Raw genomic sequence first — 142,847 nt, 5'->3', positions numbered from 1 at the left:
GAAACCACCACGCCCTCCTCAGCACCCCTGGCAGCTTGTACGCAGAGCTGTGGAACACCCAGAACAGTAAGATCCTCAACAGCAACAAGGGCTCGCCCGAGCCTCCGGCTGAGCGTCTATCCCAGAAGGAGGAGGAGAGGAAAAAATTGCAGGAGGAGGTCCTCAACAGTGTTAAGGGCTGTGGAAACTGCTCCTGTTGAGAGGAGCTGCCACCTCCATGTCTCTACATCCCTCACAGATGGCCGACACTGGAATCCCTGCTCTGTGCGGCATTTGGGAGGGAGCGGAGTAGGGGTACATCCCCACTACTCACTCAAGCCAAGCCCCCACCCATGTGACTATCCCTCCTCCTCCTCCTCACATGAATAAAGGCCACTGCTCGCCAACGTGAAGGAGGAGCAGAACAGGGAGCAAGTGTGTTTAGCACTGGCTGTTGTCCAGAGATAGAGCTTCTATGCCAGTTGTCTCAGCTGAAGCCAAGCATAAGAGACCTTGTATATCACATACGTGTCTGTAAGACATCTGTTAGTCAACATGGTTGCGCCCCCCCCTCCTCATTTTAGACATCAGGTTTATTGACATCTTCCACTGCACTGGGAACAGATGAGAGTACACGTAATGACTTACATATGCCTTGATATTACAAAATGTGTTTTAAATTTATTTTTTAAAATTATTTTCAAAATAAATTCAACCTAAAAGTAGCTTTTTTTTTTACATTGGGTATGTGCATATATCTTATTTTATTCTGCGATTTAGTTGAATTACAGATTATTTTGCCGTATGTGCTGGACTGGTTCTGCATCCATAATGTACATTGCACATGACGTTTTTAGTGCATGTTCTAAAAATATGAAATATGGCAGATAATCAAGTCTTCTTAATTCTACTCACAATATAACATGAAGCTTTGGACTACTGAACATGCTTAATAGCTCCCCTGTGAAGTATGTCACATTCATGTAAATATAACACACTGAGAATTAGAAGAAGTAACTAATAAATCATGATTGATTTTCACTACAATAGGAGCCACATTAAGAAGCAACAACTTGAAAGTCTCCTCTGGGAACATTTCACTATCATGTCTTTTAGCCTTGGTTGACGGGCCCCTTGTAATGAAAAGTTACATTTTAACATTGCTAAGACCGCTTTTTGCATTGTATGATCAGAATACAGAAACTTCCTCTTGAAGCTTAAATGTAAATGTTAATATTTAAAAACTGGCAACACACTTATGTCCTCATTTTTCTGAGGGTTGTTTTTGTCTGTGATATTCACATTTTGTTAGGAACCTTGATAGGTTGTTCTAACTACAAATGAAAATATTAGTCTTGTATGACACAATGTAAAGCCTGTTTCATAGTATTCTGGATTATATTGTCTGTGACTACACTGCAGCCAGACAAATAAACGTTTTCTTTTGTCTAAATAACAAGGTCTCCATGCTGATAGTGTCAAGTTTAAAGATAGAAGTATAAATAGCACAATATATATATTTAGTTTACTGTTAATACCAAGAAAACTATCGCTTTAGTTTCTGTGGTGTATTAGTTCCTCCACTGTGTGTTTTAGATATCTCTGAGGGGGTCACAAGACTATTAATAAGCAAGAAGAAATATCCTTGTGATTAAAGGAATAGTTTCGGCCAGAAAGTTAAATGACATGATTGATACCACTCCATGCAGCTGGTTAGCTTAGCTTAGCATGATTGGTTAAAACAGCCTGCAGGCTCTGCTGACAACACAACCCACCTCCAGCAATACAGTAGGTCTTGTTTTTTTAATCTATATGTGCACCAAAGTATAAAAATGACACATTGTTAACAATGTATTGGCACTGAGCAGTTACCAAGCAACCAGGGGAGACTCCAGGAAGTTACTGGTCGCAGCCAAGAAATAGTCATACACAAACCTCCTTAAAACAACATTTTAGTTTCTACACTTTGGTTATGGATTAAACAATATATTAAGAGTTAGTGAGTTTCAAAGGGGCTTCTAGGCGTATTTTGTTGCTTGTGGACATTCAGGCTAGCTCTTTACAGTCTTTATGCTAAGCTAAGTTAACCAGCGGCTGACTTGCTTCATAATTACTGTACAGGAAAAACAGTGAAGTCTATATTTCTCTTGAACTTTATGCCAGAAGGTGAATATCCATTTGCCTAAAATACATGGTTATTTGTTCTCTTCTGGCCTTATACATATATTCAAGTAAAACAATTGATTCAGGTCATTTCCATCAAAAATGTAACTACCTGGATCAGTTTCAGACTATGTTCAACACATTTTTATTTTTATTATTATTGTTTAACCAATGAGAGCAGCCAAAGAGAGAAATATGTTACAGATTATTGAACCGTCTTCCCTTGACTACAAGATGACTAGAAGGTGAAGTGTTAAATCTATGAACACAATAGTGAGCCCAACACTCCTAGTGCTCAATGTTTCGTGGACAGACAGACAGCGGGTCCACCTCAAGAACCCCTGCAGCTCCATGGATCCTCCTCTGGGACCAGACTCTTTACACAGCACTTTCTGTGAAGCCTTTCGGCAAGATTATAATTGAAACCGACAATAACAAAAACATTCACATAACGTGACAGCAAGCCCTGCTGTGCAGCTATTACGCTGAATCTGTGCCTTTTCCGTCCCCAGTGTCTGCATTACACGTTATTTTATCATGCAGTGTCCCCAATTTGTCTTGTTATAATTGCAATTTAACGATGTAAAACCTTTATAAGAACTAACTAGAAAACTGAAAATGTTAGCCTGTCTCCATTCTCTAACACAACACTTCAGAAAACTTATTTTTGTGATTTTATTGTATGACTATTGTTTCCAATTTAGACATAAAAAAACATTCTCATTAAAAGAGAAATTCAGAATATATATTTGTCCCCAACTGACACTTTCCTCCCATCCTCTAAAAATGTTAGACATTACACATGATCAACAGGAAGTAGCACCGAAGGCCATGAGAAAACCAAAGAAAGGCTCTTCACTGTATCTTTGACCATATCTTAAGTATAACAAAGAAGGTCAATCTCCTACATATAGTCCTGTGACCCAAATGTTATTATGTTTTGGTAACCCACTTGAGGGTGCTAAGTGTTGTCATGCAAAAAACTCGGCCCTTTTATATGAACCATCTACCATTTAAATATATTTAGAAAAATAAGTAAAAATGGCCTGAGATTGAGCATTACATATTTGTAATAGTTAATCGTGTATGTTATTCGGTAGTTTAATTGAAGTTACAACATTCAAATGGAACTGATCTGGTGAAATGGCCTGCCATGGTGAGGCCTCCACCCCCTCTGGAGGAAGTCACATGTTATTGATGAAAGTAGACTTTGATAGAGCCCTGCTTAAAAGGAAAGCAACTCGATGATTACTGGTTCGATGGGTCTCCTTTCATGCGTCAGATGTCCAGACAGATGAGTTGATGTTAATGGCGTCCTTCTAATCTAACCTAGGATGAGATTATGAAGCTATTCATTAGCGATGCCCAACCACGTGAGTTGCTCCTCACCGTTGTTCCCTTATTATCCCAGTGAACATAATTCATTAGGATCTGCTTGGGTTCGGAGAGAGAGAGCCTTGGATATTTCACTGAGGAGAAGTTTGTCTTGCTTTATCTCTTTTCTGAGGCAAAGCTTTGCATATGTGTTTGATATGGACAAGGACTTAACCCTAAAAGTATTGAAATCACTGAGCAATCTGAGATGGACTTACACATAGAGGGGGTTTGCTTTCTGGTCATAAAATCTGTTCAATGACCCTTAATCGTTCTGTATTTGGTGCATGTGATTAGTGCTGTTGTGGGCTGTTTGCTTGCATGTCCTTGGGAGGTAATGAGGAAGCCATCTCTCTGTTTACCATGCAGCATTCTGCAGGCGCAAAAGAGACACAGACACACAAAGGCCTTTAATAACATCCTTAATATGGGCCACAGCAGGAGATTCAGCCTCTAATGAAAACCACGACCTTCTACAGAAGGAGAGATTTTCAAAGAACATGCTGCTGATGTGCAGATAGGATGATATCTTCTTTTTAAACACCCTTGTTTCTGACCATTCACAGCTATATGACATTATCTTGCATGGTGATTCAGTGATGGATTCAACATGAAGGCCTAGATCTTCTATAAAAAGAGCTGCACCCCTGGTCCAATGAAAGCTGTTCACAGTGCACAGGTGATAAGAGGACTTCAGCCACACAGCCACACACCTTCCCTGGCCTGTTGCTTTTTTTCATCATGATAACTGAGACTCACGGCCATCCCTCTGCACCAGACAGTCAGCTCACTCCCATCCCACTACAGTGGAACTATTTTGTGGCCAAGGGCATCTACGCCTTGATAAATATGCATGGATGCCTCAGAGAAGATGTAGTTATTTCCACCGTTTTGTGTGGGAGTGTAAATTTATGTGCGTAATCCCTGTGTACTATATCAATGCTCCTGGTCAAAATGATAATGAATATTCACACGTGTGAACTTGCACACACACGGCGGATCCTTTTAAAGTCAATAAACACAGATCTAGTGGTATTGCCATCTCTGCACATGTACAGTATGCTGCTGCTGATGCAACCTCTGAGCAGAGCCTGCATGAGCCGGGCCTCACATTTGCAATATGTATGCATGAGCAGAGACACACACAATATATGAATCTCTGGTCTTCTTCCTTTTTTAGTCACAAAAACAGATGAATCCTTTTCACTTCTGATTATGCTAAACATGCTAATGTTTTCTCTTTTTCAAGGTAACTATAAAAGAATGTTTTAAAGGTTATATGACTCCACTGATTTGAAAATGTTTTAAACTCTCTTCCTTCTATTTTCTACTAAACGTTCGGTATCTTGTGTAAGGACTAGAGGACTCTAAGAGAGGGAAAAAACAATATAAGAATATAAATCCTACAGTTAATCATCCACTGATTTTGGATAAAAATGTCACAATCCTCTCGTCTAAAGATGAAAATGAGATCAAGACCTGAACTGGTGATGTCATTAGATGTCACAGGTGAAGGGACCCTGGATTAGTGACTAAATCTGTGGACATCTTTACTTGTGAATAAGAAAATGTCCCCATATCGCAGTAAAATTGACTGTCGGTGCTGTCAACGAGTCCCACAGGAGTTGTTCCATTATTCAATGTCTACGGAGCAGCTCTGGGGGTCTGTGCCTGGATGACATCATCATCATCATCATCATCATCATCATCATCATCATCATCATCATCACTGTCTGTCTGTAGATTAAGCATTACAGAAATAACTCCTGCTGTAAGAGGGATTTTCTTTACAAGGGTTTGATTTAAAATCTCCAAAAGAAAGACCATGTGTAGAACTGTTTTAGTCATAAAAAAACAGAAACTGTAAAACGGGATCAAATGCCGAGCAGGAGATGTGTTTGGTCTGGTCGTGCCGTCATTCAGCGGCCTTTAAGACTTTTAGACAGAATCAGTGGGAACCTGTGTGTACATTCCAGGACCGCTTTTTGAATCAAGCTCACCACATCTCAAACAGAGCTGACGCATTCAGACCAAATGGACCCTTCTTAGACTGTTTGGTCAGACACAGTGGCGCTTATACAAAGATTGATGCACGCAGGTTGCAACTTTCCATAATCTTTTTGGAGATTTCACACTGAACCGGTGAGTCGTAAAAAACCTGAGATTTCACCATTTACATTCTGCTCTCAACTCCTGCAGCCTTTAATTTCACATTTGCTTGAATGCCAGAGTCCCCTCCTGTAGATTCATTTAAACTGTGTTAGGGGTAATTCGCACATTTCTCACATTCAATTCAGATTACCTTTTCAGATGCTCGGCCTGGAAAACCTCACTTTATTATTATTGCATTACACATTTCATCAGCATGCCAAGTCTGTCAGTGAAGCTCCTGCCATTCTGTATTTTATAGAACATATCTTTACCGTGACATTAACTCCATTCACCATTTTGCTGAATTCTACTTTTGTCAGAAATCTTCAAAAACATCACCAAACAGAGTTTTTAGTAGTCTGTAAAACATTTGACTAAAATTCAACCAAATGGCTATTCATGCCATCAAATTAATAAAGACAGTACCTTAATTAACCAAATCAACCAAATAATTCAGGTCGATTAGAGTACTTTGTCAAATAGTAATATATATATATATATATATATATATATATATATATATATATATATATATATATATATATATATGTATGTATAAATATGTATATGTATATATACGTATGTATGTACATTTATTTCCTATAGAGTAAAACGAGTATAGGCAATATTTAACACGGGAGCTAGTGTTTTACAATGTGACAATAAAGGAATAACACTATATGATTCATAACTCATAAACAGAAATCCTGCAAAACCAAACAGGAGCGACACCAAAATTCCCAGTACAAAAACAGAGAAATGTGGACAGTACGATGAATCACTCCACATCTGTGTGAGAGTGTGTGAGGTTTTAGACCTGTTAAGCTTCCAGCTACAATGGACAGCTGTTTGAGTGTTACATTAAAGGTGCTAATTTCCAAATCTATAATTGAGGGATTGCCTCCACATGGCTCTCATCATGGTGACGACTGAACCCGTGGCTAGGAGCTAACAGCCCGAACAGTGCAAACGGCGTATGATCGCAGTGCAGAGGGCGAGCGTTAGCCAGTGGGGCAAACACACTGGGACAACATGTACAACACTGCACACGCGGTCAGCTCGACTATGTAAACATATATTACTCCACTATAAAGCATTTTTACATAGCAAATATGTGTTGGGGTTATTTTGTTATGATTTGGTTATTTTAAGAAATAATTGTCCTTGAATGCCTTTTGTGTCAAATCAGTAAACATGGTTTAGTATCATTTTATTTTATTTATAATTATAAGCTATATTAATTCACAAGTATAATATTGATATTTGAAATACTGTGATATGCCACATTTATGATAATGGAAGGCAAATATATGATCATTTTAATTTGATTTGAGTTGATATATTTAGTTAGCTAGATATTAAATTTGCAGTCCTTATGATAATAACATGATCTTTGGTGGTTCATGCTTGGTATTTAAGATACAAAGGATGGATGGATCTTCACATAAGCAAACCATTTAAACTCTTAATTCAACATTTTCTACAGCAATAGTCATTATCAATATGTAAGTTTAAGTGTTAATTTGTGTAGTTGAGCCTATTATTTCATATTCCACTCGTCGCACTGCAGTAGTCATTACCTCTGTTTACTGCAAAGACATGAAGAAACTGTAATTATAGCGGCATGAAAATGTTCCTCTCTCGTCAGCTCAGTTTTGTTATCAACTTGCTGCGCTTAAGAGAAGCTGCAAGCCATGTTTTCTCCTCTGTAAAAACATATGACTGCAGTTCAAATGGTATTTTAAGAAAGGTGAATATAATTTCTGTTACGGAGTCACTATTGAGTTAATTAGCATACGTCTTGTACTTTATGTGCAAAGTGAAAACATAGGTCATAACAATAATGCTATTGGTCTATTTTCAAGGTTATTTGCTGTGTGCCTGTGTATATTTCAGGGAGTTAAAGATAGAAACTGCAGATCAAGACCACAAGTTCATGCTGGTTCAGACAGATCTAGTCTCTGTTTTATTGGATGCTATTACGGCTCAATTGTGTATTTGCAAGAAATCAATTGTTTAGTTTAAATGCATTGTTTAGTTTCTAGGTTCTGTTTCGTTGGGTATTACTGCAATTACTGCAATTTCACATTAGTGAAGACGGAAACTGAAGCTTTGTATCTAAAAATAATGGACCTTCTATATTTCTAGAGCTGAAACAACACATTGGTTAATTGAAAAGTCAATCAACAAATAATCAATTTAAATCAATCATTTTCTAAGCTACAATGCCATAAACTCACTGGTAGTTTCTTAATTGTGAATTACTTTCTTCTATTGCTATGAATGTCAGTGTTACTAAGTACATTGTACTGGACTCAAGTACAATTTTGAGGTACTGATTTAGGTATTGATTATTTAAATTGTATGCAACTTTTATCTTCTACTCCACTTCATCTCAGAGCCTATTATTGTATTGTTTACTCCAATACATTTAAATGAGAAAATGTGTTACTTTTTATATTCAGATTACTAATACAACATACAAATAAACTAATACATGATTATATATTATTAAAGATTATACTACAGGAGTACATGAAGTCATTAAAATGAGCTCCCTTACCAGCTGCAGGATTATAGTGAACACATTAATCACTCAATACATATTTTACATTAATGTGATTTATATAATTCGTACTAAGCTAGTTTTACTATAATTGGATGCTCATACTTTTGTACTTTTACTGCAGTAACATTTTGGATGCAGGACTTGTACTTCTAACAGACTATTTCGACACTGTGGTATTGCTACTTTTAAAGTAAAGTGAAGTACTTCATCCAGTAAACTGATTATCTTTTGGGTTACAGACAAAATAAGCAGTTTATATATACTCTATGTCCACTTAGATTTTTGGGAAAGATTGTGGAAAGGTTTACTGCCATATTTAGACCAAACAATGAATGTGTTAATTTAGAAAATACACGTCAGGGTAATCAATAATGAATATAATAGTTAGTTGCAGCCCTATTGTCAATAAAAGTGACCGTCAGAACCTTCCAGGGCCCAATGTAACGTCTTGTATTGTCTGGTTTTGTCACAGTCCCAACACCCGGAGATAATCAATAGTGATATAAAACAGAGAAAAGAAGCAAGTCAGAGGGTGGAACCAGCAAATGTTTGGCATTTTGTAAAAAAAACCCTAAATAATAATAATAGATTATCAAAAGTTGTTGATCAAAAATGTTGTCCATTGTTTAATCGATTTATCAACTGAGCATATTATGATTTTTTCTTCAGATGATTTATTTTAAAGAACGGTATATAAGTGACTCCTTCCTGAATACAAAGTGCAACTTGTATACAGCTTTCCAAAATATATTAAGGGAGGAACGTGCTCGTGTTTGTGTACTGGCATGTTTACATCAGGTAGCAGCACTGGGAGATGTCAGAGGACATAACTGTGCATTGTAACTCCAGGACATCACGAGATCAATCGATGAACTGATATTTGTACATAACCCATTTTATTTGTGATTACAATGAATATGTATGTTATCTATGTTATCGACTATATGATTTCTCTCTTTAATGTTACGGTGCACCTCCAACTGATATCGGAGAAAGAGAGAGAGGAAGAGAGAGAGAGAGAGAGAGAGAGAGAGAGAGAGAGAGAGAGAGACTCAAGTCTATCCAAATATTGCCTCCAGTCCGGTAAGTGTTATGAGTGGGCCTATCATCCAGCATAGGCATACATGAGTAGCTATTCATTATTCATGTCATTGCAGTTGCCCTGTTATGATACAGTCCTATTTGGAGTGGGCTACCTGATTTGCTCAGCGCGTCCGTCAAAGCAGTGCGTGGCCCTGCGTCGGCTGGCTGTGCGCGCTCATAGGTCGGACCGAGAAGAATCGGAGGGGGAGCAGGCAGAGTGCGCGCCTACGAGACTGCGCGCCGCAAGGAGGGGGAGAGGTCCAGCTGCAAAAAAAAAAAAAAAAAAAAGGAAGAAAAAATACGCCGTGACAATGGCAACATCAAGCATCTCGTAAAAGGTAGATAGCAGGCGAGGGGGCGCCGAGAATCGGGAGTTTGAGAGGCGACGGCCCCTGTTGGTCCCGAGAACAGCGGCGACGTGCGGACATGCTGGCTGCCCGATAGCGCGTTTCCTGGAATACGAATTCTTCCGTAATTGAAAATGGAGCGGCGGGGGAGAGGAGAGTCGCGCTGTCTCCATCATTGAGAGGCGCGTCCACCTGCTATTACTGGAGGCCCGGGCTGCTGCTGGTGGCGGGGAGGGTGGGGGGGTGGGATGGGAACATGCAGGGCAAGTGTTTGCATTTCGGGGGAAAGACGCATCTCTGATACTACTGTCCAACGCCGCTGAGAAGGATCCCATTGCGGCGGGGGAAAAACGCAGTTTGGGCGCATACGCTCTGGAGGTAGGCAGTGAAAACGTTATTATGCTGCTATTCAGCGTGCCGTGTGTGTGTGTGAATAGGGAGCGAGCTCTATTAGGTATGCACATGACAGCTTGGTTTATACACACACTGATTTATATTCCTGCTTTGCCTGATTCGATGTGATCGGACATTTTATTCAAAGGGAGAACACACCAAGCATGCGGTGTAGTAGCTGCTCTGCCTCCTTGGGACAGCTGTCGTAGCCTACATTCATTCGTCTCTGCTCCATCGATTACCTATTCCCTGCAAAAAAATACCCCCACTTCTTTAAAGCTCATGCACTGACCTATTCGCTTTAGGCTCCGAAATTCTACACAAATACATGCCACGTGTGGTTGTTCATATTGAAGCCAGTTACCCTGCACTGTTTGTGTGTTTTGAAGGCAAACAGTGGCCTGTGGACGTCATTTTGAATCAACGCTCTATGCATCCCGAGCAGTGCTGCCCCAAAATGAATAAGAAATGAATAAAGGGGAATAATCTATAGTCCAAACTAATGAATGATTCATGAATGGGCTATTGAAACCCAATGGGATAACACATCATCTTACAGCTAGGCCCCTCCACTGAGATAAGGCAAATAAATGATTCATAAACGGTTTATAAGCACACATTCCCAAAATTGGACTAAACACTATGATGGCAGAGCACACACAGGTGCACCAAGGAATGTGTGAATGCCTGCACTGTCGGGTCACTAGATCAGTGGCGTGCTGTGTCTGTGCTCCCCTTTAAGGATGCCTCATGACAGATGTTTACTGGATGCCCCAGTCAGCCACACTGTGAGCCAGACAAGCCATGCTAAAGAATAATGAGCTGCAGCCCATAATAACAGCCTCTGTGCTGTGGTTTTGTGGAGGTGTTAGAATCAGTTGTTAACTTTGTTTCAAATCGGGTTGCAATTGGATACAATTTTAACAAGATAGACATTTCCTTGGCTGATGTTTCCTGAAATGCTTTTGCAAAATGAGATTTTCAAATTCAAATACATTGGCCCATGTATTATCACAATTAATGAACTGCACCACACTCTATTATAGACCTGATATGACCTGTTTTGGAGCTTTTATTAGCCTATTTGACAGGGTGTTTTGGACTTTTCAGCATGCATTGGGTACCTGTTGAGATTTGTTTATTAAGTGAAATGTAATGCGAAATCGGTGGGGCAGCCTGTAACTGCCCTCTCCTTCTCTAAAGTGAGGACAGCAGTGGCAACGAGATGGAAGGCCATGCATTGAGTGTGTCAAAGAGAGCTTATAAAAGGGCCAAATTGAGTTGACACGTTGATGTGGGTGTCATTAACATACTTGATAATGTGTGCCGCCGTCATTGGGCCTGAGGCTACGTGACGTGTGGAGGTTAGCGAGCCTCCATGCTCTGGTCGCCTGTCCTTGTTTGCAGATCGTAGATGCGGAAAATAACAAGAGCTATCATATCAAACTGTGTCTTCATATTGTGATGAGCCACCAAGCTCGCTGTGGAGGTTTGTCTGAACAGCATTCGCCATTCGCATCCCCTCCCGGTCAGTCTCATTGCTTTCACTGTGCCATTCTCTGTTCGGTTTCAAATTGGGTGAGAAATTGAGCCCAATGACACATTTCAACACCATGCTTCTGTTCCACAGTAGCAAGGACAGCACTGGAAGGTTTTCTGAAAATGTATTTTAAATGCTTTCCGAGCGTTATGTTGCAGCAATAAAACCAGCAGCTTGTGTACATAGTCTCTTATCTTCCTGTGCCCATGTGTGCTCTGTGGCTTCTCCTCTGCTTCAGCCTTAGGTACGTGTGTTGGGCCTCTAGTACCCTGTCTGGTGAATGGGAGTCAGTCTCTATTATACAGAATGAACTGAGCCCCATCGATCATCCCTTTTCTTAACAGTTTTTCATCAATGAGGATCACGTTCCTGATTGAATATTTGACACCTTGCATGTTCTGATCACAATAAAGCACAGTAAGGATAAGGACACAACATTGCGGTGTTCTTTTTTAGAAATCAGGTATTGCCTGATAGTTAGCACGACAAGTTCTGACTTTTACAAATGTCAGAATACAGGCGGGAGCATCTCGTTAAGCACACAGAAAGCTTTTCCTGCCTCTATGGAGCCTCGCTGTGATTTAAGTGTGGAGCTCTGCAGTTTTCTCTGCACATTGTATTGCTACAGTATGGACGCTCCTTGGCTCTGTCCAAGTCTATGTAGAAGCACGCTGAACTCATATGTTTAAGTATCCGTGTTTATGTCAGACCACTGTATGCAGAGGCCTGCTGCGTCCACCCCAGCCCTGTGTTTGGGCTGTGACATGCTGGCTGCGGCCCAGCGGAGGCAGGCTTTCTCTGTGCTGCTGCCGCTGCTGAGTTCTGTAATTAAAGGCAGAGGTAAGTCCAGGGGAGAAGGCTGGGATCTGATTGCTTTTCATGGCCGCGAGGAGAGAGCTGCAGCGTGTCCTGAGGGACTGAGGCGCTGCTGAGCTCTTTGCTGCCTGCTCTGCCCCCCAGACGGGTACTGTTCCAGGAAGACACACACATTTGTACTTGCATGCTACTGGAGTGCTCATGCGCACACATAAACACACACAAACACATTCTGCTGCACACGCACACAAACACACACACAGTGGCGGAGAGAGGAAAAAATGGCATCTGTAGCTGACAGGCAAACTGCGCTAATCTACTAGAATGCCCCGTTTTAGAAAATATGTGTCAGTACGAGACGTGAGGCACTGAGGCAAAACGGTTGTAGCTCAGTCACGTAATGAATTAAAAACAGCACAATCAGAAAGACGTTAAGGATCCCCTCCTCAATTGGCTGCTGGCCGGCATTGACAGAGCCGTTGATGTGTGATTGAGCCGAGTGTGGATGTGAGCAGAGGCTGCCTGTGGTTGTCTTGGACCAGCGCTCTGCAGGGGGAGCTGTGCCTCCCATCCCCTCCCTCCCTCCATAGCAGCAGCCAAACCGAGGAGGGCTGCTCTGCACTCTGAGGGCCTGGCAAACATGGACATGCTCACATATAGGATCTGGGCGGGCCCCAGCACTTTTAGGGGAAAAATGGCCTCAGAGCTCTCCTCTTTCTCTGGATTCCTTCATGACAGCTGGCCGGCTAAAGTACACCAAGGGTTTAAACCATCACTTGCCTTACAAGTCCTATCAGAGAAATTCCTGTCCAAGGCAGAAGCACAGAGTACTTTGAGGATACGAGGTTAAATAAATAGGGAGAGAAAAAAGCAAGTGGATGCAATTTAAGTCCAGCCATGTTTTTTGCACCGTGGTCATGAATTAGTTCTGCCATGATAATTAAAGTAATGCATCAGGATTTCTGCCATTAACAAATAAAAGTCCAATTAAAATGAGGTCTATTAAACCACTTTCCGCGTTGCCTACTTGATCTCAATATGTAGGCTGGTGGCCACTGGGACCACGAGCACGCAGGCTTGACGTTCATAGCTCATTTCCTGCTTCCACATCAGACCCTTATATTGCAGATGGATAGATAATGTGAAATTTCCCCTGTTCTGCTCACACTCTCCCGGGCCCCCTTGTATTTCAACTCCTGGGATTCTTGAAACAGATCGTGAGATGTGATGCTGGGAAATTTGAGAAGGAGCAGAAAGAGGTTGGGATTTAATGCAGTGGACACAGGTGCACTGACATGAATGGTGTGAAAGCAGCATATTCACAACATGACTCGGGAGAGAGGAAGCTATATGACGGGGCTGGATTTTAATTGGTTTCACACAGTGCGCTCCCATGTATTGTTCTCTTTGTAATGGCACACACAGTGGCAATAACAGCTCTGTTTTTTGTTATATAATAACACTAATAGATTCATCGCCCCTTGTCTAATTTGAACATGTTTTTTTTCCCCCCCAAATTCCTCATGTTGGAGCCGGAGGAGCTGCATATCCACGTTATGCTCAAAGTGTATACTGTCTGTCAGGGTCCTGAATGCTGGAATAATAAGCCACCTTCATTAGCCTTATCTTTGATTTGGTGGATGGAAAAAGGGGGAGGAGGAGGAGGAGGGGGGGAGGGGGGGGAGATGAAAAAAGGGGTTGATGATGAGAAAGAGAGCAAAAACATATTGTAGGGTGTACTATAAGAGAGGAGAAAACAGAGGAGCTGCAGAGTAGAAGGGGGTGGACCTAGTGGGAAGATTAGAGGAAGGGCTGGACACACAGAGGGAGAGGGGACAGAAAAAAGGGAGATACATTGTTACTGTTGGTGGTGGGGGTTCAGGGTGCGTCCTCCCAGCACAGCCAGTTGGAACTAACAAACGGCCACGAGACAGACGCAAGTGTTGTCTCTAATGGGAGAGTAGCTGGCTGTGCCCTGGATGTTTCCCTGCACCTTTCATTTTCTAAATGCTGTTTTGTCTGTTCACCACTTAACAAGCCACCAGTGCCTCAAAAAGGAACCACGCTTTATTTGCTGCTGTACATAATTACCAGCCATTCAAGACAGGCTTGTTTGCTACTCTCAACGATGTTGTGAATTTATGTACAAATAAGAGACAGGCTATATTTTGCTGTAAATCTTTTCACTGCACACAAGTTGAGTGTTTGAAATGTATGGCATTGCCAGCGTTCGGTCTAAGATTCGCTGTAATTCATTTCGCTTTAATTGTGCTGCTGTTTGTGGAGACTGCACCATTTGGGCCCTAATCAAACATTAGTGATAATTGAATTGAATAGCTTTATTTATTTATTTATTTTATACCGCAACGGTTCATGTGGAGAGCAGGATGACAAAAGCCTGTAGCAAATAGTCTTTCTGTCAGATACAGTCAGCTGACGAATAGCGCTTTACTTTCCATTTGCCGTAGCCCGCCACAGGCGAAAATCCATGCGCGACACATCTAAGCAGAAGTCAAATGAGAAATGTTTTTGAATATCTTAACACAGAGAATGTGAATTGGATTGCATACATGAATTTCAAGTTGGATTTGACCCTGATCTGTTGGATGATGTTGCTGATGATACAACAGCATGACTGCTATTCTACTACGGGTAATAATTATAATCATTCACAGCTAGTGGTCCTTGTCACAGGAGTGGGGCACAATGGAAATAATAATTAAGACTTCTCATTTCAGATGCATCACAGAAGGGTGTATGAAGTGTGTAGTGTGGCTCTTTGACTTCTAGGATGTACAGCTGTGTGTATACTTGCTTGTTTCCCTGTGTGTGTTAGCCCCAGTAAGAATTACTGCTGGCTCGGGGTTTTCTTCAGCTTAGCAAGTCCAGCTATTTCTCACATTCTCACACACACACACACACACACACACACACACACACACACACACACACACACACACACACACACACACACACATACACACACACACACACACACACACACACACACACACACACACACACGTTCTACATTATGACTGTGACCCAGTCTGTGCTGTCACACACAAATAGCCAATTGTAAGATAGAGGTACATGAAGGTCCAGGATGCCTGCCTCACATGATGTACTATGTCATGCCTAAATACTTTTTTTTCAACTTAAATACTTTTTTTTCAATGTCAGAATACAGGCCACATTTATTACAGTTGAACCAGTTAAATGCATCAATAAATATGCATCTCAGCGTAACCACCGCTGATAAAAAAAGCTAATTCATCATTTAGTCACATGAAGCCTCAGAGATTCTTTGTCATATCTTACTGTTGGAATCCAGGATGTTTAGATTTTGCTGAATAATTTCCAGGCTCTCTGTGAAATACCAATTGAGTATTTTGATTAGCTTTTTGAATAAAGTACATACATTTAAAAAAATGTAATTTACATAATATTTCATTTTGTTATACTGTATATTTGTATCTTACATGGTTGCATGTTGTTCTGTTCCTTCACCTTTTTTAACTTTTTGAGTACTGATTCAGTTGGCAGGCACTCAATGCTTTGTCAGATCCTTTGTGCTGTTGACTTGACTTCTGTTCATCTTATTGCTGGTTAGATTCATACTTTAGTAAGTTATTGTTTGGTTGCTTTGTGTTAAGACTATAGGGCTGATCTATAAGTCAATTCACTGCTTCGCCAATCGACAGAACAACTATCTTCTTTTTAAGCTAAATTGTCAAATATTCCCAAGTTTCAATTCCCTAAATTGAGGGGAACTGCTGTTTATTTTTGTCTTAAAAGAAACAGAATATCTTCAGGTTCGGAGCCGTCACTAAGAAAAACAAAACAAGCAATCTGAAGACGCCACTTTGGGCTCTTTGACATTTTGATGGATCCTTGTTTCCTCACTTTGTATAAAACAAATGATTAATTGAGAAAATAGTTTAATAATGAAAATAATCATTGATTTTAGTCAACAAACCTGTTGAATTTGAGAAGTCTGACCTTCTTTTAAATAGATAAATAGATATTTTTATATTCCTCAAAGTGAAGTTGTGGAAAAAAAGATACACTTTGGTATTTGTACCAAACCTTAGGTCAAAACACAGTTTTAATGTAATGTTTACAGTATGAATGAACAGCAGAATGTATATCAATGCCCCTCATCCATATAGTCCAGCAATCTCACATTTCTTTTGCTGCTTCTATTACGGTTATCATACAGTGATGTTTTTGTCACAATGGGCTAAATACTTTGGGAGCATCAAAACAGCAGGTATTTTCCTTTTATATTCAAATGACGCTGTGTATAACCTGCTCCTTTGATATCCGTCTCTGAGGTGTGTATATACGCTCACGCCTTTTTTTCCTTTTGTGTGGACTATTTGGGATTTGCTTATGGTTTATTTATGCAGGTAATTCCACTGAGAGAAAGTCTTTGTCAGGGGAGAGTCGCTGTACAGTCTGCATGCATACTTTATAGCCATATAATCTAATAGGTTTAAAACTCACTATCAAAGATGTATGCTGCTGCAGTGTTTGGGCTCCAGTGATGAGGCCTCTGGAGAGGTGGGGTAAGGTATCTATGTGCATAGTGTGTGAATTTCAGTGTGTGTGTTTGTGTGTATGAATGAGCTGCTTAAGGGGCAGCCAATGCTTACAGAAGCCCTCTGTGCTGACTGTTAATCCCGAGGTGAATCAAGTCTACCTGGATTTAGTGAACCGACAGAAAATTAGCAATAACAAAACACCCGTCTTTCTACTCTTACAAATCTGCCGACATCATCTGGGACTCCACAGTGAATGCAGTGACAGCCTGCCGAGCAGTCAAACATATGAGCGTGTACGTACACATGTGCACATGCTTATTTGGCCCTCTGAGCTTTTATGTGGGCATGGATGTTTGTTGTTTTTGTGTATGCAGTCCACATTCATGTAATGATAAGATGTTTATTTCAGCACAGAGTACATACAGTACAAGGAACACTTGTTCAGAGGACAAAGGCTCCATTGTCGAGAGATAAGAAGAAAGAAATGTAACAATTTTCACTTTGACTCCATCTCTGGGGGCTTTAGGAAATGTTAATTTAAGTTCCCATTATAAAATGTATTTAAATCACACTAAGAATTAATTCCATTATTCTTGGAGGCAGCTGGGGTTTCTGTATCCGTCGAGACGGTTTGCTGCTCCCTCCTGAGACCTGTGGGTTTCCCCATCATTTTTAAAATCAATTACCTTTCTACCTTCCTCGCCTCTCCAACTCTCTCTAAGTACTCTCCTCATATTCTTCATTAGAAAACCCACCACTTCACCTATAGCTCAGTGTGAACACCTCAATCGGAACTCTGTGGTTCTTTAAGTGTTCATGGCATATGAGTGCCTCTCTACTCTTTTTCTCAGCTAGACAATGTCGCTGCCTGAGATGAAAAAAGGAAGACAATCTGTGGCTGGATAAGTCCTGTTAGCCTTATGTGACACTACTGCTGTGGAGCGGCTGCAGCCCTTGGGAGAGATCAAGCTATTCTCCCTTGTGCGCCATCTCACAAACATCTCATCGCACAAACTGAGGGGAATAAGCATGGATGGGCTTGACGGCTGCTTCCTATTTTAGTCATCGGCAGGTAGGCGGATGAGTTGAACTGCGGAGGATCTCTGTGCAGCGAAGTCTTCGTCTAATTAGTTTGTCTAATTATGTCTTTGTGCTGGAAATTTCTCAAATTAATGGTATCGTGCAGAATGTGAGCATGCTCATTATGGTTGTCATGAGAATTGTTGCGGTGGTTGGAGAAGAGCAGAGAAAGGGAGAGGGAGTGTCATTGCAACCAAAAGCTCTCCACGGTCCAATTCCTTTCATCAAATACAAATATCCTGTATTGGGAGATGCGGCTTCGTCCCAGGAATTTGGGAAAATGTTACCTGTGAAACAGTCCCCCCTCACCCCCCACCCTTCCTCCTTTTCTTCCTCCTTTCCCTCCACCTATTTGTGGCAGACCACAAAAAGGTCCCCTTTGATTTTCCCACCCCGTGTGCCAGCTGCAAGAGTGTCACAGCATCAGGGATGCAAGTTTTTCAAATGAAGACACTTTTTGATTTTCCCTCCTTGTGAGGTGCCACGGACCCCCCCCCCTCCCCCCTCCTCCCCTCCTTGTCATCACCCACGACTCTGAGCTTCTTCTCCCGGCCACCAAGTGAGGACAAGCCTCCTGGATCGCTTTTCATGTCCCTACCTCCTCTCCAACGCTTCTCTTCTTTCTTCCTCTCTCTACTTCCTTGTCCTCATTGCTTCCCCACCATCTCTCTTTCTCTCTCTCTCTCTTTTGTCCTCCCTTTCCTTCTACCTCTCTCCCTCTCCTCCCCCCACTCCTGGGCCTACAGTAATTGGTATTCCGAGTGGCAGCTGGGATCCATACAAACACAGCAGACAGAGGGAGAGAGCGAGCGAGGCAGAGTGTGTGAGTGTGAGAGGGGGAGAGAGAGAGAGAGAGACATGGAGGCAGAGAGAAAGAGAAAGCCAGCAAGTCAATACGCTGGTTCATTAGAGCACTGAGTCACAGTGGCCGCTGCCTCGTTTGTTTGTGTTTGTCCAATACTCTGTCTTAAGCAGAGCCCACCGCCTCTGTCCGCTCACACTGGCAAACCTGACAGCAACACACCCCGGGCTGTCTGGCTGCCTGTGATAGGGGCTTTTCTGTGCCTGTGAGTATTTGGACGTACCGGCTTATGAAATAATTACCAAATCAATAGCTCTGAATTAAGCGAGGCGAGGCTCTTTCTGAACACGTTCATGCCAATAGTATGGAAATTGTCACAATAAATAAATATATATGCTCAGTTATTCCATCCGTTATATATTCCATGATTGAATATACGTTAGCAATGAGCAATACTTTTGACTGGTTTAACGTGAGTTGTTGATGGATTATGGTGGATGTAAAGAAGACTGCCAGTTCTCCGAAATAAAATTTTGAGACGAGAAAACAAAAGCAAAAAACAGAGCTGCTCCATTAGGAAACAAAAATAGGATTCTGCAGTTATTGAAAATATGAAACTGGATGTTCCAAAAAACAAGAAGGAGGAGTGTTCTCCGGTCACGGCGAGCTGAGAGCAGACCACTTGTCAGGATATTGAAAGAAAGAGAGAAAGAGAGAGAGAGGCAGGTTAAGAGAACGGGCTGAAATGATCTGTTCCTCTCCTCAAGGCCTGTTTATTTTGAAAGAAATAGTAATATGACAATGGTTGTGTGGTTGTCTGGCCGGGGCTGCTGGCTCTCAGGGCCCTCATGGTGCACAGTGACCTCTCATTACCACTGCTTGAGGGAACGTGAAACGGAGGAGATCACTCCAAAGGGCAGCTGTGTAGATGCGCCTAACCTTTTAAACCATCGGAATACGTCAACCATACAAATAACTCATTAACCTTATCCATTTAAATGAAAAGCTCGTACTTTTATCCCACACCCCCTGCTTCTCTCCAGTATTAGATTTGTTTAATTGGCCATTGCACATGATGAAAATGGCAAGTCCCTTTGCAGTGCGGTGTGGTCAACGTAAGCCTTACAGCGCGCCAATGGGGATTTGGCCCCTTTGGCCCGGACACTTAACGAAGTTGGTTTAAGATTTAGTTGCAGGACAGGGAGAAATTGAGGTTTGGGAAAGCGATAGTATGTTAGCATCTGTGTTGTTTAGGAGGTGGCCTCCAGCTCTGTCCAGCAGCACAGGAGGGCATTGATTGGAGGAGCTCAATAGCTCGGGCCTTTTAATCACCTCACTCACAGGCTGTATTGTCCCACAGGCCCGGAGAATAAGAGCCGCTAATACCCCTGTGCATATGCACACAGCCACTGGCTCCCAGGCTTCTGCGGCCCCTCGCAGACCCACACAGCCACTAATCAATAGGCCTGATTACCAACAGGGAGGCTGAGTGGGCTTTGTTCTCATTTGTCAATGAAATGCTTGCCCCCCTTTCCAAATATCTTTCCAACTTCTCCTTCGTTGAGACACAATATGGTATTGTTTAAAGACCACGAGGGCGATGTGATGAGAAATGTGACCCGCTGCACCGGGATTTGGATCTGCCGGTGTCAAAAGACTTAAGCGCTTGCTTGTTTTCCAAGTCAAGAATAATGGGCTGTTCTGACCCAGTTGTAAAGAAAAGATTTAGACTAACACATCAGGCTTCTAAAAATGGCATTTATCTCACTCTCTGCTTTGCACTCTGTCTCTGTGTCTTCTCTCTCTCTCTCTCTCTTCCTTGCTCAATCTGTCTCTCTGCCTTTTTGGCTGTCATATCTCTTTATACCGTTTAGAAATGCTGTACATTGTGTTACAGGGTTGTGACTGATAGCCTGCCAATTTCAGCTGTGGCACATCAGAGAGTCGAATCCCCCCTTGAACACAGAGAGACACACATTACAACCGTGACAGTGTGCTCCTTTCACTGCTCTCACTGATTCCATACCTCCTGATTAAGTGTTTCACAGTAAAGCTGTGTTTTTATTTATCATTGCTGAAGTCCACTGGAAACACGGTGGCCTATAAACGACGCAGGAAAACACAAACTCCCTGTCGTCAATGTGCTGCAGCTTCATTCGAGCAACAGTGGGGAATTATTGTTCTGTCTCGTCAGAAATTCTGAGGCCATTTATATTTCCATCTGTGCAGCCTATCAATAAGCCTCTAAGCCGGGTTTCAAAAACTAATAATATCAATGACTTTAAAGGCGAAAATATCAAAGGAAGTTGGCGTATTAGCAACCGGCGATGGTGGGTGAATATTGCGATTTGAGTTTGAGGATGGTCCAAAGGGCAGAGTGTGGCTGTCGTTGTCTCCCCTCCCATCCTCATTATTACCCCCAACACATACAAACACATGGTCGTCTCTGACTGACAGCACTCTCTGCCTTGCCTCTCTATCTCTGGCCCTTTTCTCTCTACCCTCCCTTTTGTCATCCCCCTCTTTCTCCCTCTTTTCCTCTGTGTATTGCCTTTCTTCTCCTTCTGTCCTCCACCACCCTCTTCCTCCACCCCACCTGCCCCCGTCCTTTGGTTTTGAAGCCAAGCAAAGGAGTCGCCTTCTGAAGCAACAGGGAAATAATTTGTGGCTCAGAGAACAAAGGGAAATCTTTACTGTGAGACTAATGGAATGGATTTTGTGATGTGGATGAAAACTGTCGTTGTTTTAGACTTTCATTTTGAAAACAAAATACTGATGAAAGATCGCGATTTAAAGAGTAGAATAATGAGGGTGTTGTATGTGATGGAAAAGACGTCTCTCTCTCTCTCTCTCTCTCTCTCTCTCTCTCTCTCTCTCTCTCTCTCTCTCTCTCTCTCTCCCAGGATCATGATTATTAGATTTAAAGGAAAAACTTAAAAATAAATATATTTTACAAAAATAAAACCCTGTGTGCATTAACTATTCATCAGCTGCTTATTATTTATAACTTTATTGTGTCTCCGTCATTGATATTTTATTGTGGTGGAGTTAGCAGTGTTGTAGAGGTTGGCAAATTGCAACCACTGCATTTTCAGAACTAAAATGCTGTTTTAAAAGGGCCATGTGGTCACATATTGACTGGAAATTCCTCAAAGCCAGACCTCCATGCTCACTTATTGAACTGTTATCAATGAGCTGCTTTTGTCTTGGCTTAAGAGACTGGGATGTATTAGCAGGACATTAATTGTGATAGAAAAGAGAGAATTGGGAAGCCAGAAATGCCATGGATTTTTCCTATTAACACTTACTCGCCAGTCTCCGCGACAAATATGTTTGATTATTTGATTTATTTGATGACTCTTCTGTATTCCATATTCGTGAAGTTATCTGAAAGTGCGTCCTTATCATCATCAAACAGATTGTAAGTGAAGTGAAATGCGCTCTTGATGCATTCAGTGACCCCTTTTAGCTCATTGCTTGTTGGCTTTCTGTGAGGTGCAGCACACTACTGATTATTGTAGTGATAATGGCTGACTAGTTTTCAACAAACAGAGAAGAAGTGTCTCTTGATTCTTAGGAACAACTGGACGCACGTACTGATGAAAGCGAAAGTCATTTAAGCAGCAGTACGTCTGCACAGGACAAAGACAAATAGCTGAAAGTATTGTTGTTATTACCAACATGTTAGCAAACAAATACCTTTTCTCACATCCAGATGTTGGAGCAACATTAGCATTCATTGGGAGTCACATTTCCGTTCACTTTCTTGACCTCTTTTTTTCTCTCAGTCTTTCTGTCCTTTTTGTTTCCATCAAGTGCTGAGGAAAATGGCCTTTGTTCACTGCTAGTTAACATTGTCGTCTGTCTGGTGCTGAAGTGTACAGTGTTCTATCAGATCCTTTTAGCTTTAATGATGTTGGTAGGTGTTAATTTGAAGATCAATTAAAAAATTTTTTTTGATCGTGCCATGCTAACTTGCTTATGGTGTTAATAGTCACAAAATGTCAAACAGCTCTTTTAATGGTGTTTTAAATTCCGTACTCAGATTTTGATACTTCAGAAAGGAGAGAGTGAACTGAAAACATTTGTCCCCAGACAATCGTACAATGACATGTTTTTAAAGTGAGACGTGTATGCTGGCAGGGTGATCAAAACGTCTTGAGATGGTCCAGAATTATGAGCAGTGAGACTAAAACGTGTTTAATTAGTTACACCCCAACCAAACATTAAATCTGTTAATTCTGAAATATTATTTTGTGAAACATTATACACCAAACGACCTCCGACAAAAATAGCCAGAGTTTGCCGACATAAACACACGTGACGGCAGAGCAATGTGGCGGCGCACACCTTGAATCAAATGTTCATCATTTATTACTTGATGTTTTGTGTTTGTGTTGTGAAACATGCTGCAACAACGCTGTAGCTGCCATCGCCATTTCTATTCAGCTGATTTGTGCTTCTTTGCGGTACTATTCAACTCCTGCTGTCCCTTTTAACAGGGTTACCGCAGATCCTTCATATGTCTTAAATTAGATTTTCAATGTTCCCCTCAAGATTCCCTTGTTGTAAATTTAGAGATGGTTACTTTATACACCGCTTCTCTTCGCTAATGGGGTTGTGGTATTTGATGTTGAACCTCTGTAGATACATGTGAAGATGTTTTCCCAAGCAGATGCACAGGGACACATTTAGATAGGAAGTCGGGAATACAGATTCGGAATTATTGACTTCTGACTTGCAATGGATTGCAGTATTAAACCCATTCTCATCTGGTCACCCTACTGTATCTGCTAGCTACGCGCTATATACACAAACTGTTTTATTAAAAGTTGTATTACATGCATCTCTGACATTCTATTCGTTAGAGAACAAAGTAGCACTGGCTCTTCCCACTGACCTTTCATATTGAAAAGCAAAACATTAAATCAAAGCAAAACAAAATACTATGTTGAAGGGATTCTTGGTCTACCAAATGAGCCCCACAGATAAGCTACATTATTGTGGGTCATTTTATGATATGAAAGTAAAAGTCCCACTTATTGAACCTCGGGATGAAAAGTTAATTAGAGACGAGTTGGGATGATTTGTGCAGCGAACAAAGCCGAGGGAGTGCTGTCATCAGTGCGGTCCTGCAGCCTCCTTCATGGCTCCTGCAGCCTCCTTCATGGGTCCTGCAGCCTCCTTCATGGCTCCTGCAGCCTCCTTCATGGCTCCTGCAGCCTCCGTCATGGCTCCTGCAAACTCCTTCATGGGTCCTGCAGCCTCCTTCATGGCTCCTGCAGCCTCCTTCATGGCTCCTGCAGCCTCCGTCATGGCTCCTGCAGCCTCCGTCATGGCTCCTGCAGCCTCCTTCATGGCTCCTGCAGCCTCCGTCATGGCTCCTGCAGCCTCCTTCATGGGTCCTGCAGCCTCCTTCATAGCTCCTGCAGCCTCCTTCATGGGTCCTGCAGCCTCCTTCATGGCTCCTGCAGCCTCCGTCATGGCTCCTGCAGCCTCCTTCATGGCTCCTGCAGCCTCCGTCATGGCTCCTGCAGCCTCCTTCAATATTTGGCCTTTGTTATTACATTTGGGTATATTGTGGCATGTACATTTAATTATAAAGTGAATCAGTCCCATTGCTGCATCGCCATCCATTCATTAAAGCTCCAAAAGCAACGGGATGTTCTTATCACAGCTTGTTAAATATGTACTTTTTTGTGTTTTAAATATAAGATACTATTGTCATAGACGGGGTCAGGAGGTCAAGCTAGTCATGTCCTAAAAGATCATACAGGAGGATTCAGATTCCCTCCTGTCTCTTCCTCCACATCTCTTTCACCATCTCCGAGCACAAGGTGAGCGGATGTGAGGTAGGAGGTTGTGCATACAGCCATTAATCACAGGCCCAGAGGTAGTAAACACTCTTTGATGGTCATTAGAAAACAGTTATATTACAGAGGTTACTGTTCCTAGCGGTTAACCTTCTCCTCTTTGATGTATAGCAGTGTGGGTTTTTAGAGCGGGAGGTGGCGGCAGAGGAGGAGGAGGGGGAAGCATCCTCACCTAGGTAGGAATGTCCCCCTTCAGCAGCTTTTGAATCGTTGTGCAATCATAGTGCAACCTTTTGTTTCCTTCCCCCAATGCTCCTCCTGCTACCCCCCGCCTCCCATCATTCCCTTCCTCCCCTTTTTCTCCCTCCCTCCTGTCATCTGAAATGTGCCCTGCATAAGTGGAGGCAGCTGCTTAAGTGCTGAGAGAGGGAGGAGAAGGGGAGAGTGGAAGTGGAGGGAGGGAGGTAAGGGCCAAAGAGAGAAAAAGAGAGAGTCTGACTCACAGTTAGCTTTGCTTTCCCTCCCTGAATGCTGCAGCATCTACTCCTCCCATTGCACTCAAGGTCTCTCTCTCTTTCTCTCTGTTACACACACACACACACACACATGCACTCATGCACACAGACACACGCACACACACATGCTTTTGCAAGCATAAATAAGCTGGCTTTAGTGTTTTACTTGAGGTTTCTGGGTTGTTTAAAATAATCTTGTTTTGTGCCGCCTTGGTGCATTATTGACTTGAGAGGCTTTATTGTCATCTTGTTTTTTGTTATGAAATTTTAATGCAGACCCTCATAATTAGGGTGGCTGTATTTGATGCAGCTACCAGCCTTATCTCTTGCTGTGCATTCATTGTTGCTGGTGGTATGCGCAGGGCTAGTGATAATAAATAGCACACCGTTAGAAGAGTGACCATTTTCTCTGTCAATAACAAGTCAGATGAAATACCTCTGGAGCTTAAGGGCAATATGGCGAGGTTTGGTGCCTGTGTCTTTAGTGCTCTCGTGGCAACGTGCTTCATAGCTAAAAGCACACTCCGCTGCAGTGGAATTACATAGTGGTGGTGATGCCAGCAAAGACCCAGAGCTTTTATCAGCTGTCATTCACACAGGAGAAGCTGTACACTGGCAGCAAGGCCACCAGGCATGGCACAGGACAAAAGCCTAATACTGGGCTGTAATTGTCGGGGAAAAGGGCATCTAACGTGGTCAGAGAGGAGCTGTGGTGAGGTTGATGCACTGTTCCAATGAACGCAATGTGGCCTTCATCTGAAAGTGCACTTTCAAAGAAAACTCGGATGATATTCTCGCTTCTCTCACATCAGTTATATGATGTTGTTTAGTACTTAGATTGTATGACTAGATCTGTGAATAGATCAGGTGTGAAATTATACAATATTAGCCAATATTGCCAATGTGTGGTAATGGGATTTTTAATGTATAATGTATAAATTACAAAAGAAATCCTCATACCTCAATGTGGTGTAGTTAACATTTATATGTACTAGCTGATGTTCTGTATTAACAAGTGCTTCAATAGTCTAATTAATAATTTATTTAAATTGTTTCTCTTTTGTTTCTTGCCACAGTGCAGATTCTCTATTTAGAATTATCCCATTAATATTTGTGTTTTATAATATGTAATATTATTAACAGCTACTTCTGGTATCAATCAACGTGCTGTAGGAACCACACATAGGTTGTGTGCTTCTTTATAGCTGCAAAATCACATCAATTTGTTGTTTCCGTCAGAAACAGCAGTGAGTTTGACTCCAGGTCGGGTTGCAGCACTCGTCTGCTGGAGGTTGGAGACGAGTTAGACAGTGTCACATGTCAAGTGACTTCCCCAGATGTGTACACATTATTTTATTATTGGTCTTGGTCACAAACAAAGACAATTGGACCTTTAGTGTATATTTTACAGACACCTTTCAGTTCTTTTATCCTCGTCCACAAACCTGTTTAGAACCATGAGACACAGAGGTGTAATACACCGACACTTGAGTTTGAAAGTTTGAGAGAGTGAACTCACGCTCCACCTGCATTTGACCCCTTCGACTTGCTGATATCCCTTGTCGTCACGATTCACAGGTCAGTTCCACAAATACCACAGATCAATCTAATAATCATATCCCCATACCACTATCCTGCATTGAATGTTTTTGCTGCAAAGTTTTCACCACAAGTCAACACTGTGTGGAGTAATTGTGTACATTCTTTATTTGGTCACCATATGAAAAGTACAAAAAAGGAACAGTGTGTAGGATTTGAGAGGGGGGGGGGTTAGTGTATGTACCTGAACTGAAAGAATTGTTAGGTTTTCATTAGCTTAGAATTGAGCCATTTATATTGCCATAGGGAGCTCTTCAACGGTGTCCGCCATGTTGCACCGCCATGTTTCTACAGTAGCACAGAACAATAAAAAACAAACACCGGCTCTAAACAGAACCTTTCGTGTTTGTATGTTACCTGAAGGCCACCGGAGTTCTCCAAAACGCTTGGAAAGAAAGTGAGCGGAGTTGGATGTGATCAGTAACCTCACCACTAGAAGGCACTAAATCATACACGTCACCAACAATTTATTTTGTATTCATTCTGTATCGGAATCCTGAACTATTATCAATATGTGCTTGAAACTCATTTTCATCCTTTCACACCAAAGCAATAAGCAGTGTTAAGTGTCAAACCCAGTTTGGGAGAAACATCATGGCCGTTTGAACTGACGTCAAGGTTAATGCATCACTGAATGAACTGTACAGGTATTGCACTGCTGCAACAATAGAAAACTCTGGTTATACACCCAGTGAATGTTGTGCACGTATGATGAATACACTATGCATAGTAATGAATAATTGTACTGCTGTTCATGGTTTTTTAGGCCAGAGGTGAATTTAAATCCACGTTAACATTGATATTTCGACCTGAGATGACTTTGCAACATCAAATTGAGACACATTCAAGGTCTGTGGGATATTATTATGGATGTATTTTTTCTCTTCGTTTTCTCATAAATATTCATAATCAATGGGCGAGCCTACAGGTCAGTGTGGGATGTCAGGCTCTTCTGTCAGATCACAAAGAAAGAAATCCACAAAGAACATAAAGAACACTGAAAAATATTCATTAATTTCTTTTTATTATTTTCACATGCCAAGGGCTGTGTCGTGCAGTCGTACGTACTCCTCTTAAGTAAACCCAATTTTTCTTTAACTGTTTCATTTTATTCATAGGTTAATTGTAGGTATAGATATTCCGTTTTAAAAGGCTATACATGATGCTCAAGCAAGAATGAATCACTGACTTAAACCAGTTTTTTCCTCCCAACAATCCTGTTTTCTTAAAACATACAAGTGCAAATTCCAGTTATCCAGGGGTGTGGCCCAAGGACCCAAGTATACATTGGTGACCAGAGATCAGTAATGCAGTCTGGAGGCAACAAGACGATCACAAGCAAGCTGTAGTTTCCCGATGAGCCCTGAAGACAGTCCAGGTTGGCTTCTACTATGTGGAAACTAAGGAATACAGAGCATGTACATATACATCAAAGGACAGATTATGTTTCTTTCCATTCCTAATGATGTACACTAAGCTATTTTCAAAGAGAGGGATGCCTGCACAGTTTGTTGGTGTACTTGGATCCCCATTAGAAGTTGTTTCACACCAGCTATTCTTCATGGGATTTATATAAAAGTATACAAACAAATGACATAATGACGAACACTGTGTCCTGTGTGAAAGAAATGGTCTAGTTTTACTTTTGCAGTTTACATGATTGCATTTCTGCTATTCCCACAACAAAGCTATTTTGATGTTGGAAAATATTATTTAGGTTATCCCTAAACAAAATTGTTTTGCACAGTATAAACTTGTGGAACAAGTTCTGCTTCTCCTCTTGTGTGCAGAAAATGCATAGACTTGTGTTTTAACTTTCCTGAATGAGCTGCGTGAGTTGCACAGTGACAGATGTTGTAATGGACACGCCAGTCCTGCTGCCACATGCTGCGATTAAGTAAAAGAAAAGGACCTCTTATATCCTACAAATATCTTGATCTCACCAGATTCTGCCAGAGATGCATTAACATAGTGTTTTGATAAGCATGCACACACATTCAAGGGATTCTGGAGTTTGCATGTGTTCCTCCACCAACAAATGCTACGAGAATAGCTCTTTAGACTAGTGTTGACAGTAGTAAAATAATAGAGTAGGCAGAAGTGGAACTGACTTGCTGTATATTTTAGTTGGCACTGACTTGTGATGTTATCAGTCAAGAAGTAGTGAGGCTGTTTGGACGCTGATACTCTTTTTTTCTGAGTAGCTAGTGATCATGCTTGTATTGGACTCTTGCTTTGTTGTTTGTCACATTTTCTGTGGCACTAATTCAACACGCACCTACTCAGTGACCCGCCCGTTTTAAACACAACTTCCTCCACGTTGTAACTGACTCGTGCCCAGTTAACATTTGAAATGTAATGTGGTGTTTTGTATTGTAATAATACGTTGCAGATTTAAGATACCTTGGATAAAATTACAAAGCCACACGCTCATTATACTCTGATACAATTATTTTTATTTCATTAGAGATTAACATTTATCAGGGTAAACTACAATGTCCACATATCAAGAAAACACAGGGTACAATTATAAGTAGGGTAGGAATCCACTGAATAGAAATAGGCTACATATGGACACATTTCAATCAGGAGAGACTTGTTTAGAGTTTAACAATAATGTATTACAATTGCATAAATTTAAATAGTGCAAAGTCTTGGAGTTCATCCTGAATTAGGATAAGCGATGGCTAGTGATGATGATATCTGCGAAGGCAGAATCTTCCTGGAGTCCAGACACTGGTGGTGGTGGTGAAGGAGTAACCCGATGTTGAATGAGGAGCAGGAATGACTGCTGATTGGAGGAGCCTGGGGGGGAGAAGGGTCATATCAGTTTGAGCTGAAATGACAACTGACAGCAGCAGAGAGGAGAAACCATTTAAAAGTTTGACAATGTGATTGGCTTACAGAAACTGCGCAGAATCTGATTGGTTCATTTAACATACACGCCCCCCAATCAGCTGATGGAGTAATCGCTGGGAGAATCAGCGACTGAGATTATGAATGAACAGGAGTATAAAGAGAGTAAGTCTTCCTTACTGAACTTCCGCTTGAGCTTCATATAATGCTTATTTGAATATTTAAGACCAGATAATTCCTCAAATATAATACATTTAGCTAGATTCCTTTAAATATTGAGCATGGGATGTTTTCTATTCACTTTTATCCTTCATTTCTCTACATCTTGATGGTTGTCTTTTTTCATATGCGGACATTTTTGTTTCGGGCATTCCTTGGATTGGCCTCTCAACTAGATTGCTCTGATGTTAAATGCCTGTTTTGTCAGTATGAATTCCAGTCAGGTAACTGTTTGCAGACGTGTTGATCTCTTTAACTTCAAGTACTTATAACTGTATTGCAGGAAATCAGTTTGTGGCTTTTCCATTCTCCTTTTTGGATGTCAGTCTTTTGTTCGAACAAAATGGAGATTAACAAATTAAAACTGCCTGACAAAAGGAGAATTCCCCGACAGCAGTGCAGTATGCATAATGCACAGTCAATATTTCTGCTATTACTACCACCCTGAAAAAACAGTGTACAGAATTTATAACTTCTGCCACTGCGCAACACATTACTGATTAATTGTCATCCCCTGCAGCAAACTTTTTTGTTCGGTAGAGCCGGTACAGAGAAGGACAAAAAATAAAGCAATTTTCTCTGAGCCAATATGAGTCTACGTCGGCACGTAGAGCATGCAACACTTATCACAACCACAATTACTTGCTTTCTCTATTATTAACAGCATCATGTTAAAATGTAAATAAAAAAATTATTAGGCCATATATTTTTCCATTGCATATGAACAACGATATTGTTGGACAATTTTAATAAAAACAAGAATAATATAAACAATTCAAGTTTATACCTTAGTGCGACTTTTGACCCGAATGACAATGCGCAACATCAGTTCAACATCAATTTAGTCGATCTACATTTGTACTTATAAAACATGTATATGTGAGCTGTTGACCACAACCAAAATGTGGGTCTGTCTGTACGTTATCTTTTAAAATGACGTTTGTCTCTCCGCTCGTTTTCTGACACTCTACCACCTTCAATACTTCCTGAAAATCTTCAAAATGCAAATAATAGTAATACCATCTGTATTTAAGTGCTCATTATAACTCAGTTAAAGACGACAACAAGATCAAGGTAATTGCACAATTAAAGCTTACGAACAGTAATGTTCACCCGAGTTTACACGATTATTAGTTTTTGATGATCAGGTTTGTTGTTGGAAGGGTTTGTTGCAACCTGCACACAATATATTATGTTGCCTAAAATTAAGAGGAAGGAAAACATTAGGGTCACTGTTGTTTATTGTTTTGCTGTTGTTTGGCTGTGTGAGACACATTTCTATGATCAGAATCAGAACATAGACAGAAGTTAGACTAAGCTCTATACGTGCCACAGTAATTCACAAGATTGACATGTAATCCACGTTAATTGGGTTATTTCTACCTTAATTTGACTAACATGAGCCTTGATGTTTACATGGCATTTGAGATAATTGTGGTATCACCTTAATCTGGTTCAAATGATAATGGAAGGAGGCAAAGGAGGAGGCCAACACCTACTGCCATACATTTAAACATAGGAATAGAGCAAACCGAACAACAATATGATGGAAAACGTAATCTGAAGGGCTAATGACAAAAAAAGGTCGCTGTGAAGAAAAATGTGAGCCTTCTCTTTGAATTTCTCCACCCTGGCTGTTTTCTTGTTGTTGTAAGGGCTCATCAACAACTGTGCTATTCTGTTGGAGGAACTATTTGGGATATGAGAGTCTGTCTGTGCTGTTACTAGGGGAGAGTCTCTGAATGCTGCCCTGGGCATTGAGCAGAACAAGACACAGAGTGAGCTGAAGCAAGCAGCTCTGGAGAAACAGCAACACTCTGTTATTCAGCCCTCGGCCTGTGCTCCAGAACATTGTGTGTACATCTGTAATCTTACCTACCCCCTGGGCTCACAGAGACACCCCCCTCCTCTCCACCACCATGTTCTCGCTGCCTCTCATTCGCTCTCAGCCCTCATGTCTATACACTTTCTCTCCTTCTCACTCAGTTGCTCTCATCATCGCGTCATTCCCTTTTTCCTCTTACACAAAGATATAGTCAAGCAAATACACCCACACGCTTTCTCACATTGACACCCATACACAAACACACCAAGGGCCTTGAAGATACACCCATGTGTGAAGATCACACTGTCTTAATGTGTCAGAGCAACTACAGCCTGCTCAATCTTTCTATTAATTAAAATGCAACAATGACGTAAAGAAAAAAATTAATCTTTCCATTTCGGGGTCATCCGCGGCTTCGTCTTTTCAGCTCATGTATATATATATATGTGTGTGTGTGTGTGTCTCGAAAAAGCAAATGTTTTTTAACTGCAATTGAGCTGGAGCTCAGAGTGTTTAAATATACATGAAGGAGAGGGCTACATGAATGTGATCCTGTCCTGGATGGTGAGCAGTTATGAGCTGTGTCATGTGTCGGCGCTTTCGACTGCTCTGTGCAGGGCTTTCATCAGCCTCTGTCGCTGAGACATTCCCCTCTCCCTCTCTGCTCCCAGCTCCACTTCACACACTGTAACAAAGCATTCAGGCTCCCTCTCCGTTGCCCCGGCTGTTCTGCACCACTACATGTAAAAGTCTAAAAGCCTGCTGTTGTTGTGTCAGTGAACGTGTGCAGCTCTTTGATGTGCATCAACGGTATATTTATTGCCCCTTAGAGACATTAACCCATTACATTGTAAGGATTCTTTTAAGGCAGATTTTTCTTTTCTCTGCCACTTCCGCTGTACACGGTGATCGCCTTGTTGCAACATGGATATCTTTCATGTGCTATATTGTAATCGTCTGCTAGTTAATATGTTTCCGTGGCGATGATGTGGCTGTCATGCTCCGGGTTGACATTAAGATCATGCCTGCACAAATCTTTATTATTTTCATTGCATTATGCACAAACCAAGTGCTAACTATGGTGTTGGTTTATATGTTTATTTCTAATATGAGGCATTATAATACACATCCTTTGCGCTCCCACAAAAGTTCAAAACAACAATGTATTTTTCCTCTCGCGTCTTTTCTCAGAAGCAGCTTTTCCAATTGAATTTGAATGCAATGCTTTTAGCGCCAGGGTTGTTTGATTATCCACAGAGAGGGAGCTGTGCTGGATTCCATTCCTTTCATCATGCTTTAACCAGTGTGAGCTGGCTCCCTTGTCATATTTTATGAGAGGTGATTTCAGTGCCTCTCCTTTATGCAGATGATTTGGACTCCCTCTCCCCACTCTCGCCTTCAAGAGGTGGATTATTGGTTTTGACAAGAGAGCTAACCCTGCTACCTTCACTCTCGCCAGGCTGTCGTCCTGACTGCTTCACCAGGCTGGATATTCCTGGCCTTATGCTAATACAAATTACTCTTCGTGAAAGGGAAGATGCCGGATGCATCTACAGGTGTTTTCACAATGTGGCTCAGAGACAGGAATATTAAACTGGGCTTGAAACCTCATTGACCCTTCACACTCCCATGTGAATGAGAGTGGATTTATATGCCATACCTAGCTTTACATACCTTTTACCTAGCCATATATGCTCTTTATATGCAGTAATACTCCCAGTTAATACCCACATCAGATGACAGGGGTCCATGGGGAAAGTATTCATTCAAATATATGGATTACAGGTTGGTGCAGAGCCTTTTTACAGGACCATGCGCTGCCATTTACAGGATATTTTTCCCTTCCACTGATAAGTGTTCATGCTTTCTTTGCCCACTGTCCCTGACTGTGTGCACGTAGAGCATGCAGGGCTTTATCCTATAGCCTCTGGTAAGCTGCACACCTCCGCCATGTCCGCACAGGAGGCATTGATAGCGCTGTCATTGTGGTGAATAGGAATAATAATAATAATGAAATAATGGCGGTATTTCTGGTCCTGGTCTAGCTCTGCTATAGTTTCAGCATGCATAAAGCGTGTTTCGGTGTTGATGCCGAAGCTGGAACGATAAAGTCACTATGATAATCATGTGTTTTCCTTTCACTCTCCCTCCATCCTCTTTTACTAACTAAGTAGAGGGCTTTGCATGATTGCCTGGATGAGTGTTTCCCCTCAACGCTGCATTGCTTTTGTCCACTCGTCCCTCCTTCATCTGTGTAATTGTATGCATGACGTTTCAACTGTAAATCCCAGCTGTTGGCAGGTTGTCTGCTCCTGCAGTGCATGGTATTCTGGTAAGCCATTGGCTGAGGGCTATTGGTTTTTCTTAAGCTGGCAAACATCATGAAAGATAACACAAAGAGGAGCTAGGTACTTTTTATTTCTTCCTTAGCCAGTCGAATAGATTGGAGAAAAAAGCAGGCTGCATTTGTCTCTCTCTCCTCTCTCCCGGCTGAAACAGATAGAGTAGCTGTGTGGAATAAAGGAGATGCTTCTCTCTCTATCACACTCCATCAGCATTATTTACCAGACCTGCCAGTTGCTTTGTACAGCACCTCTCCCTGCCAAGTAGGCGACTGGCGTACGACCAGGGGCTAGTGACAACAGGCTACAGTGGAAAGCAAGGAGAGCTGTGTGGACGAGCCAAGTCTATTCATTCCCCTAGGCCGCTGAGTGAAGCACAGAACTCTATCTGCTCTCACTAAGGAGAACATAGTACTTTATGGATTTATTTTATCATACGCTTTGCTAGAAAATGATCATAAACGCGGCCTATCTTTTTAGGAGAAATGCCACAGAGAGTGCAGTGTTGCAACACTGATATGGGTATTCACAGCCATTATAAACCTATTTGTTAACCCTGAGCTGAAGTTAAAAGGCTTTGAATAACCGTGAGGCTTTGAGCGTGCTACGTGTATGTGGCCTCCTGAACTGGAGGTGAATCACATGTGTCAGAGAGGCTGCAATAAATGCGTGGTTTGTTTGTCATCCCCATCCACACTCCCATCAGCCCCCCTCACAGAACCTATGGAAACATCAGCACTCTGGGCTTGGAAACAGAAAAGTGATTTTTTTCCACTGTGTGTCACAGATGGTGGGAAAGCCTTTGTAATGCTAATATAATATCACACTGTGTCGGCCTAGCTCTGCAGTTCGCTCTGTGTGCCAAGCAGCCTGGCTGGGGAGTGATTTACCAGTAAGGAGAGAAAAAGACCTCCCTCGGTTTACACTGAAAGGCTGCGTTGTTGGCGGGTCCTGTCGCTCGGCCTGCTGCAACCGGGCACGCCTTTACTTTATTGATTCCGTGGTCTGTCCAGTGTGATGTACTGTTAATTAAGCCTGTCTCTCAGTGTTTGTCACATTATGTGTGCTTATTAAAAAGGATATTACTAAGAGGGGCTTGGCATTAAAAACAGCAGGCAGAATATAGTAGAAAGGAAACCTTTTCAGAATATTGTAACAGAAATGCACACATGTTCTAACATAAAATATGGTTCCCGTGTCCTATAAAAAGCAGGTGTCTAGAGTAAAAAGTGCCTTACTCTCTAAAATGATGCCTCTTACTACCAATGGTATGCCACCTCCCAACAAAATAGCCAATGGCAGGCCACTTCCTCCAGTGTTAACCAATGACTTTGAGCCTCTTACCATGGTAGCGAGTCAGCTGCTGGAGAGGAGGAGACAGGGGCATTGATGTCTTTCTCTCGCTGCGCCACGTCACATTGTGTCTATTCGATTTCCAGCTCTCTTCCTTGGTATTTGAATCACAAGGGGGAGCGTTTCATATCCTTGCTGGGAGAAGAAGGGTGATCTTGTCTATCTGAAAGAGCATGCTGGATTAAGGGGGTTATTTCCCCAGAGGGGTGGATATGAGAGTGAGTGTCACTCAGACAGCACTCACTCTCACACTGCCTCTGCATGTTGCCACAGAGCCCTGGCTTTGTCTCCTCTCCCCCCACTTCTTCTTCCTCATGTAATCCTTGGCTTTTTGTTTTCTCTTCCTCTCCCTTTCCTCTGTCTCGTACACATCCTCTTCCTCATCGCTGCTACCATCTCATCTTTCCCTGCTGTTTCAGTGCAGCCCTACGGGGAATGAAGAATTGCGTGGTTTGGAGGATGGTTGTTATTCCAATCACACCTCCGATGCAGCAAGGGTCCAGTAAAGTACAGAATAATTGGCAGGTTCCAGCAGCTACAGACTGGCATTCTATTCTAGTATGAGTGTGTGTCTGTCTGTGTGTGTGTGTGTGTGTGTGTGTGTGTGGCTGTGATGAGAAAGGGCTGCTGTAGGTGCAGCATTCAGAGGTCATTTCATTAATTACTAGCTCTTGTGTTACGTGCATGTTCTGTTTGTCAGCTTGTGTAGTGATAGTGACAAAAGAGCTTGCCACTGACAAAAACTGAAATATAAACCAAAAGATAAATTACCTGATGTATAAAAAAAATGAAACAAACATGTTCACAGTTTAGTTAAACCAGCCAATAACATAATCTCACTCAATAGTTAGCCCACCTCTGCGTCATAACTCACTAATATTGCTTATGTCTGTGTTATGAATCTGATTATATTTCTCCGACAGTATAGTAATGGTGCAAGTGGAACAGATGTTTGGTAAACACACACACACCTAATTAAGATGGGGTCATCCTGGTCAGAGGTCAGAGGTTGTATGTGCTCATCCTCTGCCTTCCAAGAGTCACTGACTGATAGGATTCCAGGATTGACCACTGATACACATAAATGGCGCAAGCAGGGCAGCTAATAATGGACGTGGGGAATCAGACTGGGGACAAGTGTCAGGGAAAATAAACTAGTGCTATCTGCTGGCAAACACATTGACCTGCAGACCTAATGGAATACGTCTCCCATAGGTGCATTGCTCTATTGATTAGCAATTGATGGCAGTTGTAGCCAACACTGATAGAAGAGTGGGATTTTGCTTTCTTCTATCATCTCCGCTGTAGGAGCAGGTCTTTTCTTGTCGAGGTTGAATTAAAATAGGTACAGCGTGCCTTTGTGTCGCTACATGTGCTGGGCTTTTTTCTTTTCTTTCTCAGCTGTGATTGGTTATGGAGGCCAGCACCATAGCGACTATCATCACTTCTTCTTCTGATGCCCTTTCCCTGTGATCCAGTCTCACCTTTATGGGCTTCTCATTATGAAGGACTTTATATTTAGTTCTTACATGAACAGACGACAAGGCATGCACACACTAGACACACAATATCAAACACAAGCACACACAGATAAGTACATAACAACATACAGTCAGACACATGTCTCTCTGCCTGCTGCACATGTTCATTTTATAGTGAGGAACACATGCACACACACACACACACACACACACACACACACACACACATTCACACTTGTGAAAAGAAGAAAGGCAGTGGCCCTGAAAATTGCAAAAATGTCAATTATTGTGGAGCTTATGTGCGAGAGGTAGAACAAAGTGGTGGTAATAAAAAATATTGATCACTTCAACCCATAATGTGTCTGACAGCCATTGTTGTAGCAGAAACAGGCATTGACAGAGTGCCTTTGCAGGCATGTAAACCTGCAGGACATTATGTCGCTGTATTAGCACTGATCACAGTGTAATGGCCCGACCCCCGCAGCCTGATTTAGATTCAGAAAAGCAAACAAAGAGTAGCTCTAATAAATGCACCTGTTGGAAAATGATAATTGCATCTCTGATGGCTGACCTTATTTTCTCTGTTGCAATAAAGATGAGATGATGCATGCAAGTGTGTGCATCTGTGTGTCAGTCAGGAGTTCAAAGGTCTGGTCCTGATTGGTAGTTTTGGCTCTGTGTTTCTGGGGGCTGGATGCATCTTCTGTATTTATCAGCAGTTACTCATACATCAGCATGTTTTTAACTGTACTGAGTGGGAACACTGAATGTGTACGTAAAGAGTGTGTATGGGAATAGGTGTGTGTGTATGTGTGAACTTGTATGCAGAGCCTCATTAAATACGCAATCGTTTCATAAGACTGACCCTTCAAGAGCAATGGGTGGACCAAACATAAATTTGTTCAAATGAGCAAATTAATCTGTAATATGAAAGTTTATGGTGTGTAAACCTGTGTGTGTGTGTGTGTGTGTGTTTTGTAGTACACATGCATGTTTAAACCTCACTGCAGTCCCAATCCCTGTGATCAAATCATTTAGCTTTACATGCCTCACCCATTCTTCCTCTGCACTGTGTTCTTGTGCGGGGACGGGGCTTGTTACATTAACCTCAGGCTAGTCAAGATGTTTTTTGTTATCGTCATCACATTAACTGGGTACTGGTGTGCATGTACCCTCAGAAGATTGCTGTACATGGGAGCAGGATATATCAATGCGATGCCATTGCTTCTGTCTCATTAGCAGCAGTGCTGAAGCCCTGAGCTGCTTCTTGTGCCCCATTGGGACAGCTGATGAGGCTTGACGAAGTGACCTTTAGCATCCTAATCAACTTTTAACACCTTGCCTACTACCTACTGTATTGCCGTTCTCCTCTCTGCCATTCACCAGAGAGGCCCCATCCCCATTTAGACTTCATAACTTTTTTTGTTTTCAGCCTTGTTTTGACTTATCTGTCCGAACGAAGCAGCATTGTACACACATGCAGCAGCAGTCTCTGGTGGCACGCAGTGATGTGTTGTAATCGGTTGTTTTTCTCCTCACTCTTGACCTTCCCTTTGCTTTTTTCTCTCTTGTCTTAATTGCTCTCTGTCCTCCACTCCTTGCTGCTGAAGAGCTCAGGTTGTGCAAAAGCAGTCCAGTAATCAGCTAATATAAAAGGTTTTCAAAGTATCATGTAAAGCATGTGTTTTTTTTCTTCTTTATTGGTCAAATATTATGTCTGTATGTATACGTACAACTTTAAAACATGTATCAACCATCTCCTTCCACTGTGTATATATTTCCATGATAATATATACTTAATAAGAGATGAGTAATGTGCAAACGCCTAGGTGGAACATCTTCATTTTTTCACTGCATTGATTAAATATATAAATGTGCTGTTTTAAAATAACTTCAATCATTTGAAATTCATTTCTTTAAAGCACACAGTGTTTCAATTTGATGAACCGGTAATGGCTTCCCTCCATTAAATTACAATGGCTGACACTAATGGCTAACACAAACATACCTGATATACACTTATACATATAATACAGTCGAAGGCAATAGTTGTGAAGCCAAAGTAATAAAAAGCTTGCAATGTAATGCAATACAATATAATTCAACAACAAGGTGTTAATGTTACTATATTTTGTCCAGGGTGTTACTGTGTAATCCAATCCAATCCACTGACTGCCTCAAAACAAATGAATCAGTATGTGTTTTGCAAAGGGAACATTTTGTTTAAGATTGGTTTTGCATAGACTCATATTTTACAGGTGTCCATGTTTTTGTGTCCATCCCTTGACTAGATTTGACTTTCATGGCTAATGTTGTGAAGAAACAATAAGTACTTAATTATTGGTCATAGGTCTATGTTGCAAATGTCCGTGGAACCGTGAGCTACATGCAGTTAGCTATATACGAGCTAACAAGCTAATGTCCAGTTGGACATCAGTCACTCCGCTGCTCACAGCTAAAAGGGTGCTTGTGTTTTATTTATCTATTTATTCATCTAGTTCTGTCTACAGAGACCCATAAATGAATAATCTAAATAGTGCCTTAAATATAGGGTATTACTTTAAAACTGGAGATGCACTGATACTTATATCGCACATCGGTCCGACAATGACTTAGATAGCGGGGTCATGTTTCGGAGAAAATTGGGAGATCTGTATTTAGTACATAACAATTTAGTACATTTAGATCTATGTATTTATTTGTTATATTTTGTTTTACAAAGTTAGGAAGGCGATGTTCAAGTCAAGCCTGATGTTGTTTTACATATAAAATAATGATCACAGTTTTTTTGTACACAGTGAGTCAGACAGATAATCGATAAACACTGGTATCGGATTGTTACTCAGTATTGGCTGATACCCAAAGCCCAGGTATTGGTATGGAGATTGAAAGAGTCTGACCAGCGCATTCCTACTTAAAACCCTTACCAAATGTACAGACATTCAGTCTACTCGCGGTCTAAAGAAGACTCATACACAGTGAATGCTGGTACTTGGAGCTCTTAGTTCCACACTGACGATAGATTACTTAAGGCTGAAGGCTCAATGTTGACCTTGGAAATAGCATTATGACAAAAAAATAAAAAATCTCAACACAAGGTCCAACTTTCTTGTTCCTCTGTGGATGAAGCTGCTCAGTTGTCATGGATATGGTTGTTATCAGTTCTGGTTGAATTATAATTTTAATGAAAACAATGGGATTGTGCTTAGAGTTCAGCAGTATTTTTGTTGATACGTGAGCTTCAAAATTGTATGCATACCATTTTGTATGTTTATACAATGGGCAAAAAGAAATACATCATTTTCTTTACGAGAAATATCTCCACAGAAAGCCAGTTTGTAAATACTGTATATAAATATTGCAATACATGCACCAGTGGGCCATAGGCTCAATCACCATTGTGTTGTGTTGTATAGTGACTTAACAGACATTTATTGAAAGAAAGACCTGAGTAAAACAAAAGTGAAGTATTTCCATTAAATTGAGCAAATTTCAGCAAGTGTAAACTAAAAGATAAATGAATGCAGATGAGAGCTATAGGATTAAAGCTGGCCAGAAGTGACATATATGTATCCAAGCAGAAGCATGAGCTCATTAAGAAGAACATAGTAATTGACTGTACAGTCTTCAGAGAAAAATATGGATTATGACATACAAGCAGAGGCCTGCACCTTTATTGTGAAGCAGACTGAGGCTTTGGGGTAATAGTGGTTACAGTTGTCCAGATCTGGCTCTGGTTTTGCTGTGCTGATAAAGATCCAGCTCTATAATCCTGATTCACAATCAATCTCTACCTATCAGATGCTTCTTGGGCTCTTCAGCAGCCTGTGATTGACGATGACTATCTCAAGTGGATACCATATCTCTGCCATCACCACGGCCATGTCAGGGATTTCAAGTGAGCATGTTTGATTAAATACAGAATCAAACAGCTGACGGAGAAGACGCACTGTGGCAGAAGCACATGTAGGCACCACTGAATCAAGATATATTTTTCTTTTTGGAAAATGAGTTACTTATGCTGCAGCACAATATTATTGTTTCGGCACTATTATTTATTTTATTGACTTTTAGTGGAGTCATACATTTACAAAATAATTATAATTATTGATTATAAGTCATTTAAGTAAGTCATATAAGTCATTTAAGAAAATGTATCAATATGTTTAAATTAACGTTTAATAGAATGACTGCATGTATTGGGAAAAGTGACCAACAAAGAATCATTAACCTACTATTTTGCGTTATAGCACCTCACAACTTTACTTTGGTTCGCTCTTACAGCAGAAAATCTCGAATAGACCTGCTCACCTCCAAACAAAATAAAGAAAAAAGAGGAGTGAATAATGGACAAAAACATGACTCAGAATGAATGCTGTTTCACTTTGTCAGCTGGATGTGTAAATTAGCAATTGTTTGCTCACTTGTTGACCATATTAAGTCCATTCTTTGCTTACAGGTTGTTACACTGTCCTTAAGTGGCTAAAAAAACAGGTTTACACGTTTTGTTACAAGTTTTAAATCATGTTAACATTTGTCTGATTATTTCGTGTAATTCGGAGGTGTGCCTTAGTGTGATGTAAATTATTTCGACACTGAAAGAACTTGTATTATTGTGCTATTGATTTCGGCCAACCAGGTCTAATTACAAACACTGACAACTCACTTGTTATTGTAGGCACGGAACATGTTAGTGTGTTGGTGGCCAGTCGGCTGTGGCCTGTGCGTTATGTTCAAGTGCAGCATTTAACAAATGTGAGGTGATGCAAAGTGTTTGATCTGTCGGCCATTGACAGCGTTGCGTCTCCAAGGTTGCCTCTGTGTGTCAGTGCCCTTAGAAGAGGAGAGCTCTGACATATTGGATGTGAGGAGGCCTGTTGACATGTTGTATGTAAGAGAGAAGAGAGAAAGGAAGAGAGCCGGAGAGCTACTGTAGGAACATACCGAGAGACATACTGAGACATACACGGCACAGACAGTGGCAGGACGACAAGTAAACCTATCATTAAACAAGAAAGTGGCAAGAATTGAGGCGGCATGATGGATTAGTGGATAGCACTGTCGCCAGATATCAGGGCAGCAAGGCCTGTCTGTGTGGAAGTGTGCATGTTCTCCCTCAACCAGAGCACTTCGCTTGATCTTAGTTGCACAGTGTCTGGGTGTTGGAGACAGTTTGCCCTCTTGACAATAGTAGGACAGGTTAAATGAATTCCAAATAGGATGAAGGAGGATATTTCATTTTCTTCTTTCTTTAAAGTGAATATAGTTTGTGTTGTTTTCTTTCTTTCTTTTATTTGAGTATTCTTCATCATGTGACTTTGTGCCTGAAAAGCTGTGGTTCCCTCTGTTGATGTATTTGTTGTGCTGGTTGCGGTCACCTATCATTAACCCTGCTTGTGTATACGATTTATTGCCAGAACAAAGCCCAAAGTAGGGCGTCTTGCCCGAAACGTCCATCTGGCAGTATTAAAAAGTCAAATTGGAGTGCTGTCCTAGTATTTCCTTTTTTTATCAGCTACATTAAAAATGCAGCACCCTAGTCAATAAGGTCTAATCATGAATTGAGTCTGAATCTTTTATGAATTCATGACTATGAATTCATAGTCACACTTAGGCAGGTAAAGCATGTACTGGACATGAAAGAGTCTCGGCTTCTGTTGAAAGGTGCTCAGAACCTTTCTGTTGTTCCGAGTGAAGGTTTTCTTCCCAATATTAGAAACTCTGGCCTTCAAATTGACAGACAAGTTCAAAACAGCTAATTCTATGATTGACTATTTCTGTGTAGCTGCTGTGCCTTTATTGTATTTGTGTTTCTCTGTACTAAACCACGTATTGCTGCGAGCTAACTAGCTAGTGGTGTGTGAGGCAGGCTTCTCAGTTTGTCTGCAGCCAGCCGTCGAAGCCTGCTCTGAAACTGTATACCTGTGCTGAAAAGAGGAGTCGCCATTACACCGCTGTCTGTTTGGAACAGTGTTCCCTGTGGCGCCATGCCCTCTTTGAGAGCTCCTCTGTCGGGGATCTATTCCTTGACCCCTAACTCTTTCCCTCTATTGACACAATGGGCTCTTTGTACCTACGAATATTACTGCTGTGGGACCTTGCTTCGTATGTTTGGCAATTATACACGATTCCACTCCATCCATGCCTCTTGTTGCCGCTTCACTGGAGAGAAATGCAATCGAATCAAGGAGAAATGCAGTGAAACGGGGATCCGGAAAGAGGCTTGCAGGAATTAGATTGTGGTACTGATAAGTTCCATATAGAGCGAGTAAACATGTTCTTATCTTGTTATCCAGCTTGCACATTAACACATGGTGTGTGGAGGAGGTGGAGGAGGGCTTAAAAGGATGAATCAAATCCTAATCATTCCGTTTGACTTTTCCCACTCTCTGCTCTTTGTCTCTATTTCTGTTTGTCATCGTGCAAAGAACCCCGGCGCTCATGCAATGAACAATGGCGGGGTCAGAAGTGCTAGCCATTTTCCTACACCTGCTGAATGCTCCAGAAATGAGTGTTCAGTGATTACGTGTCCTAATGTGTGGTGTTTAAAGAGCGGTTTCCAGCTGCAGAGTTAAATGATGGTGCCCTCTGTGAAGTATTAATGATGTGGATGGATGAATCAGGTCTGCACAAACCTGTTGACGGCGGCGCGGCGCTCTCTTAAAGCTGCACCCACACATCAGGCTTAACCGCTTGGCAAATTGGACATGCTTGTTGGCTGTAGCTTCAATTTATGTGCACTCTCTATTGCAGTTAGTCCATCTTCATTATTGAAATGGCCTCTCGTCAGGTCTTGACAGAGTGGTGGAGATGGTAAAGGGAGGAATGGGGGGGACGGGGGAGCCTACAGGAGAATAATGAATAATGTGCAAAATAAACACATTTGAGGCATCGGAGCTGGCTGGCAGGCGGGTGTTGGGAGTGTTGTGAAATGCTCCGTCTTACTCTCACACTCTTCATGTGATTGTATGTGCAGCCTCTTCCAGTGGATGCTAATGCTATGGATCCTCAGCTTTCGGGCTTTATCTAACACACATGCAATAGGGCATAAACACACACACACACACACACACACACACATGCATACACCCCACTACACATCCACAAGCAGGTGTAGGCGCTGAGCTCTGGCAGGACCTCTGTAGCCTTACAGCATCCCAGCTGTGTGTTGTGTCACTGTCACTCTGGAGACACACTGCTCAGTGGCTGCAGCCTATTTCTAATAGGGTGCTGCTGTGACTTCACTTTTTTGAGTCTGTGGATTGTTGCATTGATAAATCGGGGCTTAGCTCATCTGGGTCAGTCTGTTCAGGAGGGGATATCCAATTCCAATTTATGCTTTGTTGAAGGGAATGTATCTGTTGCCAGATGTAGAATTTCAATTGCTCAGTATGCTGAGTTGATACAATATGACCTCAAAAACATATCTTAGCTCTGTAAATGCCATGTGCACTTAAGCCCAGGCTTTAGGATTAATAGCGCCTCTCTATGAAGAGAAGAACGGGTTCTAGCTAGGTCTACCTACGGGGTTCTTGTACCTGCTGCACACATGAGCAGCTGTGATGGCTCATGAGGTAATTACCCACTGAGCCGGTGTGTATCCATGCAACTGTAAGCTGAAGCAGGGGTTCCCTTCAGGTAGCTCTCCCCACTCAGGTCAGTGAACAGCTAATGACATTTAGAAGCAATAGGATGAAAGAGATGGCACTTGTAGTCGGCCGCACACTACCTTTGTCTTATTGTCTGCCGTCTGTCTTAATCTCCAAGCCACAGTTTTCACACCACAAGAAGATCATGTTATTAGATCCCCTCCCCTGGATCATTTGTCATCCTGCAGCACCACTCCTCCAGAGAAGGAGAAAAAAGAAAACAATATAAACAGGCAGGATCACACAACATCAAATGTTCATCATTTACTAGCCCAGAGTCTGTTGTATCACCATTATTCTTTCAGGAAACACACAAGGTTAATAGGCTTTTTCTTCTCTGTGCCACCCACCCAATGTTTAGGAGGCAGAGAAACACCCCCCTCTTCTCTCTCTACCTACTCTAACATATTGTTGTGTTTTACATTGTACCCACTGCACTGCATCTTGCTACACATGCACTCACTCATCCCCACCCCACTTTCACCACCATCACTTGCTACAGTAAAAAAGTATTGCCAGTGTCACATCTTTTTAATCTGTCTTCTCTGAGCCGGGGTTTCTTCGTGAAGGGAGGGAGTCAGCTAATTACAATAAACAAATATGCTCAGAGCTGCTATGTACGGTTCGCATAGGTTAACGACTCTGCTATAAATGTTAAATGATGCCTAAAATAGGATAGTTTGTCATACAGTTGCCATAGTGATCTTAGCTTTGACTCTCTGTGTACCTTCTTGGTTGGTAAAGTTTAAATTAATCTTATAAGAATCTGCGATACAGAGAAGAAATGAGGGTCTGCCTTTGTTGTAATGAAATCTAATGTAATGCTGTTAATGTTATTCTGCATTAGACACATGGCAGTCACCCTTTAACGACCCCCTTCGCACTCACTTCTGTTTCTGTTTCTCTCTGTCTTCTCTGTTTCTCTTTGGCTTTCTCTTTCAACAGGTGGGACAGTCAAAATGATGCGTAGGAGGTGAAGCGTTGAGCCGTATTGATGGATGTGTTAACAGACAGCAGTCTCACATTGATCGTGAAGACTTCAGAACAAGAGAATGCAAATGTTGTGGAGAACACAGGTGAACACTTTTGTCTTACATTTGTAGCTTATTAACATAATATCTAACTCCTTTTAAATTAGAAAATGTGCATATTAATGTTAATTTTGCCATTCTTTATTTGATCATTTGCTTTGAACATTAAGAGATACTTGGTTGTCGACCTAAGAGAAGCATTTCTGATATTTCTGAGAATAATCAAGCATTTTTTAGAATAAATGAAAGCTTAATGCCAACAGTTTCTATTACAATAGCTTAACAACTTTGAAAGGGACAATCAGTGTTCCCACAAACCATTGAACCAGCTTTCTTGAATTAGCTTTGCACACTCAGTTGTAAGCTCTTTGACAAGATGGGGGTGCACATCCTGTTTTTTTATTTTTTTAATGAAAAGTGGAAAAGAAACTTTTTAAGATATTGATAATCCTCTCTCTTGATGCTTCCCCAACTCATCTACTTTTTCTCATAAAAAAGGTGCAAATGGGGAAAGGGGTGCAATTATTTTGTTCACACTCATTCACAGCATAGCTAAAAGAGTTTTTTCTGATTTATTTATTTTGTATTTAGGTCATACCTGCTCTCACTGTGTGATTTCTAAATAACATACACCATGCATTATCATGCATATCAAATGCCTTGAGTACCTTTTAAGGCGCTATACAAATAAAATGTATTATTATTATTATATATTAGTTAAGCACCACCCGCCAAGACAAATTCCTTTTATGTCTAACATACTTAGCAATACATGGTTCTGTGTAGCTCTTTCCATGTTCTGAAATATAAGCTGATGCGATGTTCATTTTCCAAGATTCATTCAGGCACTACTACAGCCCCCTAAAGTTTACCTCTACCAAGCAGCACTGATCCTTAGATGAGGTTTATCTCAGTGTTTCAGATCTGGCTCAATGGTGGACTGACCGGTCCCCGCTGTAAGAATCACAATATCACCAGCACTAGTTTGTTCCTTCAGAAGGAAAAGAGGAAGGAGAATGAGAAAGAAAAAGAGCGGTAGAAGAAAGAGTGAAAGCGGCTCCATTGAGCAGGAATAGGGCAGCTCTCTGAGGAGGATGGCCGTGAATCATGCTGCAGTTACTCACCACTTATTATGAACATCCTGTTCTGGCTGGATTGATTTACCTCCACCATTCACAATATAATGTCATATAGTGAAGATGGTGCCATAGGTAGGAAGCGGCTTCTGTGGCTGGCCTACCAGCTCGGATGAGTGAACACCCCGGGTGGCTGAGCTGCAGAACGGCTAGCTCAGCATTTTACGAATGTAAAAGCCTCCATATAGCCGGGATAAGGAGACGGGGAGTTGGACTAGAAGGAGATAGCGAGCAAAAGAAGGGAGAAGGAAGGGGACAGAAAAAGGGGGATTGGAGTGGGGAATGATTTCAAAAAGCCATTTGAAGGAAGAAAAGGCCATGTCAGCTGTTTCAATTTGCATTGTACTTAATATTTTGATATTTGAGCTTTTGTATTCCTTTGGCCACATGGGATGAAGGCCTCAGTTTGATTCAAGGTAATATCAGGGATGGGAAGTTGTCATATATTCTTGTATTTCATGTTTTTGTCCCATTTATAAAGTGACTGAAGGTGGATTGTAAGTGAAGAGAGACAAACCGTGGCTGTGTGACACACTAAAAGATGAGGCACAGACGCCAACTTTCTAACCTTGACCATGACCATGTCCATCGGCATGGGCTTGTGTCCCCGCAGTCGCCTGGCACAGAGCAACTTGGGCTTACCTCAGGTGGATGAAGCCTTGAATATCATGGCTAGAAAAGATAGGCGAGATTCTGAGTGCTAACTGGTCCGGTCTGGTCTGGTCTAGTTTGGCGGTGGTCGGGCTGTCTAGCACGGCTGGTCTTGGCTGGGCTTGGCAGGGCTGGGGATCAGAAGATCAGCACCTCCTGCCAGCAGCTGGGGTCCTTCCATATGCTCAGTGGTGAATGTCCATGCCAGCTTGTGTGAGCTGTGTCACATCCAGCCTCAGTTTTTATTCAAGGAATACTTCTACTGATAACACAATTACAAAACTACAACTGTGTTGGGATTATATCAGAGGCTCTGAAGCTTGTTTTTTTATTAGGATATGAGCTGCTCTCTCTGCAAAGCTAGATATTTAATTCTGGCAGCAGTCAGTGTTTTGGATATTTATCTTGTTTACATTTGCCAGCTCAGATGTAATAGTAACATTAAGCTGTACCGTATCAGTGAATATAAGGCTGCCGATCCCCCTTTGACCTCTAATGTCAAACTTGATTTGTCATCTACAGTCTTCGCTGTTTTTGTTTTTGTGTGTGTGTGTGTGTGTGTGTGTGTGTGTATCTTTGTGTACCTTGTGTACCTGTCTGACTGACTGATCTGTGGCACATTCTGAACAGCTGAAGAGCTAATGGTCCAGCTGGAGACAGATGGCCTCTCGATAACACTATACCCCCAAGCCAATACTCACACTCTATCACTCTCCCTCTCTCTCACACACACACAGACACACACACACACACACATATGTATGCATGCATGTACACACACACACACACACACACACACACACACACACACACACACACACACGCACACACACACATGCATCCCAAGCATGCACACTCTCTCTCACATACACATCAGACAATCACATGCACGCACGCATTGGATAGGATAGATTGTTAATCCATTATAAACCCTGAGGAAACACATTTTTCAAAGTGAGTTTAATGTTTCACAGCAATTTTGAACAATCTTTTGGCAATATCAGGTGGCAGCTGAGGTTTCATGCGAGCATGGAGGGGATAAGGGAAGTGAATTTCTCCCCTTTTTTCATAATTTCCCTCTTTCTGTGGCTTTGCTGCTTTGGAGGGCTAATTAAAGAGATAAGACCAATATAAAGAAATCATTACTTATCTATGAGCTGGAAAATGACTTGGTAGATTTTAAGCACTGGCGCTGTTTACTTATAATTCAAATAAATCTGAATGAATTGTGGCCATACTTGGACACAAATATAATTGCTGTCCTCCTATGCTCCTCTCTCGACAACAAGTGCCATACAATGGAATGTGGTTCAAAATGTAACAGTGAAAAGTGAGTAGTTGTTAAAGGTAAAAAGGATATCTGTCGTTGACAGAGAACATGTGTCAGTAACATGATTTTTGTTTTTAGGTCATTTTTGCTCACAGATTGAAGGGAACTGATGGCAAACGCCTTGCTGTGATGCTACTGCCGCCTCTTTCAAGTTGCTGCTATAACAGTTTGTTGACTGAAAGGAAGAGAGAAGATGCACATTTCTCTTGAGGTTTTCTTCATTAAGGACGGCAGTTATATGCTATATATGTATGCTTTTAGTAGGCATTCTGGTTGCTCCAATGTGTTTGCAGGCCGCAGACCCAGAGAGACCTTCTCTCAGAAATGTCATTACCTTGTTAAATCACTCTTGAATTATAATAATAATAATAATAATCCATTTAATTTATATAGCGCTTTTCAAGATACTCAAAGACACTTTACATGTTACACCGTGGACACAGCTACGGGGAGCAACGCAGGGTTAAGTGTCTTGCTCAAGGACACTTTGACTAGGGCGGGGATTGAACTGCCAACCCCCTGATTGAAAGACGGGCATGTTAACCACTGACCCATAGTCGCCCCAAATCATATCCATATTCATAGATTAACTCACTGCTAATACGGCCATGTTGAATACTGTTTGTTAAGAGAGTCTTTCCCTCAAGCATTTATCACTACTTCAATAATAAGACGCTTCTATTCTAAAATGTGGGACGTTGCTAGTTAACCTCTGTGAACACATTAATTGCTGTGGTATGTTTTTCAATTGAATTTTTTTGGCATGATTTTAAAGAATATGTTTAAGGGAGCAGCTTGGGATTGTAGAGGGAGGCAGGTGTAGACGATATTGGTTATACAGTCTGCAACATATGGGCCTGTCGTGTCCCATGTGTACGTACCTGCCTCCGCTGCTGTCATCTAATTATGCAGAGCAAACAAAGCTATCTGCCTGCTGCTACAAGCCCACTTCTCTGCGTTTTGACGGTTTCTCATCAGATGGATGTCTTCAACTGATTAAGACATTGTCACAATCGACCTGTAGAAAATCAGCAAAACCTACTTTTAATTTATTGATTACTACTATTGTTGCTGCAATTCAGTGTAATTTTGCAGTAAGTTACGTTGGATCTGCGTCTATACAGATGAAATGCTAGAAGGAGGGGGAGGCAATGGTAGATGACTGTACTGATTCTAATTTACTGCTGGTAAAGGGTTGGTAAAGGAAGACCATTGTATCATTGTTGTGAACTATTTCCATAAAGTAAGTGATTTCTTGACATAATCTTGGGGTAACTTTTTCAACCCTCTGTCTATGAATGAATGCCTCATTTAACACAAAATTAAAACCATTTAGTAACTATTATCTCATTAAATAAGTGTTGCATAATTGTGGAAGTTGTTCTGTTTATCATTAACACCCAATTTCAGGACACTCAGCTTCTGCTTCTTGGAAGTGTATACGATAAAATTGCTCATTTTGTTCGGTTAAACTGCATTTCCAGCAGCTCTTTCAAATGTTTTCTTGTGCCACCATGTTGAGTTAACATGAGGCTGGTGACTCCATTTGTGTGTGACCTGCCTCGTGTTTTATGTGTTCTCAGAATTAGGTTGGAATTCCTACATCTGTGTTTCGTCTCGCCTTTTACATTTGAAAATCAACCAGTAATGTGTCAGACCCAACTTGACATTGTTAATACCTGTTATTTAATCTAGTACCAAAACTGAAATATTAATGTTTAAGGCTGGTATCACAAAATGACATTTTGAGCTCTAGGTGGTTAATTGACACTAATTGCATTTCAGCAATGTCAGTATAACTACAGCACCAACACAATGTAATTTAACCTTAGAAACCTTAACCAGTTTAAGAGTTAAAAGATCTCAAATATATATTTTTTCCCTGCAGGGGTATGTGAGCAGAGTGGTCATCTGAGTCTTTGCGGCATCGTTGATGCTGCTCTCCCTCCATCCTCACCTCCACCTGCCGCAGAGACTTCCCAGCCAGCCTGCCCAACACACCAGAGGACCACGTCTACATCACCAACACTCACCCTGCCCGTTAGTACTGACGCCTCTCTGGGCCTAACAGTGGCCCCCTGCCCCCCCTCTGATGATGCTACAACTGTAGTCTCTCAACTTCACCACACTCCCACACCACTTCCCACCCCAGCTCTAAGCTCCTGGGGCCCAACAGGAGAAACTCAGAAGACTTCCCTTCTGCTGCCTGTTGCCCTCCCTCTGTCAGCTACAATGATGGAGCCTGCCACTGTGTCTGCCTTGACAGAGGAGTGTCTTCTTCAGCCTACACGTACCTGCCTTGGCTGCTTCATTGAGACCCGCGATGCCACTGACCCTAATTCCATCCAGAATCCGCCCCATGACCCTAACACCAACCCTGACACAGAGACTGGGCTAAGTGTAAGGATAGGCGATGTAAGCAGAGAGGACTTCTCTGACATCAATAACATCAGCATTCAGTGCCTGAGCCATGCGGGGGAGGCAGTGAGTCACTATGGAGAACAGCTCCTCTCTGACCAACTACTTAGCTTTCCTCTGCCGAAAGCCCCAGGTGAGGGTAAGAGAGCTGATGGGAACAAAACAACAGAGGACTGTGATGACCCAGAAGATGATGCAACAGCTAAGAACTTATATGAGGGACTGTTATTGGACAAAGTGAGCGGAGAGGAGGTTCTGCTGGCTAACGCTGGCCAGGACTGGGGCTACTTTGAATCCTTCATCAGTGAGAGTAAGATGGAACTGCTGGACCTTTGTTCTAAGAATGAACTGTCAGTCAACCTCTTCTCTGAGGAGGACGTTGACAATCTATTTGATGATGAAGACGATGATTCCACTTTAAGCAGTGATGTCTGTTCGCTGAAGATTCGCTACGAGTCTTTCCAGGACAACATGAGGGAAAAGACAAATGTGCTCCAGGAGGAGACACAGTTTAACTTCTTCCCTAGTGTCCTGGCCAACTGTGCCAAGAAAGAGGAAGGAGCTGGAGTCTTAAGGAGGAGTGCTGAGGAGCTTCAGCTCAAAACTGATGAGCTCATTCTTGAGACAGGACAGGAAGGAAAGGCTGGGGACTGCAGTGGTAAGAGTCCCCTTGATGGTTCCCAAGGCTCACCAATGTCAACTCCCAAAGTCAACTACCTAATGGACTTCAATTCCACAGAGGAGTCAGGCGAGTTTAGTGATGACAGCTCCTGCACTGGCTCCTCCTCAGACACCCTGCAGGAGGGCAAGCTTAAGAAGGGCCACTCAAAGAGATTGCTCAGCCCCTCTAACCCCCTCAACTATGGTTTGCGCTCCAAGAGAAAGGTTCGATACAGTGACGATTACTTATATGACGTTGACTCGCTTGAGAGTGAGAAGAATGCAGAGAAAAAAGAGAAAGCTCCGTCCGGTCAAAAAGAGGAGGAGGATGTAGACTGGTGCCCCAAAAAACGACGAAAATCCTGTCGTAAAGAGCCGCCAGTTGTCATCAAGTACATCATCATCAACAGGTTTAAAGGGGAGAGACTCATGTCAGTGAAACTGGGCAAGTTGGACACTGTGGACTCTACTGTGAGCTTAAACACCGACACAGTAAGCAAATATGAGACACTGGCTCCTCTGAAGGATTTCTGGCAGGTGAAGCAAAGAGAGAGACAGGAGCAGCTTAAGCTGGCTGCCAGAGATAAACAACAACGTGGTTTTCATCTAAACGGACGCCATCATCGCCCTTTTAATTCTAGTCATCCCAAAAGGAAATACAAGATTGCAAACAGGCTTAAGGTTCAGAGGATTCACGCTGTGGAGCAATCAGCAACAGTACAGTGCTCCCCTCTCTCTGATCGGGGCCAGGGAGGTGTAACTAAAGAAGAGGCCACCCCCACGGTAGGGGGAATAATAGCAGCCTCAGGCCTCCCAGTCACATTAGACACAAACTCCATCACGCACGCAGTCACAGCCAAGAGTCGCTCCCAGGAAAGGGAGGAAAGGGAGGGGAGGAGATTGGGAGGAAATAAAACAGTCAGGATAAGGAAATTCAAAAGCGAAGCCAGGCTGAGGAGCAAGAAAATGAAAGAGGCAGAAGGAGAGGAGGGGAGGAGCGTGACAAATGAAACGGAAGCCTGTGTCGCTGCGGCACAGATTGGGGACCCTGCTGCTGGGTTAGAAGAGGCAGGCATTAGCTCAGTTACAGTCAAACCCCATCTCTCTGACAATACCACCACCGCTCACACATCTGAGGAGAAATTCCCCTTTGTGTCGTCCACCTGCTCACCTGACAAAGCTCCCCCCTCAGAGGCGGTGGAGTCGGGTGTCCCTGTTATCCCGGGGGGCTACCTGCAGACCCTGTTAGATGCTACAGACTCATCCGGTGGAGCAACTATCTCTTATTTCCCCCAGCAGCCCTCTAGGCAGCGGTATCCTCTGGGGCTATCCCTAGAGGAGAAACAGTTTTCTTCTCTGCAGCTCGCTCAGAGCTGCGTCCTCTCTCCTCCCTCGGAGTCAGAGCTCCAGCAGTCTCCCCAAAACTGCTCCAACTTCCCCCAGATGTGGCACCCACAGCTCTGTGCAAGTCACAGCCAGAACTTTGGGCCTGAGACCCCCGAGACTCCCATTTTACCCAACAACTTCCCAGCTGCTGTGCCCCTAAATGACAGCCTGCCCGTGTCTAACTACAGCCAACTGAGCCCAGAGGCTGACAGGCTACTTTATGAGAAGAGCTACCTGACTGAGGCAGGTCTGCAGCCTGGGGCAGATCTGCAAGTGTGTCAGTCTGCTTGTGTGGAGGGCCAGGTGCAATACCAGAGAGGGTCCCTCTGCACAGACAATGGCAGGCTCATCAGCTATGACTCAGTAGGCTCTCTCTCAGCCTCCTCCAGCAATTACAGCTCCCTCAGTCTCAAGTCTTGTGAGCGAGAGGGTGAGGAAGAGGGCCGAGACAGCTTCTTAGCTCATTGCAGTCCTAAAGTGGTGATTCAGCAGAGTGTGGACGCCCTTACCCCACTCAGGGAGTCCTCGGACCTGCTGGACATCTCCAACTTCACCCCCGACAAGTTTAGACACTCATCACTGTCAGAGCTCTCCCCTCCTGAGACCCCCAACCTGTCCCCCCAGGTGGTAGGGCGTGATATGAAGATGGCAGGCAATGCTGGAGAATACCAGGATGTGAATGACATGACTATGGACTGCAACAGGGAGGTAAAGTGGAACTGTGATGTTATGCAGCAACAAGAGCACACAACAAATGCATACACAGTGGAAGACAGCCAGTTTCCGCTGCACAACTTCAGCAGTCAGGATGTGTTACGTTTGGATAAAAAGGAGCATGGAGTTAATGAATTTGATGAACAGACTGGTGAGATGTTGGCTGGTGCAAAAAGCATTAAGTCAAAGAGGAAAGGCAATTGTAAACAGACAGCCGCAGGACAGAGCCCTAAGAAAGTCCGGGCTCCTCGAGCCCTGAAGTCAGAAAAGGCAAAGACCCCCAAACAGAACTCACGTTCCACCAAAAAAATAAAGGCCATGTTGGAGGGTAAGGCAGCAAAGAACCAGGCAGGTGGTTGTGGCACAGGACTAACTGACACTAGCAGTACTGGGGACTGGTCTGGCACCGGTTGGTCAGAGAGCAATAGCCTGGTTGGGGATGACCAGAGAGAATTTGAGGAGCCATCAAATATTCTGTCCAACATTGTCTCTGGCATGGCTGAGGTCCAAAGGTTCATGATGGCCTCCATTGAGCCACTGTGGAATCCCATGTCTGAGGCCTGCATGCCCTCTGAGGCCAATAGCCTCAACCTAAAGACCCTCAAAATCTTGGCAGGCACAGAGGCCGACCTGAAGAAAAAAGGAGCCGCGCTAACGGGGGCTGGGAGAGGCCGAAAGGCAGGGGGAAAGGGAGGAAAGAACCAGGCCAAATTCAACCCCTCTCACCCCTTATTTCCTCAACTAGCTCTTGGCTGTAACATGTTTGATAAACCCAACTTTATTAACCCCGGGCCTGCACACAAAAAGCTGTACCGCCACAAGACCAGTGCAAAGTTCCCACGGATTGAGACACTGAAGGGGAAGCGAGCTGAGAGAGACCCAAATAAGGACATAGCACTGATGACCTCGTTTGAGAAACTGAGGTAATATTTTGTTATCAGCTGCTGTTGCACCCCCTTCTCACTTCCCCCCACTACCTGCTCAGCCCTCCCCTCCAAGCATACCTACACTGACGCTATGCCAGAGCTGCATGAGTACTACGTTCCCCCTGACTACTCCCACTTCCTTTTAACCCCCACCCGAAGAGGAAATTAATATCTGCATGAAAAACTTCTTGTACTTTGCAAACTACCTATTGAGTGATTGTGTCAAGCTTGATTGAGATTTGAAATGACCATGGCTGCATTTTTCTTGCTTTTGTTGTTTCTGCTTCGTTTGTTCTTCTTATAGTCGTTTTAGTTTTATTTTTGTCTGAAAAAAAGAATAAGCCTTGAAAACAGTTCTGTCGCCTTTTTGAGGAACTTTGTTTTTGTATTTTCTCAGCAGAACTAGCTACCCTGAATTATGTATTTATTCCCCCTTTCCCTAAAGATGTAGCTATACACAAATGCATTGAGTGACATCTCCGCACCCCTCCTCCTCATCTGTTTTTGTATGCAGAATATGGATGTCCTGTTGTTGCTGTCCTTCATACACTGCCTGGCTCATTTCAAGAAGGAAACCTACGATTAATGAGCCCTATTTAAGCCCAAGACATCTTGAAAACACAAGATGGGACCATTTTGTATTGATGACATATCAGACTTTTTCACCCCTTCAAGGTTGGAATGACCCCATTTTCTTTTATCAAGCAGTTCTTTTTTCCTCTGGAGTTTCGAGGAACTGGTTATCTAAATTTACATTTGTACGCCTTGCAAATTCATAAAAGCTCCACCCTCAGAGTATTTTTGTCAATGTTGTTGTACAGGGACATGCAATATTTGCAAAAAAAGATGATTATAATCTTAAAATCAATGTGCCAAAAGTAACAATGCTGTGTAAATGACCTCTTATATATGTGTGAATATTGGCTGTTCCTCTTTTTTATCCATGGGAGTATTGGCTGCTCGGGTTGGAGACTCCTTGCAAAGACTTGCCACCACAGGAATTCTTCATTTGGGACTTTTCTCTCTTCTCTGATGAAAGGCACCAACATCTGGCAGTGGTACACCTCCACTCACTAAACCAAATCAGAAAGACTCTGAATTCTCCTTGTTTCCCCCACTTTGTTTGCCAAATTCAATTTACCTCAACATCGCCTGGCACTGAGAAGCAACAAAAGAGAGGCAAAGACGAGATTTGCTCTGAAGGCTACTGTAGAGGAAGACGATTAAAAAAGAGATGTTTAAACAAGCTTTCTATGGACCAAGGAGAGTGTAGTGCAGATGTTTGAGGGTAAGCAAGGGAATTATTTGTCGGTTGGGGCTGTGCCTCACTGGATTGCTGTTTTGTACTAGAAATTCAAGGCAGTTTATAACTCATAGAGATTCTGATGCACGCGTCAGTGGTGAATGGACATACCATGTTTGCAGTTAGATTTAATGTGAAAGCGGTACAAATGGAATCAGTAATCCTGTAAATGAAGGAAAGCATGTCTTTGCATTAGTTCCACGTGGGAATCTTACTACTATCTTACCTGAAATGGTAATTTAAACAGTATTTTTTCTTGACATTCTTATTTAATTTGTTTCTTAACACTGCCATATTTTATAAGTTTCACCACTGGTGTATTTGATATCTGATTATTTTTGTTTCATTTATCACATAATGTCTTAATTTAACTTCTTTCGTTTGAAGGTACTTTGTTTTATATGGTGTCTTTAACTGTCATTTCTGTTTTAAAGGGTCAATATTTTGGCAGAAATAATGTCACCAGAAAATCAAGGCCAAATAAAGGCACACATTGAAAAGAAAATGTATTTATACTATCTAATCCAGTGTATTCCTGGGCCATTTATATTAATTACTTTGGGCTCATTCACTGCCTCACTGCACAAAAATAAATCCACCTTAAATTAAATCATACAATCATATTCAATCAGTTATAAAATATTTTGATTTTATATGCTAAATGTATTTCGGGGGAAATACAGAGCCCTTTCACTGGTTACAAAATGATCTTTTATAAATATATACTCAAACAATAGGCCTATATTTTGTCTTTCTTTTGATTGTTGAATTACATTTTTGAAACATAGCAGTAATTACATGAGACTGCATGGAAATGTGCGGACAAATTCAGACTTGATTCAAAAACAGGCCATGTCACACTGGATATGGTAATTCTGAGGTGATAGTAATTGATTGCTTGCATATGGCAAGAATCGTAATCAATCTTTCTCTGTCTCTTTTCTCTCTCCTCTCTGCCATGATCCTTTGTTTCTTTTTTCCTGTGTATCAGGGTTAGGACCAAGACAAGCTGCTGATGGGAAGCTCCACATGGGCTTCAAGCCCATTTAGTCTGCCTTCTCTCATTTCTGCCTATTGTCAAATTGAATGTACTTCTCTGAGTTCATGGTTTCTCTTCATTTTTTCTTCTTTTTGTTTTTAAAATGTGCCACTGTTGAGCTGCCTCATGTTAATGGTGCTACGAAAGCTGACAATTTTCTTTTCTTTTTTCATTTTCTTTTTAATTTTTTCCCCAGCGTTAACAAAAGATAAATGCAAAATAGATTAGGTACCTAACCCTCTTTATGAATGTATATTATAATGTTATGTTTGATGTATTCACTTCATGATTCTTTAACATTGATTGGAATTACTTTTGCTCTTTTCATTAAAAGATTACCGAGCTTTATATATACTGTCTAGAGTTGTTACCAGAAGGAATCTTAATGAACTCTTGACACTACAAAATCTTGTATATTTTTTGTGTGCCAATTTGTAACATATTTTGTAAGTGTATATTTTTCTTAGAAAGTGCTGTGAAGTATTTGTGTGTGTGAGTAACCTTTTATGCGCCTCTATGGGCAGTGGAAAGGATATACAATGACAAGTTTCTGGTTTTAAAAACCAAAATATGAATATCAACAGAAAACTAGAACTATTTACATTTTGTTGGGAGTTTTGTAATAAGACCATGATCTTGTTGTGAGAGTGTTGTGTTACTGTGCAAAACACAAATAAGCAAAGAAAAAAATGAAAACCTGGAAAAAATATATATAATTTGTGAACAATTTGCTGTTTTATAGATTTTCATGTAAATTATTTGAGTATTATTTAGTTTTTTTGTTTTGTTGTAACTGTTGCAAAGGTTTTAAATATTTGTGATCAAGCCTGTATGGTGATAATGTAATATTGGTAACTTGCTGAGTTTTGTAATAATGTTTATGGAGTAAATATACAAATTAAAATACAATTTTGAATGCTGCTTTCTGAAGAGCGTTGGGATGTATTTTTTACCGCCCACCCAATGTTGTAGCCAGTAACTACAGTATAAACAGTCAGCATATAATCTCCACACTAACAAATGTCAGTCCATTCATAACAATAATTACAAAAGCATGCAGTTTTGTGAAAACACTTTTTATTACAAACAGCTTATTGAGATGTCAGGAGTGAAGTGCAAGTGAGATGCCTGTTGAGCAAATATCCACCCCATCTTTGTGGTATACTACAATAACAGTAATAGGGAAGAATATCTAATCTATATAACATTTTGTGAAAGTCTTGCTATAACCTAAGTAACTCCAAGTCTGTCCTTATTTGTTATATTGGAAGTTTCTTCGACGCAGGGCATTTACATTTTTTTTATTTCTGCACACGCCTGGCTTTGGCTCACGTTATTTTAATGTCATATCTAATTAGCACTAAGGGTCAGGCATTGCTAGAGTGACTGCTCATCCATAACTCTGAGCTGGGCTGCTGTGGTACACACTGCAACTCATTCTGGCATGCTTAATTGGAGCTGGAGATACTGTCTCAGACCATAACAGATTATGTGATGTATGCCTCCAAAATTGTCAGGTGGTATTAACATTGTTTTTGTTCTTTAGTCACCCATAGCCGATAAGTCAGCAAGCAAATTATACAACAGAATGTCTAATACAATGGATCAGGTACACCTTTGGTTATTAAATGAGACCCTAGTTGTTTTGTCAGTGCGTGCTCTCACTGCATGGGCTCATTAGTACAGTAGTTTGTGTGATTGTTTATTTATATAAAAAAGGTTGCCGACCCCTGCTGTAGACGTACCTACAGTACAAGATAAAGCAGGACCAGCCTATCTATCAATGGAACTTGAGATGTTCAGTAATCCCCGCTGGCTGAAAAAAACCTTCTTTTGAGAATTGAGTGAGTTAATATTGCAAAAAAATGATATGTGCTACATACAACACTACCCTGGACAATATGTGTGTGTGCTTTTCTGCACAGTGCACAACACCATGTTGTTCAGCACTACTATACAACTATAAGGCATTAATGACACAAAACAGTCGCATGGGATTTTGGTAACTGCACTATCAGGCATTCCGTCCTTTGTTCAACAAGAGAATAGCACATTTAAAACACACTAACAACGCATGTTCAAATTGGGATTCAATAGTACGATTGTGACACTCACTACTAAAATAGCCGACATTAGTTGCTTCAATGTATGTAGATTTTGATTTCTGATGTGACATAGGCCATTGGATGCTCTTGAGGGTACATTGGATGCATGATTATGAACATTAGACAGATAATTACATTAAAATCAATTAAATAATTATGTGTGCCTGCAGATATGTGTCTTCTAGACTGAATTCTGCGGAAGGTAAGAGTATTTGCATTCACAACCGCATCGTGACGCTACAGCTCAACAGTGCCACACTGTCCAACACAAACATCCTCTCTCTATCGCTGTTGTCAGAGGAACAGGGTTTTTACTGCTCTAAGTTTAGTCTTTCAGGCTTACCAACTCACCCCGCCTCATTCGCCACGATTGGCGGACGTAAACGCAAACTATATAGCCTGCGACGTCGCGACGCTTGCGTCTACCTGAGAGGTTAAACTCAGGGAAACGTGCTAGTATCTTCTCAGTTTCCGGAAGATCATTGTAGCCTTCCTAAAAGAAAGAAAATGGAATCCTGAAATCGTACTTAGCGAAACAGTCGAGCGTCTCTGAGAAAACATTAGAAGAACAATTTGGAAGTACGATTACGTCGGTACGAACATTGTCGAACAGGTAATGCAACAGACATTAGGTGGCAGACCGTATGCTTCTTTTGATTCTGGTTTGCTCCGTGAGATGCTGGTCGTGAACGTCATTGGTTGACGTTGCTCGCTAAGTTAGCTTTTGGTGATGCTAACAGTAGCGTCAATGTCTTTTTTAAGGAAACCCTCGCCTTTTCCTCAATAACAATAAACAAGACTACTATCAAGTTCACGTCGTGTTTCATAACAACCAAGATTTGCGCTAATTGAGTATTTACGTCAAGGCAACGTAACTGAGGACACTTATCACGAAGTTACTGGCTAAAGTTAGCTTACGTAGGCTAACTAGCTTTAGCGCAGTGAAAGCTCGGGACAGGTTGTTTGGTCATTTAAGAAGCCTGTTTTGAGCCGACAGTACAAATGGTAACGGCATCACACTCATCCAATCACCAGTCGTTCCTTAGTCCCTTCATCTGTTTCCACAAACACCAGTGTTTCTCTTGTTTAGCTGGTTGTGATTGAAGTTGAAGTCAGTGTTGGAACCCGTCTAAGTTACAATACTAGCTAGCTGGCGAACGTAAGCTAAGCTAAAATGATGCCATTTTGTTTTCATCCCGACTTTGACAAACACATTGCTTTCCCGTAGGATTTAGAAATACTCAAACCATCATCAGAGTATACACATGTAGTGTAGCTATTGAATAGCCACATTATCTGTGTTGTTCAGGTTACGTACGGTGAGATAAACGTATGGGCTCAGCTAGCCAGTGGTGTGTTTATGGTAACTATAGTACTGGGTCGATGTTTCCTAATTGTTGTGTTGCTGTATCTCGACCCGAGTTTTCCCTTGATGACTAATTTACCTGGTTGATTGTAATACACTGATGACATTACATTCATCTTAGCTAACAGAGTGAATATGAGACATTTCAAGAGCCTTTGGTGGTGAATCCCTGTTGCTTGTCTGAGTCAATAAACTATACATATTATCTTTTATTTTCTTGCTGCCGCAGCTGGATCTTGCCGAAGATTGGAGAGTATTCACCCAACCTCCTTCCCATCTGAATCAATGGAAGGGTCTGACAGTTTAGAGCAGAGTGGCAGTGACCAGCCAGAGTCCCAGCGCAGGAGGCAGCTGGACCGCTTGGACAGGGAGGAGGCCTTCTACCAGTTTGTCAACAATCTAAGTGATGATGACTATCGTCTCATGAGAGACAACAATCTTTTGGGCACCCCAGGTAATGCACCTTTTAATCTAATTACAATAGTCTTTAGTCTTGTGACCGTACATTTCTTGACTGAAAATGTTGACTCAAAGATAGGGGTGGGTGTCACTACTCACGACATTATCTGTACTCGAAGTGAATTAAAATAAAACCAAGATCACAGATTGCCTGTCCAGCTACGTATTTTACTAAGCGTGCAAGTAATATAGGATGCAGTCATTTCAAGTTAAGTTTTACTTACATTTTATCTAACAATAATAACATTAATAAATGTGAAGCGCCCAGGGATAAATTAAATCCCCATTGTCATTGTACCCACTTACCTCTATACTTTGCTTGGCTGAATTTAATTCTGTTCCTCCCTTTCAACGTTTCAACCTCTTTGCTTACAAAGAGATAATAAAAAAAGTACCAATGCAGATTTAGACAAATTAAAATTAAGACATTAATATTAGAATAATACCTTGTTGCTTACTCGATACCCCTGTATGTCAGGTGCTTTTCTTTAAGAGTCATACAGTTATTTTCAGTATTTTCCTTTTGCTGTGAAAGAAACCAAATGGCTCTATGGCCCGATACAGTCAAAACATTTGATAAGTAATCAGTTATTTTTTGTGTTTGCACAACTTTTCTGCGAAAGCTTATTTTTACAAAAGTTGGAGCGGTGACTTAATTTCTGCTCCAATTTTTTGGCTCACCCACCCACTACACAAGTTCAAAGCATGCAAAGCCCCCAACCCAGACTGCATCTGTGTATTGTACATGGTTTGTTTCAGACACATATGATCTACGCATTTCCAGTAACTCAAGAGCGTTCAAAAGGTCAAAATATGTGTACTTATTTTCAAATGTACATTACATTATTATTGAATGAAATATTCTGTTTAAATCCGTATTTGTTTGTGTTTAGCATTTCATAAAACAACATATTCACTGTGGTCCAAAAACAGTTTGTCACTTGCCACACACAAAGGACCCACCTCTCCCACAGCTATTAATGAGGACGTATAGCAAATTCATGAAAGGAAAAAGGACTGGCTCATCTAATGTATCACGTTACTCAAATTGAGAATTGGATTGGAGAAAGGATTGTTTTTTTTATTTGTAAAATATGACAACAGACATTCAAAGCTTTCAGTAGAAGCTTTGACTGTAAAAAAAAAAAGAGCTTAGGTAGCCGACCGCCCTAATTAAGATATGCCGCTTTCTTTTTTTGTAGCAAGCGTTTTGAGTCGAGCATCTCTGAGCCGGGGAGCGGAGGGAACGAACAACTCTGAGGGAAGAGTGGAAATTGTCACTGCTCACTCCGCTTAGAATCTGATGGTCCGTGGTCATAGGTCGAGGTCACTGACTTCACTAAACCCGTTCTTGGACAAAACTCAAGAATTCAGAAACTTATTTTTAGAACATTTCACTCAAATGGCTAATAGGATAAAGTGATGGCATTTCATATCCAAAAGGTCAAAGGTCACCTTCATAGTGAGAACATAATGTTCTGTAGAGGTTCAACGTCATAACTCAGTAACAGAAAGGGACACTGTGACCATATTTCACAATTAATTGCATACTGAATTGGTGACACTAATCTTGGGCGCCCACTTTGAAACTTTTGTGATTTTGGAGATATTCTGTCAGGTTGAGGTTGTGAATTCAGTATACTTTTTTACGATACGACTTGGCATATTTTTAGTATCGATACTTCATTAAAATAGCACGCGATCAGAGTGCACTCACTGTTCCGCTCCCTGTCATGCTGTCTGCAGGCATTGACTGCCATGTCTCCCAGTGCTCACTCACAGCGAGTGATCGCAGGGGAGACATGGCATCAAGGGCAGGAGCTTTTGCCGACCGTCCTCTGCTTTTTTGAAAAAAAGATGCCAGTAGTGAAATGCGGAAGTACTTTGGCTACAGTGAAGGAAAGCCCACTGACATACAGAGGACATCTGCACAACTTGTTTTAAAGCCACACAGACCAAGGGGTTTTCACCTCACACACACACACCTGTAACATTATGTAACTCTACAATTGCTTGCTCATACTTATGGAAGGAATTATGTAGTCATCTGGTCAGATACGGACAAAAGGCCTACATAGCTGTTTATAATCAATCCTATGGTGGCACCATGTAGTTTTCATTAATATCTTGCCGTAGGCTAATACTAATGTTAATGCCATTTTGTTAAGTGTTGAAAAAGCTGGGCAGGAACAAGCTGATAAAAAAGGGAACCATACAGACGTTTCATTTATTACTATTATAGATAAATATACCAGTATCGTATTTGTGGTATTGTGTCGGATTCTGGTATCGTATGTATCGAGTATCATGATATTTACGGCAGGTATCGTATCGAAGTTATAATTTTGGTATTGTGACAACCCTAGTAGCTTCTTTACAGCAACATCCACATTTTCATGGCTACACTTATTTATCTTTTAGAATCCACTTTTTCGACATCATTAAAATCTGTGGCTACTATTATGTCGGCCTGCTAAAAGATTAAATCAAACTATCCGGGATTTGTACAATTAAGGAGGGGACAGGGACAAAACATACAATTACGATACTTTCCTCAATGCCACCAGACATTTATTTTGTAAAACACACTTTATTCAAACTAAAACAATTAAACTTGTAAACCTGTTTTGGTTTGCCTATCCTAGTTTCCAACAATCACCAACTCTGGTTTTGTCAAAAATAAAGCCCTTATTACCAAGTTAGATTTGACAATATGCTTGCTTTAACCTGCTGTTCATCTCTGCCATTGCTGGCTTCTGTGCTATTAATAGCTCCCTGAATGTGTATGTTGTTTTTAAATATTCAACTTTTATATTAGACTATTTAGATCTAATATGAGTGAAGATTCAGCAACTGGATTGGTAGTTTCTCGCCTCAAATTTGTCGAGGAAAATATTTTGGCGGACTGCTGAGGTCAATTAACTTTACTTTATTAAGGTTTACTGGCATACTTCCAATGTTCAGTTCCAACCTCAACATCTAGCTGGCCTTCCTTAACAGCTTGTTGAGACTCCCCACCTCTGGGCATTGATGCCACCCCCCTAGCATACCACCATGAAGAACAGAGAATTGGCTACTACAGATTGATAGATCTGCAGGAGCATACACTGAAGGATCTGAGTCTCCTCAAGAAGAACAGTCTGCTCTGTCCCTTCCCGAGGTGTTGTGAGTCTAGTTTTTCTTTTTCTTTTTGTCGGACCCCAAGGTACTTGTATAAGTCCACCCTCTTCACTTCCTCTTCTTGGATGACAACCAGGACAGCGGGCCTCCTGTTATTCTTATAATCCAAAACAAGTTAATTGGTTTTGCTGATCTAAACCTTCAGGTTGTTGCCATGGGACAAAGCTCTAAGTAACTAAAGGGAAGGTAGTATGTTTCTCACTGGAAATTATTACATGGAATCATACATGTCAAAGTCTTCACTACATCTATGAGTCTGGACCGACATTGACCTAAACTACAAAAAAAACGTAAAAAGAACATTCCACCTATATTCCTGTTAACATGCAGCTGGGCATACGCCAATCAACCTAAAATGCCCCCCCCCCCCCCCCCCCCCCCCCCCCCAATGGTGTATCTCTAATGACTACGCCCTTTAAATACCTTTCGAACTACAGTCATGTTGCTCAATCTATTCTTTTTACTGTCACGCACATAACTGACTGTGAACAAACAAACGGTAAATGCTACCTTTGGATAAGGTCTAACCAAACGGAATACACTGTTTACATGACCCATAGCAAATTCGGAATATTGTCATATTTGGAATAATAGTGGAATGTTACTGTGGGACTGTGTCCCGCTGTTGACTTCTCTCTATGCATTACATCTGAAAATGTTTGTTCTAATTGCAGGGAGCTTTCAATTCCTCCCAGCACCTGCAAATGGCTTTCTCCGAGTTTACATTGGTGGTCAGACTAAGAGGAAGTGTAATAAACACTTAAATACCTTCAAGGACTCGTGGATTGTCATTTTTCCTTTTCATTAACAGACTGTGGTTTTCTTTCGTAATGTGTCTTTCAGGAGAGGTCACAGAAGATGAGCTGTTTAGTAGACTTCAGCAAATAAAGGATGGTCCAGAACAGCAGAATAACAGTACTACTGCCCCCAGCACCGAAAGTGTAGAAGATCCAGTTGGTAAGTTTCCTCTTTTCTTTTTCTTTTTACTCTGTGATATCCTGTCAAGATAAGATTAGTCACTTGTTTCCTCTATTGAATTTCAGAACCACCAGAAAACTCTGAGGATCCTGCCAATGGGGATAGTCTCTTAGACTGGCTGAACACAGTAAGGCGCACAGGCAACACAACTAGAACTGGTCATCGTGGAAACCAGTCGTGGCGGGCCGTAAGCCAGACCAACCCAAACAGTGGCGATTTTCGCTTCAGCCTGGAAATCAGTGTGAATCGTAACCTGGCTGAACAGCAGGCAGCTGCTGAAGGGGAGCAGGAGTCTCAAGAGTCTCCAGAGGGCCAAGAAGTGGTGGCGAATGCTGATCCACTGGTGGCGAATGCGGATGCACTGGTGGCGAATGCAGATGCACTGGTGGCGAATGCGGATGCACTGGTGGCGACTGCTGATGCACTGGTGGCGACTGCGGATGCACTGGTGGCGAGTGCTGAACCGTTGGTGTCTAGTGCTGAACCGCTGGTGTCCAGTGCTGAACCGGTGGTGTCACGTGCTGAACCGCTGGTGTCACGTGCTGAACCGCTGGTGTCCCGTGCTGAACCACTGGTGTTCCGTGCTGAACCGCTGGTGTCCCGTGCTGAGCCACTGGTATCCCGTGCTGAGCCACTGGTGTCCCGTGCTGAACCACTAGTGTCCCGTGCTGAACCACTAGTGTCCATTGCTCAGCCTCTGGTGTCCACTGGCTCAGCAATGGTGTCCCTTGCTGAGCCACAGGTGGCCATTGCTGAGCCACAGGTGACCATTGCTGAGCCACAGGTGACCATTGCTGAGCCACATGTGTTTATTGCTGAGCCACAGGTGCCCATGGAGACGGAAGTGGTGGAAGAACCAGTTGTAGAGGAATTGGCTGTCATAGTGGAACCAGAGCCTGAATTAGAAGAAGTTGTTTCACAAGAGATTTTTGGAGAACCACCCAGGTCACCTGTCGCCCTATCGGTACAGCCACCACTTTCTCCTTCTCCACGCAGAGGACAAAGGAGAGCTCGCAGCCGTAGTCCAGAACCACGCAGGACTAGAGCCCGTACTGCCAGGAGCCGCTCCCCTCTCAACCTGGATCAGCAGGATGGTTTTCGTAATCCAAATAATGCTCACAGCTCTCAAGGCCTCAACTCTGCCACCAATACACCCCTTGAGCCTCAAGTGGAGGGCAGTTCCCGGACTCGACAACATGTTCTTTCTAGGCAAAGCACTGCTGACACTGAGGTTCAGCCATCTAGGGCTGGTGCAGAAACGGTCCCAGAGGCCCAAAATATGGGATCTCAGGAAGGAGAAGCTGCTGGGGGCGAAGTGGGCGCAGCAGGGCGCCGCCCCCCTACTATTATGCTTGATCTTCAGGTGCGCCGTGTGCGTCCAGGCGAATATCGTCAGAGAGACAGCATTGCTAGCCGAACCCGCTCGCGCTCCCAGAACTCAAACAACACATTTCTTTATGAGAGTGAGCGTGGTGGATTTCGTAGGACTTTCTCTCGCTCCGAGCGTGCTGGTGTAAGGACCTACGTCAGCACTATTCGCATCCCTATCCGAAGAATCTCTGATGCAGGTTTGGGAGAGGCAACCTCAATGGCTCTCCAATCTATGATTAGGCAGATAATGACTGGTTTTGGTGAACTCGGCTACCTCATGGATTCAGACTCTGATTCTTCAGATTCAAACCGTGGAGTTAGCACACCTGCAGATCTGGCTGAATCCCTCAACAACCCAGATGTTGCTCCTGTTGCTGCTCCTGTTGCTGATGTTGATGAACCACCTGTGGCTGCAGGAGTCAGGGTAAGGACAGCTGAATCTGATATTGATGAGGGCCTTGCTACTGCGCCACCTCCCTCTGGGGGCAGGGCTCGGCCTAGACCACCTATCAGCCTGGAGGAGCCCAGCTCACTGCCCTTCCTGCGGCTTGCCCACTTCTTCCTCCTAAATGATGACGACGAGGACCAGCCCCAAGGGCTGACCAAGGAGCAGATTGACAACCTCTCAATGCGCAACTTTGGTGAAAGTGATGCCTTGAAGACTTGCAGTGTATGCATTACAGAATATGCAGAAGGTAACAAGCTACGTAAGCTGCCCTGCTCTCACGAGTATCATGTGCACTGCATTGATCGCTGGCTCTCCGAAAACTCAACTTGTCCCATCTGCCGCAGGGCTGTCTTGGTATCGGCCAACCGGGAGAGTGTGGTGTAGCTTATTAAAGACTCCAGGCCTTTTTGTCTCAACCTAAGTAATCAAATATCCCAAGTCCAAAAGAGGCTTTGAATGTGTCTCCACTGTTGAAATGTATTTCCTTCATGCCATTTGTGAGTCTGACCATAATGCATTCACAGATTTGATTCGGGGTGCTCCATACAGTGACACTGGGACAGATTCAGTCTTTAGTAAGACAATTATTATTGCAGTCCAAAGTTAGGCACAAGCAATGCATGCTGTTTGAATCAACTTGTAGTGACCAAGCAGTCTGTTGCATTGCATTAAGCCATGCACACAAGCAGACTGGTATCTCTTAAAGAATCCCCGGAACATCTGCTCTTTTGTATAACTCGTAAATGGCGCCTTATATACCGGAAGTTGGGTATTGGTACAGTTCTTAGTTCCTCAAGTTCAAAGTATTAGCTGTAAATAAGCTTGTAAAAATAAGTTTGAATCATACTTTGTATTAGTGAATTGGTTTGGAATTGTAAATTATCTCCATAAAGAATAGGGTTGTGTTTGCTGCAATTACACTCTATCAGAACATCTCTAAATTTGCTGTTGAACAAATAAGTGGCATTTGGTACACAGCAGAATTATTTAGAGTTTGTGATGTCCAAAGGATGTAGGACATAAATTGGTTTGCCATTAACAGTGTGACTTGTGCGCTCCCTTTTTTGTTTACTTAAAAGAAACGATCTACTGTTTTGGGGTGGCATTTACCATGAAAACTCTGTGATGAATTGTTTAAAATTGATGTACAGACATAAGGGAAAGATTAATCAAACCAGGCTAGTTTTTCAAAATGTCAGTTTATTTTGAAATCATTGCATCTTTATTTTCTTGATCCTTAAAAACAATTGAGTAGTATTCTTACCAGAAATTAAGGATGCCTCAATATTGGAAGTTGATATCAAGGTATCATGTGAATTTACAGACCTCAAAATTAGTATAACGAGTGTGACATGTCAAACAATTTGAATATACTTGCCTTTTTCCCCAAATGTAAACAGAGGCTTACTTTTTAATGTACAACAAGGATTTCACAATCATATGTTCCATCATTGTTATCATTATCTACTGGTTTGTCTTTTAATTATTGATTGACGAACTAAGTTCTCTAGGATGGTATTGGCATTGATTGAAATGACCAGAAATTGACTTCAAATGAGATGTTAACCCAAACCAGATCTCTTTACTCGGATGTCCAGCTCAATGTACACGTGACAACTTAAATTATTAATCGAAGGGTTTGAGTGTCACAGATTTACCAATTCACACAATGTTCCTCCTGTCATAGTAAGGCCCCAGTCGAAAGTCAAGAGGCTCACCTACTGTGCCCTCCTCCTGCCCCATGAGCAGATGCTCTGTATCAGTGTGCAATACATGCTAAAGTGAAAGTAGGGAAATACAAACCATGATGCTATTGTTAAAAACTGTTGTTGATGGCTAAAATCTTAAATGAAGACTTATTACCTTTTTTAAATGTGTTGAAGTTATTTTATTATATTTTGAAGTTCTGTAGGTTTTAATAGCACTGTTGATCAGGAACACTGGCTAAAGTAAGAAAAGGGCATCACTATTAATGCCATCCTGTCATGTTTCTTCTTCCACTGTTTGATGTCTTTGCCACAATTATTACTTCCCTTTGTGGGACATAAAAGTTTGAATGCAAGACATTGTCATTGTTGAATATCATAAATATGTAAATGAAATGTATGTTCCCTCTTAAGCCATTCTTTAGTTTTGGCCTTGTTCTGTGTCACCCAGTGCAGTATGTTAACTGGGTGTTAAATGAAACTAACCGCTGAATTAAACAAGTTGTTACGCTACAAAGTGCATCGCAGATATGCATTCTGTACACTCTGTGCTGTTGGCTAATTTTATTATGCATTAAGGTGCACACATGAGCTATTCTTACCATACCATATTAACACTTATATTAAACAGTCTAAATATCATTTATTTCCATGTTTGCTTTCATCTGACAGCGATATGTGTAATCCTATGCATATGCAGAGGAAGTGTTATTACTAGCACCGGTCCTGGTAGGATTTGTGAAAATCTGCATATGCTCCCAGCTGTCAGTAACTAGCTGATTGATCACGACCAACATGTCTGATGGAGACGGACATCGGTGAAGTCTGGTTGGAAACAAGTTGTAGTTTCTGAAATGTGTTGTTTTTATAGCCCCTCGTCGTTATCGACGTCACTCGGTGTTCTGGCCAATGTGCTGCTGCAGCTCGTTCATAGTCCACAGAGGAGGGAAACCAGGAAGTGCCCGTGTCACAGTACGGCGAGGACGATGGCTCTTCGGAGAGTTGGGGCTCGATTGTTGCACTTTCAGAGAGACGGGTTCACGGTAAAATAATCAATTACCTGACTATTTGGATAACCGCCACATTCATATTTATTCTCACCGACACTTTCCACCCTCGCGTTGGCTTTGTAAAGACGGGAATAACCTGTTAAGTACAGTTAGGAGGTTACTGTACTATACTAATATATATATATATATATATATTGATGTACTTGAACGTTACTTAATTATACCGTTGGAGGTGTGACGTCAACCACGTGCTGGTCGGTACGCGAACGCCACCTTTCAGACGCTCACAGGACGCCGTGCACATTGACCACGCAGCAGCGCTGTTGGTCCTGGATTGAGTGGCGATACCCTCTTCAATGTCGTCGAAATGACTATTTTGTACTTTTTATTGTTTTGTATCTCTAGAATGTATTTTTCTTATCTCTTGTAGACTGCCTCCGTCCAAACGCTTGTCAGACTCAAACGAACCTGTCCTGTTCAAGTGAGCCGTCTCGATCATTTGGTTCTTACAGTGAAAAGTGTGCCAGACACCATCAAGTTCTACTCCTCGGTCCTTGGCATGGAGGTCATCACTTTCAAGGTATGCACAGTGCAGTGTACATTAATGTCATTTATCAGTATTATTCATTTAAATTTTTTTTTAAGTAAGACTAGATATTGCCAATAAATAATTTAATCTCGTCAGTAATGGCCCTTATGCTTTATTTTTAAATGGATCAGCATAACTGAAATACTCTTGTTTTTGGTGTCAGAGAACATCCACTAGATGGCAGGCTTTGATTGTATGCCAGTTGATGGCACCCCGCCCCACTCAGTCATTTACGAGGGACCTGGAGCTTTCTGATGCTTCTCAACACCCACACATGCCGTCTCTACATTTTCAAGGGAACCCGTAAGGCCCTGGGTTTTGGCCAGCAGAAGTTTAACCTTCACCAGCTGGGTCAGGAGTTTGAGCCCAAAGCCAAGCATCCAACCACAGGCTCCGCAGATCTGTGCCTCATCACCAAAACCCCCCTGGCTACGGTGGCTTCACATCTGAAGGTTGTTCACTGGTTTCCTACGGGCTGTCTTGAATTGCTAATGTCAATCGTAAACTTGCAAGCTGGCTACTCTTTTAAAACCACTTGACCTGTAGTCCCCTTTGCATGTCACTTTTTTTTTTTTTTACCATTTTGGGACTCAGATGCCACTGAAATGCACTGTCAGTTTTTAATTGTCTCTTCTTTACGTGCAGGTTTGTGGGGTCGAGATCGAGGAAGGTCCAGTGGAAAGGAGCGGAGCTGTGGGGAGCATCACCTCGCTCTACTTCAGAGACCCGGACCACAATCTCATTGAACTGTCGAACTATAACCAGACAACATCAGTGGGAACTTCTTAAGACTTCTTTTGCCTTGTTGGTTAATGAACAAATGTTGTACAATTTGAGTTTAAGCTATGAAGTTTTCCACTATAATTACTGTATTTCAAAAAACACATGCACTATCAGACAAGATCAGACGAGATGTTGTTCCTCTGTAGTTCTGCTTAATAGTGACAGGGCTGATTTAGTGATTTGAATTCGGAACAGAAGGTGAGAAATACATTACTCCACAATGTCTGGTACACTGAGATACATTACTCTTCCTCACCATTGCTTCTCTGCTGGACTGCTGAAATACCTATGACACAGTATGATTATATTGGTAAGGATGTTTATTGTCATTGTAAAAAAACATACAACGAAATTAAGTTGGCAACTCAGTCAGTACAACAGTAACAGGTAAAACATTTAAGACAGGACATTCTGATTTAAAAATAAATAAAACATAAAACACAGGCTGGTGTGTCGTGTCAAAAGTGTTGCGTTATTGTCCCCGCAGCACTGGGTGTGAGCTGGGTGGGGTGGTGGGGGTGGTGAGGGTGATGGAGGAAACCGCCCTGGGAAAAAAACTGTTCCTCAGCCTGTTAGTCCGGTTTTTAATAGTCCCGAATCTTCTTCCTGATGGCAGTGGCTCAAACAGAGAGTCCCCCGGGTGTGTGATGTCTTTGTAGATGTTTCTTCTGGAGGCGGCCCGCATACACGGTGTCCAGGTCAGGGAGGGTCACTCCCACAATCCTCTGTGCGGTTCTAACCACCCGGGCCGGGTCCCTCCTGTTCTCTGCCGTGCAGCTGGAGTACCACACAGTAAAGCACTGGCAGATGATGCTTTCTATTACACTTCTGTAAAAGTTAACCAGAAGTGTATGGGGGGCAGGCCAGCTTGTTTCAGCTTCCTCAGGAAGAAGAGCCTCTGCTGGGCTTTCCTCACCAGGTGTGATGTGTTCAGGGCCCAAGTGAGGTCTTTAGTAATGTGGAGTCCCATGAATTTGATGCTGTCCACCCTTTCCACCTCCTCCCCACTTATGTAGAGTGGAGAGGGTGTGGTCTTCCTGGATCTTCTGAAGTCCACTATGACTTCCTTGGTCTTGGTAGTGTTCAGGACCAGGTTGTTGTCCGAGCACCACTCAGCCAGATGTTGGACCTCCTGTCTGTAGTGCGTCTCATCGTTGTTTGAGATGAGTCCCATCACAGTGGTGTCGTCGGCAAACTTCACAATTTTGTTGGAAGAATAGATGGGCGAGCAGTCCTGGGTGAAGAGAGTGAAGAGGGCTGGGCTGAGCACACAGCCCTGAGGTGCACCAGTGTTCAGGATGGTGGTTGTCGATGTCAGGTTCCCTATCCTCACATTCTGTGGTCTGTTTGATAGAAAGTCAAGAATCCATGAACAGAGTGATGTAGAAAGTCCAAGGTTTTTGAGTTTATGCACCAGTTTATGGGGGATGATGGTATTGAAGGCCGAGCTGAAGTCAATGAAGAGCATCCTGACGTATGTGTTAGGGTGCTCCAGGTGAGACAGGGCTGTATGAAGGGGGATGGATTTGCTCGGTAGGCAAACTGGTGGCTGTCTAGATCTGCTGGGAGGACGTTCTTGATGTGCGATAGGATCATCCTCTCGAAGCACTTGTTGATGACTTGGGTCATTATAGCCCTATACACCTACTTTATAACATGTACTGTATGATACTACATTATACCCACACTAAATAATTGTTATACTGCTGTACTTTATATTGTGTTATATTACTATCTTTCAAATTATGCTATATCACATATCCCATAACACCATAATGTGTCATACTGTACACTACTGTTGTCTTTTGTGCATCATATTATATTTCTATTACATTCCTATATTTATACAGACAAACATTACATGACATTATTTAATCATACCAGTCAGGTGCAATCTGTTAACATGCACTTGCTCATACTGTCTCTCTAGATTCTAATTAGTTTTTCTTTTTTTTAATCTATTCTTATTTTAATTTAGTGTTGGTATGTCTATTTATATCTTAATTATAATTTTACTTTCTCAATCTGCACTATTTTTGTCTTTGTGCTACTCCAACAACCACATTTCCCCTCTAGGGATCAATAGAGGTTCATATTATTTTACCTTGTCATACAACAGGAATGAAGGAAGTGTCCTGAGAAAAACATTCCCAGTAGTTGACATACAGTATCAATGATGTGCGTTATTGTAACACTCCTCAATATTATTCTCACTGCCTGGCAACTACAGTATATGTTGTGATTAATTCCTTCTTTCCATTGTTTCCTTGTTTGAATGTTTCCCCAATATTTATATATTTCATATTGGGAATACAGCAGTAATAACCAACGGAGAACACGTTATAGTGCTGTGTTTTATCGTAAGAAAAGATCATCTGAACATCTGATCATCTGTGTTGTACTATAAAGTTGCATGATTTCAAGGGCAAAGTCCTAAGACAATCTTTCTCAAGCACAAAAATGAATAATGGCTTAATAAGGAAATATAAAATAGGCGATAAAGACAAGACTTGTCCGTAAAGATAATTATAGGGTGGTAGAATAGTCTATGGCATGGAAATAACACTCCCAATAAAACAAAATCAGCCCTTTTTTATGTATCCAAAGAAAATAATGGTTTATTTCAACCTTTTTTAAAATAGTTTAATCTTCCTTGTGTATCTCATAAATAGGGGAGGAGCAACCTCCTAATGGACAAGCCTCCTCTGGGACACAATATTTGGAAACGTTTACACAGTTAGTTGAACTTCATATGCTGATGCATCTCTAAAGATTATACCATGAGCTGGATGAATAGTCCATTTTGATTGGCTGCAGAGTGTCCATAGTTCCAGTGAAACTCACTTTTATAAATGAGTAAGCTGGCTACAAAACATTTTAAAATATGAATATCTTATTGACAACACTGAGTGTAACATTAGTCCCAAGTAAGCAATCATAATTCCAAAGATCCTAGCGACCTGGTAAACTACAGACCCATCGCTCTGACGTGACATATTTATAAATGAATAGAATGATAGGCTCATGCACTTTCTGGAAAAGAGAATTCATATATTGGGAATAGAGGGAAACGCCTTAAATTGGATATTAGATTGTTTAAATGGAAAGACAATACAGGTTCAAATAGGGTCAGAGCCTGGAGGAAAACATGTTGGAGGAAAACGGTAAGCCAGGTAAGTCATATTCTCAGTCATTATAACTGATATATGTAATAGTATACTGTTACGAATTGGAAAGTATCTGTTTGCAGATCATGGGGCTCTGAAGAGGGGAGGGAATGCAGAACATACATTCAAGAAAATACATGAAAGTACATTTGACCCCATAATTACATTGAGAAGCCTATCAAATGTTTAGTAAAGAACAGTAAGAAGTCATTATGTCATGAAGTGTCTGGCGGGGCTACATTGGGGAGCAGATATATGTATCGCTAATCAAGAATCGATTATAGCTGTGTGGCGTCTGGTTCAGCAGCTAAATCCTTGCAGTCAAACCTGGATGTTATTCATATTCGTACTCTGAGGATTTGCTTGGGCAGTGTAAACAGCACTAGGAAAAATGCCCCTGTAGGAAACAGCTGATGGACAATTACTGGATAAATCTAAGGGGTCACAAAGAATGTCATCCAGGTGGGAGAGGGGGGAGTACACCAAGCTAGTTGTGGATGGGTAAGCAGGGACATAACAGAACAAATTGAAGTTCATAAAATTTATTTTTGTCAAACTGTGTTGCTGCAACACGCTTGTTTGGATCTGCAGCTACAGAAATAAAACATCAGATTTTTACAGATGCATCAAAGCATTCAACACACACACACACACACATGCCTGCCTAGACAGGACTTTTAGGGGATTTTCCTGTGTCCAAGGCTGGACATGAGCTGGGCAGGTGCATGAAACAGAGCTCATGTGTCTCCAAAACCAATTCCTCCTGTGCAGACTTTCTGCTACACATTAACTTCAGGGAATGAGGAAACCATTTCTATTTTCACAGCAGTGCTCCACATGTGCACTCCACTTGAAAAAGAAAAGCACCTTTATGGGACTTTTGTATGCATAGTAGTTACTTTTTGACCTTTCTTACTCTACTTTCCCGGCATGTTACAATTGAAGGACACAGGGATGGTATTGTGAAAAGAGGACTGTTGGCATCCACTTGGTTTTGAATGATTTACTGGCAGTGGTTCACCTAATAACAAGGTAATGTGCTTGACTTTGTGTCTTCATTTGTCACTAGTTTTCTCATTAGAATGTCCTTCTTCTAGGTAAATACAGTTTGTTGTATGTTCTCATACAACTCAATCTCTTGCTTTCATTTTCAACAGAAATAAAAGTGTGGTTATGTACTATTGATATGGGTATTATTCTTCTTGGCCAAAGGGAGCACAGTCACATTTTCTCACACCATTTTCTTCTGTCATTAGTTTAATTTCCGAGACAATTTAAAAAAAAAAATACATTTTATTAAAACAAACAGAAATGCTACATTTGTGGAATAATAATAATTCAATCCATTATTTGGCACTTAAAAAAGTATAAAGTACAGTATTTTGCAAACATTTAATATATGTGTAATGTTGATATCTGAAAATATGAATACATAATTAATCTAATCAATACATACATCTTCCTTCATTTTCCCGTTTTTATTTTACGAATAATTTATTTCCCAATGAAACACTTTAAAATGGAATAACACTTCTAATATTCTATTAGTGTCACTGTATATATATATTTCAGTACAGTTGTGATAGAAGAGTCCTGCAGTCTCCAAGTCTGTCGAGCTCCTCCACCACATCAATCAGCCTCTCAACCTTCTCTGGGAGAAGCACCACCCCTGCGTTGTTTCTAAACTTCTTTCTCAAGCTCTCATTGGTCAGCGGGTTGCGCCAGTGACCGTAGAAGGTGTCACAGCGTCCCTTCAGAATGTCACCCCCAACAAGTGTCACCTGGATTTCGCCATACATGCTGTTGAAATTAGCTGGGTTGTCTTGGGGATACTCAACGTGAACGCGGCTCAGCAGAGCGAGCAGGTCAGGGCGTCTCATGGCAGCGGGTGAGAAAGACTGCACAGTCACCTCCCCGTCGAGGAGAGCGCTGCAAGCATTGAATTGGAAGGAGTGGCGGGCCTCATGCTCAGAGTCAGGGAAAGGCCTGTCAATGTACTTTGATTTGGGTACTCTGAGCAGGATTTCTTGGACTGTAGCTGGAGAAAACGTGCCGGGGCCAAACCCCACAAGAAGCTTATGGACCGAGGCTGCAGCATCTGCCACCCAATGCATCCCCAGATGGGCAGGGAAGCGCTTGAAGCCCATGTCCTGCTCCTCCAGCAGGAACATATGGCCGTTATCATTGGGCGATTCTAAAGGCTGCGGCACATAGTCTTCATAAAAAGCATTGAAGCCGGCCACACCGGCAACAGCATCCAGGACCAGGGGACTCGCTTCAAGGCCTCGGGAGGCCAGCAGAGCAGCCTCTAGCCCGAAACGCGAGGCATTACCGATGTGGAGGGGTTTCGACTGAGTGGCTGCGTTAGCCATTGGGGCTCCTGATAGAGAAGCCGCTATAGCCAATGCATGACTGCACTGGGAGTGATCCAAAGACAAGAGGCGAGCACATGCAGCCGCACTTCCCATGGTCCCCACCACACTGGGAGGGTGAAACCTGTTGACGAGAAGGACAGGAAAAAAGAGACTTTGGTCAGGTGTTTTGGAACTATTTACTTGTGTGACTAAAGGAGCATTTTAAATGGGTGCTCTCTATCATTATGGTTAGAGAGCCTATGAGTAAAGGTGCCTCTCTACTGTTTCATGAGACTCTCCACATGTACAGACAGCTTTTTTCAGGGCAATAAAGGAAATAGGTTTTTAATAATTTCAATGTGGTGAGTCATTTTACCCTTTCTGAATGAAATCCTGTGTGATTTTCTCCTTAACATGGATTATTGTGCTCACACTACCCACAGGGCCCCTGCTCTCATTGACATGACCATAATAACACAGCTTTCACAGCTCACAGACACCACTAAGAGGCTGCACATTACACTGCACTGGCCTCCTTGTAAGCCAGCTTGCAGAGATCAGTAGGGTCAATTATGGATCTCATCAGACTCATGTGGATACTTGTTCTCCATGTAAAGTACAAATAGAAACTCCTTAACAAGGAGCTGGCTTAATATCTATTCTCACTGTAATGACCCAGTAAAGTACAAAACCTACTGCGACAATGCTATTAGACTATAAATTACAGTATCTATGTCCAATTTGACTCACTCTCTGAGGCGCTTACCTCTTGGGGATGTTGTGGGCTTCAGAAGAGAACCTCATCAATCTGCCTTGGATCTCAATGCCGATGTTGAATGCCAGCAGGAAATCCAGACCACAAGGTTTGCTGTTCGCAGACATCATGTCACTGAGAGCTAACACAGCAGGAAGGACCGCTCCTGAGGGATGAGTGGCAGGGTGCCATGTATCATCAAAGTCCATGGAGTGAGTCTGCAACAAACAAACAAATTATTATGAATAGTAATACATGTATGTACTGTGTTTCATGAAATGATACAGTAGCAGTAACACTGTGTCTATGTTTAAATAGTGCAGTTCATCTCCTTTCTTTGTTAATGCTCACTGTGGCCAATGGATTTTGTTTGGGAAATCCACAATTTCCATAACAGGCTTCAAGGGTAATGGGGGGGGGGGGGTGAATTCAGTATTTGCATCCAGGTACAGGCCATAGAGAAATTTGAGAAGTCTCCCAAACTGCTGATCTATTAGAACTCAGTAGTCACTGTATGGCCTTGGCCGTGGCGTGGGCCCTTGCAGCCGCAGACTACACAGAGGGGAACGCCACTTGTCAGATTGGGCCAATCCAATACTATTAATATTCAGGCGGAATACGAGTAGCCCCTCCTATTTGGACTGATGCTAGTATTTGTTGATATCTGATTGGCTTATTCATTTTCATGGTGATTGTGACGAACTGTGACGAGTGGTCCAGCTCACCTAGCGTGTTTGGCCGGTCTTGTTTTGATTCAGTGCATTGGTAAACATAATCAGATTATTTTTTACCACAAAAGCTGTATAAGTGTTAACATTTCTGCACTCTTGGCGTTGCATAAAAGGCCTGTCCTACTCTTGCAGCCCCAGTACTGAGTGCATCTGTGGTGCACTGTGGACAAAGGTGACCCATTCCACATATTTATACTCACAGCCACTCCATTGACGAAAGCTGCAAGTGTCGGGGAGAGTCTGGTGCCCCTGCGGCCATACACTGAGCTGATGTCATCAGGAGCATACATTTGCTGAAGGTGAAAAAACAGAGACAGGTAAACAAAGTTTTGTCAAAAGGATATTTTTAATACAACAGTACAGTACAGTACAGTACAGTCACAGATTGTGACATCACACATATAAAGTTAACTTTACTTTGTATCACTCTTCAGTTGAAAGATGAATAGGTTTCTTTGTAGGTCATATGTCAAACAGAAATTAGGAGCAAAAGGTCACAAGACATATACATCCTGCCTGTTCCAAGACAAAATTCAGTATGCCGATAATCTTTTCATTTTATTTTGACTCATCTGTCCACACACAGCTGTTGCACTGACTTGCGGGTACCGCTTGCTTAAGGATCAAGCAATTGCTTTCATCAGTCTTATTGCCTTGTATGAGTTATTTCTCTGCCCTCTGACTCACCTGGCAGTGCTGCAGGGCCAACTCAAACACATCTGTTGTGCTGCCAATTAGACCAACTCCAATGCTGTCTAGCACCATTCTTTTGCTGCGGTGGAGCACGGCGGAGGACAAGTGCTGGGGCTTCACTTCACTGATGAACTTTCCATAACTGGCTGTGACTGTGTCCTCATGGGCCGGACCCTTCAAGGCTGCAGGTGGAAAGAGCAAAGCATGTAGTGAGCTCAAATAAAGCAGGAGTTTAGAAGTATTTTTAAAAACTTTTTTACTAATGTTGTTTATAATGGCTGAACCAGACATAAATGTCATATTGTACATGTGCATGTTTACCCTCCACTGCAGACTTGTGCAGTCCTCTCACAGCCCACACTGGTCTTATGGTTTTCTACAGGAAAAAAAATATGTACATTATATCCTTACATTTGTTATTTTTTTAATATTCCTTTTAAAGACAATTTCCACATCTTCATTACTTGTCGTTATCTTCTGGCGCAAGCTCAGACCTAATTAAATCAGCCTTTTAGTGGACATTGGCCTGGGGTTACTATTTAGAAATAGTTATCGTGCTGGTGTATCAGGTATGGTACAGTATGTGTTATTCGATCCACGTTTAACAATAGCTGTTATAGTCCCCCTTACCATGTTACACAGTTCAAGCTATAGTGTGATTTTATAGTTTTGTACTAAATCCTGCACTGAATGAAACCGTTTTAAGCATCTTTTTGACTTACTCAACCTTGAACAAAATTCACAATTATATAGATCCCTGTGATAAAAACATATCTATTTATATATATGTATTACCTGTAATGTGGAGATCATGGCTTCAGACAGTTGTAGCTCTCAACAGGTTGTAGGAAGGATGATTTTCAGGATGATGCTTTTCAGATTGAGAGGGTAGCTACCTTATATAGTCCAGGACTCCCAATGGCTATACTGACACTAATCTGGGAGGAACAAGAAAAAGAAAGGGCAGGCATATCCGTAACATCATTTCATTAGGAAAAAACATCATCATCGTAACAACCATTGCCAATTTCTCAATAAGTGGAGGAAGAAGGGTGGTACTCTATTGTCTCAGGTGAAGAGAAGTGACGTCACCTCTCAGGTAGGGGGAATTTTTTGAACTCCTCCTACACAAGGAGGCCTTATTTATGACAATCTTTCTTTCCTGGTTAGAACAAAGTTCATTTGTCAGAGCATCTTCACCAGGTGAGACTTTAATTTAATTTGCTATATTACTAACTTGTACAAAAATATTGTTTCATGTTACCTAATGCTACATAATTGATCAATATCGTTACCATGCTTTTCAATTTAATTGAGTTTGTAGGACTTAACAATTTGTAAGCTGCAATTTACAGTGTATTTATGTTCCTTAATTAAAGTTATTATAATTTTATTTGACACTGTTTTTAAATTTTCAATTTGTGTACACTGTTCTACAAAAATAAGGTCTTCAAAATGCTAAATTCAATATTTAGAGCATTAATATAATAATAATGATAGCAGCAAACAGCAGTTTACTTTTTACAAATAAAGTGGCGGAATGTTTACCTGAGTAGAAAATGAATTCACTTTAGTTTAGGAAATTATACATACAATCATGGATATATTATCTGTGTCATTTATTTTAATATTTCAGTGGAACGGCAGCTTTACAACAAAGACAGGATGGCGACATCCGATGGATTTCCAGCGAGTTTCTATGGTGAACCAGGAGTGTTAGGCATGTTATCTAATGGGATTAGTGCATTCCTTGTACTGCTACAGAACTTCAATACAGCAACCACTGGCAATGCACCAGTCGGGGTGGAGAATATACTTGCAGGTAAAACTTTTAGAAAATCTGTGAAAATTATACAATAAAAAGTCATTTAAAAAGTCCTAATATTTTTAATTCCATGTTTTTTGTGTAGGTGTTCATCTCATCCTGATTGGTGGTATATGTCAACTGGTGGCCGGACTGCTTTCCTTTAGAAAATACGATCATCTGAGTGGCACTGCCTTCATTGGCTATGCTGCTCTTTGGGGCAGTTATGGTGCTACCCGAATCTACATTGGTGTCTTAGGTGAGACTCCTATAACAACATTTATGCCACAACAGATGATGAACAATATGTCCATGTCAACTAACATGATAAGTAACATTTCTCTGAATGCCACCAATGAGAACCCAGTTTGTCATTTACGCATGTCCATAAATGAGTCAGCTATCGCTGGTCTGGTCCCCTATATTCTTCTGTCCTTTATCCTTGCGTTTTGCTCTGCCACGGTCAACTACATCATGCCTTTTGTTTTTGGAGCCATTACAGCCACCTTAGTTTTTGAAGCAGTGGGCCTGGTAGCAAGCTCCTGGGCTCTTGTGGTTTCTGGAGTTCTGGAATTTCTCATTTTGATGTTTGCCATCTACGGTTCAGCTGCACTGCTCGTCAAAGGTCTGACTCAACGTCTAGTCCTCAAAGGCTTTGGTACCCCCCTCTTTAACGTTCTCCTCCTAGGGACCCCCAACTCAGCAAGTGCTCAAAGCATTGGCCAAGAGAAAAAGAAAAACACGAAATATGCAGAGCCCATGGCCTTGGGTTTTTTCTGTGACACCGTTGCTCCCTTCATCTTTGCTTTCTACAGCTTTGGGTACATGAAGGCCTTTGGCTTAGGAGCGATATGGGTCTCAATCACCACAGTTGCCCAGCTGTTCTCCAGCTATTATGCCCACCTGCGCCAAGACTGCTACCACACGACTAAGTTTGGTCTTCATGCCACATATTGGCTGATCAAGGCTTGGGATGAGTTTGTGGTATCTGTTCTGGTTGTGGAGGACAGTAAAGTAGTCTCAGGGAGAGAAATTATGGTGGGGAATTGGTTCTTTGTGATGGCAAGCGTGGTGCTCTGCGTGGGAAGCCTGAACACAGATGTCCTGGAGCTCATCCACAACATGCTGTTTGTCCTGCTCACAGTCTCAACAATCCCTCAGATTCCTCTCCAAGGATACTACATCTTCTTTGGCGTAGCTTGCTCCCTGTTCACCGCAGCCTCCTTGTATGGTACTTTTGCGCGTCTTATCAACTCTATAGCGGAGAAGTCTCTAATCCCTGTTGGACCACAGCCAATCTCCGCTGACCAGTTGAAGAAGGCTTTGAAATGCTGCAGGACCAAGCAGGGAGACCAGGAGGCGCTGCCCCAAACTGACCAGGCTTCAGACGCCCTGTTCTACCTTTCAAATGGAGTTGCAGCCCTCTCAGCTCTTCATGTAAGTTCATCCAGCACGAATCCTGCCTTCCTTCATCTGACTGTTCCTTGGGTCCTCATCTCTGGAGCCATCATCCAGGCCTATGTCAGCCGACTGCAAGTCACAGGAGCTGGCCGCTTTGGGTCAGTCATCCCTTCCACCTATGTAGCCGTATGGGCAACATGGACCTGGTTTAGGTTTGCAGGTGTGTCATTACAAATATGTTTAATGGAAACTTGTTGCTTCTAAATCACACAAAATTCTGATCACACATTTCTTTTTTCTAGGTAACCTGCTTCAGTTTTCCACAGTGACAGCTTACGGTTTCACAGCAGGAGCCATTGCTCTTCTGGTCATTAATGCTTTCCTCATGCTGATTGGTAAGGTCATCGATATTCTTTTTTAAAATAGAATTTAAATAAATGTAATGGATTTGTTTGTTCTTGAGCTTGTTTTCTTTCTTCCATCTACGTCAGCTGCCTATAAGAACCTGGTGTTGCTGTTTCTAACAGTAGTCATGGAGGTTGTTCTGGTCTGTTTCCTGCTTTCCACTCTGCAACGACTGCCACATGAACTAGAAAGTATGTATTAACAAGTTTCATTCAAATTGTTTTTAAATATAGGAATAGACTGAAATTAGAATGTTAAGTATTGAAACATTGTTACAACATTGTCTTGCAGTAGCCATGCTTGCACTACTTTCAACAATGTGTATATATGGAGCTCTGGCATCACTGGTGAACTGCATCTTCTCACAGAGGCTGCTACCTATGGGCCCTCCCTTAATAAAGGTACACCAAAACCAAATAAGACACCTTTAGCATACATCTGCTAATTCAATAATGGTCTGTCATATTCTATCCTCTTCACGAACATGTCCCTCTCTCAGGAGGAATTGAAGCAGGATTCTGCTCCAGAACCACCCTGTCCTGTGACTTATTCAAGACTCACCAGCGGTCTCCTGAAGATCGCTGGCATTCTGGAGGAAGGAGGAGTGTGTGGTATTCCTACAGACACTGTGTATGCCCTGGCAGCCTCCTGCAAGAATCCTAAAGCTATTGAGAAAATCTACAATATTAAAGTAAGAATGAATAATATGCTAACTTGGTATCATTTAGAAGTGACATTTTACACAGATCAATGAATCCAGTTCCAACATTTTGACTTTGATGTAAAATTCATCAACCTGTGATCTGTGACCACATCAAGGACAGACCAGCAGAGAAGCCCATCTGCATCTGCATCTCTAATGTGGAGCAGCTGGTGGCAGCAACGCCTCCCTTCAGCCCTCTGCTCTGGGAGTTTATGAGGAATGTGTATCCAGGAGGCATCAGTTGCATCGTCAGCAAAGGAGACTGGCTTTTCAAACTAGGTAAACTGATCAGCTTAAATGCTGCGTTTCTGAATTCACTTGTTTCAACCTATACATCTAAATTACTCATATTTACCTCACCTTTTTAATTCATCTTTTGTAGGAGTAGGACCAGCTTATGATCGTGTTGGCACCAAGGACAGCATCATGATCCGCGTCCCTGACCACACTGTGACGGGCCACCTATGTGACATCACCGGGCCCCTTGCTATTACTTCAGCAAACCCCAGTGGAGAGCCAGACAGTACTCACCACACCATGGTCCTCAAGTCAGTATCTCTTCACAGAACTTACATTTCCTTTTTACAGCAGATACATCTCAGTGTGTCTTGTGTAGTGACACAATTATGCAAATGTTGAAACTGCATGCACATTCACTCACACGCCCTCTCCTACCATCTTGTTTGCCACAGTCGACTGGGACACAAGCTCCAAGGGGTTCTCTGCGATGGGGAGTCAAATGAAGTTGTTGCTTCCACTGTGGTCAACTGCCTGAAGATTGATGAAGGTCGGACGCAAAGATATTCCCAGTATGTCCTTTATTTGTTTGTGTTTTCACAGGCACTTTCTAACTCAAGCCTATCTCACTGTTTCCACAGGGACCATTACCATTGTGAGAGAAGGCTGTGTCCCTGCAGTAAAAGTCAGACAGATATTCGAGAGAGTGAAAAGCACTGTGGTGTGATTGTCTTGTACCTCCTGTCTCTCCGTCAGAGAGCCTCTTCATGACAATGTTCCATACAAGATCTGCACAATTCAGGTCCCCAAATTGCATTCAATGATCTCAGAGGCATGTGAACGTGTAAGACAATGTGTGTGTATTGCTGGTTGTGGATGAGAATAACTGGATGTCTTGGCAAATATTACAATGAAATAACCATTTGTTGGTCTCACTTGACACATGAAGAACCTCAGCTGATGTATCACAACTTAATGTCTCAGCTATATAATTATGTCTTTTATTTTAGGTTAGTTAAACGAATATACAAATATCTTAATGCACTGACTGCTGTAAATGTTCAAACTAATCTGTAAATATGTATGTATTTATTTAAATGTCCCTATATGTTGACTGGGATGTTGCACTTATTATAATATTAAGGGTGGTATTGAAAAATGACCTGTATTTATTAAGCACACTGTGCAAACAATGAAATTGACAGCTGTGTAAAATGTGTGTCCCAAAATAGTAATAAAAGTTATGTCACCACTAATATCATTTAAAAAAACTTTTTCAATAGCATGTTTAACTATATTCAATAGCTGACAATATATATAGGTTATATGAAACAAGGGGAGAATGAGATGCAACTAAGGCCCCCAGCTGGATTTGAACCATGGAGGCAGTGAGCAGTGAGAACATACTGTGAAGCCGCTGATGACTCCATGAATTGCAAATCACTTGCAATCACTTTCTGCCCCATCACAAGGTCCAGTTTACAAAACATATTGCACGATTGATATAACAGCGCAAATGTTTCACCCACAAGTTACACCGGATACAGGAAAGAACACATATGAAGAACAATGTGAGGATGGTTTCATTCTGATACCATAACTAAAAACAAACAGTTATTTGACTGGTCCTCAGTAGGTTTACTCTGGGGGAAACTGCCAACTCATCTGGTTTAGGTTAGGTCAGAGTAGATGAGCCTTTATTGTCTCCATTGGGAGAAATTTATGATAGCACTCTATGAAGGCATGCAAAACACATTCATAAGACATACATCATTTTAAGGCTTTATACAACTATTAAAAAGACATTTATAAATATACATGACAACTTATAACAAGGTTAATAAAGTATTATAAACGGTGGACATATTTTATTATAAGTTTAGCAAAGTTCAGAAAACAGTGTTACTGGGTTATACAGCACATTATAACTATAATAATGTTTACAGTTATGAAGATACATAGATATATCATAAAAAGTTAAACATTCTAAGTTTCTGAAATTGACTATGTCTTATAAATATCAATAACATGCATCCAGCACAACCCTCATATACTGCAGGGGGTCGCTCTTCTCCACAACCCCAACCAGGTTTGCCAAAAGATGCATTGGCCCGTATGGAACATAACCCATTCTCTGGACTTGGCCATGACCATGAGGTGGACCATGTCCACCAATCAGCTGAAGGTGCGGGGGGCCAGGTAATAGCTGGACAGCAGCCGCATGTACTTATAGGCTGTACAAGTACCCTGGAAGGCTATATGCAATCATTTCCAATATACTCTTTTCTGATGGGTCATTAGGGTTAATATTGCAAAAAAAGGGGCATCACTCACACTTCACAGCGATCCTTAAAGACAAGTTAGAGTCAATGAGCCTTATCTTTTAAGGTCTTTTGGATGCATTGGTTGTAAATGATGTCATTATGCATGTGCGGAAACTCCCATACATAGAAATTCAAGAGTTAAATAAGCTTCTTTTACAAAAGAATTTTCAGGCACTTCCCGGAATATGTATGAAACCAGGGTTTAATTACAGGGTTCTCTTTTCTTTGTCTATGTGTGCACATTTCAATAATACTGGGCGGTTCGCTAACAATGTTCAGAAACCTGAACCACTGGAGTTGACTTGCATAGTGTATGAAGCAACGATGAAATGTCGATCGCCTCGAAGGAAGATTTTACTTTTATACATCTGAACATATCTTTCTCATCGAGACAGCTAAATATATTATTTTGATCTCAATGAGAGGACAAAATATGAAATAATAATCATATCATATCACATAATAGTCATATTTCTAAATGTAATCAAAAATGACTCTTATAGCAATCCATTTTATTTTCCTTATATATCACTTTAAAATATAATACATGTTAAACAATAAACCTGTGTTTTCATTTAAATAAAATTGTCCTGACACATTATCTAAAAAGGCCCCTCAAAGATATCTGTAAGAAAATATCATTGGATTTAACATCATCACCATGGAAGTGTCTCAAATCTGCATTGCAACATACCCTTTGGATTTCCCCTTAACAGATTAAACACATTATAAGAACAGAAACTGCTTACTTATTAACTTGTTACCCTGGACAACTGGGGAAAAAAAGGTCAACTGTTAAACATATTTAATACAGTGACTCATTAACTCCTTGATTAGGCTTTAAACGATTACAACATTAAGAAAGGACCAACATTAGAAACATTCATCGATCATCTCATGTGTTATTTTTTCATGCACTTCCTCAAGGAGGGACAGTACTGGAACAAGCACAATGTTTAAGCTTGTCGGCAAGAACGAGATGCTGTGGTGGCAAGGTTGCTTCAAGGTTGCTGCAAGGTTTCTTCCCTCTTTCTCCTCACATCGGTATTTGTAAAAGCCCTCTGAGGCAAATTTGTCATTTGTGATTTTGTGTTATACAAAATAAATTTAATTTAAATTGGCATTAAAACATATCCGCACAAAGTATAAAAATGTAAGAGCTGGTTGGACAGTCAACAAAGACCCACGTATTTATACATGTATTATGAGCGCTGTTACATGCCCAAATAAATACACAAACACCCTCTGACATAATCACTGTGAGATGTTACCCTGTGTGCAAATGCCCTCTCACTCTGCACCAAAGGTTGTGAGTCACTGTTGGTTAACAATGTACAAAGACACACTGCACACTCCAGTTTAGACAGTCTGTTCACTCAATGACTGTCACAATTTCCCCGTCTTATTAGTTGTTTTCATTCTGTTTTCATTAACTCTCATGTCATTCCAGACCCGGTCATTCACACCTGATCATCCTTCATTCCATTCACCTGGTTCTCACGCCCATCTCACCTGCAGCCCATCCCTTCATTAGTCTGTCACTACTTAGGTCCCCTCACTTGTCCTCTGCCAGATTGTCTTGTGTTTTTTCGTGCCAAGCTCTCCAGCATTACTTTAGTCTCAATTCCTGATCTGCCTGTTCTGACCCTGTCTGCCTGCCCCTTTTCGGACTTGTTTGCCTTACGGGCTGATCTCACGGTTTTGACCCTGCCTGTACCAAGTAAAGAAGTTCATCTTTGTTACCCCTGTCTCAGAGTCGTGCTTTTGGGTTTCAGTTTGTCACACCATTACAATGACTCCTAAAAGGAAGTAACAAGTTACCGAAACCCTCCATCGTGTGATTGTTAGTGCCTCACTATAATTCCTGATAGTTTTATTCATCAAGTGAGGAAGTAAATATTGAGTAATCATCACAAGGGTCACAAACTATGTATTCAGGAACACGGATACATACAGAGCATTTACTGGCACACATAATAATCAGGAAACAGCAGTGTTTTCTTTCAGTGTTATGCATTGATTTCTGAATAAGGAGATTCAACATTTTAAGCTCAATTTAAGTTTTAGGATGCGACTACTTCTGGTAGCACTTTCCTAGTCAGATTACTGTTTATTATCATTTATAATGCTAAGCCTCATAAGTCCCATTGTCTGGACAAACACAAATCCCACTATAGCGTCCAAGCACCAAGGACTCTGTTTATTATTAACAGATGATATTTGATGATAAAATCTTAGCAATTATCCTTTCTTCATGTGGCGGAGCTTAAAAGGAAAATGAGAGGGAAGCAACAACAACAACCAACAAAACAGAGGCAACACAACAAAACAGAAGCAACACAAGCGAAACAGAGGCAACACAATTCAATTCAGTTTATTCTATATAGCCCAATATCACAAATTAAGAATTTGCCTCAGAGGGCTTTACAATCTGTACACATACGACATCCCTGTCCCAGGACCTCACATCGGATCAGGAAAAACTCCCAAGAAATAGAAAAAAACCTTTCACAGGGAAAAAGGGAAGAAACCTTCAAGAGAGCAAAAGAGGAGGATCCCTCTCCCCGGATAGACAGACGCAATAGATGTCATGTGTACAGAATGAACAGCATTACAGAGTTACAACACATTCAATGAATATGACAGAATGTATGAATAATTAGTAGTACATAGACCACGATCCAGATCTCCACAATCCATGAAACAGAAAGAGGTAGAGAGGAGGGAGAGGTGGGGCACATCAACAGGGCCAAGGCAGGAGGCCGACTCACCAGCAACAAGTGAAACAGAGTCAACATGACAAAACAGACGCAACACAAGCGAAACAGAGGCAACACAAGTTGGACTTCTTCACATACAGAACCCAGTTTGGATAGGCAGCCACCCCTCCTGTAATCTAGTGTTGAACACCGGAGCTCCCTAGGGCTTTGTGCTCGGCCCCCTACTGTTCACGCTGTTCACCCACGAAAGCTACTCTTGCATGAAGAGAACTCTTCTGTGAAGTTTGCAGATGACACTATTGTCATCGATCGGGTTACAAACAACACTAAAATTTAATTAAGAGAGGAAATCAACAATCGTGCAGAGTGGTGCTCTAAGAACAGCCACGACTGACTGTTGACTTTAGAAAAAAGGAGGCCAAGACAACCCCGCTGTCTACATTAAGGTAGCTGAGGTGGAGCAAGTGAACAGTTTTAAGTTCATGGGAATCACCATATCATACAACCTCACATGGTCATCACACATCTCCATCCTGGTGAGGAAAGTTCATAAACGGCTGAATTTCTTGAGGAAACTTAAAAAGGCAAGATTTTCATGTCAAGTTCTTGTTAACCCTTGCAGAGGAGTAATAGAAAGCATCCTGTCTAGAAACATGACAAACTGGTATGGGATGGGCCTGGTCCAGGACAGAAGGGCTCTACAGCATCTTTGGTACCCTTCTACCAAGAATCAGTGATATTGCTGACAAGAGGAGCCTGAGAAGAGCTCAAATGATATTAAAGGACAAAATTAATTACATTTAAATTGGCATTGAAACATAAGCTGGTTGGACAGTCAACAAAGACCCACGTATTTATACATGTATTATGAGCGCTGTTACATGCCCAAATAAATACACAAACACCCTCTGACATAATCACTGTGAGATGTTACCCTGTGTGCAAATGCCCTCTCACTCTGCACCAAAGGTTGTGAGTCACTGTTGGTTAACAATGTACAAAGACACACTGCACACTCCAGTTTAGACAGTCTGTTCACTCAATGACTGTCACAAATTCCCCGTCTTATTAGTTGTTTTCATTCTGTTTTCATTAACTCTCATGTCATTCCAGACCCGGTCATTCACACCTGATCATCCTTCATTCCATTCACCTGGTTCTCACGCCCATCTCACCTGCAGCCCATCCCTTCATTAGTCTGTCACTACTTAGGTCCCCTCACTTATCCTCTGCCAGATTGTCTTGTGTTTTTTCGTGCCAAGCTCTCCAGCATTACTTTAGTCTCAATTCCTGATCTGCCTGTTCTGACCCTGTCTGCCTGCCCCTTTTCGGACTTGTTTGCCTTACGGGCTGATCTCACGGTTTTGACCCTGCCTGTACCAAGTAAAGAAGTTCATCTTTGTTACCCCTGTCTCAGAGTCGTGCTTTTGGGTTTCAGTTTGTCACACCATTACAATGACTCCTAAAAGGAAGTAACAAGTTACCGAAACCCTCCATCGTGTGATTGTTAGTGCCTCACTATAATTCCTGATAGTTTTATTCATCAAGTGAGGAAGTAAATATTGAGTAATCATCACAAGGGTCACAAACTATGTATTCAGGAACACGGATACATACAGAGCATTTACTGGCACACATAATAATCAGGAAACAGCAGTGTTTTCTTTCAGTGTTATGCATTGATTTCTGAATAAGGAGATTCAACATTTTAAGCTCAATTTAAGTTTTAGGATGCGACTACTTCTGGTAGCACTTTCCTAGTCAGATTACTGTTTATTATCATTTATAATGCTAAGCCTCATAAGTCCCATTGTCTGGACAAACACAAATCCCACTATAGCGTCCAAGCACCAAGGACTCTGTTTATTATTAACAGATGATATTTGATGATAAAATCTTAGCAATTATCCTTTCTTCATGTGGCGGAGCTTAAAAGGAAAATGAGAGGGAAGCAACAACAACAACCAACAAAACAGAGGCAACACAACAAAACAGAAGCAACACAAGCGAAACAGAGGCAACACAATTCAATTCAGTTTATTCTATACAGCCCAATATCACAAATTTTTGTTTTCATTCTGGGCTCTACAGCATCTTTGGTACCCTTCTACCAAGAATCAGTGATATTACTGACAAGAGGAGCCTGAGAAGAGCTCAAATTATATTAAAGGACAACAAGTTGATTAAAAATTCGTGTTTTCAGGGTAAAACTGCAGACATCGCTTGTGTTCTACAAACACGAATCTTCCAGGAATAGAAAAGGGTCTTTACTGGCTGACTGAAAAACTGATTTATTCAATTATTATTGTTTTTCTTAAGTCCTGTTTATCATTGACAACAAATGCTGGGTCAACTGACATTTTGTCAATAAGGATATTTAGATATCATTTTTTAAACTGAATTTCTGTGCACAACTGGTTGCAAATGATGGGTATTGTTCAAAAATGTTTATTTTTTCCCTATTGAGACATTTTCAACTTAAGTCAAGCATCATCCCTACCTCACCGACCTGCTCCACCAACACACTCCCTCCCGCTCCCTCCGTTCCTCTGATTTTTATATGATGTATTTGTTTTATGTATATTTTAACAATGTAAAGCGACTTTGAGCATTTTGAAAAGCGCTATATAAATAAAATGTATTATCATTAATATTTGATTAATATATTTATTTCTAAATCTGGTCTAAAAGACCTTGCAGTGTTAAATAAAAATGCAAAAGACTGTAATGAAATGGGAAACTGTCATATATCAGTAAAACGAAAAGAAGATTTCTAATTGTATCACATTTATTTTGTCTTTGGATGCGTCTTGATTATATGATACATTGCTAACACATGTGCTTGAAATTTAAATGAGCAGACCATATGAAAATCTTTTTATCTCCTTTTTGGAACATAACTTATTGTACTTTAGAGTTCAGGTAAGGCATATATACCTTTTATACGTATGTGGCTATGTTTCATAATGGATACTTGTTTACATGTTCTAATATTATTGCCCTTAAGGCAAAGTTAAAGTGCAATCAGGTAATTTTCTTCATAGAATACAGTAAGTCAATAAAATATTATATGAATATTTGCAGCCACTTCAGGAAATCATTAAATATATATATTTTATCATGAAAAAGTATATACAGTACATCCACGAAACGAAAAATTGACAAATTGTAAGTTTTAATATATGACATACAGTACAGAAATTAGTCAAGTTAACCAGCTAGTCATTTTACAAGTGACAGTGCAATAGAGCCATATTGTAGAATGTTTACACCAACATTCAGATAAAAAAGTAAACATAATAAAAAATGTGTGCCATGAAACACCAGCACATGAAAAGCTTGTAGGGTTGTTCCTGTGCGGTGGAACCTGAGACCTCCTCCACCATTACATTTCCTATGCATGGACTGAATCTGGATATAGGTTACATTTGGCATAATTTACAAGCAGTATTGATACTATGACCCATTTCTGGAGGATTGTACTTTGTTCCAGTGAAACTGTGAATGGTGTTGAGTTTCCTTTGTGCATCTTACAACTGCAGATCATATTCAAAAGCCGGATTGGTCTGACCAAGTCTGTGCCGCTTCTGAACCTCCTCAAAGATATGAAGAACCTTCAAAGCACAAAAACAGCAGGTATTAGCGTAAGCATACACCAAACTGAAACTGTATGATAGAACAAGAAGGAATACTACCTTGGATTTAGGAATGAGACCCACTCTGAAGAAGCCAATGTGCCCCGTTTCAATCTTAGTGCAGTCAACCACAGTAGATGCAATATTCTCTGGGGACGGTCCGTCACATAACACTCCATCCACCTAACAGAGTAAAAGGCATATGTAGTTTACTGCAAAAAACAAATAAAATGTTCCCTTTTGTATTTATTAACACTGAACAATTGTCCTAACTTTGTTTCCTAGCTTGGCGTAAACTTGGTTGTGGTGCGTTGTGTCTGCCTCGCCTGAAGGGTTGGCTGAGGTTACAGCGACAGGCCCCACCTGCAAGAAAAAAGGTTCTTGTATTTACTAAAGAGCCTGCTGACTAATGTCACTCACTTTGACATTTTAAGCAATTAATTATATAGCCCTTACCATATTAATGAGATGTGTTGCCACAGAACAGTCTGGGTTTCTGATTGCAATGCTTTGTGGCGTCCCTATGTGTTTAGCAGCATCTCCTAAACCAAAGGTGTCCATCCACGGGCCTGTGAAAGCCAAGCAACTAATATGATACTCGTAAAAAAACATCATGCAACATGAGTCACCCACACAAAATGTCACTTGTACAAATGTGCATCCATAAACCCACACCTACCTCTGGGTATAACCATGCTAATGGAGGAGGGCCACGCAGCCTCCATGAAGTCAAGGAGCAGAGGGCTCAGCAGGTGTCGCACCGGCTCCAGCTGTTTGATGGAGGAGATCCACAGGGACATGGGGCGGTCCTGCGCCTGCTTCTTCACCCTGAAGCCAAAAATTAGAGAGTGAAGACATGGATAGAATAATGCAGATAATTGCACTTTTACGAAAATGGAAAATCACTTGTAAGCTTTAACGACTGCGTCGGGCCTGTTGCAAGCTGCCACCAGCACATAGACGGTGTCAGTAGGCATTCCACATATGCCACCATTTTTCATAATTTCTGCATTGGGAAAAATAAGACAACTGTGTAAAGTTGTAAACTTAACTTAAAAAAAAAAAAAAAAAAAAAATTACATTTTTATACATTCTCACCTGCAATCTGCTGGACAGACGTGGCCTTGCGAGCGGGTACATGCGGACAAATATCTGACCCTCCTCCAACCCCACTCAGCTTGACTAGAGGTTTTCCGAAGGGTATCAGTGGGGACTGAAAGGTGCTGTTAAAGATGTGTGCCAAGAAAAAATAAAAACTGACCAGACCAAAAATGATGGTGACTCCTATGTCATAACCATAAGGCAGTGCACCTACTGCATCCAGCAGGAAGCTAATGAGGATGAGCTGGAAGGTGAGGGCGTACGCAAACCAAGCAACACTTACAAACAGTGCTGCAGCTGTCACTAAACAGTTAAACAGCATGAAGCTAATGATCCCGACAGCCACATTAAAGCTTCGGGTTTCCCCGTAGAAGCCACCATATCGAGTCAAACCCCACACTGCCCACATCACCCCATAGAGAATGAAAACTGTGCTCTCAAAGGTTTTACCTCGAGCAAAAGCTACTGAACCACAGAGCAGCTGGAGTGCCCCTCCAGCCACCACCACCCAGGGCAAAACCAGCACAGAGAGAGGATGTATGTCCCCAACTGTGGCTGTAATGGCAAAAGCAGCTAGCACATTACAGGCGTGGCCTAACACCTCTGCATCAGCATACTTGGAGTAGCCCAGGTAAGGTACATGTAGATTTTTATCATGGGCTCTGAGAGTAAGACGCTGCATCCTGGTCACTAAAGCTTTGAAATGTCCCTGCCCCGTAGGAATCATTGTAGGGGAAACCATATTAAATGTGGTAATAAAAAGCATGCCGGCAGAGAACACAAATATAGCTCCCTGAACACCCTGGGTGCCTCCTTGGAAGAAGCCTTGAGGCTGGGCTGCAATGGCAATACAATAAGCTGCAAAGAATAACTGGTAGAGCCCCTCCAGCAAGCTCTTCTGACAACTGAACAGAGCCAGGATGGAGAAAAGCACAGAGAAGACAATGGGGAAGGGAATAGGGGAGACAGGCTGAACTGAGGATGATAGGAGAGCGCTGTAGCCCTCGGCAAATTTCAGCAGAGCAGTGAAGCCGTAAAACGTGGCGGCCAGTGTGTCCATGGCCCGGTAGAAGAGGACACACATGCCAAGCTGGAAGACTCCCGCTGTCCACAGCCAGGGGACGTGACCGATGGAGAGCTGGGGGACAACGCCCAACAAAGGACAGGCTAACACAGAGGCGGACAGCAAGTTCATCACCAGACCCACTGACACTGCATCACTACACCCCTGGTTCTGCTCTGCTTTCAGCTCTGCTTTTCTACTCCAGCCCGTTCCTGGAGGCTCCAATTTACCATGAGTGATGCTGTACAGCAGGCGACCAAAACCAAAGTAAACACCCACCAGACAGACCAGAAGGTAGTTGGCAGCTGTTGCAGACTGACCAAAACCTGAAGAGGACAAACCGGCGATTTGATGGGCACTTGCTAAACTTATGCCGACAGCTATGATAACTAGAACTGCTTTCTTTACTGCAACTGCTACGCTGCCTATGACGAACAGGGCTAAGGTAAATGCTGCCAGGCCGGGAACCAGAGAGGACCTCAGCTCCGTAGGCTGCAGCACTGCCTGCCCCACCAGGATGTACACCAGACCTGAACCACACCAGAGGGCCGAAACGGTCAGACACAGAGAGGAAAACAGCTGCGCGTGGGACAGACTGTGAGAGATACCTAAGATACAGGTGAAAACAGGAGAGTATTAGGAGTTGTACGAACAAATAAAAATCAACCAACACTACAAATAAATGTATACAATCTTGTGAGAAGCATTCATCAAATACAACCTGCATAAGCTAAGAGGACTGCAATGATGACAAGCAGGATCCCCAGTGCAGTATGGGGGATGAAGTCTTTTTCAGGTGAGCTCGCATAGTTGTTCACCAAAAGCAAGAGAGAACCTACAAGTCAGAAAGAAAAGCATTTGCCAGGTTCAGGTAATTAATCAACAAACAAAAAAAGTATCATGCTGATTTATTTTAGTTTGTTTACATTTTGATTAAAACTTAGGTGTGATTTGCCCCCTTCTAGCAACAGCAGCTGTGTACCTAAAATGATGCTTACATTTCACAGTTTTGAGGATTACATATTCTATGTAGCTTATTACTTTGAGAACACTATTTGGTATGATTGCTTTGTCAAGAGCAGTAAGCTCTTTTAAAGCTTTCAGTTTAAGTATCGACAGCAACATGCTTTTTTAAAATTGTGTCACTTTATTTTTTATTACACAATACATACATGACATTTGATGATTTAATACGAATCTGATATTAGTGCTTGGCTACTCATTTTAGTTTGTACCCAGGCTATAGGCTACAACATACTTTTATAATTGGGTGTCACGTTCATAACAGTAAGTAATGATACAATAACAGTTTGACGGAGACTTATGGCTGCTTCGTAGAATTACAACTGCCGCAAATGGTAACGGCGAAAATGAGTCACTAGCCTATGCAATTAAAAGCTTACCGCCAGAGATGCCCAGTATGCCGATGGACACATGCAGTGAGTGTTGAGCCATCGTCGGGAGTTGATTTGTGAAGACGTGAGGCTGAACTTTATAGTCTACAGCTGCGTGTGACGTCAGCAGCACGCAGGAACAATTGAGCTGCACCCATGGACTGCATTTGAGTCGGGGAAGCGCATCACTGGGAAAACCCTCAGACAGCCACAGTGGAGGGAGTGGAGGGAGTGGAGGGAGTGGGGGGTTATTGTATTTCCCAAATGCGATTCTTTACATCTAGTTTTTGACTAGTAAAATATATACAACATAATTACTTTTTGTTATTCTTCCAACTGTGCTAAATATAATGCAGATAAGGACAAGACTGCCATTTATATTATACATATTTGTATTGTGTATATATCAAAGCATTCATATATTAATGAATGCTTTGTTATCTATCAAAATATTCTATAAAGAAAATGACAATCAAATTATTTTCAAACCCAGTAAAACAAACCAGTCATGTTATGTATTTCCGTCATTACATCACTTTTATTGTTCACTAATAACTAAGCTACTGAGAGGAATGATTCAGCATTTTATCTCCAAAGCTGGTCATGCAAACCAAACAGTCTTCCTGGTTACCTTGAAGCAGGTTGTGGGAGGAGACTGAGAGGCAGGCAGGACTATAAAGACTCTGCTTCAGAGTTCAGTCAGCACACCTCCGCTGAACAGCTCGATCACTCACACCTACACCGTACTTCTACAAGGTGAGATCACTCACATCTATAACGTACTTCTACAAGGTGAGATCGAGCTACATCGTCTTCACTTCTGAACTTAACCAATGCTTTCTCCTAATATTTTAGGGAACACACATGTTGATTTTAGATGGTAATGTATTGATGACGTGCAAATAAGCATTGAAAAATACTCACGGTAAATGCTTAAAAATGTGTCTGGTACATATTCTTTTTACAGTCATGCTTATTTATTCATACCAGTGGAGTATTGGGTTACTAGGTGTGATCAGTGTTACCTGGCAGCAGCTACTCCTCTGTCACCTGGCATTATTTATGTAAACAAGTGCAACAGGTGACTCAGGAGCAGCTCTCTTCATGTCTGATAGGGAAACAAATACGGGATATAAACACTTTATATGGGTTTGTTTTATAGGAACCATGTCAAAGCGTGTCGCAGTTATTCTCGCAGGCTGTGGAGTCTATGATGGCACCGAGATCCATGAGGCCTCGGCTGTCCTCGTCCATCTGAGTCGAGCTGGAGCGAAAGTAAGAAAAGATCAAATGTAAACTTATTACTGTTATTTATTGTTACACTTCTGGATTCAGTCCCATTAAGAGGGGCATTGCAGAATTGTTTCTATCTATTTATTTAGCAATAAAAGAGATATAAATGGCCTTGATAACAACTCTAAGAAGATCCTCAAGTCCTTAGCTACAGAGGCTAAGTTTTCCGTGCTTCATTTCAGGTGCAGATGTTTGCTCCTAATGCGGATCAGATGCATGTTGTAAATCACTGTGAGGGGAAACCTACAGAGGAGAAAAGAAACATCCTGCAGGAAAGTGCTCGCATCGCCAGGGGTGACGTGACCGATCTGGCAAAGTTAGATGTCTCAGCATTTGATGCCGTCATAATCCCAGGTTCGGCTGAACCAGCCACGAATAAATTCCATTGAGTCAAATAGTCAAAACTGTGATAATCTTAATGAACCTTGTGTGCTCTCATTCAGGGGGCTTTGGAGTGGCCAAGAACCTGAGTGACTGGGCAGTGAAGAACAAGGAGTTCACCGTCCAGCCACATTTAGAGAAGCTTCTCAAGGCTTTCCACAAAGCCGGAAAGCCAATGGGCATGTGCTGCATCTCCCCCATCCTCGCTGCCAAAATCTTGCCCGGCTGTGAGATCACTGTGGGACAGGACAAAGAGTGTGAAAAGTGTGTGGCACAGTTGATCAAATCAGTATATAAAGTATAAATACACAGTTCTACCGTTCTAACTTTCCTTCTCTTTTCCCCGTTAGGTGGCCGCATGCTCAGACAGCAGGCGCTATGAAGGAGATGGGCTGCAAACACGTCAACACGGATGTGGAGAAAGCTCACGTTGATGTCAAAAATAAACTGGTCACCACCTCAGCATTCATGTGCAATGCTCCCATTCATAACGTTTTTGATGGAATTGGAGTCATGGTTAAAGAGACACTGAAACTGGCTTAAGAAGTCTCTAATTATATATACTGGATTCTTGTATTTACTTAAAAAACAATTGATGTTCTGCACAAGCATAATGTCTAATATGAAGTTATAGATATACAGTATATGAGCATTCTTTTGAAATTGTATCATCAATGTGTTGCTTTGAGATTTTCATTAAAAGTAACTCTACAAATTACAATTTTGCAATGTTCTTTATTGAAATAAAACACTGAAATACATAAATACTACTTTGTACCTAACAAGGAGGAGTCTTCACTGGTTTATTACACATGGCAGACTATATTTTAGCCCACCATCTGTCTCGTAGGCCTGTATAAGTTTACAGGCATTGTTCAGGCAGAGATCCTCAGGACCTCTACTTGTATGTTAGCCAAGCAGGAGCTGCTTGTGAAGGAACATTAAACAGTTCACCCACAAAACCCCACCAAAAACATTTGACGGTGATTTAGATATCTGACTTTCTTACTGGTTTTCCTTTTGCTTGTCTGTTAGTAAGGTTTAAATAATATACCAACAACCCATAATCTTTGAAATTGTTGGTTTAAGTGTCTACAGCAGGGGCATTCAACTAATGTTCAACAAGGTCCAGTTCGAGAAAAGTCCCTAATGCAAAGGTCCGGGACATCACAGTGATGTCTAAGTTGCGCTATTAGTCCATATGTATTGAAGTAGTTCTTTCAACAACTGTATAGTCACTGACTGTCAAATCAAATAAAGAATGAAATAAATAATACTCAACAATATTTATCAGTTTTCAAATTTAATTGGATGAATTATAAATACTATAATAACTCTCATTTCAATTACAATAAGGGCTGGATTGAAAAATTGAAGAAAAAAAAACATTACAGAAAGGTTTGGAAAAATGTTTATCTTAAAATAAAGTACTTAATTATACAAAAATAAATGTAACTTAATTGACTTTGCCCTGTAGCTTTAAATGCAGTTCATTCAGGTGAAGAGAAAAAAAAAAGTCTTAGAAAATGTGTGTGCAGGGACTCAATCTGTTATTGAAACCACTTGGCTGACGTTAGTGTTGTACAGTGAATGAATGTGTTAGGATCCTGATCATATTGGGCTCTTAGATCGTGTATTTGTCTGTTCCTTCATTTCGGATGTGAGTCGGTACGTTTGCTCCAAAGAGTTTTGCTTTGTCTTGTAGCAAAGCGTCACATTGTCGCTTTTAATAAGCGTCACATTCTCTGAACACATGAGACATCCTAGTTTTTAACTCCCTTTGGGAATAATTAACATAGAAGAGTGTTAAAGACTCTGGTTTCGCTGTCCACATTCTCTTGTTGGAGAACAACCTGTCACATAACTTCTCTCACTCAGAACCTCTCCTCATCCTGTAGTCTCTCCTCCTCCTCCAGCCTCTCCTCCTGTAGTCTCTCCATGCGTATCTCACTCGAGCCGCGATGCTTATCAGAATACGCATATCTGATTGGCTGAGTAGCATCACGTAATAGGATTTACAATGCGTGTAATTGGTCAGTGTGTTTCCTGGACCGCTGAACGAGTGCCGTAAAGGCTGGAAAAGCTGCGCCGGTTAAAAATATAAACGCTCTGTCAACTTTTAATAATTTTCAATTATCGATCTGTTATAGGTCCATGGACCTATAACAGGTCCATGGAGATGGTTGTGGATTACAGGAAGAATGCAGCCCCACCCGCCCTTCTCATCCTGTGTGACTCCCCCGTCGACGCTGTGGAGTCCTTCCGCTTCCTGGGCTCCATCATTACCCAGGACCTCAAATGGGAGCTGAACATCAGCTCCATCACCAAGAAGGCCCAGCAGAGGATGTTCTTCTTGAGGCAGCTGAGGAAATTCAACATGCCAGGGAAAATGATGGTGCACTTCTACACTGCCATCGTTGAGTCCATCATCTGCTCCTCCATCACCGTCTGGCACCCTGCAGCCACGGCCAAAGACAAGTGCAGGCTGCAGCGCATCATCCGCTCAGCCGAGAGGGTTATTGGCTGCAATCTGCCATCCCTCCAGGTCCTGTTCACTTCTAGGTCACTGAAGCAGGACAGAAAGATTGTCACTGACCCCTCCCACCCTGGACACAACCTGCTCGAGTCCCTCCCCTCTGGTAGGAGGCTGCGGTCCATCAGGACAAAGACCTCCCGCCACACCAAAAGTTTTTTCCCGTCGGCAGTCGGGCTCATCAATGGAGCCCGGGTCCCCCACTGACTGACTCTGTCACCCCCAGGACTACCTCCTCTTCTTCCTCCTTTCTCTCTCCTCCTTCTTCCCCCTCCTCCTCCTCCTTCTTCTTCCCTCCTCAGGCTCCTCCTCCTCCTCCTCCTCCACACACATGTCACTTTAACATGCACTTTAACTTAAACACACATGTCACTTGAAACACACACCTAAACACTTTAACGTTATTTGTTGTCCGAGCACTTTATCTTATACTTAATACACACATTGCACTGTTGCTGTCGCATTGATTGTTGTTTGTCATGTCTAATGTTGCACCTTCCGCCAAAAAAGATTCCTCGTTTGTGTAAACATTCCTGGCAATAAACGGATTCTGATTCTGATTCTGATTCCAGATACAACGGCGTCTGGGTCCAGATCCGGACCGCCTGTCAGTGACCCATGGTCTACAGTGACACGGTTGTTGCTTCTGGTATTGTTAAAACCTGTTATTCTTTATTTGTATAATCGTATATATATAATCCACAAAAATCAATTAATTACTGTTGAACAAGAACATATTTTCTTAATAGCTCTTGCAAAAAGACAAACTGAGTCTTACATTCCTAAATTACCTTTTATTTTTTATTTTTTAAGATTTCACACTCAAACAAGCAGTGACTAAATTACTTAAGTGTTGGATTTGGAGGACTTTACCAAATCGTAATAATTTAAAATATACCTAAACTTCTGGATCATATTTCATTGATTTACCTTCAGTAAAGATGTCTTGACATTTGAAAATACAACTTTTTATGTGTAGCCTATACTTAGAAGCAGTTTAAAACAGTCCAGTTAAATGTATATATGGCACAATATATTTGTCACACATTCTTAACATTACAACAGTATTTTATTAAATAATAATCCACTAACAGCAGTTCAAACTATTATAGAAATCTGCACAACAACATCATTCATACAAATACAATAGAATAGACAGCTGGTCTCAGCATGAAATATTCTAGTAAAGTGTACGAGTAGCTATTCTTGTAGGAAGAACCAAAGACGTAGTCATGTGGTTTTGTTGGAGAAATGATTGAACTGATCGGTTCCACAGACCACCACTGTTGCAGCAAACTTCCTGGGACGATCAGGATCCTATACCGGCAAAAAAACAAAAAAAAACAGGATCAACACAAATTTAAAAATGATAATCTGTATGAAATATAGCAATACATTCATTTTTGTCTCACCTGTATGGGATATGCACACGTGGAAACATAACGGATCACAAACCCACATCGCCTCCTCTGAGACATGTTGGCATCACTGGCGTGGACAAGAAATCCATCATGAATCTATCAAAAACATGATAGATTTATCCACCTTGTCTTTAACTCACACTATTCATAACTCTGTCATCTTTAACAAACAGGGAATACACTCACAGACATCTGCCCAGCTAACAGAGGGCAAAGCACAGCTCCATCCGCCTGCACCAGCTCCTCTGGGATCTCCTGATTGACTGACAGCATGTTTCCAGGGCGAGTAGCTTGGTGATGGGGCAACATGCCAGCGCAGTGGCTACCTACAAGGCGTAAAAGTGAAAAGTTCAATTCAATTCAATTCAGTTTATTTTGTATAGCCCAATATCACAAATTACAAATTTGCCTCAGAGGGCTTTACAATCTGTACACATACGACATCCCTGTTCCAGGACCTCACATCGAATCAGGAAAAACTCCCCAAAAATAACCTTTGACAGGGAAAAAAGGGAAGAAACCTTCAGGAGAGCAACAGAGGAGGATCCCTCTCCCCGGATGGACAGAAGCAATAGATGTCATGTGTACAGAATGAACAGCATTTACAAAGTTACATAAACACATTACATGAATATGACAATGTATGAATGGAACTCCAATCCATGAAACAGAAGGAGGTAGAGAGGAGGGGGCGGGGCATCAGCAGGGCCAACGCATGAGGCTGGCTCACCAGGCATCAGACACAGCCAGGTCCAATGGACCCTATGAGACGTGAAGTCACAAAGACTCCGGGGAGGCAGCAGAGTTAATAAGGTGCAATGGAGAGATGTAAATTCATCCATAAGGAGAGAGAGAAGATGAGATAGGTGCTCAGTGTATCCTAAAACATCCCCCAGCAGCCTATAAGCCTATAGCAGCATATCAAGGGGCTCGACCAGGACAAACCTGATTCAGCCCTAACTATAAGCACTATCAAAGAGGAAAGTCTTAAGTCTATTCTTGAATGAGGTGACTGTGTCTGCCTCCCGGACTGAAAGTGGAAGCTGGTTCCATAAAAGAGGAGCTTGATAACTGAAGGCTCTGGCTCCCATCCCACTTTTTAGGACTCTAGGAACCACGAGTAGCCCCGCATTTAGTGAGCGCAGCTCTCTAGTGGGGCTATATGGTACTACAAGTTCCTTAAGATATGATGGTGCATCACCAATCAAGGCTTTGTAGGTGAGGAGAAGAATTTTAAATGTGATTCTTGATTTTACAGGGAGCCAGTGCAGAGCAGCTAATACAGGAGTAATGTGATCTCTTTTCTTAGTTTTTGTGAGTACACGAGCTGCAGCATTCTGGATCAACTGGAGGGATTTAAGAGACTTATTAGAGCAGCCTGATAATAAGGAGTTGCAGTAATCTAGTCTGGAAGTAACAAACGCGTGAACCAGCTTTTCTGCATCTTTTTGAGACAAGATGTGCCTGATTTTTTAAATGTTACGTAGATGAAAAAATGCAATCCTTGAGATTTGCTTAACGTGGGAGTTAAAGGACAAGTCTCGGTCAAAGATAACGCAGAGATTCTTTACAGTGGTGTTGGATGCGAGGGAAATGCCATCTACAGAAACCACATCACCAGATAATTGATCTCTGAGGTGTTCAGGGCCCAGTAAAATAACTTCAGTTTTGTCTGAGTTTAACATCAGGAAGTTGCAGGTCATCCATGTTTTTATGTCTTTAAGACATTCTTGAATTTTAGCGAGCCGGTTGGTCTCCTCTGGTTTGATCAATAGATATAATTGAGTATCGTCTGCATAGCAATGAAAGTTTATGCAGTGTTTCCTGATAATATTGCCCAAAGGAAGCATATATAAGGTAAATAAAATTGGTCCAAGCACAGAACATTGTGGAACTCCGTGATTAACGTTGGTGGTCATTGAGGCTTTATCGTTTACAAATACAAATTGAGATCGATCTGATAAATAGGATTTAAACCAACTTAGTGCGGTACCTGAAATGCCAATCGACTGATCCAGTCTCTGTAATAGGATGTCATGATCAATGGTGTCGAACGCAGCACTAAGGTCTAATAATACCAGTATGGAGATGAGTCCTTTATCTGATGCAATTAGGAGGTAATTTGTAATTTGCACTCTATAAAGCAGGTGGTTTATTTTATTTGACACTGATATAATTCCAAGACCTTTTTCATATTCTTTGGTCTGAGTAAAAAAAAGCTTTGATGCTGGTTTTGTTCAGTTAAGGTCCAACCAACGCAAGGTGAATGTATTTATAGAGCACATTTCATACCTGAAGAGATTAAAGAGTGCACAGGTTAAAGCACAAAAATAAAATATCTTTGATTAAACTATTAAATTATTGAAAAATAATTACAGCAATCCAAACCAGGACAAGAGACGCAGAAATGAGTAGCTGAGGTACCTGGGATGACCTGAAGGGCGCCGTTCTCTTGCAGTGAGTCATCTAAAGCGAGCCACACAGAGAGAACAGGACCACCAGCAATACCCCAATACCTGCAAAAAAAACCAATTACAACTAGAGAAAACTAAACAAAGGAAAACAAAACTTCTCAGTGTTTTTCAGAATGTGAATCTACCTCATATCCTGGTGCCAGGCCACATATGGAAGACCAGGTTTGATTTCTCCTTCCTCATTCTTCTGGATGTCAGGTTTGAGTGTTGGGTATTTACAAATGAAGCGGGAGTCCAGCAGGATGACGTCAGGACCCAGGATGGCTTTGACCACTTGTATGATTTGAGGGTGTTTGGTTAGGTTCCTCACCCATGGATACTGAAGGTGAACGTTGTGGAGGCTGTACTGGGTATACCCCTCTCCTGGAAACATACAGTCAAAGCATTTGGTTTTATGTGGAAAGAAAAAAAGATGGATACACTCTGAACAAGAAACAGCATGCAAATATCAATTTTGAGGATCAGAAATTAGACTTGCAACCAAACCACATTCCTGATTTCCAAATGTGGTCTTATAATTAATATGATCTTATTTCACTTAATTCTGCATCCTCTTTACATTACAATACATGTCATTTAGCTGACGCTTTTATCCAAAGCAACTTACAGTAAGTGCATTCAACCATGAGTACAAACTCAGAACAACAAGAATTGAGAAAGTACAATTTTATCAATAAAGTTAATCCTGTCTCTTCAACAAGCAATGCACTTTTCATTGCCGATACTTGGGTTTTGTGTATGGGAAGATATCCAGTGATGATCCGTGCAGTGTTTTATTAATAAACTGTGTTTCACTGTGTGGAAGACACTGGGATCCTTCTTTTATGTGCAACGCACATCGCATTAGCCTGGACTTAAACATTGCTTTTTTAACTTTGTAAAACTAAATGTAGCAATTAAATATATAGATATGAATGTACTAAACAAAAGTGTGATTTATAAAAAATGATGGTATCCAATTCGAGATCGGCCTATTGTTACCAATACCGGTTCCAGTTATTTGAGTCAATATGGGATATATGATATCAGTATCGATGTCAGTGCATCTCTCTTTTACCAAGCCAACGTGTTCTTAACGTAGCAGTGCTACTTACCAAATTCCTTCTCCAGCTCAGAAAAGGCATGCTTGGCCTCAGTCAGCTCAGTCTCCTTCAACACAGGCAGTGCGGACAGGAAGCCCTGCTGGCTGTAGATCTCCTGCAGTTTAGTGGTGGATGCAGTCATCTTTAGACAGTTTCACTGCTGATACCTTGGACACACACACACACACACACACACACACACACACACACACACACACACACACAGTGACTACACTTGTCAGTATTAACTATAACTTTCACAGTGGCTTTTTATTCCTCCATACCTCTTACTTCTCTTCTTATCTCAGGATACTGACGAGCTCCCTCTGTGCCAACGATTAAATACTGCACAAACCACCTGCTGGAAACTCCCTTTCCTTTGTCATCATCTTAAAATGTACTTATATTACATGTTTCCTTGTATTTCTTAAGTAAGGACTGCAGTCACATCACTGAGCAATCCAGGTGTGGAGGGCAATAAAAAGGCATTTATTGACTAAAATGAACCTTCTCTTTTTTAGGATCTATCTACATCTGGACGGACATCATGTTTTGCCAGCAACTCAATGATTTACAGACAATAAATTGTATTTTTGGAGTTCTCTATTAGTTCTCTGACAGTCTTTTCCAGTAATCACAGCCTTATATTCAACTTTTCTCTTCCTTCTCAGGAAGTGAAGGAGTGATGACAGATCACGGTACAAAGACTGCTAGGTGTGTTTTTGCTGGAGTATGTACAATGGAAATGCGGGAATGATTATCGGAAGGAAAAATCCAAACAAGACCCCTTAAAATGAATAGAAAAATATTGTAGTCAAATTCCTCTTTGTTTAGTGTTTATTCATTTATCATTGCTCCAGATATTATAACATGATTGTTACTATTAGTTCAGTCTTTCCTTTTTTCCTCTAGTTTTTGGTTTATATATAAGAATACATAATAATATCAGTAGACAAACGTGTGTTGTCCTGCATGCATGTTGTACAAATAAATTATAAAATGTTGGTCACAAAAAAGGGGTAAGAAGGGGGCTGATTCTTACTGTTTTCTTCTGTTTTTTTCGATGTGAGGTCCTGAGACAGGGATGTCGTATGTGTACAGATTGTAAAGCCCTCTGAGGCAAATTTGTAATTTGTGATATTGGGCTATACAAAATAAACTGAATTGAATCAAGGCTCATTTTTTTCTTTTAACCTTCTGCAATATACATAGAAACTAGAAAAAGTACCTTCAACCCAATATCTCAGAATTATATATTCTATGGCAAGTATAACAAAATAGTGACAAAATAGCTACTTTGTTTTGAATAAAAGAGCTGCTAAATGGTTACTCTGTGAGAAAAATGATAATACATTCTCTAGCCCCCTTCTCCACCTTTTATATAGTCCCTTACTTATTCATTAGGCGCTTACATTTGTATTCATAAATAGGGAAGGAGGAAAATACTTAGCAACATATACAGAAAACTGTGTGAGAACCATGTTTGCGGACGCAGATCGTTGTCTGTGTGTTGTCAAAAAAATCTGATGCAAACTCTTTGTGTCTTCGTGGGTTTATTTAGTCTCCTAGCTGATGACACATGATCATTTACACCGATTTAATTAAATCAATAGATCACGTGTTATAGACTGCTTCATAAAATGCACTTTATGTCGTTTGAAGTAACTTTTTGTGAAGGCTGAGAGACTAATTTACAGAAGGCAAACCCCTGATTACCTGGTGGCCGTCTCTAATGAGTGATGATATGTGTCAATAGTGAACAGGAAACCGCAGCAGTAAACCGTACAGCTTCCTTCAGTGTCAGAGCAAACATTAAGAGGGAACTGTCTTCTCTTCTGGGGAAACCCACACAGATGCAGCCTCCTTGTCCAACATTCTGATGTCATTCACTTTTATTGTGGTTGTTGCTGTTTTATTGAGCCAAGTCATTTGAGACGAAATTATTTTACAGACTTCCAAGTAATGGATGACATAAGGAAGCTATGATTAAACTGTTATTAGAAATAGTCCGGATAACCTCCTCTGACAAAGAGACGTTGAAGCAGTAACAAAACACCAATTCATAACGATTATTATCATTTATTATCTATTATTTTGTATATATAACAAATGTATAGTAATCAAAGTCGGAGTAAACTAAAACATTACCTATGAAGAAAAGTATACAGTATATTAGAAAGAGATATATTAAAGAACATATGTTAAATATATTAATGATATGTAGGTACCAAACCTGGCAACCTTTATGGTAAGGATAGTACAGTAAAACACTGCATTTATTATGTAGGGTAGAAAGCAGAACCCTAAAAGAACAAACAATTCCTTTTAACTCAGATGTGATCCTGTTGGGCTATTACCATAAACATAAATATCAATTAGTTATTAATCAGATAAAAGTTGTGTCAGTGAGTATTAAGGACAACTAAAAATGTAGGTCTAAACTTGGACTGAGTCTTTTTCCCTGTTTGTGTGCTTTTGGCAGAGTGGGTGGTGCTGTTTTCTTTTCTCTCCACTTTGTGTCCTCTTGTCTCCTCCTGGTGGCTGTTGCTCATTATTGCAGCGGTGGATAAGCACAGGGTCCTTGTTTGGAGGCGTTTTCTTCATCAATAGCCGCTGCAGCATCTGTTTGTCCGACCGCTCCCGGCGGAAGTCATCCTCATAAACCTTGAGCTGTAGTAATGTTATAACCAGAGACAGTAAACTAAAAGCATGTGATTCTATCAAAAAACACACCTAAAGAAATTCAGGAATCAGCAATAATGTGGTTGATCATCATGTATTGTATTCAAGATTATACCACATTAATGTATCATTAAGTATGAATGTGCATGTGTATGTCTGTGAGCGTGTGCTTTTGGCAGAGTGAGCATTTGTGTAAATGTGCTGTAAAACACTACCTGCTCTTGCATTAGCGCCACCTGTTGGCGCGTCTCCTCTCTCTTCTTCTTCAGCCTCCGGTTCTCCTGGAGTGTGTGTTTGTGGTCGGTATGCTCAGTCTGATATTCTGCTTCATATATCTGGGTCTGCTAACACAAGACATCAATATGGCAGTGAGCCAGTATCAAAGCCATATCTTCTGCAGATACTTTTTATTTTCCTGTGAGACACAACACCAAGCCGCCACTTGATGGTGCACTTTACCGTCAAATTCAAGTTTAGGCATTAAGCAAATATTTCCCTGGCAACAGTGAGCTGGCTTTAGTTTTGCTCTCATCACATCAGAAATGGGATGCTGTGCTGAAGAGAGAGAGCATCCCACCTGACAATGCAGTGCCTCAAGCTGCTCTTTTAGATCCTGCACTTCTCCCTGGGAGTCTCCCAGTGCTCCCAGTGGGCTACTTCTACTTTGGCTTTTTCCCTGACGCCCAGCCCCTGGGCTGGAAGAAGCTGTGGAAGGGGAGGATGAGGGGTTGTATCCAAAGACGTGACTGGGTGACAGATCTGAAGGATTAGAGGCGGGCTCTGTCACAGGGCCGCGGATCACAGCACTGAAGCTGCCCTACAGTAAAGATATCAGAAACAATCATTAACAATATACAAGTCCTAACTCATGAGATCATTTTCCACTGACAAGTATAATACCTGTTTGGCAGGTGTGCCGTCTCTGTCTGGGTGGTGAATCCTGTTTTCCATCAATCCGATGTATTCATACAGCTCCTGGTTCTTCTTCAGCTCCTGCATCAACGCCTGCTCATAGTACTCCTTTGCCCTCTGCAATCCCAAACACAGCAGGACACCTCACACACCTGAACCACATCTATTATCTTCCATCATCAATACCGCCTAAGCCATAACTCACCATTTAGGTATCACACCCATGTCCTCTATATCTACAGATAAAGTACTGTTGTGTGTTTACCTGCAGATGCTCGACTTTGAGCAACAGGCTGCCGTTGAGCTGTTTGACAGCGGTGGTCTCCAGCTCCAACACCTCCAGTCTGTGCTGGAGACCTAGCGTGGCTCTGCGATAGACCTGGTCCCAGTCCTCATTCAGCTTCATCAGCTGTAACACACCATCATCATCATCATCATCATCATCACATTATCATCAGTGCCACGGCCTTCACTGCAGCCATTGATAGCAGCAGTCATTCCATCATTACTGTTGTCATTCTCAGTCTGTCCTGAAAACAACGTGAGCATCTGGAAGTAAATGTAGGTCAGTGAGGTGAGACACGACATAAAACACTCTAAATACATCACAGTGAGAGAATCATTATCCTTTTCCTCTTTTTATTAAGCACAGCTGATCACCATCCAATTAAAACCAAGAAGCAAAGGTTGTGTAAGTGTAATGATGATTCTTCTCAGCTTAGCAGCAGTTTTCACACAACGCCTACATTCCTCCTCTGGATTTCAGAGAGGTGATGTATAATTGCCAACATCAGAAATACAAACGTGGTTTTGTCGAGAATCTGCAGTGGTTTCAGGTGATGTTGTACCTCTTTGTTGACTCGGCGGAGCTCAGTGTTCTTGTTGAGCAGCAGCAGTTTCTCCTGGTCAGTCGAGGTGATAGTCATACTCTCAGTGATTAGAGTGACCTGCTCCTCAGTGGACAGCAGCCTGCTGCCACCCACGGGACTCACATCCTCCGTCCTGCATCACACACCAACACACAGATACAGTTACAGAGAAAATGTTCAATAAATAAAGTCATGATGAAGAACATTAGCAGAGGATTTCCATTAATAAGCAAACACATGTGAGCACAAAAGAACGTCAGAGTACTTCTGAACACCCACTCGCATAGAGTGCACTTACAGAGAATTGAATCGGAGCTATTATGCACACCCACACACACATGCATGCTGTCACATTATGCACTCAAGAAACTCAGACACACGCACACAGGGTGGTGCATTTCTCTGCATCCTAGCCAATCAGAATCTCTATTTGCGATTAGATGTCTTTGCATATCAATAGCCCCTGGAAACAATATGGCTGATGACCCTTGCTTGTTGATTTCTATTGAACGACTATTTGCAAAGATTAATAGTCAAATTAGTTTCCCTTCCATCAGCCCTGCTGGTGCCTTTTCTAAAAGGCATAGCTGACAGAGATGTAGAGGAGATCTTAAGCCCGGGGGGATCTGCCTGCTATGGAAGAACACACAACTCTGAATGTAGCTCCCAGGGCTTCTTCACACTGCTGTAACCTCAGAGCTAAGTACGACAAATAATCACAATCTGCGATCACCTCCCATCCCAGTTGTTACTGACAAAGATGGAAATTGATTGGTCTTTGTTAGTTGCAACAAATGTGTACAAATATTGATATACAATTGGTGCACATCTGGCACCTCTGGGTTGAGGCAACATTAGCCTAGCTGCTGCGTTCTGCCCGGTCAAAGTAAGCTCTGCTTTATTAAAGATAAAGCACTTTCTCCTTCACATATGAAGAAAGGTTGTACTCTCGGCTGTATTACTTTGTTGCCGGGAAAGGCTTTGTTGACATAATTCAACGTGTTGTTAATGTAGCCACTAAATATGATAACTATGTTAAATATCTTCTGCATCAGCAAACCATATCTTTATTACCACACAGTAAAACTACATGTTTTTCCTGGGAGAAGACACAAAATCATTTGTCAATATTCTGTCTTTTCTTTGGTTGTGTGTGCATGGTAAGAATATTAGAAAGTGTAGACCAGAGCAGACACGCTGAAGAGCTCTACTCTGGGATTATTTAAATAAAAGATTTCACATTATTTGGTCTCTCAAGCGGAGTAGTTCAACATTTTGAAAAAATAAGTGTGCTTGTTTTGCGGAGTTAAATAACAAGATTGATAGAAGTTTAGCATAAAGACCTGAAACAGTTGGAAACAGCTCAATTTGCTCTTTCTAAGCAAACAACAACACATTTTGTTGTTGTTGTTTTTTCACTGCCTGGCTTAACAATGACAACCCATTTAATTGCAACTTGTCTCTTTGATCGTGTACAAGTTAAAACAATTATGATACGGGTTAATTAGTTAGCTTTAGAGGTGCTAGTTGGTTCCCCATACTCTAATCTTCTAGCTTGCTAAGCTAAGCTAACCGCCTGCTAGCTGTAGCTTCATATTTTATATGTAAAGTTTTGACAGTTGTATCAATCTTCTTATCCAATTCACGGCAAGTACGGGAATTGGCATATTTTAGCGTAACCTTGTAAAAGCCTGTTATGGATAATGTTAAAAATGTGTTATCAATCTCAGAACAAGGGGATTTCCCTTATTTCCTGAAAAGATAATATCCTAAAACACATTACATTCTTTATACAATGAAGTGCTATATTAAGATGCATTGCCATTTGTGTGACACCTACATATTCTCATTAGATAATAGAAAAGTACATAATACAAAACTTAACCCAGTGAAAAGATTTGTCCAAATCTGCACTCTGTACCACGTGTCATCAGGAACAATGGACACAAATGAGAGAATTTAACTACCACATTCATGGTAGTCCTGGCAACGAGGACGCTGGCGAAACTTAACGCCGCTCTGTCTAGGACTGTTTTTATTTGGGGGTTTTCTACCTTTTTTACAATTTAACATTCATTTTAATTATTTTTAATTTTATTTAACAGTGTAGCCATTCTTCTGACTTAATTATTCTGCAAATCTTTGGATTATTTTTTATTTTGTGATTGCCGTTGGCTCCTGCTCTCCACCACTGCGATGGTCAACTGGCGTTGGCTGGCTAGCCCACAGTCTATTGCTGGCCGGCGGCTACCAACGAGCCAGCCGACTCCCTGCTGGATGCTCTCCACCGCTGCCACCTGGACAATCCTGGACATCTGGCGTTGGCTGGCTAGCCGACAGTCTCTTGCTGGCTGGCCGACGGTCTCTTGCTGGCCGGCGGCTCTGAGGCTGGTCACCTCTCAGCGGTCCTGGTGCTCCCGTGGTCCGGTCCGTGGTTGGCGATTGCGTCCTCCCCGGCTGGCATGGTTCTGCAGTGTTCCACCTCGCCGGCTCAACGGCTCCTCCGTTCATCTCGGCCATCAAGGCGCTCGGACTCCTTCGTCGGCCCCGTTGCATCCACAGAGCCTCCCGCGGAGGGTTTGTTTGCTCCTGGCCTGATTGCTCCACGCTTTCCATCGCTGCAGCTCGTCATCAAAACAACAATCCCCAAGAGCGAGATGGTGGCACACAATCAGGAACTGTTACAGCTCCCCCAACACCCTCTACTCTTCCTGCTGACTCCACTCCCCAAAACCGGACTCGTACACCTTTTATTACCTCCAAGATGTCGTCCTTTTATGCAGTTCTTTGGTTCCCCTATTTTAGTGTAACCTAGTGGGAAAGATGTTGTCACCACTAAAGCCACTAGAGGGCACTGTACTTTAGAGGAAGCCAGAGCGAAGAAGGAAGTAAATCCGCTGTATCAAGTGACGAACTGGTGACGGGTTGGTTGTTTTCCGTGTGAGTAAATATGTTTACTCACACTATGGCAACGGTATGCCATAGAGGGTTACATATTATTTCTATACTAAACAATCGAAAGATGTTCATTTTTATGAGGGTATAGAAGTCGGGAAATGTATTGTGTGACGCTAAATGCACCGATAGTGATTTAATTGGTCCAATGTTACAGATTGTATTTACATGTGCTGAGCGTTCATGAGGAGAATGTAAAGATAATAATGTGTGTCATCTTAAGACCATCCTACAGGGATACATTCTGTTATTATCCATGTTCGAGCACATTTACTGCATGTCCATTGTACTGAAAATAATGTTTATTTTCGTTATTTAGTGCTGTATGGGATGAGTGTCTGTAGCCATCGCATGTGCATTTAAGCTAGCACCAAGATAAAACATAGTATATTGTTATGTACTGCATAATTTCTCTTTATTAATGGACCAAATGTTTCATGTTAAGTTCAGAGCTAACTGTTTTGTATTGTTTGTTGTCTTTTATTTCTGTGTTAACAGAAGAACTACCTCTACAGTTATTTTTGCACTGTATTTATGCACTGTATTTATGCACTGAATGTATGCACTTGAATTATACACAGATTATTTGCACTTTGAGTTAATTAGGTTTTCAAGTGATTATGTGCACAGTGTAAATGTACTGGACCATCTTTGTTGAATCTATTCTAAATTGTACATTCCAAATTAATTTAATACTTCTCTAATTCCTTAAGAGTAGTCGAGAAATAAAGATCCCTGAAGATAGTGTTGTGTCTGGTGTCTTATCAAGTTGCACCTGCCTACATTAGTTTGTCTGTTCTGCTTTATTTTGTATTTGTAATTTTCTATTCCTCTATTGTGTTCATTGCCTATATGGCATTGTCTCCTTTGCCTCATGTATTTTCTGAAATGTTTACTTGTATTGTGTGTGCTTCTATGTAGATCACTTTGTAAACCCTGTTTTTAAAGGTGCTATATGAATAAATGTATTATTATTATTAATTAGCTACACAGAACCAACAGTTCTTCGATTTGGGAAGTCCAGAATGAAGTCGCTGAAGGGAAACACATGAAATGGAGCCTTTTTTTAGTAGCCAGTTTGACCAGAAAACGCTAACTACTGCATGCATGCGTTGGCAAGTCAAGTCTGTGTATTCAGCCATCCTAGTGGGATCACACCACGCTCCATGTTGCTCTGATCCAGAGCCTTTTCTCTTTCAGCTTCACTGACAGCCGATACACACATTGTCTGACCCAGTTTCACAAAGTTTTCAATTGTATGCCGCCTTAGAAGGACACCAAAATGCCACTGCTTCCAGCAGCAATATGATAATTCACTGTCATGGCATGTGATAAAGAAATAAATATTATCTTTCCTTCTTGCTGGCAGCAAACCTGAGAAATATCACTCTAGACACGCATCTGTGTGTTACTGGTCGATAGCCAGTCAGATCCCCTTACAGAGGAGAGAAGTGTGCAGTTTCACTATTTCAACATGGTTATTTTAAGTCAGACTAATAATTTGTGGAGGTATTGTGCCCACAATAAGAGCCATGAAAGAAGAGACCATGATATACAAAGCTAATTTCAGGTTGATGGCTTGACATTATGGTATGGCAATATAATAGCATTTTTTTAACAACATGAAGAGTATTAGTGTTTTATGAACTGAAGACTACATCTTCATGACCTCATGGGAAACTCCGCATTCACTCTTTATTCCTCCTCTCATTGAACTTGTGAAATATAATAATCCATAATGTGTTTCTGTTTCTAGAATTTAATACATAACACATGATGGCCATATCACATAAGCTTGATGAGTGCAGGAAATCCAGTAAAATACAACACAATATCCCCACAATAAATACTACCTTATACTTGCTGTATAATGTTTAACATTTGTTCACACTCAGTCAGAGAGGTGTTGATGGCGGCAGTTGGTGGAGTTGTTATATTAAATTGTCTAGATTGTACTATAATATGTTCCTATTTTTGTGTTTACCTAGTAAAGTAGAAATGGGAAACATACAGTACATACCATAATACTTCAGTTGATTTTTGATCCTGTTGACTCTGATGGAGGCTGCTGTCGTTCTTTGGTGAGGTATCTTTCTGTGTTCCTGTCGCTCCTGAGGATGATAATGATGAGACAGACGACAAAGACAACGCATCTCCATCCATGATTGTTGAAAAGTTCAAATCTTCATAAAGTGTCAAAGAAATTATGAATGCTGCTCCAGACACGGGGCAAAGCTTGCTGAGGATGTGGTGGAAAGTAAATAGTGTCGTCAGTATTGATACGTAGCAAAAGAGGAAATAGCCGAGATCTTTAGCCACGTGATGCAAAGTTAAGAGAACAGGAAGTGACTCTGACAACTGTATCAGCTTTTCCTTAAAGAGGGCCTGTCCCACTGTGGTGAATTGAATACATGTATTATTTGTATTGTTCTGTGATCGCACATTATTTATATTGTTAAAACAGTTGACATGTTTCGTTTTGACATAATTTGGAGAATCTGGAAAACTCCACTCTGTGTAGGAAGTGTGTGTGTGCTTGTGAATGTGTTGTGTGTTAGTAATGAGACTGTTTCATGTTAGCCGAGCTAATAGTAGGGGAGCTGCATATATATGCATAATAGCAGAACATGTCATTTATAATAATAGTGACGCATACATTTATTCATGGCAAATAATAATAGTGTCAGGGTGATTGCATTCACTAGTCTGCTCATTATTGGTATTAAAGGAAGTGGGGTGCAGCAGGTTAATTAGGAAATCCCATGTTCATCCGAGGGGCAATCAAGTAAATTAAAGGACTTTTGTAATTATATTCCTCTTAGTCAGGCTAAGCTGTCTTTTATTAACACCAAGGAAATTAATTTGCCAACCTCGACTGCTCCACATTCTCCTCCAACAGTTGAGTCCAAGAGAGTCAATTGAGGCCACTTGAGAAATAGGTGCAACATGGAAGAGGAGTGCGGTGGCCCAGATGTAAATATCCTTAGAGCTGATACAGTGAGGTCACAGTATGTTGAGAGTTTAAAGGTTATGAGAAACAACTCTCCTCATCAGTGAAACTTGTCAGCATCTTTTCTCTAGGAACCGGATATATGTACTATGTGTAGTATAAAAACAGAGATTGATGTTTTTTTATAGATGGTTGATGCATAACAACTGAGTTGGATATTTACGTATGTAACCTTTAAATTATGCTTCATGAATGCATGAAAGCTTGCTCAAGATACATTTGAGGTAATATTTGGTGTATTTATTTAGTATACATATGTATATATATATATATATATATATATATATATATATATATATATATATATATATATATATATATATATATATATATATATATATATTACTGAAAGAAATTATTGTTCCATTTTCTATGCAAAATGTTTGCCTTGACAAGACTTAAATGTCAGAAATGGCATATATTATAGCTATGGAGTGATGTTGAGGTAAAATTAAGCTTATATGCTGTATAATGTACTGTGCAACACATATTTAATCATTTTAATTGGCCTTAAAATAATACTGAAAAAAATATTACAATAAAGACATATTTCATATTGATTAAATTTGAGATATATCATTTTCACTGAGCGGTAGCTCGGACTGGTAACGTCATGTGATGCAGCAAAGTGAGCATTCCTTGACTTTACTTCAGTATGAACAGTTTGCTGGTAATGGCATGATTACAGTAATTGTTAATTTAGTAATGTTAGTATGCGATATTGAACACAACCAGGGTCTGAGTGACAATGCTAAAATCCTGATGTTTATATTATTCATATTAGTTCAGCAGGCTTCCAATTAGCATTCAACACAAAGTACAGCTGATGTTCATGGTCATCAGCTTAGCTTGGCAGCTATTTTTCACAGCCTTGGACAAATTAAGATTTTGACTTGACGATGGTGAACAGTCAGGAATCCTCAAAGTGATTCATATTGAGGGGGACAACATGTATCTAGCAATCCATCCAATCCACACTGAGCTTTAGGCAACACACCTACTTGGTTAGTATAAGTTTAAGATTGTGTCAGAAAGCACTGAAGTGGTGGACTGACAGATACCATTTCACTAGCATGCCTAAACATACATCTTACTTACTAGTACTTTGATTCACAGTGAAATATGTGATAGAGAAGTCATCAGATAACTATTTCCACAACATTTCTGACCCCAGTACCTCAATTCAGACAAGAACACTGGTGAACAAAAAAAGTGTTGTTATCTACTGTGGTATCTAGAAGGCAGTCAAGGTTTCTGTCATTTTACCATCTGATGCACCACCATGAGACAAAAGTGTGAAAGGCAAGAAAATATGTCAGTTGTTCAGACTTGCTCCATTGATTCCATTCACATGCTTGTGCCATCTATCATAGATGGCAGTTAGTATTGCTGTGCCAAGCAGAGGCTTTGCTGGGAGGCCCAATGAGGGAGTAGTGATGCAGTGCCTTTATTGACCCAAGCGTCTGTCAATCCAAGGACAAATGGGCCACTGCTCCATTGCATTGATTTTTAGTCTAACAGTAGATCGTGGAGAGGAATAGAGGGTGTCCCATGTAGTGAGGTCGATTGAGAGGTGGATAGTTCTCCTAGGTTACTGCCGCTCCTCATGGACTTGAGCTGAATTCCTCATCAGCAGCTAAAAGGAGAAAGTCTGGGTCTTAGAACTGGATTGGACCAAATCTATCTTTTTAGCTCTCGGTCTCTCTGCACAGCCACTCTAACCCAAACAGTTGCTTCATCTGTTAAGTATCAAGCTGCAATAGCTTGACCAACTCAACCGGGGTCAATGATTGAATTTGGCCGACTGTTTCAGGTTGAGTGACTGAGTACATCTCTGTGTCACTCAACCTGTCTTAACTAACAGACTGGCGTGTGTGTGTGTGTGTGTGTGTGTGTGTGTGTGTGTGTTGTATGACTGTGGGTGACTGGGAGTGTGATAGTGTAAGCTCTGGAGAAGGGCAACAATGCTTTGAGCTGTCCTCTCATGGTTTACCACAAAGGAATGTGACTCACAGGGCAGCATTCATGCAAGTTTGCATTCACTCACACAAGTACTGAATTAGTGCGGAACGCTAGCTTTTGGAACCAGTGCACAGCAGGATTGCTTAAATTAAACTGCTCTGACTAGTAAGTCTAGAAAAGACTGTGAGTGAATGTAGATCCACCAAGAGAAGTTTTATATCACAAATATTTATTTATGCCTTATTTATTTCCTCTGCGTCACACACTGTCACATTAATTATATTTTGAACATATAAATAAGGATAGAAGACGCAATGAGAGAGAGTGCGTGATATGAGGCATAAAACATCAGTGTCCTACAAAGAAGATAAATGTATTAGCATGCAACTGAAGGCCATTTTAAATACAAAGGCTGTCAATAATAGAAAGGGCTATTTAATTAAGCATCTGATGGAACATGGCCTTCCCCTGCTGGTAATATCAGCATGCAGAGAAAAGTGGGAAAGAAACTGTTGTTTAAAAAGCACAAAGCAAAATGTGTGGCGTTTCCAGCTCTGCAATCGAGTAAGATCAAGGTTCCTTAGCTGCATTTCAGCAGAAATGTTTTGCACTGGAAAACAAACAGAGATTTATGACTGAAATATGTCATTGGAATATGTCAATAGATGATATTGTACAGATAAATAAATATACACTTTTAAATTGATATTGATCACATATAATTATGCATTGCGTAACACCTCTGAAGGTATTACCCCACAACAACATTTGCAACAAAGATTGCTACAAAGTCAGACACAAAATATGTTGTTAGATAAAGCTTACGGTGTTGCCAGGCAGGCTCAAAGGCTGACAGAGAGTTGTTGCTTTGAACTATTGAAGAATTAAACAATTACATCTGTGGGGTGGGGTGGTGGTAGCAGAGGGGGCCAGTGCCCCCATGATATTAAGCCTGGACCCCCTTGCCACCTCCATAACTGTGGCTAATGTGTTCGTCCCTTTTTCACACCACATTTACTCACAGAGGGGGAATTGTAATTATTCCTAGCAGTTGTAAATTGCAGTGAATGAGTATTTTTGTTTTAATTGTTGTACTATATAACATTGTTGTTGTTATATTGTTGTGTTGTTAGACCTTTGGAGAACCAAACCTATCGGGGTAAACTCTATGTATATAGTGTTTGTCTAATATATGTGACCACTCAAAGTGCTTTACAATACAAGTCACCCTTTCACACACACATTCATACACTGGTAACTGAGGCTAGCATACAAGCGGTGGAGTGGGTCATCAGAGGACCGGTGGGTCGATCCCCGGCTCCGCTTTTCAATGTCGATGTGTACAATCAATGTGTTTCTGGGTGTGAATGCTTAGTTAGTCCTGATGGATAGTGGCACCTTGCATTCACACACCACTCTGCCATCATTGTATGAATGGGTGTGAATGACATGTTACGTTAAAGCTCTTTGAGTTGTCGAAAGACTAAAGACGCTATATAAGTACGAGTCCATTTACCATTTACACGTATGCTAGCAGCCTTTTAGGGTTCAGTATCTTGCCGAAAGACATTTCAATATGTAGACTGCAGGGGCCAGGGATTAAACCACAAACTTCCGATCAATCTACCCCCTCCCTTATAATTGCCTGTTGCGCCATCTACCATCATATAGCTTCATTATTGTCTGAACATTTTTTTTTTAATACTTTGTTTAAAATACTGACTTTAGTTTGTTTTGAGTCAATCACACATGGGATTTTGTTTGAATCAGTTGCACGTACAGTATTCTGCTTCTGTGCATTAATCTTCTGCTACACATAGCACCATTTCCTCTTGTTTGAGAAACGTATGACAAAACCTTCAGGGCCCATCTGTGTGTGTCTGTTTTACTGCTTTCACTTCTCATGTGATTTTTTGACAATAAGATAAAGAAAGAATAATGTTGGCTTAACCATTTAACTCAGACTTGTACTTTTCTTTTCTATGCATTTAGTTCTACATTCAGAGTTCCTTCTGATTGCATCTAAAAACCCTGTTACAGGAAGAAGGGACTGAGCCCAGCAACGTTTTAATGTGCCACTTGCTATTAATTTGGCCAGTTAATCACAAATGCTCCCTATTCTTCACTAACTAAACTTTTAATGCCCCCATTAAGAATGTATATTATCCTGCTTGCACTTTACATGGGTAAGCTCATTAGGGATAATCTCTGAACATGGCTCTTCCCCGCCATGCCATGACACAATACATCAAAGTCCTGGTTTACTGTCTGGATTATATTGTTGGGGAATACATCTGGTCCACTTAAATCAGTAGTGCAGCCAGGTCCCACATTGCCTCCTTGTTTAATCTTGATCTCAATCTTAAATTATATGTCCTTCATTTTCTTTCTCAGTCTTTCTGTCTTTCCTTGCATGATTGGAAGGTCCTCCCCTCTTTCTTTTCTCCTTTATTTATTCAGCATGACAAATAGACGACAGCCAAACACTTTGCATATCTGGCCTAGACCTTTTATGACCCCTATCTATCTGCTGTAGAAATTATAACAGGGGACAACATGATGGAGCAGCACTGAGTTCTTCTGCTACCGAAACTGTGAATCACAATCACAGTGCAGTGGGGGAACTAGAGTGAAATTCTGCCTGGATCTTTTTCATTTCAATTAGAAATTGAGCTGAGCTAGAGACTCGCTCTACCTATCACACTAACTTGCAGAGGAAGCGGAAGGGGGCCGCCAGTCACAATGAATGTGCGTATATAATGAATATTGTACAGGTAACAGTATGTGTGTGTGTGTGTGTGTGTGTGTGTGTGTGTGTGTGTGTGTGTCTGTCTGTCTGTGTGTGCGTGGACGTGAGGACAGCAGGAGCTTGCAATATCACAGCAGGCTGCATCCGAAAGATTTCATTTCCAACATCTCCCTGCCTCCTAATCTGTGTGCCAGTTTAGAGCTGGAGAGTCTCATTGAGGGAGAAAGGGAAGGGTTGCATGGAACATGCAAAGCGACAAAGTACCTGCAACATTTCTGAGCAAAGAATCCAACGAAAATAGATTCTTGGCAATGTTAAATTGAACCACCACTTACCCCTTTTGTCATCACCTTTTACTTGAATGGCTGCAAAATATGGATCGATTACATTCTTTTTAGTATATTAACAAAATCTTACATCCCCCACGCAATGTTGTGCATTCATACATGTCTGCATGCTAGCATTTAGTACATACATCCTTTATGAAGTTCGTCCTAGACACAGATAACCTAACACCAGGTGATAATCAACCATGAGACAGTAAATCAGTGTCATTCATGTGCTGATCTCTGGACCAACTTGTGACCTCATGAACATCAAGTATTGATCCTCACCTGCAGACGTCACACTGGCCATGACAATAACCAGTCTCATAACTCTGCTCTGCTGTTTCTGCAGAGCCAATCTGTCCAGTGGTGGTGTGAGGTTAGTATATTTGACATGTCATATTTCTTGACCAGCCCCTTATTGCATTACAATTGCTCAGCCATATGAATGAATGTATAGAGCAGCACATTCTTGCTGAGACAACACAAATTCCCATTACAATCATTTCAGAACAGTGTGTGACCATTATGCGGAAGGAGTCAAATAAATAGAAACCCCATGGCCTGTGAAATGTGTATTTGTAGGCCGCACATTGCATTGCTGAAATGCTGTGTGTATATGTGCGTCTTAGCTAAAAGAATATGAGGTCTGTGACGATGTGAGCTGAATGGGGCAGGGGAGCCTGCAGGCTCTGGATCAGCCTGACAGAATCAATGGGATCAATTAACATAAAGCAAACACAATATAAAAATCCATCTGTAATCCACTATGTGTTTTTTTTAGTCTGTGTATGTTTGACAATGAGAGTAATTTTTCTAAGATCAGCATCAAATATTTAGTAAAAGGAAAAAAATTGTAACATTTCCTCACTGACAGAAGACAGAAGTGAGCTGAAGCAAGACATTGCAAATCATTAAAGGTTCACTTTACGGGATTCAGAATATTAATATAGCATCAAACAACTAAGCTATTTGCTATAGAAAGATATAGTGGAGAATGAAGTGGCACTTCCACTGTGTGTGTTGTAAGACGAGTTTCTCCTTGCTTTCTTTCCATAGCCGGGCCGGCCTGTGTATGCCTTTTAGTGCATGTAAGGGAGCCCACCTGGCTAGCTAATGGCCGCCGCTCTGTATTGTGTTGTCATCACTAGCGGGAAGTCCCAGAAATGCTGATGTACCAGACATAGATGAGATATATTCCCCACCGTTATCTGAGGACAAAGCAGGTGTCTCAGACCTTAAGCAGTGGTGAGGCATTGGCAGATGAGGAGCAGACTTCCCACAGAACTGCATGGGTGGGCATTGGAAGCCCAGGTTGTGAAGAGTCGTCCCGGCGATGAGGCCAGCACATGACGGGCACTGACGTTCTTGAAGTGGGCACATTGACTTTTGTTGAAGAAAAAAAGGATGTTGAACAGCAGTGTGCTGCTTAATACACTCTTGGGTTCGCACATGGTTGGGTTGATACGCCCTCCTTGGATGTCTATGTGTATGCACATGTTCAGTGGGAGAATGTGTGCTTGGAGGAGAATATTACCCATTGAGCCTGAATGAGTTCCTGACACGTCCAAAACTGACGCTAGAAGACCCAACACATCATCACTGTAAAGAATCTCTGCGTTATCTTTGACCGAGACTTGTCCTTTAACTCCCACGTTAAGCAAATCTCAAGGATTGCATTTTTTCATCTACGTAACATTTAAAAAATCAGGCACATCTTGTCTCAAAAAGATGCAGAAAAGCTGGTTCACGCGTTTGTTACTTCCAGACTAGATTACTGCAACTCCTTATTATCAGGCTGCTCTAATAAGTCTCTTAAATCCCTCCAGTTGATCCAGAATGCTGCAGCTCGTGTACTTACAAAAACTAAGAAAAGCACTGGCTCCCTGTAAAATCAAGAATCACATTTAAAATTCTTCTCCTCACCTACAAAGCCTTGATTGGTGATGCACCATCATATCTTAAGGAGCTTGTAGTACCATATTGCCCCACTAGAGAGCTGCGCTCACTAAATGCGGGGCTACTTGTGGTTCCTAGAGTCCTAAAAAGTAGGATGGGAGCAAGAGCCTTCAGTTATCAAGCTCCTCTTTTATGGAACCAGCTTCCACTTTCAATCCGGGAGGCAGACACAGTCACCTCATTCAAGAATAGACTTAAGACTTTCCTGTTTGATAGTGCTTATAGTTAGGGCTGAATCAGGTTTGCCCTGGTCCAGCCCCTTGATATGCTGCTATAGGCTTATAGGCTGCTGGGGGATGTTTTAGGATACACTGAGCACCTATCTCATCTTCTCTCTCTCCTTATGGATGAATTTACATCTCTCCATTGCACCTTATTAACTCTGCTTCCTCCCCGGAGTTGTTGTGACTTCACGTCTCATAGGGTCCATTGGACCTGGAGGTGTCTGATGCCTGGTGAGCCGGCCTCCCGCGTTGGCCCTGCTGATGCCCCGCCCCCTCCTCTCTACCTCCTTCTGTTTCATGGATTGGAGTTCCATTCATACATTGTCATATTCATGTAATGTGTTTATGTAACTTTGTAAATGCTGTTCATTCTGTACACATGACATCTATTGCTTCTGTCCATCCGGGGAGAGGGATCCTCCTCTGTTGCTCTCCTGAAGGTTTCTTCCCTTTTTTCCCTGTCAAAGGTTATTTTTGGGGAGTTTTTCCTGATTCAATGTGAGGTCCTGGGACAGGGATGTCGTATGTGTACAGATTGTAAAGCCCTCTGAGGCAAATTTGTAATTTGTGATATTGGGCTATACAAAATAAACTGAATTGAATTGAATCATAGTTGGAAGAATAGGGCCGCTGACCGAGCTGCTGTATTTGACGTGTTAGACGTGTTGGCCTTCGCTCAACTTAATTAATATTGTCTTAACTATCAACTGTCATCAGAAACTTGTAGGCGATAAGAAAAGCAGACAAAGCTGACCAATCAGTGTTTGCAGTCTCCCTCTGGGGAGACTGATTGCTACAGCAACTATTGCTGTAGCAACGTACATTTTAAGTAAGTTGTGGCACAGCAACAGCAGCTACATGTTTAGGCTTCTACGTCATCACCTTTAACGCATAGGTAACAATTCCCCTTTAGTTCTGAGTGTCGGTCAAGCTCCAAAACCACAGAATCCAACGCTTCCTTTTAAGCTGTTTGGTAAATGCCTTAATTTTGCAAAGTTTGTAACATTTTGTTTTAAAATTGTAGTCCCCAAAACCAAACTGCTATTAACCCAGATTAAGTCATTCTTTCAGTCATGACAAAGCTCCTCTAGAAGACATTACACAACTGTTTTCACTGGCTTAGAAGTCCTCCCTGACTATGAATAAAGCCTTCAGGTCTGCCTGCACTTTACTGATCCAAAGGGACCAGATGTGTTGATGCGACACCTTTCAGTCAGTCATGTGTTCAAGATAATGTGGAAACAGCTATTTAGTATGTTCACTGTGGGTCTTATTGCATCGACAGGGAACATTAAATAATTAGTCTGTGAGACAAATACCTGCTTTGGGTCTGTAATAGTATATGAGGGCATTATCCAGACAGCCTTTTTAGACAGTAAGTGTCTGTCTGTGCCTGCTTTTCATTTTCTCAAAGCCAATATGACTATTTATGTGGGGCGCTGGAAAATGATAAATGATGGTGTGCTGCCTAATAAATATGAAATCCCAGGATCATTAGCTGGTTTAGATTGGATGGAAAAGTGCATAATCAGGCCGTGGATGCACTGTAGTCAGGGAGCCATCGATAGTATTGCATCAGCTCAACCTCAGAAAGACAGAGATAGTTTGAGAGAGAGGGAGAGACAGTTACAGATAGGGGGAGAGAAAGAGAGAAATTATTAATTCAGTAACGGACAGTGAGCAGGACGAAACAATTAGAGAATATGGCTGTCTTTGTAGCCCTGAAATGGGATCACTATTGCCATGTATAGAGAGACTGTTTAGTCTTAGAGCTTGGAGAAGGATGCAGGATGTGAAGCAGAGGAAGAGAAGAGCAACATATAAGTTTCCTGTCAGTAGATCTGTACAAAGGCAAGAAGAGGGAAAACAGAGGAGATGAACATACGCTTTCTTGTGTCATATTTATTTTGCTGACAGCACTGACAGTGTTTCCTTTACCTTTTAGCTTCCAGCCTAAGCTCAGTTGTAGTGGAGAAGCGGTGCCACGGATTGCTGCAGTGGGCCATCCCTCCAGCCCACTGACAGAGCAGTCGATGTGTTTAATCAACCAACGACTATGTATAGGGAAACAGGCTCTGCATCAAAGAAGTGCTGATACATTGATTAACTTCACCTGCAGCCATAACAGCCTGATCCAGGGCAGCTAGGAGCATACATATGGTCATGACATAGCGAGAGAAAGATAACCTGAGAGGAGATATTTAGCAGGAAATAGAGGATGTGTGCTGCTAGAAAATCAATATGGCTCTAACATCAGGGCAACATATAATTGATCTGGACTTCCTGTTCAATCTAAGGGCTCCTAATTTCAAATGTTTGCTTTTTGCTGACACTGTCATCAAATACACATTAATATAAAATGTAACATTACAAAGTTTCACAACAAGCAACACTGTTGGTAAACCTCCCCTCATCTTCTAATGCCTATCTAGATGTGGAAGCTGTTCACCACATCATAGAGATTGTCTATTATCTACTCAACATTAGGACTCTGTCTTACTTCCACTGTGTCCTTGCGGGGCCTTAAAATGAGCAATAGAAGATGTCATTGTCTTTCATGGGACAGTAACTTTTCCCAAGTAATAAAAGTATTGAAAACTCAGATTGTTTAATCTCACCCTGTAAGCCCTTGTGTATCCTCATACTTTAAACTACATTGCTTGTAGGTGTGTCATACATGTCCATCATACATGTCTATCATACCTGTCCATCATACCTGTCCATCAAATCAACATCAGACTTTCAAAATAAGCCACTGAGCTAATTGTCTCTGAAGAGGTTTTTTTCTGGTGCAGATTTCAGTGCTAGTGTATGAAATGGGTTTTATCCTCCTCATCCTTTGACATGATCCTTTTTTCATATGAATAGACCATAGTAAATATACCCTACTATTTTTTTTGCCTCATATATTCAAAGAGAATAACAGCAAAGCCAGTTTCTTTGAGGATATGGCTTGTAAGATTATGTTCCCTTTTACATCATCCTTTCTCATCTGCTCCGAGTCCTCCCACTCTCAGAAAAGGGGCTGATGGAGGCACTGCTGCAACCCTCTAGGTTTCCTTATTTGTCCACTGCCCCTCGCCCAGGCACGGCATCGTTAGTTCACCGCAGGCCTAATTGGGCTGTATCTAATAACTGCGGTCCCCAGGGTGTGTTCTAACGAATAGAGAATATAATTAATGCCACGGTGACAGATATTGGCTCACAGCCCTTAGGCAGGAGCTGCTGCGCATTTGACTGCTTCGCCAACTTATCTACGTCCGTCTCTTTCTGTCTCTACATCCAGTCCGCTGATGCGACCACAGCATTATAAGCATTGTCTCTTCACCCAAGTTTCACAAGTGGGCTTTGCTCCAAAGTGTTTTGAAAAAGCTACAGATGCATAAACTTCCATTTGAGATAGCTGATCATGACTGGAATTATAATGACAATAATCTTATTGTAAACAATGCTGAGGCCGTCTGCTCCACTGCTCGGTGCTGTGACTTACTGTGAATTTTTAAGCATGTTTGTGCCTGCGTGACTGGCTGTGTGTGGATGCGTGAGTGTGTGGTACCAGTGCTGTGTCAGCATATGTGTCAATGAGGCATCCAGGAAAAATACAGAGTAGTGAATAGCCAGCTTCTCTGCCCCTCGGTGGGCACACCTACAGGCATCCATCTAGCTGTCCGGCCCTCTGTCACGCCTCACAGGAAGACGCTGATGGATTCACGGTAGATCTTGCCCTTTCTCCTCTCTCTCTACGTCACTCTTCTCTGCCCTCCCTTCTCCATCTGTCTGCCATCTGCTCCATCCTTCTAACTTCCTCGCTCCCATATCACATCGAGTACAGTTTTATTTCAGTTTGGTACAGGAGTTCCTAACTTATTAATTCAGTCAAAACATCTGCTGCTGAAACACGAGGGTTCACCTTATTTTGTGGGCATTTTGAGCTTTGAAATAAAACTTTGTAGGCTTGGAAAGATAAACACTTTGTGGCACATTACCGGCCTCTGGTGGTAGATTGTGGCCACTACATCTAACAGGTATGATTACCTCCAGTTGGACTGGCAGGGTCTCTGGTCAGGCATGAGTCCAGGCAGGCCCGGGGTGGGTAATCAGGAGAATCGGGAGAGTTCCCAGTGGGCCGCTTCACTTCTGGGCCGGTCGAGAATTTTATTTGTTGACATTTGTCACGTTAGTTCATCTTCTCTTAAAGTGGGCTACACACGTTCCGCATTCTGACACCGCAGCCTCTGCATGGGTTGTACCATGCGAGGAAGTTCTCCCCTCCCAAATAGAGTTGGTTCGGTCCGTAGACGGTCTTTTCCAAAAAGTTTTCTCAGATAGGCTACCTAGCTGGGCTGGCCCGACTGCAGCGATACGCGTCAGGGAGGATGGACGGGAGGAAGAGGGCAGGAGGAGCTGAAAAAGCCAGGTTGAAAAAAAGAAAGCCATTGGAGGAGGATGCTGCCCAATGTGCCAAGCTTACTGATTAATTTTCAAGAGGACAAACACAAGTGGCAACTGGGAAAGAGAGACAAAGGCCTAACTAATGATTAGCAACGTAACTATTTGGCTAACGTTGTAGCCTTGATTAATAGCGTTGTCAACCTATTCCCAAGCAAAATATTAAATGTAATTAAAATATTAGCCTTTTTATATCACCGAAAATATGGCGATCCATAGACTTTGCAAATATTATGCAAACATTGATATCCATCCATCCATTTTCAATACCGCTTATCCTCATTAGGGTCTCGGGGCGCTGGAGCCTATCCCAGCTGACATAGGGCGAAGGCAGGGGACACCCTGGACAGGCCGCCAGTCCATCGAGGGCAGCAAACATTGATATATAATATTGATATTGATATTGAAGTATGCAGTAATATGACTCTTATTTTTTCTTTGTAGCTTCGGAGCAGCAGATAAGACAGTCTGTATACTGTACTGTGAGTTGAACTGTAAACATTAGTTCAATATGCCTGATATGTTTCAAATGTTTTTATTTTTTTATTTCTGCTTTTGTTAATTTATCAACCTATCCTTGTGGAATATTTTTTGTTAACTTCTCATCTTAAGTGGATTATTATTGTTGTATTTAACCTTTACATTATTTGTTGGACCATGGTATTAATACAAAAAAAACTACAGCATAGTAAGAGCTGAACTGTTGCTTCATTTATCCAATTTCCACTACCATGAAAAAAGTGGGCTGGTCTTGAGCCTAAAATTCCCGGGCTGAAAAGTGGCCCCACTCCGGCCCTGAGTCCAGGTTATGCTCTTAATGAGCATCCAGTAAGGAAGAACATGAGAGAACAGATAAGTGGAGGATAACAACACCTGGGGAGGAGAGAGCAAAAGAGGAAGAGATAGAAACAAAGTTGACAAACAAAGAGCTGCAGTAAATGGGGGTACACAAAAGGAAGTTATAATGAGGAGTTGCTCAGTTGCCTCAGTTGGCTAGATATAAAGCAAGGCCAAGTATGTAAAGCTTTGGCAGGATTAGAGAGTAAAGAGCATCTGCACAACGAGAACCACGCGAATGACCATCCTAGAGATTATTGCTGTCTTTGACCAAAGAAATGCTTTGTTGACTAACACTAATGCGATGATGTCGGCTTATCAATTAGTTGATTTCATCGAAAGATCTGTAAAACTGAGTTTCTCCACAAAGATGTTCGGTTTACCAGAGATGTGTTCATATGTTTCTTGGAAATAAGTCAATTAGCCTGAAAAAGCATAACAAAACGACTTAAGAGGGGGCAGCCCTACTAAATACGGATGGACCAAAGAGCAATGTGTTTGTTTAGTTCATGTTCATGCATGAGCATATTGGCCTGTGGTTGCTGTGGTGCCGCTTCTGCATGACTAACAAGTTGTTAATGAACATGTAATTCTACATATTAATCAGGCTGGCAGAGTGAAGCCAAAGCCTTATAATTAAACAATTAGCAGGAGGCTGAATTCATGACATGCATGGGTTCTATGCCAGTTGACTGAAATAGCTATAAATGGATTAAATTATGTATGGAAACATCCTGACTGACATAGAAAACATGCTGCATTACATTTACAATTTCACAGAAGGTTTTGGCTGCTGCAATGTATTTATATGGGAAATAAATAATGTCTTTGTTTGAATGAAATGAAGATTGCCTTTCCCTTTTGTCTGCATATCAGAGTGTGTGTGTGTGTGTGTGTGATACCTTTGCTTCTTCCCCCTCAGGCTTGGTTGACATTTAATTTCTCCATCCTGGTGACCAATGCATAAAAGAAAAGGTCCTGCTGCAATTACAGCCATGGTCAGTGCAGTGTGTCGTAATGTTAAGATGTTGAACGGAGGCTTTTATGGCATCCATATTTTGTCATGCACACACACACACACACACACACACACACGCACACACAAAGTACTTGGAGAGATGTCAGAAACAGTAAAAAAACTCCACTGAAATGGATACTAATGGAATTCTGTGGGAGTCTATCTAATTGCAGAGAAAAATAGAGAAAACAGTGAAACACATCCATTCATTCAGCCAGGAGCAGAACACATACAGTATATACACAAGAATTAAAATAATGTATGTGCACACATAGTCACGTGCAAACACTTCTCACTAAGCGGTACAGAAGACAGAGGGATGAGAGTATTCGTATTTAGAGGAGACACAGACCATGTGGTGACAGCAGAGTGGTGGCAGCGTCCAGAGGGAGTGCAGCAGAGAGGAACAGCTTTGAGTAAAGGTTTCTCAGAGTCACAGAGGGAGGAACACAACACCAGGCTGTCTAAAAGGTTTTTCTGATAAAAAATGTGTCCCAGACAGTTTGTGGTTGCGCACTACGATCACACCGCTACATTTGAGTGCTGAATGTTCAAAACATTTATTGTTTCTATGGAGCAAGTGCATTTGTATCCTGCCAGGACTTGGTGTGGACATGAAATACCAAATGATACATTGGTTGATCAGGAAAGACTTTTACATGACCAGTTGATACGTTTGCAGCACAAAATAGACACATTTATTTGATATTGATATCAGAATCAGCTTTATTGGGCATGTATGTGTGCACATACATGGAATTTGACTCCGGTTACACGTACGCTCTCATCGTACATATTTAAATTACAAATGACAGGATAAATATAAAAAGACATTAAAGACAACAGGGTAGCAACATGTATGTACAATATAAAAAATAACAACAATGACAATAAATTGGGGATGTTAGTGCAGAAAGGTGGTAATAGTGCAAGTAGCGCAGATGGAGGTGATTAAGTGTTCATCAGAGTGACGGCCAGTGGGAAGAAGCTGTTCCTGTGTCTGGTGGTTTTCTGTTGCTATTCAATTTCAATTCAAGTTTATTTTGTATAGCCCAAAATCACAAATTACAAATTGGGCTTTACAATCTGTACACATACGACAACCTCACATTGGATCAGAAAAAACTCCCAAAAAAACTGAAAAATTACTTTCACTGGGAAAAAAGGGAAGAAACCTTCAGGAGACCAACAGAGGAGGATCCCTCTCCCCGGATGGATTGAAGACATAGATGGCATGTGTACAGAATGAACTGCGTTACAGAGTTACAACATATGAACAAATGACAGAAATTATGAATAATGAGTAGTAGGCATAGACCACGGGGGGCGGCATCAGCAGGGCCATGGCAGGAGGCAGGGCCATAGAGGCCGGATCATTGAGGCCAGGCCCTTGAGGCAGGAGGCACAAAGAAGGAGGCAGGACCATTGAGAAGGAGGCCAGGCCAGGGGCTGGATGCAGGAAGCAGGGGCAAGGAGTCAGGACCCAGGAGCCAGCTTCAGACACAGCCAGGTCCAATGAGGCGAGAAGGCACAAAGTGACACCTCAGACACATAGCAAGAGTGTTGCTCTTTATAATATATCATGGCAGATATTTCTTGCATTTTTTTCATCAGTGGAGCAGGAACACTCAAAAGCCTCAGCAGCGTTCTTACAAAAACATGTTCCCATAGGATTTTAGAATCTTTGAAAAATGCATAATTAAAGTCTAAGATCAACAAAACTGATCTCAGTCAAGCTTCAAAGAGCTTTTCAGATTTTGAAAGACGGCCAGGTAACCTTTAATCATACATGTGCTTACTGTGGTTTATGATCTAGTTTGTCCATCAGTGACCACAATACTCTGTATTTGCTCAACCTTAAGACACTAGAACCCAAGAGGACTCATCACCTGCAAGTGTTTTGCATTGTCATCCCTAGTAAATTATTTTCAGCAGGTCTCACCACTAGCTTAACCTCTCTCGGTGGCATTTAGTGGATTCATGGTCAGTATTGACTTCTTTAGCCAGGGCTTTTCTTTGCAAGGTGGTTTTAACGAAAACTCCTGCACATTGTTCCCCTGTCCAGGACCCAGTGATGGTGTTGAATTTAAGAAATTGTTGGTTTCTGAAAGAGGTCTGAGACAAAATTGCCCTTAATCACGAGAGCTGATTAAGTCCACTATTGTCATACATCTCACCCAGGGGAAGAAAAATATAAAGTCGTTAGAGCAAATTCCTTCAACCTTATGCAGAGCTTCTAATAGACCATGGCAGTCAGCAGCACACACAGAAGTGAGAGGGTGATCTTCTGTACTACTGTTTCCAAATGTTGTCAAGTTGGACATAAGGAGAAGGTCCTCTGCCGCTGGAGGAAGATTAGAAAATATAGTTCTTTTATTTCATCCAGTGGGAGATGGTTTATAAATGGGGCTCTCTGGTTAGGGAAGTCCCTCAACAACTGCAAATCTCAGTATTATATGATGAGTCATCTTCCAAAACTGAATTTTGACTTATTTTCCCATATAACTTGAACTGACATATCTTTCAGTTGGAAACAGATAGTTAGCTAACTATTTTACATTTCCACCAACAGGTTTTAGAGGGAACACCATAGACATATAATATATTTATATGGGACACACACATGCACACGCACGCATGCACACACACATGCACACGCACACACAAGACATTAGTGTACAAACTTGTAATTACACATGTGAAAGCTTTAGAAGAATTTCGTTTAATAATGGTGTTTGGCAAGCACCGTTTTTGTCCCCATCAATCACCAATCGCCCTCCAACTCCTTTAAATGAAACAAATAAAACGGTGTGATAATTTTTACAGAAACTGGCGGTTACACTCTGAACAATCAGTACTTATCACACTTATTTGAGTGACACCTTGGCCTGTTGGTGAGTCAGTTAGTTTTTTTTCCTGCTTCTTGTTGACAGTATTTTGTGTGTATAGAGTATGTGTGTGTTCTTCTTCTAACCTGTCTTCCAGAAATCCAATCACACAGTGAAACTGAGCTCAGTTTTTCACACCGCAATGACCCCTCTGTATGTAATCCTTTTCTGGAAAAGTTTCAGGTAGGAAATAATAATTTTCTCAACTTTATTTTTTGTTTTCGGGATAATTAGAAACATGATAGGATGTTAACATGCTAACCGCACAGAGAATTGTGGGAGTGACCCTCCCTGACCTGGACACCGTGTATGCTGACCACCTCCAGAAGAAAGCCAGAAACATCTACAAAGACATCACACACCCGGGGCACTCTCTGTTTGAACCACTGCCATCAGGAAGAAGATTCAGGACTATTAAAACCCGGACTAAGAGGCTGAGGAACAGCTTTTTGCCTCCATCCCCCATGTTTTTATACATGTTTTTACCTGTTACTGCTGTACTGACTGATGAGTCGCCAACTTCATTTCGTTGTATGTTTTTTACAATGACAATAAACATCCTTACACTAAACTGAGATGGTGAAAAGGATCAACAATATGGTGCTTAAAGCACTGAGCCATGTTGGTGGCCTCACAGAGTCACACGCATGGTGTAGACTTGTCTTGTTTCAATGCACAAGCACAGGGTTAATCCAACATATTTTAAAATATTCTTTATTTGGATATGTTCTAAAAAAGAAACATTCAATTTAAATTCTACCATTTCCATGCATTTCTAAATCTCCCAAATACCGAGAAAAACACATATGACATGACCTCAATGCCCTTAATAAGAGCTGCTTCCCTGGCAACAGACACATAATTCACTCCAGTACATTACTAACTGTGTCTCTCCACTACTCTCACTTTATCTTTCTACCCTGAAATCAATATCCATTTCTAGAAATGGAATGGAGTTTGAATGGAGCAGAATAATTGAAGCGCTCATTAAAAGCAAAGATGTCAGACTCTGGGACAGGTTTGCCGAGAGATCCGCCATCCAAGCCTCAACATGTAAGACTCTGTGTGTGACACTCACACACAGACAGAGACATAAAGACTTATATATGTTTGTGTTTCGATGTCCTGCATTAGGTCCTACAGTCCTCTGACAAAGACCAAAATACCTATTTTCTATCGAACCTTCTCCCTACAGCCCACCCCCCCTACCAGCTACTGGCGGGTAACAACGTCTTGCTCCTGCTGCCTGGCAACGCTTCTTCACTGGAGGATGAAAAGTGCTTCATTGTTTTTTGCCATTCAGAGCAGCTGTATCAAGGTCCCTGCCTCTAGGAGAGAGAAGGACACATTATTTTTCTCTCTCTGTGTTTTTGTGTGTCTCTGTGTCTCTCTGCGTAAGCATGTGAGGCGAGACGGCATTTACTGACTGAAACAAAGAAGGTGGACCTTTGGGCACATGAGGGATGCAGCGTATCCAAGGTCTCCATTGAATGGAAACTATGGTACCCCAGCTCACTTTTGTCTCTCAACAATCCTCTCGAAAAACATTTCTTTAAATAATTTTGCAAGAGTGAGAAAGAAAAGAGAAAGACCCAGAGAAGAGATGGAGACCCAGTGGGGAAAAGACTATCACTGTCACAATTTAAGTGTCCAATCACGTTATGCTACCTCACCTATGTCATACTTAGCGCCAACTTGGCTGTCAATGAAATCAATGAAATGTCACCTATCACCAGAGGCATGGTGTCTCATACTAACCCAGAGGTCAGCGTGTCTGGACAACCATGTGTATTTATCACACCCGCTTTCACTCTCTAACTTTCTTTCCCCTGAAGGTATTAGTGGTTTCAAAGCAATGTTCTCATCCTTCTTCTACTCTTTACACTTCAGTGCCTTCGTCAAAGAAAGTCTCCCAGTTGACCCTGATGACTGTTCTATCAAATCAGAGGATGGGCTATTGCGCCCTCTAAACAAACAGCTTAGTAACATATATGCTCTTCTTAAACAAACACACACACACACACACACACACACACAAACACCGTAGAGGCATGTGCACACACATAATCTGACAAAAGCAAGGCAGTGGAGTGAGGGCAGAGACACTTTTGTACTTGAAAGCAATTGCGCCGTCGGGATCAGAGCAGATAAAATGAGGTCCTGGGAAAAGAAATAAAAATGCCACTCGAGTTTTAAACCTTTGATATAAGAGTCACAGCCTCCGTTTGATTCTCAAGTCCTACAAATTGGAGAGATTGTGACAATGCACCTTATCTTCTCTCGGCACTCTGTCACTCTTTTGTGCACATTTTAGTTGGGTACATAAAGAGACTGGTGTCTCTGATAAAGGTGTCCAGTGTCTGACTTCCACCTCTATTTAAGGGAGCATCATTACTCATTCATATGAGTTGGAAGACAGAACATTATGGAATGTGTTGCTTATCCCTCTGTGTGGTATTTAAGTCAATGCACAGGCTCAGATTTTTGGATTCACGTCAAATAATGAATTACAACCAACCTACAATGATAAAACAACACAATTTTTACCAAACCAGACAAACAAAAGCAGCAACCTTTCAAAACAAACTTTGTATCTATATCACAGACATAACTGCAGGACCTTTAAATGGTTACTGCACATTGTGTAATGATTAAAGGCCATTGTTGTTGCTCTATCAAATGGAGTTAATTGAGCTTTAAGCTTTCCAGCAGAATAGTTAGAAAGCTAATTACAAAATGGCAAAAATAAAAAATAAAAGCTTTGGGCCAAAAAGTGATTAATAATATTCAAAATAGCTTTTTCTCCCAAACATCTTTTGTGTCAAATTAAAACCCTATAGTGATTGTTTGCTTCATTTCACTAAACTGTATCGCAGAATTTAAGCATGCTGTAAGGGATTGTTAGATCGACAATACCAGTGAAGCTTGGATGATTAAGGGTTTAAGCAAATGATTGACGGCGTGTTCTGCTGCCTTAGATATCTGAGAAAAAAGGCACTTTCACAGGAAGCTCTCCGTGGAATAACTTGATTCTTAACGCACTGCGTTGTACCTGCATGGGGAGATAAAGATCAAAGTAAAAATATTAACTCTGGCAGAGAGTCAGAGGATACCAAGCTCTTATTATGAACTAACATTTTCTTTGGGATGTTTTGCAGGTATGATTTCATATTTGGGCCAAAGAAAGCAATTAGTGAATTAAGCTAAAACCTAAAGATCTGATTTAGATGAGATCTGACAGCAGTGGGATGTCTGTTACTCTGTTTTGAAGCAATAACACAGTGAGCTAGTCTCGTATGGAGAGAGGGAGAAGCAATCATGTCGTCTATTCTTTCTCAGTGACTCTAGCAGCTTGTTTGCTCGTAGAAAGGCAGGATGGACTTAAATAAACCCCATGTGAAACAGAAATAAATGTTTAACTTTGAGAAAACCTTTTGACCAAACCTGAAAGAATGATTTCAAAGTTCAATATTTTCATTAGCTCTTCTTAACATGTTTTGAAGAGAGAACGTACTATAACTATTACTAGTTTTATTGAAAGACGTATTCCTTTTTTAAGTGTGCAGAAATCAGACAACAAACCTGAACTCAGTGAAAAGAAGGATAATGCCTCCATCCAATAATGAAACTTAAAAGCTTTTCACTGATTTATGGTAGCAGTTGGAGGCAAAAGCAACTGTTTATGCCGCCAACAGAAAGTAATGTTCTGAATAATGTTATATGCTGTCGGCGTTAAGCATATGTTCTGCTTCGTCTTAATCCTATAAATTAAAAATGATATTCCACAAATCAGGACAATCCAAGAGCATACTTTTGCCTCAGGTCTGAAAGTAAATTATCCCAACCGTTTATGAAACACCATGTTGTTGTTAGAGTCACTTGAATGATGAGTCAATTGATCAATTAGTTGATTAACAGAAATTGATAATCAACCATTTTGATAATCAAATGAGATGCTGTAGTTGTTTGTCCTTTTATTTATCTATTTAATGGACAATGCCAAACTTTTTATATTTACTGGGTTTTAAATGTAAGGATTTTCTTTTTTTCTTTGTTTCATATTATTGCAAATTGAATGTCCTTTGGTTTGGGGATGTTAGTTGGACAAAATCGACTTATGCTGCTGAAACTCTTTGATGGGTGTTTTTTAAAGTTATTTTTCATCTTTTCACCATTTTATGTTAAAAGACATATTTTTTGATAAATAATTGATTAGAAATAATAGAAAGTAAACAACAAATTGATAATTAATGTAAATTAGACATAGTTGCAGCCCTATCGTCTATAAGCTACTGAATGCTATCTCAGCTATAAGCGATAATTAGTAAAGTCTGACTGATCCATCAGCATGGCATACATAGAATTAGCTTATGATAGATACTGTATATCGGTATAGTAAGAATGTCGGCCGATATAATTTAGAAAAACAGTGTCTCCATTGCATAATATGTCTACCAGAGAGCACTGACAATAATTTAATTCAACTGTAAAATTTCGAAAAACAGAACATAAATAAATAAAATAGATTGATTAACATAACTTTGGTGATCTTTTAAAAGATGTCTGGGGGAAAAATTGGTGTCAGCTTTTTTTGGACTCTCAAATACTGACATTTGTATTGACCTCAAAACTAGAACAATGTAACACGCACACACACACACACACACACACACTATAGCTAGAGCGTTTAATCATAATTAAGGATAGACAAGAACCAAAAGGACAAGCAGTTAAAACAAAATCAATGAGCCAACAAGACACGACAGCCTGGCACAGCGGCAAAATAACCACACGCACACACACACACACACAAACACACAGACTCGTCTATCGTTCCATTTTTATACATGCCTATCCTTTCAGGGTCACAGAAATAGCTTCATAAAATCCAATTGCACTCATTAGGTCTCCATTAAAAGCATTCCCAATAAACAATAATGAGCAATATGGGGATAAAGAAGGATGCTAGCTTTCCTTTGTGTGTCTTTCTGTGTCTTTCTGCTGATGGCTGATGACGAGCTGAGAAGACTTTTTCCAAAGCACAGCTTACAGGTGGGGAGCCTGAGGTGACCATTCATGTTAGCAACTATCTCATTGTGTCAATTGTCAAGTGCTTCAAAAAATTATGGAAAATCTCTCCTGTTTGGGACCTTTCTCTTAAACTGCTGTAGAAACACTCTATATTATGTACTCCAGTGATGGAAAAGTGGTGCTGGGAGGTTGTGTTAGAGCTGAATTAGAAGCTAAGGGGGAAAACAGTGCAGATGCATGCTGGCTGAACTCTCTCCATTCTGCTACTCATGTTGTTGTTTTGTGACAAGTGTATGTGTATTCGACCGCTACAGCTCATCCAGAATGCAGCTGCTCGACTGGTCTTTAACCTCCCAAAATTTACCCACACTACTCCGCTCCTCCGCTCCCTTCACTGGTTACCGGTGGCCGCCCGCATCCGCTTCAAAACATTGGTACTTGCGTACCGTGCTGCGAACAGATCGGGTCCGGTCTACATCCAGGACATGGTCTAACCTCACACCCCAGCTCGTTCACTTCGCTCGGGTTCTGCCAATCGACTTGTAGCTCCTTCACTTCGAGCTAAACACTCAACAAAGTCACGACTGTTTGCTGTCCTGGCTCCTCATTGGTGGAATGAGCTCCCCATTGACATCAGGACAGCAGAAAGTCTCTACATCTTCCGTCGCAAACTAAAAACACATCTTTTTCGACTATACCTTTAATAGGGAAGGTAGCGCCGTAGTAGCACTTTAGTAGCACTTAAATGGCTCTTACTGATAACACTTTGTAGTTTAACTTCATTGAAGAAATTGTACTTTCTCGATTCTTGTTGTTCTGAGTTTGGACTCATTGTTTAATGTTCTTATTGTAAGTCGCTTTGGATAAAAGCGTCAGCTAAATGACATGTAATGTAATGTAATGTGAAGTGCTCCATTTCTCCATTAGATAGTCTTAAATTTCATTACATTAATGCAAAAAAATTGCTGAAGCTGTTGTTGTTGTTGCTCGACTGGAGTTTACTGTCAGGTTTACGTGCCATTGTGCCAACCCTTGATAATAATAAGAAGAAGAAACGTGAGGACCTTTTACTGCACCAACAATCAACCGCTGTTCTGCTGCTGCTCTGATACCTGAGATTTAAACATGGCTGCAAGGTTGAATATCTACTGCATCAGGGCCTCATTTTAGTTTTTGCATCTACCGTAAACAAATTTGGGCAAAAAGATGACCGATGCTGAGAGTTTGGGAGTGAAGACTCTCTTAATGTCTCCAATGTTGACATAAGAACAAGTTTGAACACATTTTATTTCTGTCAATGAGTCACTCTCAGTGTGGGAGACTTGGTCCCTGTGTTGGAGCTGTCTGGAAAAACTTTGCACAACCAAAGACACCAGACAGAAGTGCGGGTATAAGAACAGTTCTCCAGTGTGGATTTTCAAATGGTACTCCCCTCACATAACGAAGTTTGACTTCCTCTGATCTGCTGGCCGGTTCAACACAACGTACACACAGCTTAAAGCTGTGTTCAGACTGCAAACAGCTCTGTGTCAGAACATCCTAATGTATTCCAATGAGGCCATTGCATTGGCACAGCAAAGGATTAAGAGTTGAGTTGATCCAAGTACAACTTTTACCATTGGCTCGACTTTGCCCAACATGATGCAACGTTATCTGACAAAACACTGCAAATATAAGCTCAATCTTACATTTCTAGTATATTATTGGACTGGTTGTAGACCACCAACCTTTTTTAGTCTATTCAGTGATTTACACAGGTCTGGTGATGTGGCCATTGACGGTTGTATTACCAGAGTTGGGAGAAATATTTGACCAATCAGGGCATAGTAGGTGGTATTAAGAAATGTTAAGGAAGAATGAGCCAACTCTTTCCCATCAGTTTGCAGAGATCGAAAACTGAGCTAAACGAGAGTGAATATTCTATTTACTAGATGGCCAGAGACACAAATCCATATGAATGAAAATATTGCTCCATAACAGCTGGATGTGTAAATAATGATGCAAGATGAATGTTGTGTTCACAACTTGTTTCTGCCCTCAAAAGGCCCCAAAAAACCTGCTTTTGCAGTCAGCTCAAAGTCAGAGCAAAATCAAACCAAACTAACCCCCTTCAACACAAAATAAACCTGCAAACGTGAACCCAATGTCAGACTGAATGAATGAGGTGAAACAGCATGGCAATCCCGTCTAATTATTCAATCTGATATTAGTATTACATGAAACAGTGGCTACTTTGCAGTGTTTAACACCTGATAAGCCTGTACACTTATGGATGGATTTCATTTCTCACTGCTACCTGGAGCAACACGCCAACACCAACACGGCCCATTGCATTTTATTTCAACACAATGCTATTTTCAGTCTGAACACAGCCCAAAGGTAAATTAACTGAAGTCACAGCCAGGTAAGACATTGGAGGAGTGTGATTGTATTATCATTAAAGGTAGAACAGCGTGCTATATGTTTGGATGCATCTATGTGTCTTGACAGCCTGACCTGCCTGTCCTCAACATAATCTCTAAATTATTGATTTGATCCTAACCAATTCTGACCTAATCCGTGGATCCCATGGTGAAAAGTGCATTTGTAGTCTGTGGCAAATGAATCAAACTTTTATTTCAGAAACAGGGTCCAGATTGTACAAAACATTAAATAGAATAAAATAAAATACATACAAAATCTCAAGTAAAGTACATAGACCTATGAATGCCTTATAAATAGACAGCTGCACCAATGTCTCGACAGCTGGGACTAGTAGCGCGTATAACTAAACTGTATATGTTTGATAAAACCATGATTATTAACCCGGCAGATTCATAAGATTTCTTAAAACAGCATGGAACGTATTTCACTGGCACTACTCCATCTCAGTCCCTTCAGTGATATTCTCTATTATTATTATTATTATCCATCCATTTTCAATACCGCTTATCCTCATTAGGGTCGCGGGGGCGCTGGAGCCTATCCCAGCTGACATAGGGCGAAGGCAGGGGACACCCTGGACAGGCCGCCTGTCCATCGAGGGCACATACAACCATTCACTCTCACATTCACACCTATGGGCAATTTAGAGATCAATTAACCTGCAGCATGTCTTTGGACTGTGGGAGGAAGCCGGAGAGCCCGGAGAGAACCCACGCTGCCATTATTATTATTATTATTATTATTATTATTTCTTCTTATTATAAGCTACTCTTAGTAAGCTTGCATTTTTGTAATTAGACCACAAGTGTGCAGTGTAGAGAGGTGTACAATATGCTCTAAACAGAGACATCTTCACGCCATCTGTACACATACTAAACTTGCGTGAAAGAATGTTTGCGTGTGCATACATCCTACAACATTGCCTGTAGATATCTTCATCATCGGTCATCTGTTCTGTAATAAAATGTCCAAGATATTTTACCTTATCACACACCGAGGTAATTATGAGACAATTTGAAGTGTAAATCTGTTTCCAATCTGCCCTACATACATACAGCTTTTGCTTATAAACAGAGATGGCTTGAATTCGTGTCTGCATTCAGAATAAAGTGGCACACAGATAGCACGGTCTTTGGTCACAGTTTGTCTTATTGAATCATCGTCTCTGTGCGTCTGTGTCCTCGTTCTAACTCCTTCCCCTCTTTCTTTAGGAAACTCTGCCAACTAGACATTATAAAACATTATATTATATGTGATTCTCTGTTAATTCAGTCTCATTAATGGTACTTTGCACTTAGTGTCAGTCTGCTTATTTTCCTCCACATTCTGTATCACTGGAGGAAACTACTTAAATAAGCTCCATTTAATAGGCATATCATGTGAAGACTTTGGTCTCACATGGTAAAAACATTTACTGGAGAACAAAGGAAATATTCATGATGGAAACAGAAAGGTGACCGCTGAGAACTAAATATGCAACATGTTTATCCACCCACAGAGTTTATTTTATTGTAACCTGACATGCAGAAAGTGGTGTGTGGCATTTTATTCTTGACTCTAAAAGACAGAGGGCAGGTGGAAGTGCACTTTCAAAGATTTTGCAAGAAATTTACCACGTTTGGAATAGAAATGAACAGCGTTAAAATGTCAGCGAGAGGGAGAAAGAGAGAGAGAGGGAGAGATGGGGGCGGTAGGTTGTTTAACCACTCACTGACTGAACGAGAAGACCACCAATTGTGTACATCCAATCAAGCAGAACTTTAAATCCATCAGCACACTTGAATATGCCACGGTGTTCCTGAACACTGAACATGCCTCTCATACATATATAATAATGGTTGAGTTTAGGAACCACAGGAAGTCCAACTGTAGATAAGCACACACAAGGTTACAGTATGAACAACTGTCACGTACTCAGTGCACTTTGATAAGCTCTGGATGCTGCAAACGGAAAGTGCACTACTGTGACAGCGTCCATATTCTACAAAGCGTCCTCACTTTACAAGAGATCCTCTTTTAGGCAGTTTATCTAGTCGTGCGAAACACTACAAGTCAGCATGTTTGCATTATGAATTACTTTGCGTTTCAAATTCCATTTGTAAAGTAAATATTTCATTTAGACAAGACACCCCGAGGTTATTGATCATGTAAAGATTACAGAAGCAGTTTGTGCATATTACAATATGTCGGTCTCTTGATTTCACAGTCTTTTACCACTGTACAGCACAATGTTATAAATAAATAAAAGCGCTTTTTTAACTATCACCAGCATAGTTCCAACTATATAACTGGTTTTAAAATAGTGTGCTACAGTAAGAAGAGAGTTCACTTTGTTGTCTCTGATGATTCACGTCTTGGCCACTGTACTGTGTCCTCCACAAGGGCTGTCAAAGGACTATGGTGTAAATTACACCTCTGCATGTTAATGTAATGCAGTTAGTCTGGTGGAGTGCCTGACGCCCCTGAGGAGAGATAAACCAGGACACACTCCTTTGTCTGCCCGCCTGCTTGGTTAAATATTGATGCCCTCAGTGCTGTCTCAGACTATTGTTTTGGCTGACTGTAATGTTGCTATAGTCAGATTACACTGATACGGCCGGAGCTTTGTAAACGGTCTACGGCTAACCTGTGTTACGGTGTCAGTCAGCCTAATCAGATATCACAGTCTTGTTGTTCTCCATCACACTGAGCCAACAGCTGATATAGCCTGTTGTTTGATTGCTGAGAGTTTAATGCACTTGCCAATCACAAAACCTGTAGGTGTGCTAGAGGGAAAGTGAACTCTGTTGAAATTCATCAGGGATATCTTTCATATTTCCCATCACTTCACAGTTCCCTGGATACCAAAACTAAGGTTAGAATCCACTGTACCACGTGATTGATTGAGCCATTGGATCAAGGAAACCAATTGCCTCAAAGGTGCCGTCCATCCGGCAAGCTATTCAGGGAAATGTCTCGATTGGAGCGCCAGAAAATGGAGTTCTGCACAATGGATGCTATTTATAAACCATAATTTTCCAGTTTCAAATTAAGACATTTTTGTGTGTAGGGAGTATTTCCCAAAGTGGTACTTTTCTTAAATTTTCTTAACCATCTTTTCTACTCGATCATTCCAGCTGAGGCCAATGGAAAATAAACATATTGTATAACTGTGCAGTGAACTTCTTCAACTTCCCACTCAATAGCACTCGAGAAGTAGCAGCGAGTGGCCGATGATTGTAAAAAAACACTATGCCCCTCCCCCAACCTCCCAGTCTAGCCTTTTGTTCTGTGAATCTGGAGGGGAGTGAATACAGCTGGTTCACTCTGAATGATGAGGTCATTAGAGGAGATAATAGGACTTTGCTGTAACAATCATAAAAATGGGATAACACATCACATTTTAAAAAGCTAATCTGTACAACCATATGTCACAGAACTCATTTTCCTGCTCAGTTCTCCCCCTTCACTACTGTAATTTTCATACAGGGACTTAATTTAACACTCGCATCGCAACACCCATCTGAATTCTACAGTCTATGACAAGGTGAATCATTTCTGCTCCCTGACGAAACATCTGACACTCAAATTATTTCTCCGTTGAGATAAGGATGGTCATGCATACTGCAAGATATTATGTGTCAAATGGAATGAGGTTCTGTTCTCTCATCCTCTCTTGCTCTCTCTTGCTCTTTTTCAGTGTGTTTGTGTGTGTATCAAGAGTCGTAAAAAAAGAGCGAGTTAAGAGTTCACTGGTCCTTTTGTGTGCAGATGTGGAAGGTGTGATCATTATGATATGAGGCAGATGGGAAAGCAAC

General features: G+C 41.4%; 10 protein-coding genes across 13 annotated transcripts in view; 6 read left to right on the top strand and 4 right to left on the bottom strand.

The window, feature by feature from the left end:
- Positions 1–1,435, top strand: part of abcb7 (ATP-binding cassette, sub-family B (MDR/TAP), member 7) — a 25,363-nt gene extending 23,928 nt beyond the window's left edge. The window contains exon 16 of the mRNA XM_034544041.1: positions 1–1,435. This exon is cut by the window's left edge and continues 19 nt beyond it. Coding sequence (XP_034399932.1) covers positions 1–200 — 200 coding nt within the window. The 3' untranslated portion in view covers positions 201–1,435.
- A 44,055-nt stretch (positions 1,436–45,490) lies between these two features.
- nexmifb (neurite extension and migration factor b) lies at positions 45,491–54,749 on the top strand. Its single transcript, XM_034544001.1, has 2 exons — positions 45,491–45,572; positions 50,533–54,749. The coding sequence occupies exons 1-2, from the start codon at positions 45,491–45,493 to the stop codon at positions 54,747–54,749; spliced, it is 4,299 nt and encodes a 1,432-aa protein (XP_034399892.1).
- A 4,727-nt stretch (positions 54,750–59,476) lies between these two features.
- rlim (ring finger protein, LIM domain interacting) lies at positions 59,477–69,250 on the top strand. Its single transcript, XM_034543148.1, has 4 exons — positions 59,477–59,808; positions 60,791–61,015; positions 65,044–65,157; positions 65,244–69,250. The coding sequence occupies exons 2-4, from the start codon at positions 60,847–60,849 to the stop codon at positions 67,379–67,381; spliced, it is 2,421 nt and encodes an 806-aa protein (XP_034399039.1). The 5' UTR covers positions 59,477–59,808; positions 60,791–60,846; the 3' UTR covers positions 67,382–69,250.
- On the top strand, positions 67,146–71,529 carry glod5 (glyoxalase domain containing 5). Its single transcript, XM_034543149.1, has 5 exons — positions 67,146–67,244; positions 69,575–69,746; positions 70,144–70,293; positions 70,599–70,754; positions 70,948–71,529. The coding sequence occupies exons 1-5, from the start codon at positions 67,222–67,224 to the stop codon at positions 71,089–71,091; spliced, it is 645 nt and encodes a 214-aa protein (XP_034399040.1). The 5' UTR covers positions 67,146–67,221; the 3' UTR covers positions 71,092–71,529.
- Positions 71,530–75,644: 4,115 nt separating this feature from the next.
- irg1l (immunoresponsive gene 1, like) lies at positions 75,645–79,758 on the bottom strand. The gene is made up of 6 exons (XM_034543745.1): positions 79,580–79,758; positions 79,106–79,160; positions 78,779–78,966; positions 78,292–78,384; positions 77,373–77,578; positions 75,645–76,748 (listed from the first exon to the last, which is right to left on the bottom strand). The coding sequence occupies exons 1-6, from the start codon at positions 79,595–79,597 to the stop codon at positions 75,821–75,823; spliced, it is 1,488 nt and encodes a 495-aa protein (XP_034399636.1). The 5' UTR covers positions 79,598–79,758; the 3' UTR covers positions 75,645–75,820.
- A 204-nt stretch (positions 79,759–79,962) lies between these two features.
- Positions 79,963–84,542, top strand: si:ch211-153b23.3. The gene is made up of 11 exons (XM_034543557.1): positions 79,963–79,987; positions 80,421–80,606; positions 80,695–82,209; positions 82,292–82,384; positions 82,481–82,585; positions 82,686–82,795; positions 82,894–83,085; positions 83,214–83,376; positions 83,480–83,645; positions 83,790–83,884; positions 83,976–84,542. Exons 2-11 carry the CDS (start codon positions 80,450–80,452, stop codon positions 84,059–84,061), a joined length of 2,682 nt encoding a protein of 893 aa, XP_034399448.1. The 5' UTR covers positions 79,963–79,987; positions 80,421–80,449; the 3' UTR covers positions 84,062–84,542.
- A 6,994-nt stretch (positions 84,543–91,536) lies between these two features.
- si:ch211-153b23.4 (uncharacterized protein LOC335392 homolog) lies at positions 91,537–95,687 on the bottom strand. Its single transcript, XM_034542727.1, has 9 exons — positions 95,581–95,687; positions 94,899–95,012; positions 93,112–94,785; positions 92,920–93,019; positions 92,693–92,841; positions 92,470–92,582; positions 92,287–92,376; positions 92,074–92,196; positions 91,537–91,992 (listed from the first exon to the last, which is right to left on the bottom strand). Exons 1-9 carry the CDS (start codon positions 95,630–95,632, stop codon positions 91,909–91,911), a joined length of 2,499 nt encoding a protein of 832 aa, XP_034398618.1. The 5' UTR covers positions 95,633–95,687; the 3' UTR covers positions 91,537–91,908.
- A 532-nt stretch (positions 95,688–96,219) lies between these two features.
- Positions 96,220–97,960, top strand: si:ch211-153b23.5 (glutamine amidotransferase-like class 1 domain-containing protein 3A, mitochondrial). Of its 2 annotated transcripts, none has more exons than XM_034543472.1 (5): positions 96,220–96,327; positions 96,734–96,846; positions 97,047–97,218; positions 97,308–97,509; positions 97,596–97,959. In XM_034543472.1, the coding sequence occupies exons 2-5, from the start codon at positions 96,739–96,741 to the stop codon at positions 97,786–97,788; spliced, it is 675 nt and encodes a 224-aa protein (XP_034399363.1). In that variant the 5' UTR covers positions 96,220–96,327; positions 96,734–96,738; the 3' UTR covers positions 97,789–97,959. The 2 variants fall into 2 exon arrangements, with proteins under 2 accessions (XP_034399363.1, XP_034399364.1); XM_034543473.1 differs by having other exon boundaries at positions 96,291–96,363; positions 97,596–97,960.
- A 2,669-nt stretch (positions 97,961–100,629) lies between these two features.
- On the bottom strand, positions 100,630–105,051 carry zgc:174917 (uncharacterized protein LOC565650 homolog). The gene is made up of 7 exons (XM_034543793.1): positions 105,040–105,051; positions 104,768–104,922; positions 103,799–104,036; positions 103,624–103,715; positions 101,386–101,525; positions 101,191–101,295; positions 100,630–101,095 (listed from the first exon to the last, which is right to left on the bottom strand). Exons 2-7 carry the CDS (start codon positions 104,895–104,897, stop codon positions 101,009–101,011), a joined length of 792 nt encoding a protein of 263 aa, XP_034399684.1. The 5' UTR covers positions 104,898–104,922; positions 105,040–105,051; the 3' UTR covers positions 100,630–101,008.
- A 1,763-nt stretch (positions 105,052–106,814) lies between these two features.
- si:ch211-153b23.7 lies at positions 106,815–114,472 on the bottom strand. Of its 3 annotated transcripts, none has more exons than XM_034544107.1 (7): positions 114,194–114,472; positions 109,198–109,351; positions 108,615–108,758; positions 108,338–108,466; positions 108,015–108,254; positions 107,653–107,781; positions 106,815–107,425 (listed from the first exon to the last, which is right to left on the bottom strand). In XM_034544107.1, exons 1-7 carry the CDS (start codon positions 114,334–114,336, stop codon positions 107,192–107,194), a joined length of 1,173 nt encoding a protein of 390 aa, XP_034399998.1. In that variant the 5' UTR covers positions 114,337–114,472; the 3' UTR covers positions 106,815–107,191. The 3 variants fall into 3 exon arrangements, with proteins under 3 accessions (XP_034399998.1, XP_034400000.1, XP_034400001.1); XM_034544109.1 differs by having other exon boundaries at positions 107,653–107,778; positions 114,194–114,471; XM_034544110.1 differs by having other exon boundaries at positions 109,198–109,364; positions 114,194–114,288.
- Positions 114,473–142,847: the final 28,375 nt, after the last annotated feature.

This window comes from Cyclopterus lumpus, chromosome 10 (assembly GCF_009769545.1).
Source record: "Cyclopterus lumpus isolate fCycLum1 chromosome 10, fCycLum1.pri, whole genome shotgun sequence".
Lineage (NCBI taxonomy): Eukaryota > Metazoa > Chordata > Actinopteri > Perciformes > Cyclopteridae > Cyclopterus > Cyclopterus lumpus.
This window is presented reverse-complemented; position numbering and strand designations above follow the sequence as displayed.

What these genes read in the sequence shown, in the direction of transcription:
- rlim (XM_034543148.1), top strand. Translation starts at nt 60,847, where the DNA reads ATGGAAGGGTCTGACAGTTTAGAGCAGAGTGGCAGTGACCAGCCAGAG. An exon ending in CAATCTTTTGGGCACCCCAG is followed by an intron (nt 61,016 to 65,043) that starts GTAATGCACCTT and finishes TGTGTCTTTCAG; the next exon opens with GAGAGGTCACAGAAGATGAG. An exon ending in AAGTGTAGAAGATCCAGTTG is followed by an intron (nt 65,158 to 65,243) that starts GTAAGTTTCCTC and finishes ATTGAATTTCAG; the next exon opens with AACCACCAGAAAACTCTGAG.
- si:ch211-153b23.4 (XM_034542727.1), bottom strand. Translation starts at nt 95,632, where the DNA reads ATGGCTCAACACTCACTGCATGTGTCCATCGGCATACTGGGCATCTCT. An exon ending in GTCTGTCCAGCAGATTGCAG is followed by an intron (nt 93,020 to 93,111) that starts GTGAGAATGTAT and finishes TTCCCAATGCAG; the next exon opens with AAATTATGAAAAATGGTGGC. An exon ending in GTCTCATTCCTAAATCCAAG is followed by an intron (nt 91,993 to 92,073) that starts GTAGTATTCCTT and finishes TGTGCTTTGAAG; the next exon opens with GTTCTTCATATCTTTGAGGA.
- zgc:174917 (XM_034543793.1), bottom strand. Translation starts at nt 104,897, where the DNA reads ATGACTGCATCCACCACTAAACTGCAGGAGATCTACAGCCAGCAGGGC. An exon ending in GCCTGGCACCAGGATATGAG is followed by an intron (nt 103,716 to 103,798) that starts GTAGATTCACAT and finishes TTTTTTTTGCAG; the next exon opens with GTATTGGGGTATTGCTGGTG. An exon ending in TGTTAGCTGGGCAGATGTCT is followed by an intron (nt 101,296 to 101,385) that starts GTGAGTGTATTC and finishes TGTTTTTGATAG; the next exon opens with ATTCATGATGGATTTCTTGT.
- si:ch211-153b23.3 (XM_034543557.1), top strand. Translation starts at nt 80,450, where the DNA reads ATGGCGACATCCGATGGATTTCCAGCGAGTTTCTATGGTGAACCAGGA. An exon ending in GGTGGAGAATATACTTGCAG is followed by an intron (nt 80,607 to 80,694) that starts GTAAAACTTTTA and finishes TTTTTTGTGTAG; the next exon opens with GTGTTCATCTCATCCTGATT. An exon ending in TGGGCCCTCCCTTAATAAAG is followed by an intron (nt 82,796 to 82,893) that starts GTACACCAAAAC and finishes TCCCTCTCTCAG; the next exon opens with GAGGAATTGAAGCAGGATTC.
- nexmifb (XM_034544001.1), top strand. Translation starts at nt 45,491, where the DNA reads ATGGATGTGTTAACAGACAGCAGTCTCACATTGATCGTGAAGACTTCA. An exon ending in AAATGTTGTGGAGAACACAG is followed by an intron (nt 45,573 to 50,532) that starts GTGAACACTTTT and finishes TTTTCCCTGCAG; the next exon opens with GGGTATGTGAGCAGAGTGGT.
- si:ch211-153b23.5 (XM_034543473.1), top strand. Translation starts at nt 96,739, where the DNA reads ATGTCAAAGCGTGTCGCAGTTATTCTCGCAGGCTGTGGAGTCTATGAT. An exon ending in TGAGTCGAGCTGGAGCGAAA is followed by an intron (nt 96,847 to 97,046) that starts GTAAGAAAAGAT and finishes GCTTCATTTCAG; the next exon opens with GTGCAGATGTTTGCTCCTAA. An exon ending in CAGGACAAAGAGTGTGAAAA is followed by an intron (nt 97,510 to 97,595) that starts GTGTGTGGCACA and finishes TTTCCCCGTTAG; the next exon opens with GTGGCCGCATGCTCAGACAG.
- si:ch211-153b23.7 (XM_034544107.1), bottom strand. Translation starts at nt 114,336, where the DNA reads ATGGATGGAGATGCGTTGTCTTTGTCGTCTGTCTCATCATTATCATCC. An exon ending in ACGGCACACCTGCCAAACAG is followed by an intron (nt 108,255 to 108,337) that starts GTATTATACTTG and finishes TCTTTACTGTAG; the next exon opens with GGCAGCTTCAGTGCTGTGAT. An exon ending in TGGCGCTAATGCAAGAGCAG is followed by an intron (nt 107,426 to 107,652) that starts GTAGTGTTTTAC and finishes ACATTACTACAG; the next exon opens with CTCAAGGTTTATGAGGATGA.
- glod5 (XM_034543149.1), top strand. Translation starts at nt 67,222, where the DNA reads ATGCATTACAGAATATGCAGAAG. An exon ending in CATTACAGAATATGCAGAAG is followed by an intron (nt 67,245 to 69,574) that starts GTAACAAGCTAC and finishes TTGTTTTTATAG; the next exon opens with CCCCTCGTCGTTATCGACGT. An exon ending in TTCAGAGAGACGGGTTCACG is followed by an intron (nt 69,747 to 70,143) that starts GTAAAATAATCA and finishes TATCTCTTGTAG; the next exon opens with ACTGCCTCCGTCCAAACGCT.
- irg1l (XM_034543745.1), bottom strand. An exon ending in GCACAAGTCTGCAGTGGAGG is followed by an intron (nt 78,967 to 79,105) that starts GTAAACATGCAC and finishes TTCCACCTGCAG; the next exon opens with CCTTGAAGGGTCCGGCCCAT. An exon ending in GCCCACAACATCCCCAAGAG is followed by an intron (nt 76,749 to 77,372) that starts GTAAGCGCCTCA and finishes TCTCGTCAACAG; the next exon opens with GTTTCACCCTCCCAGTGTGG.